The sequence below is a fragment of the Cavia porcellus genome, unplaced genomic scaffold (genome assembly GCF_034190915.1).
Source record: "Cavia porcellus strain 051 isolate PalLab524CR breed Dunkin Hartley unplaced genomic scaffold, mCavPor4.1 scaffold_7, whole genome shotgun sequence".
Classification (NCBI taxonomy): Eukaryota; Metazoa; Chordata; class Mammalia; order Rodentia; family Caviidae; genus Cavia; species Cavia porcellus.
In genome coordinates this window covers 92,309,450-92,453,628 of record NW_026947490.1, presented here as the reverse complement: position 1 = coordinate 92,453,628, position 144,179 = coordinate 92,309,450, and the positions used below count along the sequence as shown (strand labels likewise).

The 144,179-nt window shown below is 35.8% G+C and overlaps 2 long non-coding RNA genes across 2 annotated transcripts; both read left to right on the top strand.

The window, feature by feature from the left end:
- The first annotated feature begins 54,131 nt into the window (after positions 1 to 54,131).
- Positions 54,132 to 76,261, top strand: LOC134477055 (uncharacterized). Its single transcript, XR_010048960.1, has 5 exons — positions 54,132 to 54,247; positions 55,535 to 55,640; positions 67,097 to 67,270; positions 68,151 to 68,209; positions 76,210 to 76,261. It is a non-coding gene; the product is annotated as an uncharacterized LOC134477055 (long non-coding RNA).
- A 521-nt stretch (positions 76,262 to 76,782) lies between these two features.
- On the top strand, positions 76,783 to 139,155 carry LOC134476771 (uncharacterized). The gene is made up of 5 exons (XR_010048565.1): positions 76,783 to 76,930; positions 114,047 to 114,144; positions 114,864 to 115,138; positions 117,409 to 117,571; positions 138,258 to 139,155. It is a non-coding gene; the product is annotated as an uncharacterized LOC134476771 (long non-coding RNA).
- The last annotated feature ends 5,024 nt before the right edge of the window (positions 139,156 to 144,179 follow it).

The following is a 144,179-nucleotide window of genomic DNA, read 5'->3' as shown; positions in this document are numbered from 1 at the left end:
ACATGTTTTCCGTATTCACTGTACAATAACATGAAGAGATTGAAATGTCTAATTCCATTGTCTTTGACTTGAAGATCTTACATATATTTAGAAGCCTCAGTCATAGGGAACACTGAGACAGCATGCTTTTGCCTCTCAAGTAGAATACAACTACCAATGACCGAGGTTTATTTCTCTCCATGTGTGTAATATACTATACTCCAGTCACACTTATGCTAGTTCCCTGGCATTATCACTTTTCACCTAAATAAGTGCAGTAAAGGTATATGAAAAATTCAACATTGATAATCACATGAGCAAGCTAGGAATTGAATTTGGTTAACCTGTATTAGCAATCAATGAAAAAGCTTTTAACTGTATTCTACAGTGGAGAACTGAATGTTTCCCTCTAAGAGAGGAAGGAGGCATGAATTTCACCACATATTCAGCATTTTGCTAGAGAGCTTATCTCATGTAATACGGAAAGGATAAAACTAAATGTATAGAGGATAAAAAGTAATAAAACAATTTCTATTTGTAGAAGTAATGATTGACTGTATGTCAAGTCCTTAAGAATCTATAAGACTTCTTGTAATAGTTTACAAGAACTTAGAACACAAATTAATATACCATCATGTATAAAGTGGTGCTGTAACCAAGAAATTAGGTTCTTTAGCAGGGTGTGGTGGCACACACCTGTAATCCCAGCACTGGGGAGGTTGAGACAGGAGGCTCACTGCATTTGAGGTCAGCCTGGGCTACAAAGTGAGTTCAAGGACAGCTTGAACTACACAGTAAAACCCCATGTCAAAAAAAAAAAAAAAGGTTCTAACAGGAAAAAGTCCTAACTATTCAAGGAACAGGCAACACAACTTGTTTCGTTGGTAATAGATTTCAGATGAGATACAAAGACCTTCATATAGATTATACATAGAATTCATTCGGAAATATTTTTTCAGAGAGAGAGAGAGAGAGAGAGAGAGAGAGAGAGAGAGAGAGAGAGAGAGAGAGAATGAATGGCAATGAATGGGAATGTATCGCCAAGAACAAAATGTCATAAAGAATGAATGAATAGATCTCAGGTAATATTTATACGATTACCTGAGTCTTCCAAGGAATATCCTTTCCTTCCTCTGGAATCATTGTTCTTATAAGAATGAAGTGAAGCAGGTTTTCATTTTTAGGGAGAAGCTGACCGCTGTTTATTCCTTAGGTAGATATCTCCATTTTAGTTTCTATCAAGACCCTGAGTTTTTCCTAATCCTTTAGGCTTGGTCTGGACTTTGAATGGGCCCTCACAATATCACACAGTGGAACATAATAGTGTCATCAGCAAACAGCACTGAGCTAAATTAAGCATCTGCAAGGAAAATCATAAAACTGAATCCTTGTCTCATAAAACATATAAAAATAAACTCCAAATGAAATAAAGACTAAAGATTGACCTGAAACTGTGTAACTCTGCAAATGAAATACAGAGGAAATCTGGAAATTTGACTGTAATGATTTCTTGGCTCTTACACAGAGAGTGAAATCAAAAACTGACACGTGGTATTATGTCAAACTAAAATGCTTATGTAGAACAAAAGATGACAAAAATAGAAAAGGCAACTTACCGAGTGAGAGACAATGTTTGCAAACCTTGTATCTGATATAGAATCAACATCCAAAAATATTTCCTACAATTCAATATCAAGGAAAGAAATAGCCTGATTTTTAAAAATGAGTGAAGCATCTGGGGAGATCTTTCTCAAAAGAAGACATACACACTTTGGCTAGGAGACAAAGAAGAGTGAACCTGAATACACTGTTAGTGGATGCAAACTGGGGCAGTATCTTGAAAGAAAACAGGTAAAAATAAGCCAAAGTTTCACTAAGATGCCCATTCTGGTTTGATTATTATCTCTTTTGGAAGGCCTGTAATGTTTACAATGTTTAAGTTTTATTGGTCTTGTTCTCTACTGTTTTGTTCAACTTTATAATACTTAATGAGATAGACAATTCTTTTTAAGGAAGCAAGAGGCATTATGGTAACCATTGTTGATAACCTTGTACTCTGTTTTTACATCATGTACTATGTCTATCCTTGGTTTTGACTGACAGTTTTGTTTTGCCATATTTGACTTTATTCTCTTCCAAAAAAAGTAATAAGAACTATGGGAGGAATAAAACCCAAAATGTGTAAATGTTGTTGTAAAAAAGAGAGGGAAAAAAAGTGCTCTAAAGGACACAACTGCAAGTGTGTTTAGGGGTGTTAAATAGCTGACCATATTAATGTTTTTGGTTGGATCATTGAACACAACTGTTTGCAGTCTCACTGAATGTCCACTTTGTATGCTTTGATACTGTGACTTGAGCAACTATCTCTAAGATGATAATGTGTAATCTATTAACTGGTGATTTCTTTTCTTTCTTTTTTTTTTTTTTTTTTTTTTTTTTTGGTAGTTCTGTATTGCTTGTGCCCTTGCACCACTTTGTTTTGTTTTGTTTTTTTCTTTTTCCTTTTAAATAAAATTTTTTAAAAAGCCAAAGAAATATCAAATAAATGTATTCATGAAATGGAATACACAACACTGTTAAAAAGTCAATTTCTCACTGATTTGAAGATTTCATGCAATTCCAGTGAAAATCTGTATAGTGATATTTTTGATGAGCTGATGCTAATATTGATGTTCAAGACAAATTAGATGAGTCAGTTCAGTTTGGGAAAAAAACAAAATAAAAAATAGAGACAGTATTTAATTTCAAAATGAAGGACCCAGATATATTAATGCAAGCCAGGCTTGCTCATGAAAAGATAGACCTACGGACAAATGGGACAGAATAAAATCTCAGACACTAACCAATATGTATTTAATTGGTGTTTTTATAAAAGTACAAAAAATTTTCATCAAGAAAAGAGAATGAAAACAGGTGATACTCTTAAAATGAACCTCAGCCTACACCCGGCACCATATACAAAACAACTCAAAATGGTTTGAAGACTTTAATTATCTAATTCTCATTACAGTGACATTTGATAGCAGCACAATCTCTTCTTTATTTATATCCTGAAATTTGGCATTGTGTTGTATTATAGGTAAGGGAAATTTAATTTGTTGCATAGCTTCAACTGTATCCATAGTATTTGAAATTATTTAGTATTACACTTCAAGTTTCAGCCCAATTATTAGATAGTGTGAGAAATGGCTTCCTGAAATTCAAAAATTTATATGGAATTTTCTGAAAAAGAAACCCTTTTTATTCTTTATTTGTTCAAAAGAGAAGTATTAAGCTAACCTTCCAGGCACAATACAGAAATAATCTCATTTTTTCCATTCTTTGCTAGGATTATCCCTTAAGGTAATTCAAACATATCTCTGGTAAAAGAGACTTGCTATAGTCCATAGCCTAAGGTATTTAAAGATTATTTAATCTGGCCATATACTGGTATACTGATTCAAAAACATTCATCAGAAATTACCAAGGGAAATTGTTTTTGGTAATTTTCTTGGTCAACAGCTTTCTGTTCGCAACTTGTTTCCTTTATATCCACTCAACAAATCTCTCATGGCAGGATTCTTAACTCCATGACCTTTTATAGTTCTTCATATTTGTACACTATTACTTGGTCCAACACAAAAACATGTATTATTAATCAGCAGAAAAGTTGTTTTTCCATCTACCTACCTTAAGCACTTTTTAAATCAATTCGTTTTATAATTTATACGAATTTGTTTTTAATAGAATTCTGAACCAAAGAATAGAGCAAAGCAGAGATCATGGGGATGGATGAAAACAAAGATCAACACAACACAGGTAACTGAATCCAGGAATTAATATCACAGCAAACAAAATTAAGATAAAAAAATTCATAAGGGCTTAGCGGTTTTGTGGTCAAAGGCAGATGGCAAATGAAGTGTGATCAATAATCCAACTGCAGAACAACAGAAAGACCTAAAATCTGAAGAGTCTAAGGAAGTAAAAGTCTGTAGTGATGTTTTCAAGGTTGAGAAAAGCTTCTAAAGATTCAGAAAAGAAAAAAACCATGGTAAAGAAAAACTCAGTAGTCAACTCTTCTACAAGAAGTTATGTATAGGTTGGAAAAACTATCGTTTCTGCCTGAACGAATTTTGCTTGGGTAATTTTGAAAGACTCCTTGGAGAGGCTGCCCCTAGGGGGTCTATTTCACAGTCTCACTGATTTAACTCATTTAGATTTTCCTTACATCCAATCAACACTTTCTTCTTTAATTTAACCTTAATGAAAACATTTAAACAAATGTTTACTTTGGATCCTGTAGCTTTTCAACCCTAGGATTTCAGAAATTAAAGAACATTCTGGAAGCCAAAAGCTACAACAAAATTAACAAGTTCTGTAGTATCTTTGCTTGAGACTCAAATGCTATATAAAGAGAAAATGTGACGAATGTTTAAATTCCATTACTATTAACTTTTTATACCAATGAAGGCAATTATCTAAAGGAAGTTAAAGCTACGTAGTTTCATTTTAATTGAATGGTACTAAGCCTATTAATAAAGTACAATGTAAAAGAAACAAATCCTAATATTTGATCTATTTCTGCTTCTGCTAGACTATGGGACTTTGTGTTATCACATATGGCTTCTAATGATACACTATTGCATCTAGAGAGTATAAACAAAGGACTTCAATTTCAAGCGAGGACTAAATGAGTTAAGAATTCCAGGTGATGTCATGGTGAAGTGTATAGAAGATCAGAAAAGACTGTGAGGAATTTATTAGTAATAGGAAGAACCAACAGCAAGAATGCATTGGATACTTATGTAATTGTCTTCAGAAGGTCCTCTTTCTTTCTATCTGCCTCTATTCAGTGTCTTTTTCTGTCCTGCACACACAAACCACGTAAAAGTGCTTCTCTGAAATATTTGGTAAGCTCATAGCGAGATACTTAATGTATGTCACACCAAAAGCCTTTATAGGATTCTTTCTTCTGGAACTGAAGAGGACAGATTGCTTTTCTGGTGGACACAAAAAGGGATGTGGGGCTACATTTATGCCTTTTTAGGAAAGTAGGTTCTAGGGAAATAAAAAGACAGAGAAAAGAGAGTGACACGTGAACAATTTGATGAATGATATCATGGCTAGAGTGTCACCTAAAACCTATCTGTTTACTTTATTTCTGTGGTTTAGATGTCCTATCCTTTACTGTACTGTATTGGTCAATAATTATCTCATCTCAGTGTCATCACCAGTTTAGAGATGATTAAATGAATGTATTTGTACTGTTATTGTATTTTTAAGGTATAATTCACTTGAAGTTGAAATTATTCTGTAATGTAATTAAGTAATTTCATTAATAGTTTTATCAGTAGCCTACCTATTTTAGAAAAGAATTACTAGTAGCAGATACCACATAACAGAAAGTAGAAACAAACCTAGGGAAAGGATAAATTTGTAGATAATACTAGACAGGGAAGCTATAACAGTAGAAGAGCCTGACACAGTGTTTCACTTATTGAGAGTGTGCTCTCACACGTACAGGGGTAGAGAGAACCAGAGCAGGTGAGAAAGCCCTGCTCTCCACCAGAGTTCAGTTTGATCCAGTGAGGGGTTTGGCATGAGCTGTGAGAAAGAGATCTTCCACCTTTAAATCAGAGGACCAATTTGTAGCATTCCTCTGTTGGCTGTGGTTGTAGCCTGCATCCCCACCCCACTGGGCTATGACTACCAGGAAGAAAAAACACTACTGAGAGCAATTGGTCAGAGAAGAGGGCCTGCTGTGAGCTATTCATAGTAGGCCAGTAAATAAGGTTTTGCCACTTGGGCACTGTTGTCCACAAAAATAAACATGAAAGAAAATTTTGAGGAAAAAGATTGGATACAATATTTAAAAGTTAAATTGTCTATTGCAAAATAGGATAAAATAGGAAATAGCTAGCAGATGGTCAACTGTGACACAACTTTTAAAGGACTTTCATAAATATTGATAGAAAGGAGTAAGATCAATTTCAAAATATAAATTCTTGACCTAAAATCAAAGAGATGGAGAAAGGTCAAGTTTTTCTTTTACTTTTTAGTGATTCCATCATATAAATGGTTACCTTTAAAGGGCATCAACAGTCACCCCTTCACTTGGCACAGTTCCCCTGCTGTATGTTGAGGCGCCTTGAACTAAACAACTATGCTTCAGTAGCATCCTTCCTCTGGGAGAGTCCTGCTTGGAGCCAGCTCACCATGACCTGAACCCACAAAACTTGACAGAGACAACTCTTTTAATGAAATAGTTGCAGGGCTGACTACTGAGTCTGAACAAATAAAGCCAGACAATACATCGCTGAAAAACAGAAGAAACTAAAAAATTCTCATGCCAATTACAACCACTCTTCAATCTATTTAATGTCAACTGAACCTCAGCACTATAAAACACACACACACACACACACACACACACACACATACACACACACAGACACACACACACACACACACACACACACACACACACACACAGGAACATGAGGAAACTAGACAACAAAAGATCATCATGGTCTTCCAAATCTTTCAAACCAGATACAAGGGGCACTAGTGCCAAATAAAGGAAACCACAGGGAGAAGAGCTGTAAAAATGATTAAGAAAGTGATTTTTAAAAAAGGAAACACTTAGCCAGTTCAAAGAAGACCTAATCAAAAATGTAATTAGCATGCAAATCAACCAATGTGGGTATAGGAAAAACAAATACAACATTGAAAGAGTCAACCAAAATTCTTCAAAACATGAATGACAAATTTACTGAGGATGTAGAGACAAAACAAGTCAGAAAGAAATGCTGGGGATTAAAAAATGAATTCATGAATTACAGAAATGACCAGCATGAGGACAAATTTTCTGAAATCAAGGACAAAAATATAAATTGCAGTGCCTTACTCAGAAATGCCTTAAGAATGATAAGAGAATATGAAAATTTCATTCAACAGCTATTACACATTCCTGAGAAGACTGACCAAAGGATAACTGAAATTAGCAGAAAGTAGAAGATATAGGACATGTAATAAAAATTTTATTTACAGAAATAATAGAAAACTCAAAACATAAAGAAAGACTTCAACTATATAGTTAAGCACCAACTTGGAGGACATTAACTAACTAAAATGTAAAAAGTCACACATGTTACATCATAATCAAAATCTCAGATGTCCAACAAATAATTGGATTCTTAAACCTGTCAAAGAAAATGTAAAATATCACATATAAAGGTACACCTGTCAGTATTAGGACTTCTCAGCATAAACCTTAATGACCTGTAGTGAAGGGTTTCAAGTACTAAAAACAGGTAACTTCCAACACAGTCTGATACCTTCTGCAAGACTGTCTTTCAAAATTCATGGAGAAATAAGGGCATTCCATAAAAACAAACCAACAACAACAATACAAAACCAACTTTAGAGATACATGAACACCAAACCAGCACTACAAAAAACAAACAAAAAAATTAAAATAAATCAAGAATATTTTAGATAGAGACAATGAATCCCACAAAGCTAAAAATTCATCTAAAATGAATATATCAATCAAGGCAAATAATTGAACAGCAAAAGAAAAATAAGTTAATCATCAACTAAAAAAGGAACTCAAAGTCAATAATAAATGTTGAGTAATAACCCTTAATATAAATGACCTTAACTCATCCATTAGAAGACACAGATTGGCAGAACAGACAAAAACCAAATTTCAACCGTGTTGCATGCAAGAAACTCAGCTGCTTCAGGAAGACTGCAGGGTTATAAGCAGCAGTAAATCAGTCTCTTCAAAATTTGGAATCTAGAAACTGGAAAATAATAAGTTTGGAAAGAAAAGAAGGGAATTGGATTTCTGGGACCCAGAAAGGATCTGACAGGGAAATTGGAGCCTACAGAAAACTAAAGAGACAGAATACAACGTAGGAAAGGGAAGGGACAACCTGCACTCTCTCCCTGCTCATGCTGGACAGAAAGGAAGATCAGATCTACAGAAACATCTTGGAAGCTGGTGATGTGAGATCCCTTTAACGAGCTAGTGGATAAGTGTGCTACAACAGTTGTAGTAAGCATCTGCCTATCTCCTGCAGAGAGTGTTAGACACCATCAGAGAGAGAGGGGACAGTGGACATGTGGACACAGAGCAGCCCTAGGCTGGGTCCGTACCAAGGCTCCCACAGTTACATTTCTTCAGTGACTAGGCAAGGACATCCAGTGGAGAGGTCCATCCAGGGGTTAAGAAGCTGTGTGTTCTCAGTCTAAATGACCCACACCCACGACCAGAGGCCAGGTTCAGCCTGAATTTCCATGTGTTCGATAGTCCCAGAACCTGCGTTCCAACCTAACCCTACTTCTGGCTTGATGGTGATTATCCAGTGTGGACATGGGCCCTGACGTTCTCCTTCCTGTACAACTGAGAGCAGGGTCATGTCTTGAATTGGATACTGCCACACATCTGTAGATCCTAGAAGATTAACCCAGGTTCAAAATCACAGAAAAAATTTTTATTTTCTTTTTCACTTTTGGGATTTGTTCATTTGTTTGGTTTCTTTTGTTTTTTGTGTGAGCATTGTTTGCAATGTTTTATTTGTTTTGCTCTTATGTATGTGTTTTCTGTTTTTTCATCCCATCCGTTTTCTTCACCAGTATTCTGAGACTTGCATAATCTTGCTTTGTCCTTTGACCTTGGACCTTTCTCCTTTGACCTTGGTCCTTTTGTCCTTTGACCTTGGACCTTTGTCCTTTGACCTTGGACCTAATCGCTTATTCATTTATTTCTCTATCTTTCCTCTTCTCTCATTTAAATTTTCTCATCTTAATTATGTATCTAATTTTTACTCTATAGTTTTTCTCTCCCTTTTCCTTTAATCTTTTATTTCTTGCCAGGTTATTGTCCTACATTTACCTAATTTTATAGACACCCTTCCACTCCCTAGTAAGATTCTTTGTGTCAGTTCCCTCTCCTCTTCTTCATAAAGAGTAAGGTTTCAGAGTTTTAATTTTGCATACTCCAATCTCCCAAATGTAATCTTTAATAGTATAGTCATAAAGCTTTGCTAATCTTTTGACACTGAACTTTGTAAAATTACTGAATCATCTTCTGCCATCATTAGAGATATAGCTGTTGCATTTAGTACATCTTAGTTATAAGCTAACATCTGGGTTGCCTTAATGTTTACATCATAGTTTCATGTTTTTTCTCTAAATTAAGGATGGCACATAACTATTTTTCATGGTGTTATGCCATTGTGTCCTCATAGGTGGGGTTTTGCAGAGCTGCTTGGATCTAGGGTAATGGTGGTGATGCTTTCAGTAATCACAAACAGCCAGCTGTGACATGTATGCCACAGATTTACCCCCACTGACCCGGGGTGTGTGATACTGGAAAATAGGGTCTGTGGGAGTCAGCTGGTCCAGGCATGGATTTAGCACAGGTCTGGTTTGGATACCGGCCCACCTTAGATGTGGGTGGTGCCACCCAAAGCTTGCGGTTTGGATGTGATACAAGGGATAGAGGCTTGCTTTGCTGCTGCCGGCTGCCCTCTTCCTGCCATGTCAGCAACTGTCCTCTGTCATGCCCTCTGCCTGCTGTCATTCATTAGGGTCAGCTGACTATGGACAGAAACCACTAGAAATTGTGTGCTAAAATAAATCTTTCCTCTGTTAACTTGTGACTGTCAGAGATTTTGTCTCGGCAATGAGGGAAAGTAAATAAAACATGGTATGTTAATGTCTAACTTGTCTGGTGTGATAATACTGTAGGTGTTAGGTTGGATATTGACATGATCTCATAATTGTCATTGTTTCTCTATAAGCCAACACTTACATTGCTACTGTGACATTAACAATAAAGTAGTGCCTTGGCTCATGATCTTAATTCTTTCCAGGATTCTGGTTGCAAACATAGTTGGATGAGAACAGAATCAAATTTTTCCACAAGGTCAATATTGAATCTACCCACTGAATTTGATTCCGTTCTCATTCTATTTGGTTTACAGCAGAACCTCAGAAAGAATTAAGTTCATGAATGAACTATCACTGTACAGAGGATATTCCCAGAGAACTTCATTAATGGAATAACCACACTATATCCTCCTCTCCAGAAATAATTAAGGTAGATTCTTGAAGTTGTGGGGAAGGGTTATAGCTAGTCATGCCTAGAATACATGATCGAAAAGCAACTAAAGAGATCTCTATTCTGGAAACAAAGTCTTTAAACTTCAAGCAACCAAAAACCTCAGCACAAAACAAAAGAAAACAAACAAAAATAATACACACATGGGGAAAAAAAGCAACAAAACACCTGCTGAGTCCCCCAAATTCCCCAGAGTCAAACCAGAGAGCATCACACGGCCAGAGGGATAAATCACATTCCTGACCTACTCAAAAGTATAGCAGAGGAAGTTAAATAGCTCAAAGAGATACTTAGTGGGATTAGAAGGGATACCACTAAACAGATAATGAAACTAACAGCCAAAAAGATTCAGGGGATCTCAGGAGTATTTTAAAGTACTAAAAAGTACTAGAAAGCTACATGAGCTAAACAACATGATATAAAACAGGTTTATCAAATCATTACAGTCCACAAAAAGACTTCAAATAAGAATCTAGGAAATTAAAAGTCACATTGAATGTATAAACAGAAGGACTGACCAAGGTAGGGACAGAATTTCAGAACTAGAAAAAAATGATGCTTTCAAAGACCAATTAGGCAGACATTTTGAAAAGAGTATAAGAAAATGAAAAATGGATCCAACAGTTACTATGCTGATGCAAAGAAGACTAATCTAAGAACAACTGGAATCAATGAAAAATCAGAAAAAAACCACAAATGGCATAAAGAGATAGGTTCGTAGAAATGTAAGAAAATTCTACAAATACAGGGAAGTAATCATACAGATAAGTGAAGTAAATAAACCCAAGTAGGCAGGACCAGAAAGGAATCTATCCCTGCCACATTGTACACAAAATTCCAAGTATCCTACACAAGTAAAAAATTTAAAAACTTGTGGAGAAAGGCAACAAATCACAAATGTAGGTCAGTAAACCAGTAAGGGTCACAACAGAGTTTGTGAGTTTGCTTCTCTATGCAAACTTCAAAGGCCAGGTGTTCATGCAGTGAAGTGTCCTAAGCCCTAAAGTATTCAAACTACTAACCCAGCTAAAAAAAGCATGCATCCTGATGAGTCACTCACTCTACAAGAATATTAGAGAAGATCTAAAACCAGGGTTCCTTAAACTCTTTAATGAAATCAAAAGGGCAGCAGTAAGCCCCAAGCCCTTCCTGCAAGGAACTGTTACCATGATTTGCAAGCCATCAAAGAACCCCACAAAAACAGTGAGCTGCAGGCAAATCTCTTTAATGAACATAGATGCAAAAATCCTCAATAAACCAGTGGCAAAGAGAATGCAGCAAATCATCCCAAACACCTACCTCATGACCAGCAAAACTCATTTCCAGGATGCAGGGATGGTTCAACATATGCAAAGCAAAAATGTAACACATCACACAAACAGAAGCAAAAACGTAAATCACATGATCATCTCAATGGATAAAGAAAAATCATTTGACAAAATCCAACACCCATTTATGATGAAAATACTAAAGAAAATAATAAAAAGTCTTTATCTAAACATGATAAAAACCACCAAAGACAAATAACCAACATCAGACTAAATGGAGAAAGCTAAAAACTTTCTGTCTAAAATAAGGAACAAAACAAGAATATCTATTACCACTTCTGTTCAATGTAGCTCATGACATATTAGCTAGAAGTATTAAAAATAAAAAGGAATTAAAAGTGATGTGAATAGGCAAGGAAGAAGCTAAATTAACATGATTTGCTGGTGACATGATTCTTTATGCACAAGACCTCCAAAGCTCCACTGAAAGACTCCTAGAACAAATATCCATGTTTGGCATCATAGCAAGACACAAAGTCAGCACTCCCACAATCAATAGAGTTCCTATACATGAATAATACATTCAATGAGACAGAAAAATACCATCCACAAACAATCCAGGGGATCCCCAAAGCTTGTTCTTGTCTTGTCTTTGAGCTGGACTGGAATGCAGGAACTCCCTGCTCTTTTCTGGTCACAGCTGGGAGTCTTAAGGCTGATGACTGGTGTGCTATCACAGGGCAAGGTAAAACCTGCTAAAAACAGTAAGCTACCTGGGGAATTACAGTTTCCTCACTGCTCCCATCTTATCTTTTTCTTGTCCTTGCAAGAATGTTTTTTTGTTCTTATTAATCCACGGTAGTCACCATGACTGTTCCCTGAAATGCCCAGTGTCCATCACCCATGGACCTGGACTCAGATGATGAACAAAAAACAAGGCTCTGGGTACCTCATGGTCTTTTGTTCCCCAAGAACAACTAATTGCTCAACCCAGATCCCTACCTGCACCCTTATTTTGTCTCTTGCTCTTTCTTCCTGCCATGAGCTCTAACTCTGACAGAAGATTGGGCCTCACTGTCACCATGGAAAGAATAACTAATATTCTACAGCAACATCTATAGTTCTCTGAAAAAGGTTACCATACAATGGGAAGATAGCCCCCTGTTCCTGGATAGGCAGAATCAATGGAGTCAGAATGGTCGTATGTCCAAAATGGTTATATAGATTTAATGAAATCCCATTCAAAAGGCCAATAACATTCTTTACTAATGGAGAAAGCAGTTCTAAAATTCAAATGGTATCAGAAGAGACCCAGTTCTGGGCAATGAGGATAAGGCACCATAATCTCAGACTTCAAGTTAGATTAAGCTACAGTGATTAAAAACAGCACAGAATTTGCAAAACAGAACAGAACAAAACAAAACAAAAAACAAACAAACCCCTCAAAAAACTCTCATGGATTAATGGAACAAAGATGTAGAAACAACTTCAGAAATACCAGATTAACTTTGACAAAGAGGCCAAATCTCTTTGGTGGGGGAAAGATAGCCTCATTAACAAACAGCCTCAGGAAAACTGGTTGTTCATATGCTGAAGGGTTAGTCATATCTCTCACAATGCACTACACTAAAATCAAAATGGATCAAAATTCTAAACATTACAACAGAACTAATCTGCTGTAAGACAAAGTAGCTAAAACTTTTAAAGACATAAATGTAGACAAAAACATTGTGAACAAAACCATTGCTGCTCAAGAAGTAATGCTAAGAATTAACAAATGAGATCATATCAAATTCAAAATCTTCTGCATAGTAAAGAAAACCATCAACAGAGTTGAGACAACTTACAGGATGGTAAAAAAATTTTGTCAGTTATTCCTCAAAGGACTAATATCTAGAATATATAAAGACATCGAAAAATTAGGCCTCTTAAAAATGAAGATCCAGTTAAAAATGGGCAGCTGAAATGGACAGACACTTCTAAAATGAAGAAATACAAATGCCCAACAAGTACATGAAAAAGTATTCAATATCATTTCCTAATGAGAAATGCAAATTAATACAATGCTGAGATTCCATCTTACTCCAGAAAGAATGGCTACAATCAAGGAATCAACTAACAACAAATGCTGGCAAGGTGTGGGGAGAAAGGAACCGTTTTCCACTGTTGGGACTCTAAACTGATAAACCCATTATGGAAATCATTGTGGAGTTTCTTCAAAAAACTAAAAATAGTAATTTAATTTGACCCAGCTATTTCCCCAGTGGTGTTTTTCTCAAAGGGTTAGAGACACCATACCACAAGGATGTATGGACATCCATGTTTATAATAGTGCAATTCATAAAAGTTAAATATTGGAAACTTACTACAGGTACATCAAAAACAGATGAATAGATAATGATAATGTGGTGTTTATACACAATGAATACAAATGATGTATGAAGCCTAAACTTGAGCCATGTATAGGAAAATGGATTCACCCTGCCAAAAATGTTAAGTAACTCAGACACACGCTTAAATATCACAGGCTTTCTCATATGACTAATTCTCTGACCCTCTTTTTCTCTCCCTCTCTCTCTTTCATAGGACAAAAAAGATATTGTAATCCAGCACTGACAATGTATTTAAAAGTATACCTTGACTTAGTACAATGGTCTTACATGTTTTATATATTCATTGACCTGTTAGCCTTGTTTTCAATCTGTATATATAATTAGCTTCATAAGATTTTATAAGACAAATACATGAATCTAGTGTGGAAAAAATAAGAAGGTGTAGAGAGAGGAAAAAAAGGATTCAAAATGTCCTTACAGTAAATGTAACCATTACGTACTGAAAAACATACTATTAAATGTCAAAAAGGAAACCTTTCTAATTCAAATAGGAATTTGTAGGCTAAACAACTCAAAGGATTGAAAACCATATGTCATGTACTAGGATTCTAATAACAAGCAGAAATATCAATCTTATTCCAGACAAAGTAAACTTCAGGATAAAACTGATCAGAAGAGGTAAAGCAAATTACTATATTTTAAGTAAGAGAACAACCCAACACGAAGAGTTAACAATTATAAATCTTTATGTGCTGAACACTGGAGCACCAAACTTCATTAAACATGTGCTCCTGAACAAAAAAAGACTAAATAAACACCTCCATAGTCACAGTGGGTGACCTCAATCCACTTTCAAAAAGAGACAGATTAAGCAAAAATGTCAACCAAGAGCTGATCAGCTGAAGCACACTCTTGAACAACTGGATTTACTAGATGTCTACAGAAGATTCTATCCTATTACAACACAGCACACATTCTCTGCAGCACTTGGGACTTTTGGGAAATGTAACACATAGTATTCCATAAAGCATTCTGGAATAATTACACGAAAATCAAATCACTCTATATATACTATCAGATCATTGTGTATTGAAATTAGAAATCACTCAAAAGAAACCACCAAAAATTTATAATCATCTGGGAACATTAGCATGCCCACAAACACTAAATGAGTAACAGGGAAAAAATGAAGGAGATTATTAAACAATGTTTGGAATCAAGTGACAATTCCAATTCAAAACAGCAGACCTTTGAGACACAATGGAAGAAGTCCTAACAGAAAAATTTTATTTTAGTCAATTACAGAAACAGATGGAGCTTAAATAAATAACCTAAAGATGAACTTACAGATACCTGAAAAACCACAACAGTCCAAAGTTATACCTAATTTAAAGAGTGAAATTATAAAGATCAGAGAAGAAATTAACAAAATTGAAACAAAAAAATTACAAATAATGAATTGAAGAGCTAGCACTTTGAAAGAATAACAAAGAAGAAATAGATAAATCCTTAGTCAAACTTATCCAAAGGACAGAAAAGATCACCGCAAAGCAATTAGAAATAAATAAGGCAAAATCAAATGGATACCACTGCAGTCCAGAAGACTGTAACTATAAAAACTTATGCTTCCACCAACTGGAAAATTTTGAAGGAATGGGCAGACTCCTAGACACTATGAACTAGCAAAACTGAACCAAGAAGTCATAAAAATTCTGAACAATCTGATAAGAAACAATGATTTGGGACATACTTTTAAAAAATTAGCAACAAAGAAAATCTCAGCCCCTGATGGGTTCCCTGCTGAATTCTGTAAGCCCTTTAAGAAAGTTATAACACCAAAATCCCTCAAGATGTTTAATGAAAATGAAAGGAAAGAGTGCTTCCAAATTTGTTCCTCTAAGCCAACGTAGCTTTGATCCCCAAAATCAGACACATGCCTAACTGAAAAAGAAAACGGTAGGCTAATTTTTGTAATGAACATAAACGCAATCACTTAGTGACAAATAGAATGCAACAAATCATCAAAAGGTTCATTCATCAGGGCTAACCTGGTTTTATTCCAGGAATACAAATTTATTTCAACATACATGAATCAACAAATGTAATGAGCCACAGATATTGTAGCAGAGACAAAGAACACATGATCATATCAACAGAGGCAGAAGAAGCTTTTGAAAAAAATTCTAAGCCCCATTTATGCGAAAAACTCTGAAAACTGTAGATGTAGAAGGATTTTAGATCAATCTGATAAAAGCCACTAATGACAACCCAATGGCTAACAGTACATTAAATGGGGAGAGGCTGATAGTATTCCCTTTGAAATCAGGAATGAGAAGACGATGTCTGTTTCATATAATACTCAAAATATTAGCCAGAGCAATTAGCTGGAGAAAGAAATTGTATGTGTGTGTGTGTGTGTGTGTATCAATGTAAATATTTGTTATAAACTATAATTTCTCTACTTTTATTTTTTGCTTTTTAGCTTTAGTTACATTGTAATATTCTTTTCTCTTTCACGTTCCTTTCATATGTAGTTTCTAGAGAATAATTTAAATTTTTTAAATTTAACCCATCAAAGGGGCTGGGGGTTTAGCTCAGTGGTATAAATGCCTGCTAGGCAAGCGCGAGGTTGTGATTTTGATCCCCAGTACCAAACATAAAATAAAATAAAACAATAAAAACAACTAATCAAATAATTGCTCAATACACACCCCTCCTGAAGCTGCAAGCTAGGTTGAAGAGGGGGACCACATGGAGAGAGCAGTTTCCTTAGGCAAGGGCACACAAGTGGCTGCAATCCTCAGCTAGCACCCCAAACAAGCTCTCAAAAAAAAAAAAAAAAAACCCAACTTGCTCAGTGACAGAGCTTGGACACGGGAAAGCTGCTGTTTTTAAAGCTCATTCACCTCTACCAACCCTCACTTTCCCCTGCAGGCTCCGTGTAAAGCCCACTGAAGAAGCCAAGCTACAAAAACCACCTCAGGCTAAGAGACCTCTTTCTTTGTTCCTGATAGCAGGAACAGAGTGGGGTCCCTTTCAGGCTGAACCAAAAAGCCTGCTGAGGACTGCTGGGGTCACATTCCCTTTGGCTCTTCTCTCCACCTTTCACTGGAAGCCAGACTATCAAAAACGATAGAACTACGTGTAAAATAAGTTTCCAATTTCAATTTCAATTATTCTTTTACTAAAACAATCTGCGTCTTGAAACTGATATGTATTTTAAAATTGTTCTTACTAAAATGATGTAAAATCTTATCACTTTACCTTGTCTCAAAGTGTATATTCTCAGATGGCCAGACTAAGAAATCATATATTATTATTGTTATTATTATTACTATTATTATTATACTGGGACTCGAACTCACGACTTCACGCTTGCCAAGCAGGTGCTTACAGCACTGAACTAAATCCTCAGCCCTGAAATCATATATTATTGTCCTTGAAATTGAACTGTTTTGAGAAAAACAAATATTAAAACATGCAAAGCATGATAGTCTAAATTAATCATGATCTAGCTATGCATACAAGTAAAATTTGTGTAATGTCTATACAATGAATTTTATCTTATATTTATACAATATCTGCTCATTGTAAACTATAAATGTAAGAAAAACACATTAACATCTTACCAACAAACTAAACCACAATAAAACAAGCACTGAAACTTGAGAAAGCAATTGATGTATTTAATATTTTAACAAATCTACATCGTAGCACATAATATTTTTCAATATTGTTTATTCTGTTTGAGATACCAGTAAAAGTATGTTTTTCGTGAATTTAAGAATAATCTAAATTGGGATTGGGGATTTAGCTCAGCAGTATAAGCACCTGCCTGGCAGGTGCCAGGTAATGAGTTTGATTCCTGGTACAAACAAAACAAAACAAAACAAAACAAAACAAGAATAATCTAAATAGTTTTACATATCAGAATAAAATTTTACCTGTTTATAATTAATTATTACACTTAAACAGTTTATGAGTCATGATCCACATGGAGAGTAAAAAAGACTAAAAACATTGGTTGGTGTGACATCATCAATTATCCTAAAAAAAATATAAGCAAATTTAGCTATACTTAAAATTTGCATATTTATCATCTACTTTTTATTTCGTTTTAAAAATTGTTTTATTTTAAAGAGATTAAGACAAAAGAGGATATAACAAAGCAGATTAGAACAGAACAATGTATGCAACACAGATCTATTTTTTATTTCAAGTAGGAAAAATAATATTCACTTTCCAAAATTATCTGCACAGGCAGAAATGGTGTGTGACAGAAAGATATATGGCGAAGGACAGTGGTACCCTACACCAAGGCTGGATGGTGGGGACAGGACTGGGCAGATGAGTAGTGAGGTTCGGAAGGATTCTCTCATGTGCAAATTTTATATTTTCTTGTTTGAGAGGCTATCAATTTTTGAACCAATGAAACAAATTACATTTTTTTGAGCAAATTAAAAATTAATTTTCAAGAAAAACAAATTAGTTTTTTCCATGTTATTTTTCATCTACTAAAGTTGCAGCACCAGCTTTCCGTCAGGGGCAGAGTCGCTTTCTGAGTGTTTTCTTTCTTGTCTAACTGCCACAGACCTTGGTGAATCTGACCGTCCTCTCTCTTAACAATAACCTTATAAATTCAGCATATGCAAATTTGATACAATAGCAATGAATGGAGAAGGGCTCAGAAGCTGCATTTAGCAACTTTAGGAATGGCAAGAACAAATGAATGTTATGAAATATTATTGCTTTCAATTATTCATTCCATGAAGGTCCTAAAAAGTGACATGTAGCTACTTTGATTCCATTATTTCTTCTAAAAGACAGCTCTAGACAAGAAATAATCTCGGGGGACAGCTGAGTCTGGATGGCTCTGATTTCCATATGAATTGTAAGATTAAGAATGGAGATTTGTGCCTAGAGTCTCATAAGGTGGAGAAAAATGAGCATCCCATATGTCAGGAGAAGGCACCTTAATAAAACTCAGGCTTAGGGGAAAGCTGAGGCAGATGTGGAGTGTTAAAGCATTTCAGTTTTCTCCTTAAATGCAAAGGAGCAGCTTGTAAAAAGTGAACGGTCTCTTTTATGAGTGGACTTCGGAAGCAAAGGAAAGCATTCTGTTGCTCATTGCCAAAGAAAGGGATAATTCTGTGGCACAGTCCTGTGGTAAGCCCCACAGCACAAATTATACGCAAATCCCACAGCAGTAGTAAGGTGAACGGATTGCCTTATGTATTTGAAAGCATAAAAGTTAAGAGCAGATATAAGTAATAGCAAAAATTCATAGGAGCCCAGGGGCCAAGTTGTAGTTGGTTGGTATAGCAACTATCACTTTGAATTTTCTGACCTTTGTGTAAAATAAAATTCCAGTTATATCCTTTCCATTACAAGAAACACATAATAAGGTGCTTAGTAGGTATGAGACTCATAGAGACTATTTCTTGAGTCTAAGGGAATGGAACATTAGGAGTGCAGGGTAAAAAAGTTGAACATTTTTTATTAAAGATTTCATCTCTTCTGTGAACAGACATCAAGCTGAAATGTAATATACCAGCAGATTTATTAGGATATATTTTACTTCACTAAATTTTCCATAGCTATAACCATGCATTCATTTAGTTAATTCACTCATTAAACACATGAAACATCTATTAAACAATCTGGTGTCATTTAAAAACTTCGCATAAAACAACAGGAGAGAAAAATTTAGCTCTATGGCGCTTTGCCTCTTTTAATGTAGATGTATTTAAAACAAAGTAAGTCAAATATAAAAATTATACTAGATTCTTATACAGGAAACAAAGCAGCTAGAAGGGATGGGAAATATTGAGGGAGACCATTTTTAGATAAATGGGCAAGAAATGCCTTCCTGAGATGCTGATTACTCAGTCAAGACTTGTTGGAAAAGAGAGCATCCATATTCCAGGTCACCCTAAGAGGCCCCCAAGGCAGGCTGTGCACAGGGAGTTCACAGTGCTCTCTAAGGACTGCCCAAAGGGGTTGGAGATGACCTCAGAAAGAAAACAGAGAAGACAGAAAGGCAGACAAACAGCCTTCAGGCCTCTGGGTGACAGCACTGCCAGGACGGTGGCTTTCACTCAGAGGCTGGGCTCCTCAGGTTTCTGAGTAGAGGAGAGATAAGCTCTGGCCTGTGGCAGGGGAAACCTTCTGGTCGCTGTATTTTGTAAGAGAGAAACAGCTTGCAATAGGGGCAGTACGGGTCCGTGAAGACCAGCCAGTACCGTCTAGGTGATCTGCACAGTTTATGGCTAAGTCTCACAGGCAGCTGAGTTAGATAGACATATTACAGGCGGTCACACAGCGCTGGGCCCTCCGAGGAGCCAGAGCAGAAGTTCAGATTCCCTGCAACCTTGGAGGAAACAAACACCTCCCGCTGTAAGCCAGCTCTCAAGACAAAAAGCAAAGGAAATACAACCAAATCATAAGGATTGATAGCTGAAATAGTTCTCTGTCACCCTGAGGACGTCAGGAGTCACCATCCCAGCCCCCTACAGGAAGATCCACTGCTGTTAAGCATGCCTGCTTACTATGTGACTCGCTTCCCGTTTGTTCCTGATTTTATCAATTTTCCCTGAGCAGGTAATCTTACTGGTTGTGCATAGTTCTGTCCCACTTATGCCCCTTTTGTGAGTTCCCATTTCCCCACCTTGGACCCATCCCACCTCTTGATTTTACTCTAAGGTCCCCAGAAAAGACAGAGTCCCTGGCCACCGGCTCTGGACCCCTTCTGTCTCAGACAGAAACTGTCTTTCTCCCAATGCATACATTCTGCTCTGAACCTCCATCGTTCCTAAAATTCATTCTTTGATTTTAGAGAACACGAACTCATCCTGGACATGTAGTAGGCTTGGAGCTTCGTTCATCTGTATCAACAGGGGCAGCAATGGGGGAATTAAAGGGTGTCACACTCACTTTAACATTGCTGAGACCAAATTTCCAACTCCCATAGCTTAAAGGAGGAGAGGTTTATTAGACTCACAGGTGTTAGCTGGCCAAAGGCAGGAAGGCACAGTGGAAGGGCCCGGGCAGAGGAAGCTGTTCTCATGGTGATGCCAGGAAACAGTGCTGGTGTGGAGGGCAGGCCTGGGCGGTGAGCTGGACCCTTCCTAGAGACCCGCCTCTTCCCACGGGCCCCAGCTTCTACGGCACACTCAGCGGCTGAGCACACCAGTGGGTGATTCCAGGCTGAGTACCGTGCCCCGTGCCCCATCACCTTTCACATGTTCAGCCAGCGAGCCCGGGAGGCTGCAGGGCGCATTCATGATTTAAACTATAAGAGAAGATAACGTTGGCAAATCCTAGCTTATGTCTTGAGAGTTGAGTGAAATAAACGGGATGAAGCATTGAATACAAGTCGTAAGAGAAAGAAGTTAAAACAAAGTTTAGCTATGTTTTCAAAAATAAGTTCCTGGTTACCAAAACAAGGGATTTCCATTTACAGAGGGGAGGGAGGGTAAGTGCAAGCTTGTCAGGAGCACAGGTGAGTGTCAGTACGCTGACTTGAAAATAGTAAGTTTGAGGTGTTTACTAGGCAGCTGATCTGAGAGGTTAAGGTGGGAGACAGAAGCACAGACATCCTGTACGTGGTATTCAAAGCTGGTACCAAGTCAGATTGTCCAAGAAGGAACTAAGCAAGCAAGACTTACACAGCTAACGGGGTGTGGACACATGATGGATCAAGATCCTAATCCCCTAGGTCACTGACAGTGATATTTTAGAGGCCCGATACAAAACTGCAACATAAAACTCACTGATTTATTGCAAAGCACCAATGCTGTAATTGAATGTGAATACTGGGTTTAAATTTAGGAAAAAAAAAAAAAAAAAAAAAAAACCAACTTAGCTGATGATTGGCTGCTGGGGAGATTTGGCTTTGGTGCTCAGAGTGGGCTCCCCATGCCTACGGTGGCCACCAGTACCCTCGTTCCTGTATTAATGTAGTTGGACTCACATGGTCACGCTGTGGGTTGGACTCACAGACCACTAAATTTTCAAGTGAATCAGAAAAAATTGTTTGGCCCAGCACACCGTGAGCTAACTCTCCTTCAAGCAGGGACAATGCCAGGTCTATGGCAAGTTCTTGATATCGATCCTATCCTGGTAGCCTGTGACAATGCTTCTTAAGGTACTAATTGTTCAGACTTCAGAGGAATCATCTCGCTTATCCTTTGTCCTGTTACACTGTTTTCACTAGACTTGTCTTTTCTTTCTTTGTTTCTAAAATTTGTATATTTATGTTCTGAAGCCCTTCTCAGAGCATAAGATCTTTGGTGGTGGAGACTACATTGGTCTTACTGGTTGTCACTTCTGCACCCAAGAAAAATTGCTGCTGCATACGAATGATCTATGAAGTGTTTGCTGTCAAAGTCACTGTTGTGTGAAAGTGGCTCTGCCCCTCATGAACAGAGGGAGGTGACACCATTATCGTCCTTCCATTTGTCCACAAGGACTGTCATTCTCTTATACACCCTTGAAGTTTCCTTAAAAATAACTCTACATTTCTTCTTATTTATCCAAATGGAAATTATTCCTGAGCTACATGTAATTTTAATTCTGGTCACATACACATAGGACAAACAAGGAGAGACTTTTTATAAAACTCAGAAATCTTTTAAAGAAATGAGAACAGTGATTATAGTGAGAGCCCGTGCTTTGTAAAAGGAATCTGTTAGCCTTTATCTGATATATATGTTACGGTGAAATAATTTTTGGTTTGTAAGTTAAAATTACTGGCTTAAATCCTGATTTGGGGGTATATTGAGTGATATCCTATTGGAGTTTCTTTCTTCAGTGTCAAACTGGACAAAGAACACACAATTTACAAGCTTTTAAAGATGAATGAGTTTTTCAGACCCTCAAAATTCAAAGATCCAATCCAAAAATGGGCATCTGAGATGAATACGCACTTCTCAGATGAAGAAATACAAATGGCAAATAAATACATGAAAAAATGTTCATCATCATTGGTCATTAGAGAAATGCAAATTAAAACCACACTGAGATTCCATCTCACTCCTGAAAGAATGGCCAGGATCAAGAAAACCAACAACAAATGCTGGAGAGCCTGTGGGGAAAAAGGAACTCTCCTGCACTGCTGGTGGGAGTGTAGACTGGTACAGCCTTTGTGGCAGTCAGTCTGGAGATTTCTCAAAAAGCTGGGATTGGAAGTCCCATTTATTCCATCTATTCCACTTCTAGGCATATTCCCAGAAGAACTGAAAGCATCATACCACAGTGATATATGTGCACCTATGTTTATAGCAGCACAATTTGTAATCGCCAGATCTTGGAAACAACCCAAGTGTCCATCAACTGAGGAATGGATAAAAAAGTTGTGGTATTTCTATACAATGGAGTACTACTCAGCTATAAAGAAGGATCACATTGAGATATTTATCAATAAATGGGCACAGCTTGAGACCATACTCATAAGTGAAATAAATCAATCTCGCATGTGTGAATACTGAATAGTTTCCCTAATGTAAGTAATGATTCAAATATATAAAAGTAAGTGGTAATCATGATTCCCCATTATGTGGCCTTGAAGCCTTATAAAGTTTTCACTTATTAATTGGAAAGGCTTTATTCTGGGCTTCTTGATATGGAAATATTTGAAGCTATAGTATATGAAGTTATATTCAAATATTTCAAGGAAAAAGATAGACACTATGGTAACTACTATTAAATCGGGTTATTTGGTGGTGAAGCACTAGGTTGCTGAAACAGTCATGCTTTGATCTGTATTGTTATGTTGTTATGTCCTCTTTTATCTCAATTTCTCCCTTATTCACTAAAAAAATTATTTAGTTATTTTTTATGGTTTTTTTTAATTAAGGGGGAAAATTTAAAAAATTAGTAGGATATATTATAGTAACTTTTTTTGATTTCCTATTAACTTGTTTTGAAGTCCTGTAATACTCCCACTATCTTGTTTTGACTGATTAGACTCTGTTCCATTCTGTATGATAGTATCAAGTTTGAGGGTATAGGCAACTACTTTGAAGGCAATAAGATTCACTAAGATGCCCATTCTGGTTTGACTATTATCTCCTTTGGAAGTCCTGTAATGTTTACAATGCTTAAGTTTTATTGGTCTTGTTCTCTACTGTTTTGTTCAACTTTATAATACCTAATGAGATAGACAATTCCTTTTAAGGAAACAAGAGACATTATGGTAACCATTGTCGATAACATTGTACTCTGTTCTTACATCATGTGCTAAGTCTATCCTTGGTTTTGACTGACAGCTTTGTTTTGCCATATTTGACTTTATTCTCTTCCAAAAAAAAAAACGTAATAAGAACTAAGGAATAATAAAACCCAAAATGTGTAAATTTTGTTGTGAAAAAGAGAGGGAAAAAAAGTGCTCTAAAGGATACAACTGCAAGTGTGTTTAGGGGTGTTAAATAGCTGACCATATTAATGGTTTTGGTTGGATCATTGAACACAACTGTTTGCAGTCTCACTGTTTGAATGTCCACTTTGTATGCTTTGATACTGTGATGTGAGCAACTATCTCTAAGACGATAATGTGTAATCTATTAACTGGTGATTTCTTACTGTTTTTTTTTTTTTTTTTTTTTTGTAGTTCTGTATTACTTGTACCCTTACACTGCTTTGTTTTGTTTTCTTTTTTCTCTTTTTCCTTTTAAATAAAATTTTAAAAAAAAGATGAATGAGTTTTTTTTAACACTAGAGAGACAGCACATACTCACCCGCATGAGTCCAAACCATTTCACCCAAGAGCGCGATCACGAGTTGCATCCATTTACCTCCAAGTGTCTCATGATCATCCTTTACAGCGTAATAGCTTTCAATTGTATAAAAAGGCTATAGTTTGCTTATCCATTGTGCATCACTGTTTGTTTTGATTGGCTTTATTGTTTAACTTTGTTTGGATTTATTCTCTTAAAAACTAAAATCAGTGAATGAATGATCTGGTCCTGTGAAGGCCTTGTCCCCGCCCTGCTGACACTGACCCAGGCGGGCTCACGCGGTGCATTCATCCCCATCATAAACTACATGGTTGGAATTGACAGGCCCGCAGGGACAGTCAGAGCTGGCTGTCTCTCCCTGTTCTCCGCAGAGGCATACGGAGACCCTCCCATGTTCTCTAGAGGCAGCTTTCTTCAGTCCCTAACTTCATATAAGACACCAGAGGCTTTGCCAGCTTTTTCTGTATCAAGGGAACCCTAACAGGAGTTTGCGGAGAGCAAACACCTGCCCCCAATAACTGTCTTTTTCCGCTTGCCTGATGTCAGTGGAATCTCACTAAATCTGCATCAAGTAGTGGGAAGGATAACAAAACCCCTCACAAGTTGCATGCAGGATGAGACAAGGATCTGAAGCTTTCCTGATGTTAAATCTTCAAGTTTTGACTTTCTTGCCCCCATTCTGCCTAGTATTAATAGAACAATAATAATCCTGTTTTGTGCTTGGAGCCTGATAGTTCCTGCTGTAAATCTTTGCAACTTCTGTGACACTTAAGAAGACATGACTCTGCTTCGCTGTTTGCTTACAATATTGCCTTACATTTAGGAGCTGAGGACTTGTAAAAAAGAATTCTGATCTTTTTGTCTTCGTTTTCTTAACTGATGCGGTCAATTTTAGCATTTTTCACCTGATCATGGTAGGAATTACACAGAGGGTAAAGGTTATTTCACAGGGTAACTGTTGGGAGTTGACTCATTTAAACATAAAATCACATCCACATAACATTTGATGTTACTGAGAATGACAGTAATGTTATTATTAATTATTGTTATTACTACATGATAGCTACTTTTCAAAAAGAATGAAACACTGAATAATGAATAAAACAGAATCCAAGACTTTGAGTTACTCAGATGACAGTTTAAAATCTGGGTCCAAATGTTCCAATTTTGTTATGTTGACAAGTTGCTTAGGTTTGTTGCGTGAAAGGATGTTAATCTTTCAAGTTTAACAATTGTGAAAATTAGATTCAATTAAATAATGTATAGTCAGTGCATGTGCCATCAATGGATGTGCAATAAATGTAGTTGTTTAGTAATTTAACATTTCGCCTCTCAAGTTCTTTTTCATAAGGAAAATAGTATGTTCCTGATTATGTAAGTAGTATGTTTAGTGTAAAAATAGTGAATCATATGTCAGAAGTGAGGGACATAGAATACAAACTATCTAAAATCCCACGTATCTAAGACACTCATGAATCATTTTTGTACAACTTTTATGAGTTTTATTTCTATACCCACATGCACATTCATATGTAATATTGTAAAAAGTATACTTCTTTTAACATGGTACTTTTAATCATTTTATTATGTAAAACTTTGGCACCATGTCCACACTTGAGATCACAGCTTGTCCACTGCCATGACGTTTCTTTCCTGCTCTTTCTGTGGTGTGTTCCTCTTGGCCAGCCGGCTGTCGGTCGTTCTAGATTAGTTTGCTTATTTTAAACTTTTCTATAAATGGGCCGGCATTGCACACATTCTCTTTGTGCTCAGCATCATTTTGAGATTCATCCAGGTTGTTCCCCTAACACTGGTTCAATCTTCTTCTTGTTGAAGAACATAATAATACAGGCATTTTCCAGACTGTTTATCTGGCAATTTGCTAAAGAACAGTTGGATTTTATTCAATTTTTGACTTTATAAATAAGTTGTTATGGACATTTAAGTAAAAAATTTTTGTGTGGACATATATTTTCACTACTTACAAATTCTACCCAATAGGAGAGTATATTAATTATTAAAAATTTCTAAATGCTCTTCCAAAATTGTACTATTTTAAAATTCCATCAGCAGTATATGAAAATTCCAAGCCAAGGTTTTACAAATGCTCCCCTTTTCCTAAGTCATTCTAGGGGCTATCACAATTTTAATTTGTGTTTTTTCTATTGTTTGGTGATATTCAGCATCTATTTAATTGCTTTTTCCCATCTGTCATCTTCAATAACGTGTATTCAAAATTTTTGTGCATTTTTATTGAATTGTGTTGTACATCCTGAGAATTCTTTATGGATGCAAGTTCATTATCAATTATGTGGAGTAGGTTCATTTTTACATTTTATAGATTGACTTAAATTATATGTTTTTACCAAAAAATGATTCAAATTAGAAAATTAATTAATTAGATAATCATTTCTGCCATGAGTATGCAAGTTTTAACTCTATCTGTATGAGACAAATTGTTGGAATTAGCTACTTATGAGTGACTGGACTTAAATTTTGAAAATAAAACCCACCATTCAACTCATTTTGGATGAAATAAAATGAACTCTTAGAAATTAATTAGTAGTGTTAAAATTTTTCTTCCATTGCTATCAATATACTTGAGTCTGTTTTTGCTACTCTAAGCATTATTAAAGGGACTCTAAAGAAGTTGATGATGTATACTTTTGCCAGGGAGTAGTATTTCAAGATAAGTGGACTTTCCTCATGGTGCATGAACAGATTTTCATCATTTTTTTCTCTTTCAAATACCTTCTTCTTCTTCTTCGTCTTCTTTATCTTCTTCTTCTTCTTCTTTTGCACTTCTTGAAACTTGTGTGCCTCCTAGACATATTTTAGGGACCGTATTACCATATCACATGGTATTGGGTAAGTATAAAATTGTAGAAAATTTCTGCGTGATATTGGCGTGGATCTTACAATATTGAATGATACAAAGTGAAGGCCTCCTACTAGTCTTTTTTCAGTACTCAAGAACTACTGAATTTTTACCCTTATTTGAACATGATTAAATAGTACCAATACCAGTTCTTGCAGGGACTTGAATGCTTTCCAAAAGTAGAATAATATTGAATAATTTACAGATTTTTATTTTTTCCTCAAGGTAGAATAAAAATAGAATTTCTTAGTTTTGGTAAGACTCAGTTCATCAAACTATTGTTTAATGGGTTACTCTCTTGGTATAATGTTTAATAAATATTTATCTCACTTTAAAACAGAATGATTTTCTTCTGTCTTTGCCTAGAAACTATAACCTCAGGTGTGATCAACACTGAGTTATTATTTTTTTCAGTGCGTTGAAACTGTGAATTAAATTCCATTTTCCTTTTTGGAAATCGACATGCAATTGTTGCAGTCCTGGTGCTGTAGCGTTTTCCACTGAATTACATTTGTGCCTTTGTTAAAATTCAATCGAGTGCATCTGTAATTCTATTTTTGAGCTCTTGATTCTACTTCATAGGTCTTGTTTATATTGATTCCAATTCAATTCTTGATTCCAAGACAATTTCAAACTATACTGGAAAAAAAAAAACAAGAAAAGCACACACTGTCTGGATTATTATAGCTTTAGAGTAGTTTTGAAGTTAGATATTCTGCAATTCTGTTCTTATTTAAAGTTATCTTAGATGTGTTAGGTCTTCTGCATTTTCTAGTGAATTTTAGAGTCAGCAGATGATTTTCCATGAAATAAGCACACTTAGGTTTTGATACAGGTTGCTTAGAATATAAAGAACCATGGGGAATAACTAGTGTCTTATTTTTGGTCTACTGTTAAATATGTTCATGCATTTCAAAGTATCCAGAGTTGTTTAAATAGGATACAGACTGATAGTGCACCTTTTTCATACTATGAGAATGTTTCGGCATAACTGGAGACAGAGCCCAGGAATGCTGTACACTAAACTACCGCCCTGACACTTTTATTTTTTATTTTGAGACAGGCTCCTGCTAAGTTTCTCAGGCTGCCTCAGCTTGTGATCCATCTGATTGTCTTCTGCCACGTTAACTGGGTACAGCCATGTGCCCAGTTTACTTTATTTTTTATAAAATAGTAGTTTTATAGATATTATTTTTAACCTTGTCTTTTTCCTTTTTTCCTTTCCACACTTTTTATAGGAATAAATGTAATCAATGACACAGTGGTACCTCAGTCCATTAATGCTTTTGTTTGCAAGCAGTTTGATTTACAAACAGGAGTATTTGCCAGAATTTATTTGTTGTCTGTGAACTCTACGCTGGGTAACAAACATGACTGTGGCCATCTCTCCCACAAAAACATGAACATGGCCATCTTCTCCAGAACTGTGAAATGAATTAAGTTCGTGAACTGTGATGCAGTTATACGTTCTCATCCATTATTATTTCCATGCTGAAAGAAATTGTGCTCAAATTTGCAGTGATCATAAAAATGTGTCATTTAGTTCCTCCATTACAAGGAACCAAAGTGGCTCTTGCTGCTGAACTATGACACCCACCACCCTGTTGGTGTGAAAGTCATACTTCCTGTTGGCTCTGCCCAGCCAGTGACAGGAAGTAGCCAAGAAATTACACCAGGCTTTTTTCTGAAAAGTGTGGAACTCTGACTGTCAATGTTTGCTGGAGGCAACTCTTGTCTTCCTTCCCAAACTTTCTTAAAATGATCCTGTGGTCATAGCTTCTTTCATCAAACCTTTTTTACACTCTCTCTCCTCTCAGATTCATCCAGCAGCCACCGCATTTGCCTGTACAGAGTTTTACAACATGAACTTCTTATTCATGAAATCCATCTTAGCATCTGCTTCTTGGAGGACTTATACTAGTAAAGTATTTTTCAATTCTTGTTTCGTTAACAACGTATAATCGCAATCCCCCTAGGTTTAACGTATACTTTTTAATGGATGTATACTATTTTGTGGATAGTATATTGTTGAATTTATTCAATCATTCTTCAAATTCATCTTATTTGCCAGTAGAAATAAGGATTTACTAAATGTGTGCCTAAATATGCTTCTTTACACTTCCAAGTTTTTTTTTTTTCACATGAAATAGACACATAGACGTGGAGCTGCTATATTTTCTAGGGAATTAATATTTGCCAATATTTTTTCTAAAATGATAGTGGATGATATTGGTGACTGAATTCACAACAATTTTAATTAATATTTATGCAATGTTTTGGTCCTCCTGCTAGATGTGAGTGATATCTTTTTAATTTTAATTTGCATTCACCTAAGAACTGAGGCACGAGTATAACTCTTAGGAAATTATTTCCTAGGTAATATTAATTACTAATATTGTGCAGATCATTAAAAACTAAATAAAATTAATATTTTAGTTTATTGATTTATGGTCTCTTACAAAAGGCCAACAAATAGTTCTGGAATTAATCTTGAAAGAATAGATATTGTTATCAGTTAGATATTGTTATCTTTGATACTGAAAAGTATCAAAGAAGATAAAGATGAGCAATATTAAACTTCTGTGCATCAACATAGGAAGTAAATACATAAAATAGTTATCGTCATAAATCACGTAAAATAAAATTATGACAGAGTTTGAAAGACAATTTCAAACTATATTGTAAAAAACAAGAAAATAGTATAATTAATACCAGTTATACATACAGGCTTCTGAATTATTTAAATTATAGAATAAATAATGAAAGAGTTTTTCAGGACTATTAAGATGACGTACATGAATATTTTGTTTCAAAAAGCGGAGGAAATTTTTTTTTTTTTTTTTTTTTGTCTTTTTCCTTTTTTTCAGTACCGGGGATTGAACTCACGACGCCTGCTTGCAAGGCAGACGCTTATTGCCGCTGAGCTAAATCCCCAGCCCCGGAAATATTTTTTACATGAGAATACCCACTTGTTCACATTCTTTCCTCCGCACTCCCATTCTTTCTTTTCCTCCCTCCATCTGCTTGCCATGAATCCTTGGTCAGCTCAGACTCTTCCTTTCTCTGTTATGATTTCCACCCTTCATATGATTGCTCTGAGTGCTGAGAACTTCACTTGGTGTGTCTTACCGGTCTCTGGCTATGGCCTCAAGGGTGACTACCATTGTTATGGGTTGGGGGAGATTTAAATTTGAAGCTATTTTTGTTTTCCTAAAACAGTGCTTTTATAAATTTTTTTTTTTAATTTTTTATTTAAGGAGAAAAGAAAAGAGAAAAAATAACAGTGAAGGGGTACAAGTTATACAGATTTACAGAATAAAAAAATGCGCAGTAGGAAATCACTAGTTAATGGATTACATATTGCCATCTTAGAAATAATTGTTCAAGTCACAAAATTAAAGCTTGTAGAGTGGACATTCCAACAATGATACTGCAGACAGTTCTGTTCAATGATCCAATAAAACTCTGTGATATCATTTTCTATCTTATACATTTAAATATACATGCAGTTATATAGTTTAGAGCACTTTCTTTTCCTCTCTTTTGTACAGTGACTATTACACATTTTGGGTTTCATTGCTCCCACGGTTCTTGTTGCTTTTTTGGAAGAGAGTAAAACCAAATGTGACATAACAGAACAGAATCGGTCAAGTCAAATTTGGTTTTGTCGGTTTTATTCTTTACGGTTTTGTTCAATTGTATTACAACTAATGATATAGGCAATTCTATTAGAAATAGCGGGAGGCATTATGGTAACCATTGTTGATCACCTTGTATTATGTTTTTATATTATCTATTATGTCCACCCTTTTGGCTTTTATAAATTTTGACTTGGTTCAGGGAAAGAACTACAAACACTCAATGGAATCGTGTCCAAGCTCCCCACCCCTCGTATCATATTTTGTTTTCACTAGGTGCAGCATGGTCTCGTCTGCTTCTTTGTCTTTGACTCGTGCTTTCTTGATTTGTTACCTTCTTTTCCAATTTTTCAATTACCTGTCAGCTCCAAGTTGTTCTGCTTTGTTTGTTTTTGTAAGCAGTGACAGTCCCAGGAGTAGAGGAAGTCAGTGGTCCTCCTGCAGAAAGCAGGCATGTCTAACCCCTCCAAGGACGGCATCCCCTCTTGGCCTCTTGGCTGTCATGGCCGGTGGCTCCCAGATTCCTAGGAACAGTGTGTTTAGGCTAGAATTCTTCTACCAAAGTCACTTTCTGTGGAATCTTAAAGAAATCTATCTGTTCACAATTACGTCTACAAAGACTGTTTGACCGTATCCCATGATAATTCTAGGGGTTAATTTTCTTTCCAATTTTTTCCCACACACTATTTAATGGTTGGTCTCTAGGTTTTTCTTAGTTCCAGAGACTAAAAGCCCTGAGCCAACTTTATTCTTCAGCCTTAGCCCAGGACACTTCAGAGCTTTGCCTTCATGATGTCCTGCACGGAGTGATGGCTGATGCCGCCCCTGTACCAAAGCTGGGGTTAGAGAGCCACACATGACGGTCCAAACCCTGTGTCTGGACCCTTGCTATTCCTCAAATGTTCATCATGAAGGAATAAAGGACAATTTACATATCTTAAAATTGGCCCCAAAATGTTCTTTCAGTAACACTTTCCCTGAAATGCGTTTATCGTGTCCTGGTTGTAATCATTATCCATTCTGCCAAGTTTACCTTAAATCATATTTCACTCTTTGGAGCATTTTAATATTTTTGTTTGTTTGCCTTTTTCCTGCTATATATTTACATATTTTATGTTTCATAATCAATTTTCTCACATCTCCTTAAAACATATTTAACACAAATTACCCATTTAGCACAGAGCAAAGAGAGTTACTAGATATTCTTAAATGATCCCAGGTAGGACCACACCATTCATTTTGAATGCATACAGGATTCAGATAGATTTCCTCAGTCCATGAGTCTGGCCCATCGACATCTGGATTCTGGTAATCTCTCTAGGCCCTAAGTGTTCTTTTGGTCACCAAGGCTGGTCTTTGCAGATCTTGCAATTTTTACAGATAATCTCAAAATAAAAATTTTTGTCTCAAAAATTCCAGTTTAAAAAAGACTCCAAAGTATCTTGCAGCATTAAAAAATACTATGCTAGTCAAATAAGTATATTTACAATAGTGTAATCTGGTCAGTTGTGATGGCTTGTGTCAATGTGAACCTTGAATCTTTTTCTCATGCCTCACTTTTCAGTAGAAAGTAAAACCCTCTCAATCCTCCTTTGTATGTGACACTCCACTCCAATGGCTTCCAAAAGCACTTTGTATAACTTCTGTAACACATTGTTGTTTTCTTCTGCATTTTATGTTTTAAATGTGTTCAATTGTTCTATCTTTATTAAGGTGCTCATTCCTGTATGATATTTTTTTTGTCTAGTTAATGTACGGGCTCACTAAAAATATATGGTGTGACTCCCTGTGTCATTAGATTGAAATAATCATTTATACAACTCAGCTGAATGTCAAGTAAAGTAGCTATGTGAATAATGCCAGTCAGAATCATGCAGGAGGAAAAGATCAGCTCTGCGCTCAGCAGTCTCTGAATGCAAAAGAACCATCTTCTGTGCTTCTAAACCTGTCAGGATGGTCAGCATTGGAAAAATCTGAGTATTTGTACTTAGGTCAGAATTTCACACGTTCACTTTAGACACTATATTGTTCAAATATTGCCCTGTATGCCCTTTTTTCCTCTAAGAGGAAAATCTAAGCAAAGAAAGAAAGAAAGAAAGCAAGAAAGAAAGAAAGAAAAAGAAAGAAAGAAAAGCTTAGTATTTTCTCTAGGAATTGAAAAGAAAATGCAGACATGGATCAGAGAGAATTTGTCTTTGCTCACCCCCCCTTCATTCACTTAACTTTTAAGACATATTGGTGCCTACTGTCAAATTTAGGCATAAATATTTTACAAGTTATTTTTTCAACAGACATTTGTGTATCTTTGCTTGTTTAAATGTCTGATAGTCATACTCTGTCTATATAATCTCAATTTCTTCAGCCCTTTTTTTTTCTTTTTACATATAAGTCCATGTTCAACCAAACTAGAAGGGTGATTATATTAAGGTTAACAAGAAAAAGGATCAAGGTTTGACATAAAACTTCCATATATAAATGAAAAGTTCTAGCAACAATGATGATACACTAAGCATAATTTAATGAGTGCTTGTTATATCCAGGATGGATTAAGCATTAAGTCATCTAATCTCACTAGCAACCCTTTGGAAACGTATTGTATCTTTTTTTACACATAAGAAAAGCAAGGCATATGATTTAAGTTGCTAGAAGATTTAGAGCTCAAATGTGGAGAATATGAAATTCAAAAATGCCAGAGGCCTCCAAAATACTTCAGCAAGAAATATACAATCTTTTTCTAAGGAGGCTAATATATTTTCAATATTAGGAATACTACATCATTCTAATTTATTGAGTGATGAATTAGATAATAATATTATTAAGCATGGCAAGAAAAGACACTTGGGTGATTTTTAAATATAACTATTTATAAATTCTTACAAAGAATGCCAAGATTATTCCTGACAAATTGAAAGGACTTTCTGATCAAACAACAAAGTAAAAATATCGTAGCCTTACAGAGTGGCTAAGATACACTTCCCCAACAACCCAATTCATTCCAGGGAAATTTAAGGAAAAAAAAATCACATTTCTTTGTCAAATCCTTTTAGTTAGCTAAAATTTTATCTAACTAAACATTGTAGATCTCTATGGGACCCAAGTGTCACATTAGTAATCCAATTAAAATGATTCCCCTGTCTTCAGGATAAATCAGCATTGTTCTTTACAAGAGAATTCTGTTCTAATTTAATGAAGTGCTCTCGTATTCTTTTCTTTAAGGAGCCTCCTGGGGCCCTGTTCTTCAGAGGTATTAAAGTGCCTTTAAATTCCTGTGTAAACTATTGGACCTTTTGGAATGGAAGTTGAGCAGGGGACAGATGACAAACACAGATGAAGAAAATAGTAAACATGGCAGTGTTAGCCAGAAAATAAGCTCCAGGATGTATTGTTGATATTTTCACACATTTTCTCTTTGATTTTTAAACACCAGATGATTGGAAATCTACAAATAAGACTATGAAAAATGTAAAATCTTAGTTTTCCTTTTATTGAATTTTTGAATCTAGATTTCAACAACTCATAAAAAGACCCCGAAGTGAGTGCAGTAGAGATCAGCCGTGATAATTTCAAGAAACACCCATGAAGAAGTGTTCGGGGACAAGGAATTATGTAGTGTGAAACAGAGAAGATTGGAGAATAATTTAAACTTTGTTCAAAGATACGAAGAAAAATTTTTCATCTCCTTTCCGTTGAGAGCCTAGCAGTAGGAAATGGGCTTTTGCTGCTATCTGAGGAATTCGTGTTATTACAGAAAATACTTTCCTCAGGCAAAAGTTTTTGCACATTTTTTTTCCAGGAATGCATTATTGAAAGAGGTTTGCAGAGCTTTTTTCCCAGATCTTTTAAACACAAAATGTTTCTTCATCAGTTTGGTGTTGTTCTTGTATAGTTCTATAAAACATATAGGGATAAGACATTATCATTTCCTGAATTCTTGATACCTAAAAATGGAATCATAATCACTTCTTTTTCATATGAAGCTAGATTGCTAAATATGAGGAAAAATACAGTGAAATAGATGATATTTAAATAGTTCATCTATTGATGCAGGAGGTATCCATCAAGTACACAGAAATTTATATTTTACATAATGCATATATCAACATAAGATGATAAAAAAAAAAAAAAAACACAAAAACGCTCCCAGAAAACCTTACAGGACACATTTTGCAATATAAGTTGGCCTTATGAAGATAAGATTCCTCCCCCCAATCTAAGAATTGTACTTCATTATCAAAGTAAAAATTGAACTTTGATGTTCCAAAATGCTTCCCTCAGGGTGCTTGCCTGCTCGGTCCCTGACCTCCCTCTGTGCATATATTTTGGCTTGGGAATCAGATTAGTGACATGCTTAGCAAAAGCTGACTGGTCCAGTCAGTCTATCTGTGAACTGTGACTCATTCTGACTGTTGAAATAGAAGGTGACTCACAAGGCATTTGTCTCTAGCGGCTTTTTAAAGTTATCATGTGCTTGTGTCAAGAACACATTCTTTTGCTCTACAGTTGTAGATAACACTGAAAAAATCATATGCATTTTAGGCCCAAACACCACCGAGGACCAAGAATATTTATTGTTTAATTTCACAGACACTGAAATCTCATTAATTACAACAACCAACATTGTAATTTTAAAGTTTGTAATAGTTTGGAAAGAGAGTTGATTGAAAATCATCTTTACTTAGTACATTTTTTCCTTAAATTGTTCTAAATTGCAGCATGAGCTAAATTGCAGGAGGAGTGCTTAAAATACTTAAGTGAATGGGTGATTTTGAAACACCTTCAGAAACGCCCACGTACTTACCATTTTCTCCTAACTTGAATGTATTTTTGCTTTTTTTGTTTTAGTTGTTTTGACAGAATACCTTAGCACCTCTAAGAGTTTGTTAGTCCCTTTTGAAATAACTTAGTTAAAACTAATATATTTTATCCATCTTGTGATTATTTTATTAATTTTTTATTCAGCCCTGATTATTTCCTACTTATTTAACATAAGAATTTATCATATTTTTATGCTCTCATACAAGCATTGCAAATGGATTGCTAAATTTGCCTAATCTCTAAGTGTATTAGGGATATACTTTAAGTATATCAGAAATACTTAAGGAGAGATAAAGAGCTATATACTGAAAGAGAGATATATAAAAACTATTGCGATGTCTATTTATGTGGAAAATGACCAGAGAGAATATGAATGGATTCAGAAAGAAACTATCAAAGTAATTTAAGCATTATAAATGTATCTAAATGATGACTGAGAACACCTTGGGATACTGGAGAGAATTAGAAATGAATGGAATTTTTTGGCAGGGTCTATCCTGGTAAGGAAGAGCGATGAGATTATTTCAGTTACCAACACGATGAATTTCACATACGAATGTGAAATTTGAAGAAAAACTCACAAACTTACACAGTTAAAATGTGCATATGAAGTAAATGAGAGAAAAATGTACATTGAGCCTCATTTTGTAGTCATCAGCGTGACAGTAATTGCTGAAGTTGTGAAGTACAAATCACTCACCTCCGCAGTAGACAACAGATAGGCAGACCCCAGCGGATGTTCAAGTGTCAAGTGTCGGTGAGAAGACACTTGCATATTTAATTTTTTTACAACCCACGCATTATTCACTTCTAGACCCACGACTTCATGCATGTTAACAATGTGAACAACTTATAAAGCAAAGGAAGCACTGGGCATATATTTTGATTATGACTTTGTTGTGGAGCGATTTGACTATGAAGAAGCCAAAGATCTGTCAAATAAGACAAAGTTTTGTTTTATTTTGTTTTGATTTAACAAGAGCCATTTTCAGTATTGATAGGAAAGTGGGATTATCTTCTGGGTGCTGAGGGAAAGGTGATTTTCATCTCAGCAGAAAGGGAGGGAAAGAGGGGACCAGACTCTAGTAAATATCTCTCCTCTTAAATCTTTTCTGTAGCATATATAACTTATTGTATACTTCAGCTTCTCCAAGGTGTTCTTTTTTATTTCATGTGTTACTATTATCTATTAATTGCTTCTAAGTATCCTGAAGCAGGAAACCAAGAGTTTGCACCATTTCCAACCATAAGATTAGAGATATTGCTCAAGGATCATTCTTTTTTTTTTTTTTTTTTTTTTTTTTTTTTGTCTTTTTCCTTTTTATCGGTACCGGGGATAGAACTCATGACCGCCTGCTTGCAAGACAGGTGCTTATGCCGCTGAGCTAAATCCCCAGCCCCTCAAGGATCATTCTTAAATGCATCTTAATAATCAGAAGTCAAGACACCTGTCTGTTTTCTCTACTTATAGAAGGAAAGAATATTACAATAATGGATCATAAAAATGCACTGTAAAAAGAAATCCTGCTTTTGTTTTCCTGATATTTAGACTGAATGTTTACTCTGAAGAGGAATAAAAGGTGTTGATTTCTCTCTGATTCTCAATTCTTTTTCTTTATGTCTTTACCTATGTATCTATCTATGTATCTATGTATCTATGTATCTATGTATCTATCTATACATATATGTATCATGTCTATACACATATGCATACAAACATAAATATAAATAACTAGGGTAAGGAAATATTTGCTTTTTATCTTAAATAGAAATAAAGTTTTATTCTATTTCATCAGAAGTCTGTAATTCCTGAGTAGCATAAAGATTAAAAAAAGTTCTCTCCTTCCATCACTCGTGTGTTCTAGTCTGTCTAGTCCACAATACTTGGCTGATCAGCTGTGGGTAACCCTTGTTATTCATGCAATATATGGACAAGTAAAACCTGCGGCATATATTACTAAAGGAATTCTCACGTTAAGGGAGATAACTAAAAGAGACTGGATCTGATCTGAACAACGCTCTAAATAGTAACAGTGGATTTTGGAAGTCCATTGGACTATGATTTGAATGGTGTCCTGAAATTCTGATCTTATCACAATATTCTGAGAACAGTCATGTCCGGTACAGGAAGACATCCCCAGATTCAACATGTACCCTGTTTTAGTGATACCTGCACAGTGATGAATTAGTAGCTGTATTCTTTACTGGTTGATTTCTATTTCAATAGGGTAAGACATGTATTATGTTAACGGTTAATCCATTCATTCTATAGCATTTGTATATATGGAGTTAGAAGATACAACACACTTTTCTATTGAAATATGCCAGTATTTTAAAATTTTTTATCTTCAGGGCGGCATTGCAGTCAGTAAACAATGTCAGAGTTCAAAACATCTCAAAATAGAGTGCTTCAATTATTTTTGCTCCCTACTGTCATTTTATGGAAGCATTATGAGTGACAATATTCTGCATTTTGTGTGTCTCAGGTTTTTTTTTTTTTTCATGTGTACTGTTTCAAAAATATGTCTTGAAACAAATGCTCGTGAAGTGGGGTCCATGATCTTCACTTCCCGCTGGATTGCTTCTCTTCTGAACCTCTGCGTTCTGTTTTTTTGCCTGACCACCAAAAGTACAAGGATCTAACACATTTCTCTGCCTCAGCTTCTTCTATAAAAAATTGACACTTGGGCATTCTTCATGACATTTATTAAAGAGAAAGATTGGGAAGGCTGGATACCTTGAGGAAAATTGTATTTTATTTTGGCAAAATAGATTTGATTTCCTGAAGCTACCTTTTAAAACTAAAGAATACCAGTTGGAAAATGGTGTTTCATGCACTTGAATCATCTGTGCGCAGACACACATTGGCCTTTATGTGGAATCTGACTTCAAGATGCTATTTGACAGCTTGTATTTGCTTACTGACCATTGCTCAGCAGGAGATGTTTGGCTCTAGAAACAGACATTGTAGAAGTTGTCCACTGGCACCACTGCTGTAAACATTTAGAACTGTGTGGAGTCCCATTACACGAACATTACTGAGAAAATTCTCCACTAGGGCAAAACTCAATTTTCTCCAACAAATTCCTTTCTTCTTTCTCCTTTTCTTTGCCTGCATATAATGAAACTCAGATGAAAATCAGCTTATCTGTAAGACTGGTCTACTGCTTTCAGAGAACATATATTTTTCTTTCTTAAGTATTCAAGACATCAATTCCACAACAATTTTTATTATCCTTTTTTATCACTAGCACTTGATTTCCCCCCCAAACACCAAGGGGCACATGGAATGATCTGCTTAACAGAGACTTCTGAATATGTTTTCATATATATATATATATATATACTTCCTTTTGTCTTGTTCTTAATGGGGATTGAACAATTGCTCATGGCCTGTCCCAAAGCCACACACTCTATGATGAGTTTGGTGTAAACTGAATAATGAAGCATCATAAATTTCCTTTGGGTTTAAAACTACTTTCTTGGGGCTGGGGATTTAGCTCAGCAGCATAAGCACCTACCTTGCAAGCGCACAGTCATGAATTCGATCCCCAGTACCAAAAAAAACCCCTCAAAAAACAAAAAACAAAACAACCCCTACTTTCTTGCATTATGGCAGACTTTTCTAGTAAACTAGATTTCTACTAAAACATGCTGTTTTACTAAAATTTTTTTCATGGATTTGCTCTATATTAATGATTTCCTATCGTACTGACAGGTATACCATGTCTTGAATACTTTGATCATAGTCTCTGGGAAATTCATTACATCTCTTTTATCTGTCTATTACAGACTTCACAGTACATGTGCTAAGATGACTCAAATTATTACATTTTACACTACCACCAAAATGTTATGTTAAATTTATTTTTTGAGGACCTATAAAATAATTTATACTGATCAGGGTAATTCAAATTTCTAGTAACTCCTTTGAATATCACAAACATTTGAATATTCTCTTTTCATTTAGGCTTTTACCTATTTATTTATGTTAGATCATTTCCACTTTTTTTTCTGGTTAAATTGAACTTCAAACTTATAAGAATAAAAGTCTTTTGGAATTATGTTCTTGTGCTCGATAAAGTGCACAGTATTTTAATTTCATTCTTTTGTGTAGGTTGTGAAAACTATTCTCCAAATGTGTGAAACCATAAATATCCCCATACAGCTTTGCTACATCAGGGAAAATATGGAAATGTTTGATTTCTGGTTAGACAAAATCTGCTAAGCTACGCTTCAGACTCCTTTTTTAAAGCTGGTAGAACTGTCAGCTGCAGGGCCAGGTAAGTGACAGGGCGGCCTGGTGCCCTCACACATTTTCCAGGCTCCTGTTTGGCTCCCATCACTCCCTCTCTCCGTGCTCACCGCGCGGCTGAGCACATTTAACTGAACTTCATGGGCTCTTAGCCGATGTCCCCAGGTCCTGCTGCTTTGAAACACAGGTGTCTTTTAACTCTTCCTCCGGCCTCTCTGATGACTCCTTGAAGGTATCTTTCCTGCTGCTCGTTGAATTTTATTTACTTTTTCCTCAAAACGGTGTCCTCAGCTTTTGCTCTTCTTTCCCGACTCTCTCCTTAGATATCTCAGCTAAGACTAATGGCTTTATTTATTGTTAATCACATACTCTCAAACTGAAAATTTCTACCCCCGAGTTTTACAGAGTGATTTGCAGCAAGGTATCCGTCTGGCTGCATCAAGCATTCAACATGTCCCAAAGTAGACACAGATTCTCTCTCCATGTCTGTCCAACTCTGTTCATTTTCATCTATCCACCAAAAGATTTTTTCTTTTTACTAGGAGAAAATGGGTCCAAATTCCACTGAAAGCCTAAAAGCCATCCTTGCATATTTTCTTCATTAGCTAGTCAATCATCAGATTATTTTATCTCTAGCACAATTCAATCTAAAGATCTCTATTTCTAGAGTCATCATGTCATCCTGAGACATCACCATCTCTTAACTGAAATAGCTGGTTTTTCATTCATCCTCTATCCCCTTTAACTCCTCATAGTCAGGGTAAGTTCCTTTAAGGAAATGATATCTGAATTTCTCACTGTTGAATGATTATAAAGTTGGCCTACGTAGCCTTACAAATTCCAGCCCTGACCCAGCTCTCTAGCTTAACACCCTCCTACTCTGGGACCTTCACCCTGTGACAACATTGCTGCTCTTCAGTTCCTTAGCGTGGACTGCTGCTTCTTGCCACACTGGTTCCCTACATCTACATCTCTTTGTTTTCTCTTCCTGCAGTTTAACAAATTAATCTTTTAGCACTAAATGATTGCATGCTCTCCTTATAATCCAGATTAAATCAAGTGACATATTACATGTTCCAATTATTTTGTTATGAACTGAATGTTTACATTCCCTCAGAATCCATTTGTTGAAACTCTAACCATGAACGTGGTTGTACTGGGAGACAGGCCTCTCAAGAAGTTATTAATTTAAAGGAGATTTTCAGTATGCGACACAATCCTGTTGTGTACCCTATTTGGAACACAGTAGAGTTGTGTTTTCTCTTTTGCCTTGGAAAAGCCATGTGAGGTCACAGTAAGAGATGATTATCTGCAAGCCACCAAAAGAACCTTCTCCAGAAACTGACCACAGCAGACCTTGATATGGATTTCTGGCCTCCACTGTGCTTTAAGAAAGTAAATTTGTATATTTTAAGCCCGCAGAGTGTGGTATTTTGTGACAGCACCCTCAACTGACTAATACAGGTTTTGTGTTTTTCTTATTAGTGCTGATTATGGGTCTCAATAATTAAATATTAAATTGGTCATCCAATGGTAGACTAAAGGCGAATTTAGTCTAAAGGAAGGCTAGCACCAGATCTTTCGTTTTTGGTATTTGGTTTACAGTATTTATCTGTGTCATGGGCATTGAGAAAAAAAAATCTATTAATTGAGTGAATGTTCACGGAGAAGAGTTATTGTGAGGGTTAACACTTAGCAAATGACCACTTAACAAAGGGAACTTCCTAGAGACCTGCAGAGACAAAGCACAGAAATGTCATGGAGCATGTTGTATCAGGCACCTTGAAAATGCATCCACAGTTCCATCTACTACTAAAATAAATAAAGTTCAGAATCGAACCTGGTTGCATTATCTGTCAATATGTTTCATCCACTTGTTTATCCTTACAATCTTGCTACAAGACGTATTATTTGGAAATAAATATAGTTATTGGAAGTGTCCAGACACAGCAACTGGCAGGGAGAGCAACTTCTTGTCTCTTTTATCTGGCTGGAATAGCATTCGCTGATCCTTTTCTGTCTCAAGTTTTGAGTCAGTGGTGGTTTTTTACTCTAAGGCTTCTGTGTGACCTTCACAGTAGGTGTGAATCCACTAAGACTATGTATGTTCTTTTTGCATAAATGTATGGATGTGCACTTTGGTAAGAAAGAGAGGGAGAAAACTTGGATGATACATGCAGTAATTTGTAATCTGAACAATAAATTCAGAAGAGGCAATCTGCTTCAGGTAAATGACTAACAGAACCTGCAAGGGAAGAGAGACACTGTGTTTTCTTTTAACGCATCGTTATTAGAAATCATGGCCTGCAGTTTTGTGTGGGTTTGCAATGGTCACTCTCTGACCTCTACTTACATTTTCTGTGTGCTGTTTATTGCTTAGACTCTGTACCTTTGTAATACTAAATATTTCAAGGTTTAAGTTAGCCATTGCTGTTTTGAGTTCTTCAGAGTAGTAAAAGTTTACATTAATGAAATAAATAAATTTCAAAGATCTGAAGCTAGAATTTAAATGACGGTTATACTGCTAACCAGATGCTCCTAATCAGTTGTAAATATGCATGATTTAACCAGAAAGACATATCAAAACTGTTATTAGAACTATTAGTTTTAAAGTATAGATATTGAATATCAAGGTGTATTTGAAAGTATGCAAACAGAAGAATTTACAATGATTTGACTTCTCTGGCTAAAATAGTTATTAAAATTTATAAGATGTTTTAAAAAAACTTGATGTCTTGCTGGGTTAGTGCCTTTGGATTATAAAGTTCATGTAACACACGCTAGCATAAAGCATAGATGATACATGAACAGATTTAAAATTAGTTTGATAAACTAAATGTATCTTGACTATTTTCCATTTTGAATATATAATCATTTAGAGTAATGGATGCCTACCAGTGAAAATGTATTATGAGTGAGTAAAACAAGTGACTCCTTTTTGCAAACAAAGACTTTTATTTCCTGTAGCAGAATCCTTCAGTACCTATCAGATCAGATTTCTCTTTTCTCTTTACTAAGAGAACAATGACTTTGCTGGGGTTAGGAGAGCGCATGCTACGGTTTCTCTCCTTTCCTGCAGGCAGTGATAGCTAATGATACATAAGCCGGAGCCCTTGGGCAGACTTTTAGCGTATTTGTAAAGAGGACAGAGTCATCTGGGAGCGTGCCCCCATTTTACCCATCATCCGTTATCCTTGGTCCTGTTTGGAACATGAAAGTAAAGACTGAGCCTTTGGCATTTTGTAACAATGAAGCAGCTTTGAGAATTGAAGTCAGATACTAATGATGGAGACACAGCAAAAAGGGAACCATCCTGGGGCAGAGGGGATGTCATGTCATAGATACATTATACTACCCACCTTCTGGGCTTTCTAAAGATAGAACATACTGCTATCTACTTAAGCTATTCAACTGGGATTTTGTTTCTGAGACAAACAGAATTCCTAAGTGATGGACTTTTCAATTAAGAATCTTGTTTAATTGTAAAAAAGAAACACCCCAAACTTCAGTAGCTAAAATAATCCCAAATCTGAATCGCTCCACTCAGCTTTCTCACTACTCTATGCATCAATGAGAAAAATGAGTCCACATACTTCCATATTTCTGTCATGACTAGAACAAAAAGTATTTTATTTACAAAATATATGCTAATTTCCAGCCAAGTTTTTTTGTACTCTTGTTGCATGTTGAGAAGAAAGAAAAGAGATTAATCTAAAATTATCCTCATCAAGAGAAAGTTCACCCTAAGAAAATGCTGAAAGCTACAATCCTGCAAATGAAGTACCAAATGCTGGATAGGGGCTTAAAACACGGAGCTGTGGAACCAGTGTAAGTAGAGTAACATGGCACGGGAAGAAGAGACAAAAAATAAGGCAGTGGAGGTGTTTGGAGACTGAAATATAAAGGACAAAGAAGCAAAGACAAAATTTAGGATCCTCAGAAACAACAGATACCAAACCTTTTCTTTACCACCTGTTGCAGTCAGGGTTTGCAAGGAAATACATTTAATACAGGACACATTAAAAAAGTCCAATGCAGACACTCAAGAGACCTAGCCACACACTAGAGACCCAAAGAATCCATTTGAGGGCCTACATCGCAAAGGACTGTCGTCAGGAACCCAGCGGAAGACCTCGTGCACATGACAATGTCTCACGCAAATCTATATCAAGGATCCGCCCTGGGAAGACCCGGAGGTTAGTGGTAGAAGCTAGAAAGTCTGTGCCAGCAGGATCAGGGATCTATGCCAGTACGCTAAGGAGTCTACATTGGAGCCAGGAAGCAACATTCAAGGAAGGGACCAGAGCTCCCCCACAAAAGAATCACAGCCATCCTCTGTGACAGTGAGGACTCAGGCTCCCCTGAAGATGAGACCATCTGGGTTGGTATCAGGAAAACCAGCATGGCAAGCTACTCCAGGAGAATCAACAGTGCACCATCCTTCCGTCTAGTTCTGCTATTATGTTATTGGCAACAATCCTCAGGTAGGCCTCCAGGTGTCATAAATTAGCCATTAATTAATCCACCTATCAACCTCACCCAAAATCTGTCTATTAAAGAAATTATTTATCTGACCTCACTTAAGGAGGTTTCCTAAATTAGAATCCTTAATCTCAACTCTGAAATTTCGTTGCTGTTTATGTCATGCATAAATACTAACAATGTTTATGTACTAAAAGCTACTATCAGAAAAATAAAAAATGAAAACTTTTCAGTTTAGAGAAAAAACACCCGTCCTCTAACCTCAAATACGATGCTAGGTGTGGTGGTGCATTGCATGGTGTTACTCACAGATAACATACACTACATTTTGAATTTTGAGGAGGAAAAAACAAGAATTATTTCCATATTGTAAAATTTTTAAGGTATAAATTTTAAATTTTCATTCCAACCCTACTTTATTATACATATGCAAAAATTTTTAAAAAAAGACTATAGAATCTCCACAGAGAGACAGAAAATTCACAAAGGACTCAATTAATGTTAGAAAATATGGCCCTGTAGGAAACTGAACCTTCTTTTTTCTGTTCACTGAACAGTGTACAGTCCTTCAGGTAGGGTAGCAATTCAACTACCTTACCACATTTCATTTTGCTTTACAAGTATTCTGAGGATGCCTGCTTCCTTTATGAATCTAGAAATTGTAAAATTGGTTATGCACAATTTTAAGTTTAATGTAATTCCAATGCACTTCACATAGATGGTGTTCCATAATTGTTACTCCATTAATTATTAGTTAGTAGTGAAAAATTAATAGTGATGGTAACAAAACTGAACTTATTATCCTAAAATGATTACATTTTGCATTATTATTATTGTCTCCATTTATTTCTTTCAGCAAATACTCTAAATATGCATTGTGTCTGTTATCTCAAATGACTGCACAAAGTTTGTCAAGTAGATGTGTAAGAATCACTGCACCTTCCCTATATTATACCCCAGGGTGAAATGTGACATCTGTTACACTGTGCACAACACGGTGCCAGAATGATTCTATTGCCCAGGAGAAGCATCAAGTTTGACTGAAAACATAGTGGCTCAGATTTAGGAGAGTCAAATATAATTACCCAAAGATAAATTTGACCCATATAGGAGAATTAAGCTATGTTGCCAATAAATCCATTGACTCATTTAGGACAGCATTAAAATAACCCTCAGGCAGATAGTAGTACACAAAGTTACATGTCATGCATTTACACAAAAAATACTTTTGACTCTAGTTCTCATGAAAAATTAGAAGCTGCAGGTTCAGCTTTTAAGGATACTTAGATTTTCTTCAGTTTTTCAAATTGCAAGGAAAGACCACCGGAAATAAGCCCAATATTAGTAAATAAACAATTGATTCATATTATAAATGTAAGAATCAGAATTACTATATATTCAGCCAAACAACTTTAAATTTAGCAGCTTTATGTCATAGCCTTTTGATTTTTCAAATTTAAGATAATTTTGCATAGGATTTCATGGTAAGTATTTAATACCAAAGTGCTAAAATATTTCTCCAGTTTTTACTAAAATGATAGGATGGGAAGTTGCAGATTACTTTTTCATTCCTTTGCCTGCCATAGTTTTTAGCCCGTGTGAAACGGTTATTTATATCTAATTTATCTGGCTTTTCCCACTCCATCTATCAAGAATGAACCTACAAGATCTTTCTTGATTTCATCAAGGTATAACCTGTGCCGTCCCTACAGCTGTGCACGTATCTATACCTATCTTAAATGACTGCTTTTCACCTTAATTATAATCATATTTTTGTTTTGTGTTTTCTTTTTAAGGACAGAGAAAATATTGTTTTCATACTCATGTGAAATTTTGATTTAAATATTTTTGAAGCAGGTTCCTCTAGTAGGTGAGTGAATATTGTCAACTTGAGACATTAGAAGCTTAACATTTAGGGTTTCGCAACTCTACACCCTAGGGGGTAGAAGACCTACCCTGGAGGTACAAAAGGGAAGGGAAGGATGTGTGCATTCCAGTCTTTGGAGAAGCTCCAGTCTTGGAGCTTTGGTTGGACCTCCTCTCCTGGCTTCCAGTGTAGACTCTTCAACCATCCAGCGTAGACCTTTCAGCCTTGTGTCACAGACCCATCAGCCTACTGGTGGGACTTGCATGGGACACTGCGTGAACTCCAGACCTTGGCTTGAATCCTTTGGCCTCCAGAGTGTAGACACCCTCTGCACACTTCCTCATCGGACTCTGTGGCTGACCATCGTAAGCCAGTCTTTTCATTTCTTATACATTTGTATATCTCGTGTTATCCTTGTTTTCTCTAGTAAAATTCTGACTAGTACAGTTGCATTTATATATGATATAAACTAATTTGCAGCGACAGAAAGTAGCTCCATAGTTGCCTAAGGATGGTAGGAAGATAGGAAGGATGAAGCAAAAGGGATTACTAAAAATTGGAACATTTTAGAAGTTATGAGAATAGTCACTGTTTTAGTTTTGGTAGTAGCTTCATGGATGAAAAATTACCATTCAGATATGTGTTGTTCACTGTCAATTGTACTTTAAAAAAACTGTTCACAATTGAATATTTGTAAAGTAAAGAAAATGAAGTGAATATTCTTTTTGGAGGTAGAAATAAAATATAATTCTATTGAATGATAAAGAATTAAACTCATGGAATGCTGGGCAGAGATGTTTCCATAGAGAAGGAACAGCTGTAAAATCATAAAGAACTTGGATTATTATTGAAGTAAACAGGATAAAGAAAATCACGGATGAAGGAAGAGCAAGACATAAAGTTAGAATTCTGACGGGGACTTCTCAAGATAGTTAAATTTTATTTGACAAAACAAAGGATATTATTGAAGATTGTTAGCATGATATTGTTTTTACATAATATGACTTACCTATGCACAGTTACTCTGTCTGTGTTAGATGCAGTGGGTTCGTATGTGTGCCTGTTGAATGGGCATGAAATAGGAGAAGGTAGGCAGGTGCTAAATAAAGGCACACAGACTAGGTGTTTGGCTTGTGGTGGGCTGAAGAAGCACAGATGGAGAAGTGTGAAAGAATTCTAGATACATTTTCCAGATCTAAGTAACGGCACTTTCAATGTCTTTAATAAGTTCAGAGTCAGATAGAGAAAAGATTAAAGCATGACGGAGTTTTTTGCTCTGGGCAAGTGGAAACAGGTTGCATTTCCTGAGATGGAAAATGTTGCAGGAGGAACTGACGACTTCCAGTAGAACTATCCAAGTTCTGATTGGGTACTGTATTTCAAATGGTTAAGAAGTCTGCAAATGGATCCGGAATTCACCATGAGGCCTCATTTGAAGATCAAGCCTAGTTTGATTAATGCACATGTGCATTTGTGAACACACACACACACACCGATTTAAGTAGTGTGAGTTATTTCTTCATTCCACTAAGAATATGAACCAGATGAATGGGGCTTGTAGAAATGTCCCTTTGGTTCTTAAACAGTCTTAGTCAGTCTTGATCTCCCTCACACAGAGCAGGCATTTCTGGATTTTGAGATTATGATGTGTGGCAAATCAATATATATATATATATATATATATATATATATATATATATATATATTTTTTTTTTTTTTTTTTTTTTTTTTTTTTTTGGTCTTTTTGAGACAGGATCTTCTATGCAGTTCAGCTTTGGGCTCACTTTGTAGCCCAGGCTGGTCTCAAACTTGCAAAGATTCTTTTGCCTCGGCCTCCCAAGTGCTGGGATTATAGGAGCGCACCATCATACTCAGCTTTCAGTCAAGTAATTATTATTGAAATACAGATCTGAAATGCAAACCATGTATTTTACTTGTTTATCAAAGAAACAGCCATCTCTGTCAGTACTAGGGGGGTTTTCTTTTGTAAGGTGACTTCCTAAGATTATCAGGAAAAATTTTAATTATCAATGATTTAGCTCTCTCTGGCTTTTATAAAAGAACTCTAAAATGTGTGTAAATGGATTTTTACTACATTGATGTTATTTAAAAACAAGGGAAAGAATGATATTCCTCAGGAGACAAAGAGAAGCAATCCTCAGTTTAGAAATGCAGCATTCTGAAATTAGGTCAGGAAGAGGGGCCAGCAAAGATGACTGATTACACATAGGCCAAAGGACTCGAGGAAAAATAAAAGTCATAATGTCAATAAACATAAGAGGAGAGGTTTATGAGAGGGAAGAAATGTCATTAAACGCTGTTGAAGGTGGCATGAATGCAAAACACACTGTAAAAAATATCATATTTCTCCCATATCCTGTGCTGTGTGATAGCTGGCACTCAGGAAACAGGTAATAAAATTTGTGGCATAATTGCACTAACGTTCAATCATATTCTCCACGAGTGACCATGATGAATCAAGGGTTATTATTGTCACGATATCTGCTCTATGAAAAGAAATAAGATTACACAGACAGCTACAAAACAGAACATACAAAACTACAACGGAAAAGTAGGAGATTTGGAAAATTTGTTTGCAACTGGAATACCAGTGCAAAATAACACAATCATCGTCATGATTTCGGTTTTGCTGGTTCTGACTAGTCCTTTTACTCTGAGAGTCAGAAAGCTCTTTGAGAATATATGTTATAAAAAGAAAGCACAGCTGGGACTGAACAGAAGATGGAAACTTTTTAGTTTTCCAATCAGTTGGCCGAGTGGTGAGGGCTGACCTATTTGTTACCTATTGTGTTAATTTCAGAAGGGCTGAACGTACAAGGGAAGTATTCTCACTTGTGCTAGAAACGTTATTTCAAAAAATCTGAAACCCTGTTACTAAGACCTATTCATAGAAATTGTCAATTTGCAATAGCCTGCTAGTATTAAATTTATTTCACTTACACTGGAAAGGAAAAAAACAATAAATACAGCGTTAGTTATTTAAAACACACAGAAAACAGAGCTCAAATGCCTCTTTTTTGGCTGGAATAATTTATCTTTCTATAAGTTAATTCCTAAGGGCATCTTCCTTGAGTTTTTCTCTTGATTTATGACCGCTTTTCTATTAAAGCTTTTTCAAGCAGGGCCAATGTGACTGCTGCATGATGGTGGGCAGAGTTTAAATCTTTGCTAAGACATCAGGCTCTCAAGGTTCTGAGACTGCGATAGATCACAAAAAGCAGTTGTTACAAAGGAATTTAAAAATATAAGCGATCAGCCAGATCTAGCAAAATGTACATTCTATCCAGTTACTTTATTATTTATTTATGTATTTGGATTCAGGGCAACATTGCTTCAATCTAATTTCAAAAACTTGTGTTTTCATCCTCTGATGCAAACTATTTTAGTCCCAGTTTTTGTAAAAATGGAGCACATTGAATATCTGAAATGGTGCAAAGTTTTGTGCAGATTTTGAAGTATAGATTTCCAGTTAGTAAATATTTACTATATTGTAGTCTCACGAGGATACTATTTTCACTAGACGCTTCTTTCATTATATGTATAGAAGGTGACTGGCACAGAACTGAGGGGAGGAATTTCGGAAATAATGGTGTTAGGTGAGTGTAATGAGCATTCTAATCATGAAAAATTCCATACGCTCAATTATTTTAATAATATTATTAAACAACTAATATATATATTTAAAGGAAAATAAATAAGCAATGTTGATATTGAAGAGCATAGGTCATAGGCATTATCAAGCACAAATCCATTACACTGGTGTAGAAATTTTGTCATTTAAGAAAACAATTACTAAATAGACAAACCAATTATATAAAATATTGTATGTTCTTATACTATATAATTTTTAATATTTCTAAGAAATATAAGATGTTACATGTCTTTTTAGATAATATTTATTATTCATCATTAATTTAAAAATGCTCACTTTTTTTGTTACATAGAAATGGTGAATTATCAAGAAGTGAAGATGGGGACAACTATTTGGAAGAAAACTAGAGACAATAAGATAGACAGTGAAGGTCTCCAGTGGCCTTGCTTTGAAATCTGTATTTCTTTAAATTGTTTCTTTTTCGAACTGTTTTGTTCTGTTTAATCTTACTCTCTTTAAGATAAAAAACAAGTGTGTGGGACTGATAACCTTATGACTAAGTTTTTGTTGGATCACTGAGCAGAACTGTTGGCAGTGTCACTATTTGAATGTCACTTTGTGTGCTTTAACTTTGTAACCTGAACAACTATTTCTAAGATGACAATATGTAACTTATCAACTGGTGATTTCTTACTGTTTATTTTTCTGTAATTCTGTACTATTTCTGCCCTTTTTTTCTCCATGTATTTTTTTGTTTCTTTCTCTTTAAATTAATAAAAAGAAAGTCTGCATACTCAGAAACTGTTTTCATGACTCTAAGTGCTTGTAACAAGTACAGATAAATCTTTTTATCTGTATCATATTACTGATAAGTCATTTAACTAAGGAATTTATGTACAAAGGAAAATATCATAGTTAAAATAGTTTATATTGAAAGACTTTCAGTAAATTAATAATTGTTCAGTATTTTATCAAATATGTAATAAAGATATTTGAAAATGCAAGCCTCAAAAAAATTTTTTTTTCAAGTATAGGGTCAATGTCTATTTCTAGGAGATGTTAGGAGCCCAAGTGATTAAGAAAGAGTGTGCTAATGCCAAACCAAGCGCTATAGCCCACGTGGGTTTAAGTGTAAGACATCATGGATTCATGGGTTAAAGGGGAAACTTAAGACTTTAATTCACACCACTGTGGTAATTCGTGGTCCCCAAGGTGATGGTCAGGATGACAAATTCACAGGATCGAGGAGGCCTGGAACACAAAAGCCCACTTAGGTGTTGGCCTAAGCGAAGGTAGTAGTGTGTAGGCAGCGGTGTGCTGTGGACAATAGTTTTATTCTGATGTGAGAGTTTGGTTTTTACAAGAAGTTTGATCTCTGGGTCCAAGTGAAACTTCAAGCAGGGATTAGAAGTGAGGTTTATAAACTCTCTTAGGAGCAGGGATAGACATGTTTGGGTGCCACTGACCACAAAACTCTCAAGAACTCCCGAGTGGAGGGTTGTGAACATGGAAATAAAAGGCAAGAAAGTGCTCACAAGGAAAGGAACCACCAAGATAGAGGGAAGGAGAAACGGAAGAAGGAAAAAGATTACACGGATACAATGTGGACATACATGTGTGTGTATGTAAACATACTCGAGATAGACAACTGTACTACCTATGTGTTAGTACATCAAAAGAACACTTCGTGTTTTTATTGTCTAGTTCATCGTTTTTATGCTTAAATCTTGTAATCTGAACAACTACTTTCAAGATAGTAATATGCAATGCATTGAGTATTAATTTCCTAATTTTTTGAAGTTCTACATCGTTTTTATCCTTTATTTTGTTTTTACAATAAAAAATAAAAGAGAAAAAAAATGAAACCAAAAGTGAGAATACGGAAAGCTAAGGTCAGGGGAAGCCCTCTCTCTTGGGTGGAGAAAAGAGCCACCCAGTGACTGCAGTGTGTTCATTTACACACGCAGCAGGTTGGTGTCAGGTGAAACCTCTCTGGCTAATGACTTGGTCACCTGCCTTGACTCAGGCACCTCCTGTTTTCCGGGCAGCCCTGCACAGATGATCGATCTTCAGCTTCAGCTGCCCCCCACATTTGGGCTATTTTTCATGGCTCAATTAAATTAGGGGACGTCAGACATGGCGCATGAATGCAGTGGCACCAATTTAGTATATGCAGAATGAGGAAGTAGTTAAGAGCCACCAGCATGTAAGGGCCAGCGTGTTCTGGGTTTTACTAAAACCCACGCAGATCTGGAAGCAGCAATGGAATTTCAGATTCTAAATTCACAAGAATTTGAGCCTTAATTATACAAGACTAGGTTAGAACAGCTCCTGATTTGAATATCTGTTTTAGAAACTGGATAGAATAGAGAAATGTAAGCATCACGTCACTGTTACAGTATGTTTAAATACATATATATCTGGATCTCAAAGGGAGCCATGTACATAAAAATGAATAAAATGATCTTATTTTCTTAAGGTTGAGGAAATGAAGATAGATTCCTGCATACGTGTACACAAGTGAGATTCAGTGAACAGTGATTCAGATTCTAATTACTTGGATCAAGCCGGGGGTAGTGGAGTATGCCTGTGCGCCTATTCTTGGGAAGCTGGAGCAGAAAGATCTCTAGAGCCTGGGAGCTCAGGGCCAGCCATAACAACATAGCAAGAAACTAGATTAAAATCACCTGTGAAGAAGTTAGCATGGCATTTTGCATTTTAAAACAGGCAGGGTTAAGTAAGTCACCAGATATCTCGCTGCTCTGTGTGTTTACACCTAGTTCCTAAACAGGGTCAAGAAAAGAGTTTGGTGACCCAGGCTCTGGTTCTCCGACTCAGACTCAAAGCTGTTCTTAGGTTTTCACTCAGGTTCTCGCTTTTTCCAGGAGGGAAGCAAAGCATTTCTTGGTCATGCAGTGTGTCAGAAAGAGTGGCCAGGCTCCGCTCCTTCAGTAGACATTCCACTGTGTAACATTTTATTTTGGAATTGCTACATAAATGTCATTTCTGCATCACACATCACATAATCAAGATGACTTCTGTTGTAAAATTTCCAGATGATGGCTCATTCTTTAACTTTCAAAAGCTTCTCAGTTTGAGGCTTTTATTGTGTGTTGGGCAATTTATAATATTTGAGAAAGTAATGGAAATTTCAAAAAGAAAAGAAATTGCAGGCATTGAAGTATCACTGCTAAAAGTATCCCCCAGGAGTCTTTGGAGACTAATAGCATATGTGATCACATCTAACTGTCTATTTAAAATATTTTACTAAAGACTACTTTGCAGGGAAGTACACTAATGGCAAATCTTGTTGTTAAAACAAGTGGTATTAAGGTATCATGGACACTGAAAATAATCCTTTCCGTCAGTTATTCATACTTAAACACACACCCTTGCTTTTGTGCATTTAAAATTTCTTGAGAAAATGATCCTTGGCCAAACATATTTTGTTTTTCCTTAACAAAGGATCATTTTTAAAGTTAAAAATAAACTAAAATTTGAGAGGGAAAGAAAATTGCTTACTTTTGAGCACAAGATATTTTTAGTATACTTTAGTATCCAAATTTTGGATGTTTATGAAAATCTGTATTATGATTTGGAGGAAAAAGGATAAGATTGAAAGTAAACCAAATTCAAGATTAATAGGGACACACACATTTGAGAGTCAGAGAGAGAACCAAGGTTGATAGCCATTACTAAAGACACTCACCGTAAAATAGGATTGCCATTAAAATCACTGGATTTTCCTTTTCCTTAACCTTAGAGTCACTATTTTTGAAAGTTTCAGACTCCTTGAAGTACTAAAGGATTAAAATTTTTTTCATTTTATATTAAATTTTAAAATAAATATTTTAAATTTATAGTGATGCATTCACATAAGAAAATTGGAATAATGAAATGTATAGAAAATGCTGAGCTCTTCCCTCATCAAATGCTAAGCTATTTTTCTAAAAAAAAGTTCGTTAACAGTTCTTGTTTAATGTCCTAGAGATTATTGCATCATAAACTTTACACATAAAAATAACAATGTTACGCATTAAAAACTGGTGGTCAACACCACCACCTGAATTAAATCAGTACTGTGCTGAGTGTAGACGGCCCACCTGGGGGAAGCTACCAGCATAAAAGGAGACAAGAAGAGGAAGAGTTAGGTGTTGGGAGTTCTCCTGAGGTTGCTGTTTGAGCTGCTGGTTCTTCTGGAGGAGCTCGTCATGACTAGTTTCCCCAGTTTGAGTCTGACCATTGTCTTCAGAGGAGCTCGGGACCTTGTTGGTGAGAGTGGCTGTGGTTCACTTTGGGGGAGCTTTGCTCCTTACATTGAACATCGCTTCCTGGCTCTGGAGGGGAAGCCGTGTGCTTTTTAATCTCCAGGAGAGTCACGCTGACTTCCTGGCATGTTCCCATGGTCAGAGGAGTTTGGGACCTCCATGTTGCTGAGGATGGCTGTGGTGCTTTTCAGGACAGCCCTGGTCTTGTTGTGTGACTTCTCAGCTCCAGCGTAGAACCCTCAACCTACAAACATAGCTCCTTCACCCTGCTGGCATAGACTTTCTAGCTTGCACAGCTGAACTTTGCCTTCCCAGCACAGATCTGTAAAAGAGACTGGTGTGAATCCTTCTAGTGCGCTCTAGACCTCCAGTTGGACTCCTGGGAGGCACTGTCCTGAGCTCTGGGTCTTCATCTGGACTCATGCAGGACACTGCTGTGGGATCCAGGCCCTTGGCTGAATATTCTGAGTCTTTAGTGTTGTGGACAGATTTTCTGCACTTTCTTCTGTTAACTCTGGGTGACCATGACCATCATAAAAGAATAAGTTCTGGGTCCTGGTTGTAATTGTTCTCCTCGTAACCCCTGACTACAACAAACAACAAATATGTAATACATAAAGTGAATTATACACAACATATTCAAGCATGCATGCATCTACTACATGTATATCAATATATTTTTATTTCATTCTTTCAATTTGTAACCATTTGTAAAATTTTATTCATTAAGGAAAACTGACCAGTAACTTTAAGTTACTATATTTATTTAACAAAAAGACACAGAAAAGAGGTAAAGAGACAAAAAAGTACATAAAACCCAAAACAATAACAATACAGGCTTTCAAAACAAGATGAAAGGAATTTAACAATAGTTATATTACATATCATTATGTTCAGAAGGGTTGCTTAGATTACCAGATATAGACATGTAAAATTGATCTAATCATGTGTTTTAACTGTTCTTTTTCAAGAATTAATAGAATTAGTATAGTCATATTAGCTACCATATATATATATATATATATATATATATATCACAAGTTTAAGTTATGATATTTTGATTTATTCAAGGACTAGACTAATCTGCCCAGGGTTGGCTGTTTTTTTCACTATGTAAATAGTTTCTTTCTTCTAAAACAACCATAGCCCTTTATCTTAGCAGGGCAAGTTGATGTGCATAAAGACTATATTTTGTACTTTACAGTCTGTTTATGTGTGGCATTAAGCTCAGACCATGGGCATATTAGAAGTAATGCCCAGTGACTTTTGGGCCATTTCATGTGCCTTGCAGATGCAGAGACTGCAGAGCGCTACTTGGGGCCATGCTGAGTGTGTGTGCGGCAAGCAGCTGTGTGGGAAGGACACGCATCAAAGATGTGGACACTGACACCAGCAAGGTGAGGGTTGTTCTACACTGCAGGGCTTGGGTTATTTCTCGGCCCACACCTTGTTTAGAAGAAACAAATCTGCATATATTTTAAATTTACAACATTCTGTCATTGACCATAATATACCAGTTAAGATTTAAAAAAATAATAAAAACAAAGAAAAGGGAGAAAACAAAATTTAATTTCTTTATGTTGGCTTAAGGCTTTTTAAAAGAAAAAGATGCTGAATGAAAAATTATGCACTTCACCTTTTCTGTTTAAAATATGTGTGATCAGAATTATTTCCCCCTTTGGAGAAGTGGCTGAAAAGATGCAGGGAGCCTTTTTAAAATGTAATGGCTCAGTGGCATCATTGCAAGTCCTCTCAGGCCAGCTTGTTTTCTTTGGGAGATGTCTTTACAGAAGACCTTAAATCCTAGGGCTACACTTTCACAATGACCTGCCTGAGTCAGGGCTGCGGATCAAGGACCATCAGCAACTGTGAAAAACTTTGAACTTTAATTTCAAATTTTATAAAGTTCTCAAAGTCAGAATCATTTACTGAAGAATATAGTCTTTGCTTTTTATTGTGTACTTATTACAAATATCCATGATATGTGTATGTTAGACTGTAGAGTTACATTAGAAGAGATATTATTAATCAAAAATGTGTAAAAAGAAATGAACATGTGAATTCATTTCAGTCTCACAGGCTGGAAAAGGATTTTGAATTATATTAGATGATGCGAATAATGGTCTAGGATGAGAAATTGAGGAGCTAACGCATCTTAAAGTATATGTCAGTTTGGATGAATGTATTTCATTACAACAGTCTAAGTAATTTTTGTGAATATTATTATTTGTTGCCAGTGTCCCAGAATTAGCATTTCATGATATGTGAATATCTCCATTTGCATTGCAGCCATGAAGATATTTGTCCACCAGCTTTTATGATTCAAATAGATTTAACCTAAATCCAAAATTTAATGACAAATAAAGTTATTGTGTAGAATCACCTTTATGCATTTCAATTAGAAAGGAACACAGCAACTGGGAGCTGTCCTGTTACAGATTAAGAGACATTAATTTTAAGATTTTCCATTGCATTTAAAAAGGATCAAATAATCCCAGCCTCTAAATAGTTTTACTTTTACAGACCTTTTTGACACAACATATTTTTCCATGTTGTTTAATTCTTATAACTTAGGGACAGTAATATAAGTACTATATTGTACTGACTTAAAGTGTTCACAAATTCATGTTAAAAGCTAACCATTTTAAAAGCCTTGCAATTCAGAATCTCTTGACTTTTACTGAATTAATGAATATGGAGATTTTTGTTATCTTGTCTTTTGTGAGTTGTCAGTTCCAGAGGTTTATATAAATGGCCTCAGATAAACCTGGATTCTTGGAACTTTGTTGTCTGTCATTATATTTAATGGGCATTTTGTGATAGATACAAATAGCATTTCCAAAGCTGTAATAATTGCGTACTTTATAACAGAAGCTGGGTGTGGGCACTGCCTACACAGCAGCAATCCAGAAGCATCTCATCAGCAGGATCTCTGAATCTTTATCAGTCTTTGGTTAGTGAACAATCAGCACACAGAAGAACCCATTTTTGTGCCGGCATCTCTCATTATCCCATCTTTTAAAAGTTATGGGAGCAAATACAGAGGAAATCAGAAAATAAATATCTATTTTATTATTTTTAAATATTTCTATATATTAAAAAATCTTCCTCAACATACACCTTTTCTTGACAATCTAACAGATGGAGTCTCCATCAGACTTTACTAATTATTCCTTTTGCTAATCAGGGTGACCTATTTGTAGTATGTGCCTAATATTGGGGAATTTTAAAATTTTTTAGCAATGTTGGGCGCAGGCGCTCAACATACCATACCCCACCCGGGACTAAGGACCACATCAGCTTCCGCAATGCGCTACGTCCCTCTCCAAATTAGCCACTCCATGCTCACTCCGTATTCGCCCTGTGCTGACTATGTGGCAACCCCTGATTGGCCACAGCTGGGTATATTAACCAGAGCCCGCATCCCATTCCAGCCCTACCTCCTTGTGAGCAGCTCTTGTGGCAGCCTGTGATTGGTCACGGCCGAATATATAAGCCAGAGCCCACAACAATAAAGCGGCAGTTACCTGTTACCCACAAGAGCGTCTCCTGTCTCATTGCGGGGGCTGCGCCGGTCAAGCAAAGGGGAAGAAACTACATTTTTCCTTCTGTCTTCATCCTTTATACCAATATCAATGCATTCTAGATTTCTTTCACTAATGTCTGAGTATCTAATCACTTCACTTCTTTAGATCTCAGTGTTCTTATCTGTATTATAAAGGAGTTTAACAAGGAATTTCCCTGCAGGACTTATTACTGAAGGGACATTCCAATTAATATATAGCTATAAAGTTAGGATCTTTTATTCAAAAAAAAATGAGTGTTTTGAAAAAAGTTTGTTCTTTCTTCATAGGGAAGAATCAAAAATTTGTAGGTCACATTATTTTAATGACTTAATCCTCAGTCACTTTCCAGCTTTGTAAGTATCTTATTGTCACTATCACAAGTAACATAGAATTAATGGCTTCAAAACAGGAAAATTATATTGTCCTATAGTTCTGGTTGTCAAAGCCAACCAGCTGTCATCCTCAAATATTTTCTTATCTTTGCTCTCTCTATAAAACACCTCATTTTAAAAAAAATATTTTAAACTGATACCTAAAATATAAAAAAATTGCATATTAATGGAATGTTATGATCATTCATTGTGTAATGCTAAAATCAGGTGAAGCGTAAATGTGCCCCCAATTTTTTTATGGTGGAAATACTTTAGAATCTTCCTTTCTACTTAGAAATGAACAGTGCATTACTGGTGTCTACAGTTATCCTGCAGTGCAATGGCATCAGACCATCTTGCTCCTGTGTAACTATAACTTACCGCCTACTGGTCACCATTCCTCCATTCTCCTGTCCCCAGCTTCTGGTCACTACCCTTCTGCTTTCAACTCCCACGAGACAAATACTTTTAGATTCCACGTGCTAGAGAGACTATGTGATACTTCTCTTTATGTATTTGGCATGTTCCATTTAACACAAGCTTCAGTTCACTCATGTTATAAATAAAAAGGACCTCATTCTTTTGTTATAGCTGAGTTGTATCAATTCTGACTTTCTATTAGTTTTCTTTACCCATTTCTCAGCTGATGAACATGCGTATACAGACATCTCTTCAACACACTTCCAATTTCTTTGGAAAAAATTCTTTACAGGGATTGCTGGATCCCCTAAGTAGTCTTATCATTACTATTTTGAGGGAATTCCACGATCTTTTTTTCCCATGATGATTGTGTTGGTTTACAATCCCACCAAAAGTGGCTAAGGGTTCCCTTTTGCCATATCCTCACCAGCACTTATTATTATTTTGATAGTAGCTATTTTTACCTGGATGAGCTGATATCTCCTTGTGGTTTTAATTTGTAATTCTATGATGATTGATGATGCTGTGCACTTGTTTATGCACCTGCTGGCTATATGTATGTCTTCATTTTAGGAACATTTAGGTCTAGTGTCCATTTCTAATTTTTACTTTTTAATACTTTTGGAGTGCCTTATGTATTGTGGACACCAACTCCATTCTATAGGTTGTTCCTATAATCTGTTATTTTTTTTTTTCTGTGAAGAAGCTTTTTAGTTCATCCTAACCCTGTTTATCTATTTTTAATTGTATTTTCCATGCTTTTTCAGTGTTGTTCAAAGTACCCTTGTGCATTCTAATGTCCAAAGTGCTTCCCTTTAAGTTTTCTCCCAGTGGTTTCATAGTTACAGGTCTTACATTTAAGTCTTTAGTCCATTTGGGGTTAATTTTTGGAATGGTAAGAAAGGGTTCTAGTTTAATTTTTTAGCAGCATTTATTGGACATGCTCTCCTTTCTCCAATGCATGCTCCTGGTACCTTTGTTGAAAATCAGGTGGTTGGTTATGCATGGGTTTTCTCTGAGCTGTCTATTGTACTGGTCTGTGTATCTATGCCAAAACCATGCAGTTGTATATTTTAAAGATTTGTACTATATTTTAAAGTACAGAGTAATGCTTCAAGTCTTTTTTGTTGTTGTTGTTGTTTATTTGTTAGAGATAATTTTGAATATTGGGTTCTTTTGTGACTCCATAAAATTTTAGATTTGCATTTTTTCTAGATCTTTGGAAAAAACTTCATTGGTATTTTGATACTGGTTGCAAGCAATATATAATTCACGTTTGGGTATTTTTTTACACACTTCTCACTGCTGGGGCAAAATTCTTGACACCTGTAATTTAAAAGAGGAAAGCTTTTTCTGCTGACATTTCAGAAGTTTTAGTCCTTGCATGGTGGAAAGGCCTGGCGTGGAGGAAGGCTGCTCATGTCACAGCAGCCAGGGAGCAGAGGAGGGGAAGGAGGAATGGAGAGGAGGGTATACCTTTGTGGGTCTGCCCTGTGGCTGCTCCTCTGACCAGACCTAATTACACATTCAGCTAAACCACCCAGAGTCACTCACCCTCCCGACTGTGCCTACAGCTCAGAAAGGCCCCAAGGGAAATCAAGATCTAAACCCTCACTGTAATATAGGCAGTTATCTTCCTATCCATGAATTCAGAATTCTTTAATTTCTTAAATTTTTCATTTGTGCAGTGTTCATTGTGGAGATCTTCCATCTCTTTGGGTAAATTTATTCTGATTTTTTTTTTTTTTTTTGTTACTGGAAATGCCCTTGATTTCTATTATAAATGATTCTTTACTGACATATAGCAGTGTTTCTGATTTTTCTATGTTGATTTTATGTCCCTCAACTTTGCTGAGTTAGTTTATTCAATGAGATAAGTTTTTGGTAGTATCTTTGGGATTTCTATGCATACGAGCATGTCTTCTGTAAACTAGCGATTTTCTCTTTTCCAATACAGATGCCATGGAAGTTCCTTTTGCCCGGGTACTCTGGATAGGTCATCCAGGGGTATATTACAAAAAATGGTAAAAGCAGGCATCTTGTCTTCTTCTGCCAGGTTTTTGCCCTCAGTGTAGTGCTGACTACTCAGTTCTTCAAGTTATGTTTGTGGTTACAATGATCCCACCTGCAAGTTCTGGGATAATTTTCTAAGTTTAAGGCCCTTAATCATATGCAATGTCTCCTTTTCCATATAAAGTAACATTTTCACAATTTCTAGGTTTCAGGAAGTGGGTGACCTTGGGGAGCTATAATCCTGCCTACCACACCAATGAACTCCAACGTAGCTTGCTGACCTTTGTTTATAAAGTGACTGGCCCAATAATTTTGTTCCTTTCAGACAGACTGATTGTCCCAGTTCTTCTTTCTAAGGATGACTGCAAGTTAAATCCATCAAAAAAAAAAAAAAAAAAAAAAGAACAACAGTAACAGAAAGTTTACATAATATATTACAGATATATAAATATGCTTTTTGCTGGATATTTAAAATTGGTAATTATATCATATACCAAAATATTATCCCAAAATGTTTTTGTACTTAAATATTTTGGTTTTTCAATGTCCTCATACATGGATTTCACCCATAATTTTTTTTTCAAGCATAGTACTCCTTAGTATAGATATACTTGTAATTATACATATTTTCCCTATAGGAACATCATATAATTATCACTATTAAACTGCTATATTCATTAAAAATTAGCATATTGATTTTCTAGTATAGAATTTTTCATATAATAATGGCACATAAAAATTATATATTTTTGCCATGTTGTACTTCAAAATACTGAATAAGTTTTTAAATCCACTTAGAAGTTGATAAGAATTTTTCCTAAAATTCCAAAAACACTTAAGTATTTATATTTGGGATTTCTCATATAAGAGAAATCATGCAATATTTAATCTTCTGTGTGTGTTTTCTTTCACTTAGCATTATGGTCTCAAGGTACATCTATATTCCTACAAATTTATTCTTCTGTATTTCCCACAACTATTTTCTGAATGTGTCATATTCATAACCAATTTTTAAAATTTTAAAAGAAGAGTTGGTTACTAAAACCTCTTTTGTTTTAGAATGTCCAGTATTTTTAAAAATACATACTGCATTTCAATTTTCTTATAAAACATCAATTAAATGAAATATTCAAATGATTACTTAGTTAAATATGCTAATTTAGATGATTTTCCTCTCATTGAATATAGTAAAAATTAGCCAACTGGTTAAAATAACATCTTCAATTCAATATTGTTAACAACTGGATAAATATATATCACATACCGTGGGGGTTGGTCAATATATGCACTTATGAATAACAAAGCTGATGCTATCACTTTAGTGCTTCTCAGAATGAAAGGACTTATCTTTTTTCCCTTCATGAGTGCAGATATGTTCTCTACATTGGATTGTATATATATTTCAGTATTTCAAGGAACGTCGATCATTTCCTGTTTCAAAGGGTATGTGATGTTGCGAGATGACTGGTGTTGGTCTTTGTACTTAGATGTGATAAAACAGTTGTAAAAGGAAAATTTTCGAAGTGTTCAAATAATGTCTATCATCTATCTTTATGTGTCTGTCATCTATTATTTATCATTTATTTATAAAAGATGTACTTTAAATTACTACCTAGAAAGCTAGTGTCTTAGTCACTTGCTTATCACTGGGATTCAATGCTCATAGCTCACAGTTCAGAAGCTTCGGTTCACATTTGAGTTCAACACAGAAGTGGCATGGTAGAGTGGCATGGATGGAGGAAGCCTACTTAGGTCACGGTGGTCAGGACTGGAGAGGAAAGGGGAGAGAAAAGGAGGGGGAGACATACCCCTTCAGGTCACCTCTAATGAGTGGACCCCATGTCTTAACAGAAAGTCACATTTGTGGGCCCATTATTAGATCACCTTCCCAAAGCCCTGCGTATATGCACACAAAGCCTTTGGGGGAAATACCCTCCATTAGAATCATGATGAATCCATGATGACACAGGGATTGAAGAAAAAAGTGAAGAGTAGATATAGATGAGAGGTCTGGAAAGAAGAAAGGAATTTGTAAAATGGCTTGATATACTACAAGAGATCAAATAAAATATGTGGAATTATGCTTTTTACATGGCAGAAATTAATTATGTTCTAGTAGTACAAATTTCATTTGCATTTCTATGGATAAGAGTCTCAGGCCTGTGATGTAGCTCTGCAGAACAAATGCCTGCTTGGCAAGCACAAGGTCCTGAGTTTGATTCCTGGTACCAAAAACAAAACAAAAACAAAAGAATCTTTGCATTACTAACCTTTTTCTGCAATTTGCAGGGGTGTAAGCGAGTCTAGTGAAACAATGTAAACCACAAAATTATTTTTTATAGTCAGATAATGCTGGAGTTTCATAGAAAAAGACCATTACACTACTAAAAGGCCACTCAGTAACCATTTGCCCATTGGAAAGTCTTTTACAATTTTTCTTAAAACAACCTCTTTCTTTGTAGTTAATTTCAGATATTATAAAATAAAATTTAGAAATGTCACTGCATAATATTAATACTATATAAATTTTAGGGTGGGAACTGCAGAAATAACATTTTCTATAGTGTTACTTCATTTTTGGTTTTCTTCATTCATTCAAATAAGCACATGAAAAGGCTTTTTATGCCAAGCTGTGGTCTACATATAGACAGTAGAGTGTTGTGCTGGGCATAGTGTAGATGGTCACTGTTGTATCCCAAAAACGAGGCCCCAAGATGTTGTTCAAAAAATGTTTAAAGACGTTCAAGATGTCTTTAAAAAGAAGCACTTTATTAGCTGGTACCCAGTGACACAGCCTGAGTTTGAATCTGCAAAGCTGTGTGACCAGGTTAGGTTACAGGGGTTTATATAAGAAAAAACCCAATGAAGAGAAAAGGGAGGGGGCTTATACAAAAAGGGAGCATTTAATCTCTGCAAAATGTTTTACAATCAGGGCCAGTTGGTCTCGGGACCCAGTGTTTTACAATCAGTGATCAGCAAATGTTTTACAACATAAGGGTCAGCCGGTTTGGGGACCTAATTGCTGTTCTGGAAGAGGGTAATTCACAAGAAACAAGAGTTGAAACACAGGTCAGGGTAACGAGGCTTTACAGAACAGGGTAGTGACGGCCTTAGCCAAGTTACAACAGTCATTATCTCATAGAGCTGCTAGCATCATGGGGAAATATTAGTGAAATTGTCCTAATTGCTGGCAAAGCATATCATTCAACTAAGTAAGTGTGATCGAGTATGACACCAGAAATATTATCTGAGGCAAGACACAGTAAACTATATGTATAGGATAAGGAGAAAGAGTTAATAGGCAAAGAGGCTAGTGAATAAAATTGAAAGAATATAGCTGTTCAGGCCGAGTGTTATGCAAATCTTCTTTGAATGCAATGGAGATGTTTTAGTGGAATCCTAGCAGTAACAGTGGCTAGAATTGCATTTGAAGAGCATCGTATTGTGTAGATGAATAGAAAGAAGAAAGTGCCAAAATGATGCTGAGATATCAGGAGACCTTGTAAAAGTGTGAATAAACATCTGTATGACTTATTTTAGAGCTACATATAAGCAGAACTCTAACAACGTACCTTAATTCAGGTAGTCACCATGTTTAAAGATGCTTTTAAGAACCAGATGGTTCGCTTTGCTCAATTTTGTTTGCAGGAAAGTGGTAGTTCATTACTTGTGTAGACAGAACTCTGAATTTTTGTCAGAAAATAACTTTACCTATTGGTGCACCCCATTAATACTACTGAAACCTTTGGTTCTCATTGAATTCACTACTCAGTAAATCCAATTCAAAGATCAATATATGATCTGTGGTAATTTTTTTGCAATTTATTTGCAATTTATAAATTATTTCAATGTGAGATGCTTTATATTCAGAGTTTAACTATGAAGAAGCCAAACAACAGGAATATGTGTTTTTCATGAATTTCAAATAACTGGTTCTTTTCTTTAATATATATTTAATAAAATAAATAAAGATATTTAATTAAATATAGGTTCTATTTTGCATTTTTTTGAGCACAGGAATCTAATCACAAATGCCAACTTCTATGTCAAAATTCAAATTTGCTTCTCCTTTTTCTAAAAATTTACATATAACCATGATTTTGTTTACCATAGCATTTTCAGCATAACTGTGTTAACTTCTGCTGTTATTCATATTTGTCTCACCTCCTTAAAAGCTGATCCAACTTTTCTTTGTTATAGTTTTCAAACCACTTTTTTATTCACTCACTTTCAATTTTAATTAGCCATCTTAGGCGACTTACAGACTAAAATTTCTGCTATTTTAAATAATTCTTTCCCAATTCAGAGCCAATACTTTGTAACAGGATCCAAAATCACATTTAAAATGATATGTTTTACAAACAAAATATTAATCACATTTGAAAACTGATTTTCCACTGTTGTTGTTATTACCTGTTTTAATCATTATACATGATTCATAACCACTGGCTATTTGTCTTAGGTTATAGTTGCAAATATTGTCTGCGATGTGGGTATTTTTTCTTTATTTTGTACAAAGTTGTATTTTTAGAGTAAAGGAGTTAAGCATAAGTAAATGATAAAGCCAGCTAAAGTAAATCAACCAACCAGTGGTTTCCAAAAGAGAACGTTAAGGGCCAAGAAACTTCAGATCATTCTTATGTAATCTAGAGTGATAACATATAAGAAAATTTAATTTCTGTGATGTCAAACCCATGAGATTTGTGATCAAATTCCTGGCAAACTTTTTCCCATGAGGAAAATCTTGGGGAGAATGAGAAGCTTTGCAAAGAATGATCATTTTCATATCTTGAAAATCACATACACCAAAAAAAAATCTAAATCTAAAATATCCCAGATGACTAACAGCTATATTGGGTGATAAGATGATGTAATTTACTGAATTTGCATCTAAACATTATCATCTAATCCAATTCAGAAATGCCTCTATTTTTGTCTGTCTTTCAGTTTTACCCACTACTATCAATAGATTCAGAGGAATGAGTTTGTTTTCTTTTAATTCCCTTTGCTTTCTACTCCTTAACTTATCCATTCTTAGGAAGAATAGTTTTTCTCTTCCTTGATTTCTCTTGGATGTTCACCTGTTTCTCTCAGTCAACCAGCTACCCAGAGTTTAGATGCTCTTACTCAGAGATACCGGTTTTTTCTTCCTCAAAAGCCCACTGATACAGGGGAATGAAACTCCTGACCTACTACATGTCCAGTACGAGTTCTTGTTCTTTAAAATCAAAGAATGAATTTTAGGAACAACGGAGGTTAAGAGTGGGAACATTTAATGAAAGGAAGCTTCTGTGTGGGAGAGACAGAAGGGGTCCAGAGCGGGTTGCCAAAGATCCTGTATTTTTTCAGGATTTGTATAGAGTAAATCATGAGGTGAGGCAGGTCTAAAGTTGGGGAAAAGTGGGAACTTGCAAGGCAGATGGGCGTGAGGTGGGACAGAGCTGTGGTCAGCCAATAAGTTTAGTTGGTAAAATTGATCTAATCAGGGAAAGATGGGGAAGCAAGTCACGTAGCAAGTGAGGATTCTTTGTGGATCAGTGACTCTTCTGTAGGGGGTTGGGATGGTGACTCCCGGTTTCTCAAGGTGATCCAGATTTAATCCCTGAGGATTACACTTAAGGCTGTGGCTGCATTTATTTTGCCTTCTGTCCAGAGATCTGACCGTGTGTCTCCTCCAACATCACCAGACTTCTGGTCCTCTGTGCTGGTTTCTTTGAGGGACTAGACCTGTCTGATTGCCTATAATTTTTCTAACTAGCTCAGCTGCTTGTAACACACCGTAATCTTAAAGAAAGATTGTAGTATATTCAATAATTTGACCTTACTATTTTGGGTCTGTTCAATACCGTGGCCTCTGTCTTTGCTATTCTTTGTGTTTCATTGGTAGATTAATCTTCACTACGAACTTCGGTAATGTTAGCTCCTGATCTGTGTTCACTCCTGGAGGAACTTGTTTCCAGATGTTTGCATTGTAAGTGCAGCATACATCATTCAACTTCAGAGATAATGCTCATATTAAATAATTTCAAACTTCCTTAATTGTTTCTAGGACAACCAGCAACAATACTCCTTCTCTGCACTTATTTGTAATACTCTTTTCAGTTAAACTGTTTTTGTTTATTAGATTCTACTATCCTCAACCAAAGGTTCTATTTTACACTTTTTTGGGGGCACAGGATTCTAACCACAAATCCTAACTTCTGTGTCAAAAACTCAAATTTTCTCCTTTCTCTGAAAATTTACATATATCCATGGTTTTACTTTCAAGAGCATTTTTAGCATAATTGCATTAACTTCTGTTGTTATTCGTGTTTGGCTCATCTCTTTAGAAGTTATTCCAAGCTATCGTGGTTTCAATTTTCAAGCCGCTTTTTCATTCACTCACTTTTAACTTTAACTGGCAATCTTGTTGCCTGTTTTAGGGAGGGAAACCTGGGTCAATGGGCCGTGTTACTTAGCTCCTCTGTTCTTTCCATCATCAAGTATATCTAGTCTGTGAGATGTGGAACCTGGACAGGAACTGGATCATGAGAGTATTAACTTCACCAGTGGACTAACCCATCGATAAAGTTATGGCTGAGTGGGAGTGGAAGACGTTATTTCTCTCTTCCTGTTGTCCAGTCTGTGACTCATTACATCTTGAGAAAAACTACCAAGGTAAGCCTCCCTCTATGCATGTACGTGTGTATGTACATATGATGACAGTGAATAACCCTGTCACGTACACATTGGGAATTTACTATCCTTCATTATTAAGAAATCTGGAGACAGGACATTGCAAGGGGAAATAGGATTGTTTCACACAGTGTGATTAGATGTTGGGGATTGTGTCTCCTGAACTTATACCTGAGTAGATAAGCAAAAAAGACTTTTAAAAGTATATGTCTCCATAAGAGGAATATTCAGATAACAATAGCCAGTTATTCAGATAAGTTAGAAGTACATTAGATAATGAGATTTAAGACGCTATATGGCTAATCAGAGTCACACAGAATGTACAGAGTAATACAGACTACACACAGAATATAAGGAGGTTTAGATGGTTTAGGTGACTTTGTTTTTGCCACACAGTAATATAATCCAGGGGTTGCAAAGAACCTTAAACATTATCTAGAAATCTCTTATAAATTAGCTTATTATGATTACTGAGGTACTCAATGATGAAGCCCCGGATTAACTGCAATGTAAATGTAACCCTTCATATTTTGATATAAAGCACTTACCTTTAAATTTGTTTTATCTCAGTCCATTCTTGGTGTTTGGAAAATTTCAAAGTATGTACAGCTTTTTAAGGTCTTCTAGGAACTGATAGGCAAAAATTATCTTAAAATGAGTCAAACTACTGGGAACAAAAGGTGGTTTAGTATTAGTTTCATATTGTTGTTAAGCAAATTAACAGAAATCTTGGGGTCTTAACACAATTTACCCTTACAGTTGAGGTTAGAAGATTAAAACCACTAAAGGGCTGCAGTGGGTCTCAGCAGGTGTGTGCTCCTTCTCTAGGTAAGTGCAGGGTGAATTTTCCTGTCTTTTCCAGTTTCTAGAAGTTTCCCTCACTTCTTGGTTCATGGCGCCTTCCACGGTCATCAATGTTAGGTGGGTACCATGTTTGAATCTCTCTGGTATCTGCTTGTGATCGCATTGTTTTTACCTCTGTTCTGTTTCCTGTTTTTCCTAAACGGCGTCTATGTGATGATAGTGAAATTTCCTGGGTAGTCTAGGAAATATACACATGGGTTTGGGGATTAGAATAAGGCCCTCTTTGACAGAGCCATTAATCTGCCCATCACAGGCTTCAGAAAAGCCCTAACATTGAATATTGTTGCTATAAAATTTGGAGTACTGAAAATGTTATGGCTGTTTGGTTCATAAAATAAAGATAGTACCAAAACATGATGACCATGAATATAAAAGAGGATATCTAAAAAGTATTTTTAAATGCTAGTGTTTAAAATCATAATTATAAAGAAGAGGGTGGGCTAGGAAAAGAGGTGCATCAGAGAATTTACAAGGCTCCAAAAACCTTAGCAAAAAAGAGGAATTCAACAAATAAGAAATGTAACGGACCTGATTGGTGGTGTCATTATTCAGAATGTTCTGTCTGTAAGGCTCACAGTTCAACTGAGATGGTTCTGCATTTAGCAGTTTCACAAAACTTAGAAAGCAGAATTGCAGTAATAGAGAACATCAAAGCTGAAGAAGACCTTCACCATTTTCAAGACTAAACTCACTTTATACAAAGTAAATTGAAGTTCACATTTTTGAGACGTTCAGAAAAGTTGTGCAAGTGCGTGGTGCCAAAGGCAGGATTTAAATCCAAATGTCCTACTTTAAAATCCATTAGTCTTGTCATCTTCTCTTCTAGGAGTTTCTTTTTCTCTCGAGGAGGAAATAGTATTTCCTTTCCTCAGGAAATATAAACTTATTTTAACCTATCATAAAAGATTTTTTGTCAACTTTCTTTCCTAGAGGGCTATAGAACAGTTATCTTTCTATTTTTTACATATAGGCTAGTGCTAGATTTAAACTGCATAGTGTACAGTGCTTTTAATATTCTCTCTCTATATACCATCTTTGAATTGTCTAGCACCATTCAGGTTAGCAATTACTCACACATTTAATATGCTATTGTTCCTGATCCTCAGAAATGTGCTCTGAAGCCTCTAGGCAGATTGCACACGAACAGAGAAACCTCTAAGGGATGCAGCCTGAACCACAGTCTCGGGACCTTGTTACAGTTATTTCTGGTACCTCTACTGCATAAGGCTTTGTTGTTTTAGTGAAGTCTCCTGGTACCTTGGGACACTGCTGCCTAATTTGTGAAATAATTGCTGTATATTTTTTGCCCTGATATGTAGGGAAATTAAAAGAAAAAAAGGTGCCAAGTGGAAAAGCCATTTCTAATACATTTACATCCTCTATAGCAAATGAACTGAGGTCATAATTCAAGCACTTCTAATGCGGGATGACCAGGGTAAGCATTACAGGCTTGTTCTTGGTACCTTATCTCTTTTTGTGCATAGGTTCGATTGTCTTTCACGTAAAATTTCTTGTTTATGTGAAAAAAGTATCAATTCTAAATTTATTTATTGTTCCATGAGTCTACAATCATCTATGGAATTTTTCCTTTGCTCTAGGCCCTGTGCTGTGAAGTTAGGCTTGCCCTAGGTCATCAAGTATTATGTGATCAAATCTGGTTTCTGAGGAACTGAGTTTGTTTGACATACAACCAATATGTGTGCTAAGTTACCAACTACTCAGAATCACTCAAAATATTGTTTGCAGGGAACAATGTCAGGGAAAGTAATTAAAGACGTGGTAGGCTTTCCTTGTGTGGCAGGCAGGCAGTTTTCTAAGTTTGTAAGCCTGTTTAAAAGATGAGAGAGCGAGGAAGACAAGTGAATATGCTGGCCACAGAAACAAGGGCTTGTCACAAGTGCCACTCTAGTTCAAAATTGAGGCTGATTTTCCCAGACTGACTCCTAAAAATTTCTACTTTTTCAGAGCCTGAGAAGATGAGAGTCCATTTGGGTTCTTCTCTGTGCTGGATTCAATTTTGCGAATTTCAAAACTTTACTTCCTGAAAGTTGCATAAAATTTCCCTGAAAAAGCTACTATTATCTCCCCAATTTACCAGATCTGCATGATGATGCCGAGTGGGGCTGAGGGAGTTGATTATAGTCAGGAAACCTGAGCTCAGGCAGCCTGACTTTACAGTCTTAGAAAGTCTTGGCCATTAGTTACTGTTCTGTATCTCCTCCTCTGAAATGCATTATGGGGGAGCAAACACCATCTAAGCCACAAATCAACATTTCAGACTTCCTCAGCAGAGGGATCTAAGTTTGAGGACCTGATTCCAAGATTTTAAGTTTTATAAGTGATTTTTTGACTCTCATAGCCAATTGGCTTCCACTGTATTTAAGGTATGTAAAGTTTAAAAATATAACAGACTTTCTTAGGGGTTTGAAATAAAAAGAAAACAAAGCAGATTTTATGCTAACTCATACACGTGCACAATCATAGCTGATGAATATAGCAAAGTATGATAGAAATATTGCTTTTCAATTGTTTTGGTCTCTAGCCAACTTCTGTTTGTCATCAATATTGTTCAATACTGTCATTATTTTCAGTATTTGATTTTAATTAGGAACTTAATATTATAGAATATATTAATTATTGAACTTGTTCTTTGCCACCTTTAATTATAATTCAGTTCTCCCACACATTTCACTAAAATGATAGATGCAGGAATTAAATACATTGTTAGATATAAATGAAACAGGAAATTTTAAAAACTACAAAGTTGTTTGATAAAACTACACTTGATGGCAATACTGAAAACTATCAGAAAATATTTTAGTTATTTTTCATATACAGCTTGAAATGTAGACTCACATGATTAAGTGCCTTTATCCTCTGAACAAAATTATCTCCTTCTCCTGGGAGTTTTGAATATTTGATTTTTCGCGGTTAACAACCACATGAGAAAAATGTAAAACAAGAAGATGGAAATTTCAAATCATAGAGCATCACAAAACCGAGAAATTTTGTCCCTGTAATATTGAATTAGAAAGACCAACGGGCAGGCTCATATCCTCATAGTTTGGGTAGACATTAATAAATTAAGGTTAACTCAAGGTTTAGGATCAAATGATAAAGTCTTCCCTGAAAGAACAAATTTTAAAAGCAGTTTTGAAATACTTCCCTCGGTTAACCTTTTAAGGAATATGAATTCACTAAAAATGTCATTTATCACCTGAAGAAAAAGATAAATAAAAATCATGAAGTACAGAAATATTCAGATTCTGAAAGTTGACTATGAAATATAGAATAAATACGTTAATACATTTAAGGAAATGAATTTTTATGAATGATTAAATATTAAGAGACTATAAATTTTATTTTGTTCTATCTACTTATTTATTTACTTATTTTGTTTTGGTACCAGATATTGAAATCAGGGCCTCAGGCTTGCCACGCAGGTGTTGTGCCACTGAGCCACATCCCTGGCCTGAGACTCTAAATTTTAGAAGTCCGATTTTAAAGAAGAAAAACAAAACAAAACAAATTAATTTTAGACTTCATTATGGATTCAATGTACTGTATAAGTAGACATGGACTGAAAGAGAATTAATAAAATGGTAGGATGATTACATAGAATTTAAATTAAAATAAAAAAATTTGGAAATAATGAAAGATGAGATTAAATTAGAATATTCAGAGTATATTTAATCACCTTGAGAAGGAATGAATCACGTGAATGTAAAGAATCTACATATGAATCTTTATATAAATACATGTAAACTTTTAATTTGGGTTTATCACAGACAAGGGAAATTATTTTATCATTGGAAAATCTTTATGTTTTCATCATAGTAATAGAGTAAAATATAAAAAAGAAAAAGACAGTGTTATCACAACAGATGCAGATTATTTAATAGCATTAAAAGAATGTATTATCTGAAATGTAAGTAACACAAAATGTTACCTGGCTATGGCTGAGTATCAAGATTATTATGGTCACAGAATGTCTAGAGTTTGAATTTCTATTAGAATCTTATAGAATCAGATATCTTAAACCACAGACACAAATAACTAAAAAATACAAAACATTTGATAGGTAAAAACTTGCATGCTTTTCTTAAATTAAACAAATGCCACATTTCAACTGTTTACATTATGTAAATATTCTCTAGTCCACCTAAATAATGCTTTAGACATACTCTAAAAGCCTTCTGCATAACTGCTTTATGAATAATTGAAATACTGTTCTCTAGTTCAAGAGTCAGAATAACATTATGGAATAAATCAGGCTCAGAACCAGGAGAGTGTTTGATTCTGTCATCACTGATTCTGCAGTGTTTCATGCTGCCTCAATTCAAGCAGAATACTTAAGCCACAGTGGCAGTTTCCAGGAAGCACATTTACTGCTAGCTTTGCCAAAGACTGATGAAAATGACCTTAGAATCCTTGCTTTAATGACGCCTTCTGATTGCACGGTCTCGCCACCCACTGTACCCATGAGGATGGGACCCAGTGGCCAGCTCCGCGGGAGCTCTGACCCCACTGATGAGGGCTCCCCTATAATCTTGGCACTGTATTTTCCCACCTCACCATCCAGAAGCTGGCAGAATGTCTATGTGACATCCAACTGTTAATATACACCACATGAAGCATTTGCTGAAAATTATTTTGTATCCTACGGCCCTAGGGCGCCACTTTCAGATTTGGAGAGGGGAAAAAAGAGAAAAAGCCCAATAATTCTTTTTATATCTTACCAGTCCCATGTCACATTTTATAAAATTTAATCTTAGTTGAAATAGACTAGCTGCCTGAAGACTGAAAAGGAGGTGTGGGAAATTAAGGAAGTCTAGAAAACATTCTGCTTTAATAGTTTAAGATTTGACCAAGTGCAAGGGAAGTGAACAGCATTAGGGGGCCACCATTCAGTTATGGAGAGCAACAAAGTGCTCAGTCGCCAGAGTGTATTCCTCTGCTCCCAAGAGGAGAAGGTCATTTGCCTGCCCGCTGACCAGTGGTGGGAGCCTGGTAAGTACAGAGAGACAGGGAGCTACCAACAGGCACTCCAGGAGATTAGCTGCTAGGAGAAATGAACCCAGCCTTCCTTTAAACACCAAGCGATGCTGGTTTTGTAAAAGAAGTAATGAGTCTCTAACATTGTTCAGGTCCCTTTCATGTCACTGTACTGACACGCACACGTACAAGATGGAATATTTACAATCTAGAGCTTAATATATAAGCTAAATGACACAAAGGGCAGTAGTCTGCTTACCTTTTTTTCTTCTTTCTGAGTCTGGTTACCAGAGTAGTACTGTGGTGCAATTGGCATATCTCGGTGTGCTTCTAAATGCTTTGGACACCTAAATTTCATATTCTTTTAGGAGACGGATGTTTGGATATTGAAGTAATAATAAGCCAAATCTATATTCATATTCATTCAACTTTCTGAGAAAGATTATCTTAACATTATTTTACTCACTACAATTATTTGCCTTTTTGGTGAGAATTAAATTAGTAGTACTATCCATTCTTTTTTGATAAATTATACAGATGTTCATTGCAATGAATTTTGTGTTAGCCTAATACTTAATATATGAATTTCAAATTTAAGGGCACTACATGTGCTTAATGACAATGATATACAAATTTAAGCAAATTTTATCTTAAATATATATCAACATTTTCTAACAAAATATAATTTACAGATGTTTATAGTTGCTTTAACTAAATTTTCTATATTAATGCAAAAACAGAACATTATCCATGGTGTAAGTTACTTATAACAACTTCTTTCAATTAATACTTTGTTGGCATTTTCTGATTTTAATATTCAGCATAGCAAATGGTGGAATAGCCTAAGTAGCTAAGCAGCTTCTCAAGTATCCAAACAGTTATTTTTCCTAGGAGTAAAACATTTTTATAGAAAACCTAAAATATCCCAGTTAACTTACTTTCATAGATTTTCCATTGTGTATACAGCACAGTATAAGTCTATATGGATATCTCTGTTATTTAAATTCCCCATAAATAGAAATTACTATCATTTAATGAACTTTTCTAGTTATATAGGGTTTTAAAAATACACCAGGGTAGTTTTTAGTGAAGCAATACTCATGAGACTCAATGCGGATCTTTCCATGAAAGCATTTCTAAAGGATTCTTTAGATGAAAATAGTTCTCACAATTTGTTCAATCCTAGGATCTTCGACTACAGGCAAATATACTCAGGTCTTTTTAAAACCAGATTCTGTCAGATTATATTATTGGACACATAGTAAAGTAATTACTGTATCAAAATAAATTAATGAATCCCCATAGCTCATGGTTATTCAATCTTCTTTAGGTTTTGTGTCAAAAGTCATTTTCTAGTGATCTGTATACAAGTATGCATGTGCACACACACACAGATAGAGCTGATTCTATGCTACACAATTTAAGTAAATTGACAGTTCTTTTCAACAAAAATAAATGTATTAATGTATTCATTTATTTTATAGAAACTCTTAGCTGAATACTATTGTTGCCAATTATTATGCTAAATGACAGCATATAAACATAACAGATTGTTTTGATGAAGTACATCATTTTAGTACAAATGAAAAGTTTAAAAATATCTGCTGTAACAAGATCTCTAGATTTCTCATGAGAAAATCCCCAAAGGAAAGTGAAGACAACAGAAAAACTGGCATGTACTGTTGGGATGTTAGCTGTGTGGAAGGCTGGGGTGTTCCTGTGACTGTATACAACATCCTGGGGATGTTTCTATTGGTGGTATTAACCAAATTTTCCTTTAGAGAGAAAAATAAGATTATTGCGGTTGCCAAGCAACCAATTATGGCCACGTATCACTTAAGAGTCAGACTGTTTGCAGAGAAATTTAGTGTTAAGCAATTTCTCCATTGAGCACAGTTATACAGATTAGGAGAGCGGTAGCATCACCAGGTGATAAAATTTTATGGGACAACTATCATTCAGGAGGTCTTTAACTGACCATAATGTTTTTATGCAGTGTGTTACTGTAGTTTAAACACCATTGCAATAAAACTGAACAAATTTCTACTACTGAAAAATCCTTTGCATGTACACTTTTCATATTTTGTCAAGTTCATCCACAGTACTTGAGATTATAGCAGGCCTCATACAGTTACTTTAAAACCTCTCTCGCCTCTTACCTGATGGACCTCTGGCAAAGCTCAGTCATGTCGTGGTCATGTTAGTGCCTCAGACATATTGCACAGTGTCAGCACTTGCCTTGGGTTCTTATTATGTCCATACAATCAGCATCTGATTCGGTTACGTGATCTTGACCACTATCCTGGTTTGACTTTCCATGTCTACAGGATTATTTCCAGCCTTGCACAGTGTACTCATGTCAGGGGCCCATACTAACTTTATAATAGAGTCCCCTAAAATTCTGATGCTGAAAACCTACCTTTAGACGTGAGGGTAGTGAGGACAGTGCTCCCTTGGTAGTAGTCTGCTGATGTCCTTTCCCAGGAAGGCTTCAGACTTGAAAACACCGTGGGGCATTCTTCTTCTTTGATTGCGGGTGTTAATGCCTGCTTTTCCTGAAATAGAGGTAAATTGGTCTTCTAACCTCAGGTAAGTTCCTTACTTAGCGGGTGCCTCCAGCCTAGGAGAACACCCAAGTGCTGTCTACATAGGTCATCAGCAAAGCTATTTCACCAAAATGGGTTCTGGGGGAGGATAAGACAGGAACATCTTGTGAAACAGATCTCCTTTCATTACAATATGTTACGTGAAGCAGTTTGATGATAACTGAGGATGTCACTAAAAGGTATACACAAAACCTAATTGTTAATAATGGAAAAATAACAATGGATCATGATAATAAAGCAGTGAATTACAAACCAATAATACTATGAAATGTTGTATTGCCCTTCACTTTAGTTCCTGAACAAATACAAAAATATGAAAAAGCCTGAGGTGCACTGTTTATTTTGTATGTGTGGTACAATCCCTAGCCTCCCTCCACCTTTTTTAAAAAGAAAACTTCTAGGTGGTTTTGCTAAGTTTCCCAGGCTTGAATTTAACTTTTGATCCTCCTGCCATAGCCTACCGAGTAGCCAGGCTTATCGTCACGCACCTCCATGCCCAGCTGAGAGGACAGCCTTCTTTTGTGAATGAAGCCACTCAGGCAAGTACGCCATCTAGTAGAAGAATTCCTTCAAATTGCTGCTTCCTAATGTTTTCTAACTTAGGGACTGTCTAAACATTTGATTATGGACAGGCACTTTGTTTAGCACATTTGTTCTTTCAGGGGATGTTGTCAGGTTTCTAGACATGGGGACTATAAATTCCAGATTAATAACACATATATAAGATATGGAATATTAATTTTATTAACTTCTCAGGCATTCGTATTTTAGGAGTAAGTGATTAACCTTTATTACTTACCATAAATGACTTAATCATGAGCAGAGGTCTCAAGATATTAGAATATGCTCAGGAAGGAGAATGTGATATATATAACAATTCAGAAAATAAAAACGATATCAAAATGCTGTAGACACATTGGAGGATTCCACTGATAGTTCACACAGAACATAACAGGACTGCTTTTACTTCATCCTGAGATTTGGGTCACATCTCCATTGTGTCAATTTCCCTAAGTATCATCATTTTTTTTTTAAATGAACTGAGCTCTATTTTGGAGGAAATTAGCACTTTTTAAATTTTATGTAATATCTGTTTGTCTCCTGACAGCATCTTTCTGGAGAACCTCACAACTACAAATGATTAAGGAACCTTGAGTCTAACAGCAATCACACACGGGTAAGCTCCATCCTGGCAACACTAATTAGTACCAAGAAAATTGAAGCCCCTTTGATATTTGAACTATATTTCTTACCAAATCATCACATTTTATTTGCAATATTGGGATGCCAAAATGCAAATAATCCGATTTTCTCAGATATAAATTGTAATAAATTTAATTTTGAAGACATAATGGTTTTCCAGGTGGAGTGTGACAAAACATACTACCTTAAATTTTACTGATATGTTTTGAGTGCAAGTGGAAAGGAGTATTCACTTTTCAGTCATTTCAGAATTACAGAACCCCTGGGATAGGATAGGATTATTGAATTAGGTCCCTGCCTCCAAAAAGTTAAGGCATTACATTTCACACGAGGTCTGGTTTCTTACTGTGTTACAAGGAATTTCTCAACTATCTCTCAATGCTAAACCATTTGAGGATTAAAAAGGTCATTATGTTTTACTTGCTCCCCATTTTAAGTCAATGCATGTTCTCCTTAGTGATATTTACTAGCTTTATAATATGCAGCATCATAGAACATCATTCCCTGTTAATGTTATAAAAGAAAACTTTCCAAATGCAATTCAGTGAGAAAGCATTGTGTTCACTCAACACATGCTGAAACAATTGTATATTCTTGTGCAAAACAGTTAACTCCCATCAATACTTTGAGCCACATATAATGTTTGATGCCAAATGGTTCATAGACTGAGCTGTATTACTTAAAATTATAATATTTCTAGATAGAGAAGAAAACCTCTGCACCTGGGTTAGGCAAGGATCTATTGGAAAGCACAATGTTGCCTGATGCATTACAGAAAATACTGCAAATGTTTTTAGCAAAATTAAGAACCTCTACTCTTTAAGATAATGTTAAGAGAATGAAAAGACAAATTATGTTTGCCAATCACATTTCTGTAGGTTACATATTTATATGCAAAATAAGAAGAGACAATTCAATTAAATACAGGCAAAATATTTTATATACCCTTTGAAAAGAAGATATGCAAATAAAAATATGATAAAGCTACTTAAAATTATTTGCTTTCAGAAAACTACAAATTAAACCTACAATGATGAGTTTAAATATTAAATTTTTAAAAGTCTGATCATCCCAATAACTGCTGACATTATAAGCCAGCTAGAAATTTCATGGATTAATGATTGTAACACCAATTGTATAAACTCTTGTAGAAATAAGCAGTTTTAAAAAAATGTCTAAACTTACTCCTGCAAAATGGATCTGACATTTCACTTCTCTTTCTCATGAAAAAATGGAAAAGATATCTACAGTATTCTTCAATGAAGAAGTGGCTTTTCATATTTCTTTTTTTGTTGAATAAGTAGCAATGTTGGATAAACAGATGAAACGCTGGGGATTTAGCTCAGTGACACAAGCACCTGCCTGGCAAGCCCAAGGTCATGAGTTTGATCCCTGGTACAAAAAAAAAAAAAAAAAAAGGAAACATAAAGCAAATTGTGGAACATTAGGGGTGTGTATAAAGTCAGGAATAATAACTTCAAAGAGAATAACAAAATCTTGTGTTTGATAAATATGTTCCTACTCTTAATTATAGCAATGGTATCATACTGTAAACATCAATTTGAAATATGTATTAGTTCAATGACAGGTACACCTTGATAAAGCTGCTTAGAAAACTGTTAGTTTACATACCTGGCATATTAGCTGCTAAGCCTTTTTTGTAGTCTTTGCCTTCAAAGCCATCCTTTGAATTATTTATAATGCAGTTAGAAAAGATTTAATAATTTAATAAAAATAATTATCTCTGGAAAACAGACATCGAGGCTGGACTAATACAGCACTTTGTTCTCTGCTCCTGAAACTCATAGTCCACCAAATGTTAGGAAAGTTTGCTTTCACGATTGAACATGTTCATTCTATCTTCCATTTATTTCTTGAATCCTTCTGCAAATGATTGTTCTTATTTTATTTATGTCTGCCAGGCTTCAGATTTCTAACCTGGATTACAGAAATGGCTTTTCTTTTGTATTTCTCTTCTTGTTGAGCAAATAACATTGTTGAAAAAAAAATATAAAGGAAATTATGGGACACAGCTTATCACCTTTCATAATTCCAAAACCAAAATTTTGAATTTACCCTATCTCCTTTGCAGAAGTAGAATATGAATAGATAATGTATTCTGTAAAAGTAAAATTACTGGAAATGAAATTCCAATGTACTCAGAGCTTTTGCTATTGTTACCGGTAGTGTCAAGTTGAAAAAGAAACATCCCATGGGCTGGTCAGCACAGCTCTGAGTGTAGATAACGGACTGCCTGAAAGGGGATGATGCAACCTGACTGTGGCCGGCTCCAGCCCAGGGCTGTAGCGTGGGTGTGGTAGAAGCGGAAGGAAGCAAAATTGGGCTCTGCTTCTGTAGAGGAGCATTTCCTAAAGTGCAGTCTCCTCAGCCTTCCAGCTCAGATCGTTGGCTTTTGAATGAACAAACCAGGACTCTTCAGTGAGCTCCTGCCTTTTGCTTCTGACTGGATCTTGGGCTCTGTAGACACAGGTGGCCTTTTTGTATTTATCCACACTTGACTCTGCAAGAGGCCATTGTAAGCCTGGCTTCTTAAACATACACATAATATCAAATCTGCTCATCTAGTGGACCTTCACTGATACAACCATCTTAAATGATACTGTCTTTTTATAGATATTGACATCTTTAATTACAAGTAATTGGCTTCCGGCTTCACCTGCCCTGTCCCTATGGACCGTCCACAAAAACTAAAGCAGGCAAAAAATAAAGCCTCAAAAATTTCAAATATTTGGTTTTGTATAGAGCATTATACTATAATGCATTAATTTATAAATCAATTTAGAAGACTAAAGTTTTGAAATAACATACCAATCAAATAAAGCATAGTGGAAAGTGATACATATTTGGGGATAAATGATTAGAGCATTAGATACTGAAACTTTTGGAATGCCTATAAAGTAGTAAGTAGAGAAAACGTATTGTTTTAAAACTTTTTATGAGGAAAAGAAAAAAGATGAAATTAAGGAGTCACATGCAAAATTAGAAAAAAGAATGAGTCAAATAAAATAGAACTAAAAATAACTATGTTAAAGAAATTAATAAAAGTGACAAAAACTAAATTAATTTTTATGGTCAAGGAGATGTGTTTGGAAAGGTATATGACAAATATGTGAACATTAGTAGTACATTTGTATGTACTTTTATTATTTTATGCTTTTTATATGTAGTTGTAATAAAATCTAAAAATTTATCTAACAATAACTTAATGACTACTTTAATAAATATTTGAATTTCAATATTCCATTTTTCTAAATTACTACTATAGTTATTTTTATAGGTTATTGTTTTTCAAATGACAACATTACTGTAACAAAATTTAAACTGTATGAGAGGGATTGCTATACCCTTAAAAATATCATTCTCTAGTATATCAAATTCAAAGTCTTAAAACTAATTTTATTCATGCTTTTAATTTTACAACTTGTTCTTATCTTTATTATTTCTGATCTAGATCATTTCTGTTCTTTATGGAAAAAATTGAAATATCCTTTTTAAAGGGACTGATTTGTATTAGCTATAAAGACAAATCAAAAATAATTGTCTATATAAATGTCATTAAATTATAATAAGTGGTGTATAAAATTTGTTTTATTAAACACATCAGACAATGGGACATGCTATTTTTTATTCTTTTCTTCCCTTTGGACCTTACTTTTTAGTTAGTTGTTGCTTTATATCTTATTGCCCACCATAATGACAGATATTACTGGATAAAAGTGCTCTATTTAAAGACATACTATCATTTCACTGATTTACTTCAGTTAAGTGCAAATTCCCTCAGCACTCGTTAAAAGGCATGAAGCAGTACAAAAAAGAAAATGCTAGTTAACTTGAATTTGTTTTCTTTTTAGACCATAAAACATTCACTTATTTTACCTGTTAAACTCTTCTGTAAATACAGTGATTTTGAAGACCTTTGGTATTGCGTGATACATATTTTGGCATTGTAGCTGTTCTGGATTTCTTCCATGGTACTTTAATTTTGTGGTTCAGTGAGCAGAACTAAGAGATCTCCAGGAACACTTGTACTTAAAACAGTCAGGGGTGTGCTGCCTGATGAGACATTCAATCTTTTCCCCTGATGAGGAATCCAGTCAGAAAAGCCCTTTGCTTCTGAACCCTGGAAAGATTTTAAAGAAAATCAAATGGCAAAACTCAACATAGGTTTCTGTAGTTCTGTAGTGTCACAGTCTACCAAATGCTTAGTAAATGCAGAAGCTGTGACTGGTGTGATGGAATAGATGTTTAGATTTTCAATTTAACCTCTTCAAACAGCATAATATGGAATTTCATGTTGGAGCTCAAGTTAGCAGTGGTGCATGGCATATTATTTAATCCTCAAGAAAAAAGCAGGTTTTCCTAGTTTTATATGTAGTTGAGAATTGTAAGTCCTAAGAAAATTAACTCGTATCCTTAGTGCTACATACACAGTAAAGAGTGTATCAGGGGTTCAAATCCATGTCTATCTGATATATGAGCCTTTGAAAAATCAAAGATACTATAATTTTGAATATAATTTATAAACCACTCGAATATTTAGTAAGTAATAAATAACATGGGAGGTATTATTCTGGCACTGCAGAATTTAAATACTATACTCATTGCATTGTCGGAGTTTACCTCTAGTAACGATGACTCTACCTACCTGCTTATTATAATTCCTGTTAATGATATCATACATTGGTTATCCTGGATACTCTGGTAAGTATCTCCAGGGAAGCTTTCCATAGAGGAATTTTGTATGGCATATTACATAAATGTTTTTCTATAGATAAAAGCTAAAATTATGCTTAAAAATAAAACCACAGTCTTCTTATTTATTTATTTTTTAATTTTGAGGCAGTACCTAATTAGTTTCCAAGCTGGTCTACTGTCTCAGCCTTCCAGATAGTTGGGATTCTCGGTGAGTGCCATCAACATTCAGCTCAAAAAATCTTCTAACATTTTTATGTTTTGACTTTGACTTTCAGTATTTCAAGAATCTATGCATATAGTGTCATTTTTTGCATTTATTATTTTGTTAACTTTTATATATGATTACAAACTTCAGGAGCAATGTCCTATAATTTTCAGGTCATTTACTGTGATTATAGTTGTTATAGCTACTTTCCAATGAGCCATCATGTGAATGTGATTTCTGTTAAACTCTGCTCATTCGTCCCATAATCAACTACCCATTTTGGAGAGAGCGTGGTCTTTGAATAGTCTGGGAAAGGGAACTATTGTCCCATCTGCCTGACATACAGGTCTGGAGAAATGCAGCTGATTTCATTCCCAGTGTTCCAGTTGGTACTGTCATCTATACTGGACAGTTTCTGGTAACTGACTTTACTAGCTTTTATTTCTCCCAGGTTTTTGTAAAATAGATTTTTTATTTCTTTAAATACTCAAAGTCTCCTGGCTTCTGTCATTTCCTTTCCAGTAGTATACTTCATCTCCTTGTTTTCTCTGTCTTGAAAGACCTTTCCTTTAATGCATCGGGGACACCCCTTTATCTGGGAACTGCTGCCAACTGGAAAACACGACACTTGACTCCTGATAGGATTTTTGGTGCAATTAAAGAGAGGAAATATAAAGTAAAAGTGGCCTTTATTCTAAGAACGTGGAGAGAACCCCATGACCGTTGGGGGTCTGGCTTGCTCTGCCAGACACGTGGTGTGGGGGACATATATATAGCTTTGGTCTGGGGTGGTGCCTAAAGGGGGCATCGCCAATGCGCAAGCAACTGATTGAAATTCATTTCTCACCACAGGTAAATTGCCTAGGGGCGGGGAAAATGACCTCAAGGTAAACGTCCCTTGGCCCTGCCTCTCACTGCTGTAGTGTCCTATCTGGGGCAAAATCCTTTCATTCTCATCTTTGTGTTGTTAAGTAAAGGGTGAAGTCTCTCTCTTACTAGTTCCTGCTGAGGCAGGAATAGGGGCATCCTATTGGGGTTTAGGAGGGTTGATGGGATGATGGTTGGTGCCCATGTAGAAGCTGTACCACGTGTTTCAGCCAGGACAACTTTATCATTGGTGAATGCCCACATGTTAGACTGGAAAACAAAGAGACAAGATGCTATAAGGAAGCAGGCCACTATTATATTTAAGGACCAAAGTGAGGTAGGAGGAAAGGTGGTTTGATTTGGATATACATGAAAAAATGTTCATCATCATTACTCATTAGAGAAATGCAAATTAAAACATACTGAGGTTCCATCTCATGCTTGAAAGAATGGCCAGGATCAAAAAAACTACCAACAACAAATGCTGGAGAGGCTGTGGGGAAAAAGAAACTCTCCTGCACTGTTGGTGGGAGTGTAGACTGGTGCAGCCACTGTGGGGGGTCAGTCTGGAGATTTCTCAAAAAGCTGGGATTGGAAGTCCCATTTGTTCCAGCTATTCCACTTCTAGGCATATTCCCTGAAGAACTGAAAGCATCATACCACAGTGATATATGTGCACCCATGTTTATAGCAGCACAATTTGTAATAGCCAGATCTTGGAAACAATCTAAGTGTTCATCAACTGCGGAATGGATAAAAAAGCTGTGGTATTTTTATACAATGGAGTACTACTCAGCTATAAAGAATGATCACATTGAGATATTTATAAATAAATGGACACAGCTTGAGACCATACTCATAAACGAAATAAATCAAACTCACATGTATAAATACCATATAGTCTCCCTAGTGTAAGAAATGATAAGAGTTTATAGTAATCATGATTCCCTCTTACATTGCTCAGAAGCCTTATAATGTCTGCATTCATTAGTCGGAATGGTTTTATCCTAGTTTGTTTCATTTTATTATCTATGATAGCAAACCAGCTATTTTAAAGAAAAGACTTTAGAATAGCCAGAGCTGATTTAGTATCATCTTACTCTGAAGTCCTACTATGCTTTTGTTTTTCTGTTGCCTTTCATTCTATCCTGTTATATCTTATTGTATATTATTATATGTGATAGTATAAACAGATTTTCATGGAAAATGAGATAATATAGTAGCCATTGTTTGTTCTCTGCTATTTGGTTCTGAAAGCCCTGTAATGCTTTCATTCTCTTGAATGGTTTTATGCTGTTTTGTTTTGCTTGATACTATCGTACATGAAGCTATGCTCAACTATTTCAAAGAAAGAGACACTATGGTAGTTACTGTTAATTATGGGTTGTCTTGTGGTAAAATGCTGTGTTACTTGCATTGTTCTGACCTGATCTGCTTTGTTATGTCCTCTTTTGTAAAAAAATAGATATGCCAGTTCATCAGGACCATGGTGAGGTAGAATTCTGAAAAATAAGTGTGGGGTCAGGAGGAGTGAAGTTATGAGAAGTGATTATTTTCCCATCTGAAAGGGTAAAAGTTAAGAGTGAGGTAGGAGTTGAGTCTCTGGTCTAGGAGTTGAGTTAGAAAGAATAAGAGGTGTGGGGATGGCCGTGACTGTGTCACTATAAGGAAGGTAAGAACCTAGCCCTTCAGGGACATCATGTGGGACTAAACAGCTGAGGGTAGAGAGAACTAAGACAGTTGTCATTTAGAACAACATGAAGACGATCTTATGCATGATGTGGGAGTCTTTAGGAAAGACTGTTAAGAGTCCCATGGTTAAAAGGATAATTAATAGAATGTGAGAAATTAGGAACCAGATTGAATAACAAAACATGACTTAGCCTGACAGTTGTGGGTGTGAGGCCTTGGTGAGGCAGAGATGAGTGGGTGATAGGATGGTCAGAATTAGGGCTGGGAGGGCACCACTTGAGTGACGTGGAATCAGGATGGCAGTCCAGCAACTTTGACTGCTGTTGGGGTTACCAAGAAGACCAGGTAGGGGCCACTCCACCTTGGTTATAGTCCCTGTGATGATTTGCTGTAATAAGACTTTAGTAAGTATATCAGCAGTCTCCCTGGTTGAGGGAAAAGCTTTTATCTATCTTGAAAAAGTACAAACAAAGGTAAGAAGATATTTGAGAGTTTTGTGGCCGGGTATATGTGTAAAATCAGTCTTGACCAGGGTTGTGTCTGAGAAATTGATGAATAGGAAAGGAAGGGGATGTTATATGTCCCTGAGGAGAAGTTTTACTAGAGATAACAGATGTAAGCTGTTGAGACCTCAGAGTGTCTGGGTCAATCTGCATAAATACAAAAGAATGAAAAAGGCATTTTTAAGACCTATGACTGTAAAGTGAGTGGTGGAGGGAGGGATAAGAGAGAGTGTGGTATAAGGGTTTGGCACCACTGGGTGGATTAGGGTAACAACACTACTGATTACCCTAAGGTCCTGTACCAGGCAATAGGACCCATCAGGCTTGAGTACCGGGAGAATGGGAGTGTTATAGGGTGAGTGGGTACATTTAAGAAAACCATTGTCTAAAAGGAGCTTAATTATAGGTTTAAGTCCCCTGTAAATGTTTGGGAGCTATGGGATATTGGGGAACACAAGGAAAACTTGAAGGATCCCTGAGATGAATTAAAATAGGCATGGCATGGGCATTGCAGGTGCGATTAGAGGTACCTCAAACTATGGGATTGACCAGAGAAGAAGCAAGTCTGGAACTTGCATGAAATAGTCCCTATCTGTAAAGGTTGTACAAATTGGCCCTCAACACCCACTATAGAGACTGAGGACTTAATATAGTGACCTGAACTCAAGAAGAACACTATGCATGGCCTCTATGTCCACAAGTATAGAGAATGTCTTACCTGAGACCTCCAGTGGGACTTGGGACTCTGACAAGCACTCTGTAATGGGGACTGTGCACCTCGAGCTCCAATCAGTCTTCAGCAGCAAGTCCAAGCAGATCAGTTAGCAATGCATCTGGCGGTGATAGAGTCTCCTGTGAGGGTAAGGAGTTAGAGGATGGCTTACCTGCTCTCTGGTGGCTAGGATAGTCACTCTTCCAGTGGCCCTGGGGCAAGGCCCCAAAAGAACACCAGTATTGGAGTATTCTCTTGCCCAATGACCTTTTTTGCTGCACTCGAAGCATGGTCCGGGAGGGGCTCAGGCAGCTCCCTTTGTTGGTTTACTTGTCTCAGAGCTCCAAGTGTCACTGCTAAAAGATCAGATTGTTATTTTTTATCTATGTTGTTGAAAACATGAAAAGCCATATTAATAAGGTCTCTATGTGGGGTTTGAGGGCCACGTTTAGCCTTTTGTCTTGGGATCTGGCCCACCGTGGAAGGTGTCTGTCTCTTCCACAGTCACAAGACATCTGGGTTTTTATCTTGGGTAGGTGTACAGTGTTAAGTTTAAAGGCGAGAAAGGCAAAGAATCAATTAAGTAAATAACTCTTAGGCTGTTAGAATGTTTAATGCCATCTAATTTTTGGAGGACGGCCTGTTTTATTAATTTTACCTTTTTATTTTGGATAGAGATCAGTTATAGTGTCATTTAACACCAGCTGAGTATAGTCATTTATGGCCCCAATATGCCCGGCACCCACTGGTCGGCAGAGGGCTGAGCCAGGGCTAGCAGATGGGCCAGGAAAAGTTCAAATCTGTCCCCTGCCCCAGCCTCAGTGCCAGTCTCACTGCTCTGCCAGCTCCTGCATCATATAACCTTTTTATTTGGGAAAGATCTGATGGATCCCAGCAAAAGGAATCTAAAAAGAATTTATAATTATCTCTTAATTTCAGTTGTTGAACATCCAGAAGATTGATAACAGTACGGTGCAGCACAGGCAGTAAGCTTAACATAGAACACTAAATAGCTATTAACCATGAATATTTTAACATTTGAGCACTGAAGAAATTTGTGACATTGTTTGGACTGTTTACTATTTAAGTATCTATAGATACTTAAATAGTAAGCATACATCTGGATTGAAAGAAAACACTTGTCATCATACATTACATAAATTTTTGTTTAAAAATTATTATTTGACTGGTGACCTTGTTTGGTCTGACCTGAATTGTGTGGCTGGAACACAAGAAAAAGGGACCAGAAAGAATCCCAATTTTATATTCGAAAGCATAAATATACCATCAGATCAGCAACAATGAGTTATCTTAGTCATATGAACTTTAGTTGAGGTGTCTCCCATAAGGCTATGGAGATTATTGGGGGCTCCAATTAATGAACAAGAGCTGGTTAAAATTACCAGGTGGCCACTTTCCTGTTTATCAATGGAAGTCCTGTCCAATGTCTTCTCACCCCAAGGGATTTTGTTTAATCAATTTTAGCATCATTTTGACCAGCTGGCAAACTAGGTGGAACCATGTTTTTTAAATCTGTAACACAAATAAGTGAGTAAGTGGTTTGAAAATGCAAAAGAGGCAAAAAGACTGTTGAGCTCAAATAAAAAGGAACAGCTGGTTACAGAGCAGGCAAATGGACAAACATGGACAGATGATCTGTGTATTATAAATGGACTGAACAAACAGACAACAGATATATAGATTGACAGTCATCTTACAAAATTGGAGTGCACTCAAATATATTTGGCCAATTTGAACTATAATAAATAGACTAGTGTGAACCTTTTTATAGATCAATTAATAGAAATCTCTTGAAATATGAATACCAGAAAAGGAACCTAATTTATGGCTAATCTGAGATAACTCAGAAAGTTTAAAAAAAAAGAAATTTAATCTTTTGGGGCCAACCTGTCCTTGAAGCAAGAGTAGAGATCTGTCTGGCAGGCATGTGTGGGCAATCACATGGCTACGGCAGGACTTGGTATGTGAGATACAGGGGAGAAGCTGTGAAGAAAGGAGCCGCATCCGAAGTGTGGGGAGGAGGAGAGATCTGGAGGAGCAGAGGGAGCCAGAAGTATTGGGCCATCACAGAAGACAGAGAGAGAGACGTGTCCTTAAAGTGAAAAGGCCTGAAGATGACACGTTTTAGCCAACTTGCCACCACTGTGATAAAAGCATAAATAAAGATCAGCTTTTTGGTTTTGGTAGCCTTTTAGAGGCCAAGAAGAGCACCAAGGTTTGAACCAGGCACCCCAGAGGTGGGTTTCTTGGGGGACAGGAAGTGGTCCCCATGCCAGAATTATAACGAGCTGAGAACAACCTCGCCTTGGGAAGTAAGAGCTGTAGCTCCCCACAAGGAACTCAGAAACTGTCCTGGGTCAACACATAACAAAAAGACCCTCTATTTTGTAAGTGTGACATGGAATGTGTCCCCACACCCATTCTCCTCCGCCAAGTCACTGAAGAGTGCAGGGGCGGGGTCCCAGGGGACAAAAATGTCAGTCTAGCCTCAAGCCATGCAGCCTAAGGAGCTTGAAAACTGGTATCCCTGTTCAGGAACAGCAGGATGGGTTTTCTGTCGCAAGCTTGCTAAGAAAAGGTCACCAAAAACCCTGGATGGCAGCTCACCTGTGTGGAGTGAGGAAGGTTGCAGTTGCATGCAGATTAGTGGCAGCCAGTAAACAGTGCCTGGAAGACAAGGGTGGTTCTCAGGCAGGGGCTCCAACTGGGAGGGATTCCCAGGAGCCACTCACTCTGCCTCTCCCAATGGGGAACCAACTGATAGGCTTTTCAGGGCAATTACAAGAGAAAAATTATAAAGTACAAGTGGCCTTTATTCTAAGACGGTGGAGAGAACCCCATGATCATTGGGGGTCTGGCTTTCTCTGCCAGACACGTGGTGTGGGGGGCATACATATAGCTTTGGTATGTCTGGGGTGGTGGCTAAGGGGGCATTACTGATGAGCAAGCAGCGATTGGAATTCAGTTTGTGCCACAGGTAAATTGCTTAGGGGTGGGGACAATGCCCTCAAGGTAAATGGCCCTTGGTCCTGCCTCTCACTGCTGTAGTGTCTTATATAGGGCAAAATCCTTTCAACTCCCAAATATGTCTCCCCCATTTATTCTAAAGAATCCCGGCCAGATTATATCAGACCTTTTCACCGGATTTGACCAAACCAGTTACGTCCATGTAAGGGGAATTATATTATTTGTTATCATTTTAAAAGTCAGTGTGTAGATAAAATAATTACTTCAAGAAAAAGTTTAAGTTTTAATTAAGTAACTTACTAACAGCTGAAAAGGGGAGAGAAGGTTTTGATTCATCTTATTTACTCCAAAAATTTCTTGAATGCCCATAAGAAAAATAAGTGAGAGGAAAAAGTGTGTTTAGTAATACCAGAAAAGTAAGCAGGAAGGAATTTTCTGTTTATCTGCCAATTAGCGATCATTCTACTTTGAGAAATAAGTCCTAATTACTTAATAAGTTCTATAATAAAAAGGCTTAGGGACTTAACAAATGAAAAATGCTTAACTGAATAGAAATATAGCAAAGCATATTGAAAAGTTCCTTAGAATTCTCTGAATCTATCTCTTCATCTATAAAATGAATAACATGGATAAAATCCTGTTTAAAATGTCTTCCACAGTGAGAACTGATCTTAGGACACATGATGAAATGAACAGATACTTTGAAGAAAAAGAGACACTAAAATACCCAGTGCTGATCCTGCAGTGTCATAATGTGAAACCCAGCAACAGTATTATTCTTTATTCAGAGTAATATTAGCCTGTTTGGGTTTGTTCAATCTCAATATAATTGAAGATATGAATAACTGCATGTATGTTTAAGTGTATAGGATTGATAACCATATTTTTAAGTTTTTGTTAGATAGTTGAACAGAACTGGTTGCAGTTTTGCTGTTTGAATTCCCACTTTATATGTTCCACTTTTGTATCTTGAAAAACTATTTATAAAATGACAATATGTAAACATCAACTACTGATTTCTTACTGTTTATTTTTTCTCTGAATGAATGTATTATTTCTACCAAAAAAAAAAAATGTCTTACCACTAAGCTTGTCATGATACCCTGGGCAAACGGAACCTCAGGAATTCTGATTCTCAGAGCCAGATCATTTTAAGGCCTTTTATTATTCTAAGAAAAAGTAAAAATGTGTTTAAATATATTAACATTAGTTAAGTGGCAAAATTTTTATCCCTATCTGTGTGATTATTTTGATAGCTATATCAATATCTATAACACTACTGCTGTTGATCAGTGTTCCTTTATGGTTAGTTCTGACATTAGTCCATTTAAGTATGTTTAATTATGATCTACTTTGAAGTACACTGAATGTACAGAACTAACTCTTCTTTAGTGTATCTCTGTGTTTGTGGTATGAGAAGAGGTACGGGATACTTAGTGCTTAATCCAGTGGATGTTACTGAGAAAATCAACTGCCAAAGACACACAACTGCACCAGTGTATTAAGAAACAAGGCTATTTATAACAAGAGGACAAGAGGATGCCAACTTTAGAATATAATTAAATTTCCACAGATAGGAAGAATGAAAAAAGGTTTAAGAGGGAAACAGGACTTGAAGAAAGACTTGGGGCTAAATAGCAAGAGATATCCATAGGAGGGGAAAGAATTCAGTCTGCCTGTACAATAATCATCAGCAGAGTATGGATTTCAGATCATATCAAAGGAATGACAAATTTAGTTTAGCTCAGTAGCACTGGAAAGCAATTGCACAATACTAATGAAGAGATTCCTATTTACAAGATGTCTAGTGATGAGATGGATTGAGAAGAAGCTGTTTAGAATGGTGATACAGACTTCAGTGAAAAAAAGTACACGTATGCAGTACATGGTGATTATACTTATCTTGGGGAGTTGACATGTGTATGTGTGTTGTAGTCAGGGGTTGTACACAGAGAACAATTAGGATCAAAATACGGTATTTATAATATTACTTTTATAATGGTCACTGGGAGTTAACACAGGAAAATGCAGGAAATCTATCCGCAACACCAAAGACATAGATTATTTAGTCAAGAGCCTAAACCCCATGGCAATGTCCCACATGAGTCCAGATAAAAATCCAGAGCTCAGGACAGTGCCTCCCACGAGTCCAACTGGAGGTCCAGAGCCCACAAGAAGCACTCACGCCAGTCTCTTTTACGGATCTGTGCTGGGAAGACCCAAGGGTCAGCGGTGGAAGCCAGAAAGTCCATGCCAGCAGGATGCAGGAGCTGTGCTAGTGGGATGAGGGTTTTATGCTGGAGCCAAGAAGTCACACTCACAACAAAGAGCAGGGCTATCCTGAAAGGCACCACAGCCATCCTCAGTGACACGGAGGCCCCAAGCTCCTTCGACAAGCACAGTCGGGTACATGCCAGGAAGCAGCGTGACGAGTTCATCCTGGAGACCAGGCAGCATGTGTCTTCCCCTCCGGAGCCAGGAAGCAATGCTCGATGTGAGGACCAGAGCTTCTCCAGAACCAACAGCTCAGACAGCAACTGGCAGGAGAACCCACAATGCCTCCTTAACGCCTCAACCCTCCACACCTCCCTTCTTCTGGCAACTTTCTTCAGGTGGAGCATCTTTGCTCAATGCCATGTTGATGTAATCCAGCTGGCGTTAAGCTGACCACCAGTTCTTAATCTATAACAATGTTACACATCTTAACTGTTCTTTCCTTCTCCACCTCTCCTGTCCCTCCTGCTCCATCCACTTCTTGGTCTCTTTCCCATTGGTAAAAGCTCTGTTTCCATCTTTTTCTTTCTTTCTTTTTTAATACCCTTCATTCCCCTTCCTCTTCCGTTCTTCCAGCACTCAGTCCTCTTCCCATTTGAAAAAGGTCTCCGTATTTCCAGTTGTCTACCTTTTATTTTGCTCTTTATTTAGTTTGGTTTTCATGTATAAGCCATAAGACATGTAAAATTGTGCATTTGATTTACTTCCCTTAATATTATGATCTCACGGTGCATTCGTTTGCCTATACTTGTCTCAAGTTTATATTTCTTTATGGAAGATTAGTAATTCAGCTTTATAAATACCACATTGTCTTTATCTATTCATCTCTTAATAGAATTGCAGGCCATTTCTAAGATTTAGCTGTTATAAATTGTGCTGCTATGAACAAGCATATGGATGCAACACTGTAATATGATGTCTTTAACTCTTTCAGGAAGATACCCAGAAGGCGGATAGCTGGATCAAATAGAGCTTCTTGTTTTAGTTTTCTGAGGAATCTCCATACTAATTTCCACAGTGACTGCAGTAGTTTATAGTCCTATTAACTATGTGGAAGGATTTCTTTTTATCCCTAGTCTAGTCATTGTTTCTGGGGAGATGAACTTTCAGCATTTCTTAAATTTGTGTATCACTAATGACTGTGATGCTGCATATTGTTTCATGTATTTATTGGCCACTTTTCTACGTCTTCTTAGAATTGTATATGCATTTGTTTATATTTTTTTTACTTTGGGGGTGTCTAATTTTTTAGTTCTTTATTATTCTAGATAGTATTCTGCTTTCTGAGGAATAACTAGCAATTTTTTTCCATTCTATATGTTATCTCTTCACTTTGTTGACTGTTCTCTTTGCCGCACAGATTTTTACTTTGATATAATCCACTTTGTACTATTTCTTTAGCCACTGAAATTCCACATCTTGACTTAAAGAATTTAACCTATTTTGTTTTCCAGTAGTTTAACTATTTCTGGTTTAACATTGATCCATTTTTACTTTAGTTTGGACATAGGATTCTAGATTTGATCTTCTGTATGTGAAGAGCCAGTTTTCCCAACACCATTAAAGAAACGATCTTTTATCCATTGTGCGTTTTTGATCACTTTGTTAAATATTGCATTTAGTTGGAATTGTTTCTGCATTCTCTTTTCTGTCCCACTGATTCTCATGTCTTTGTGGTTTTTGCCACTGTCATGCTGTTTTGATCACCATAGCTTTCTACTGTAGCTTCCCTCATAGTATCACAGTCCTGTTGCTTTGTGTGAATTACCCAGAGATTGGCTTTGTTCCTTTGGATTTCTTCTGGTTGCTTATAGAATTCTTTAGAATTGTTTCTTCTATAGATCTATGAAGAATGCCGATGGTATTTCAGTTGGGACAACATTAAATCTGTAAATCAGTTTGGAACAACAGCCATTTTGCCTCTAATGGTTCTGCATGCCCACCATCAGAGGACATTTTCCTATTTTCTTATGCCTTTTAAATATCCTCTCTCAAAATTACATAATTTTCATATTAGAAGTCTTTCACTTTCTTAATTAGGTTAGTCTTTAAGAATGTCGAATTTCTTCAATCTATTACTAATGACATTGTTTTCCAAATTTGTTTCTCTGTGACTTCTTTATCAGTGTACAGGAATGTTATTCATTTTTGTATGATTTGTGTCCTGCTACATTGTTAAATTTGGATGTTAGTTATAAGTGTCTCTTATTAGAATTTTTCTGGTCTTGTGTATGGAGGATCATGTCATCTGCACATAATGAAGATGATCATATCTATCTATCTATCTATCTATCTATCTATTATCTTTTTATCTTTCTCTAGCCCGCTTGCTCTGAGTAACTCTCTGAGTGCTACATTGAGCAGCAGTGGTGATAGTGGAGATTCTTGTCTTGTTCTTGACTTTAGAATAAAACTAACTTTCTTCCAATTTAATGTGCTATGGGCAGTAAGTAGTTTGGGAAAAATGGCTTTTATTAAATTGAGATAAACTCCTATTTTATCATGAATGGCATTGATATTTTGCAAAGGTTTTTCTTTATCTTGAGATGATCATCTGATTTTTGTCCTTGTTTCTGTTTATGTGACGGATCACATTTATTGATTTGAGTATATTGAATTGTCCTTGCTTTGATGGGATGAAGTCTACTGGGCCATGGTGCACGATCTTTTTGATGGTTTATTGCATTCTGTTTACTAATATCTTGTTGAGGATTTTTGGATCTATGTTATCTAGAAAGATTGGTCTGTATTTCTCTTTTCTAACTGGATCCTTGTGCAGTCTTGAAATGAGAATAATCCAGTCTCCAGAAATGGCTTTGGGGATACTTCCTCCTTTTATATTTCATTAAAGAGTTTGAGGAGTGTTGATATTAGCTCTTCTCTGAAGTTCTTGTAGAATTCAGCAGATCCTAGTGCTTTTCTTAATGGATAGTTTATTTTTTCAGTAGCTTTTCAATTTTATTGCTTTTTCTTGGATTTTTCAGGGTTTCAGTTTTGATAATTTATGTACATCGAGGAATCTATGCTATTCTTCTGAGTTATGCAATTTTTGGTTGGAAAAGTTTGGTGGTATAATAACTAATAATCTTTTGAATTTTAATGGTATTCCTTGTGATATCACGTTTTCCATTTTGGCTGAATAGTATTGCGTTTTGCATATGCATTACATTTTCTTTATCAGTTGGTGTATGTGTTATTTGTTTTCATTTCTTTTTTATTGTGAGTATTGCTGTGATGATCATGGGAATGCAGACGCCTCTCCCACATACTAACTTTATTTCTCCTATACATTCAGGAGTGATGTTGCTGAGTCATATAGTAGTTCTATTTTTATTTCTTTGAGAAACCCTTGTGCTGTGTTTCCATCAAGGCTGTATTACTGTACATTCCCAGTAACAGTGCACAAGAATTTGATCTTATCCCCCTCCTCTTTAGCACTTGTGATTGTTAGTCATTTCACAGCCATTCTTCCTGGAACTGGGAGATAATGTTATTGTGATTTTAATTTGTCTATTGTGGAAAATGAGGGCTCTCTAAGTTATTTTAAGCAGAACAGATTGAAAAGATTAAAGAAAACTATTATTTGCTTGATTATTTGCTGCAATAGAGTGACAGCCAAAATGAAGTTTATCCTCACGAAGTAACAGCAAAGAGAATAGATAAACCCAAAGAACAAAGCTGGATTCATTTTGAAGAGTTATTTTGCAAGGTGATGTCAAGAGTATAGAAAGATAAAAAGATATCTGGTAAGAGGATATAAGACATTGAAATATAACTTAAATTTTCCAGAGGTAGAAATCAAAATTCAGATTTTGACCATCTGAGTGGCCAAAGAAATGGCAAGAATTGAAAGCCTCTGATGCAAAACAGGTTAAGGAAAACCCAGCTCCTGAGCAGCCCATCATTATAGCTATTTTTGCTACCTACCATTATGGCATGAATGACTGGCTATCAAGAGGATGGTAAACAAAATCACTGAAAATAGGTGGCATAGATGACTGGATTTCACAGACCAGAAGAGGAAGAGTTATTATGAACTGAAAATTGACGACAGTGATCCAGGAAAATGCTGGACCTGACAAATGGTGGGCAGGGGAAATGAGGATCTTTCCCCTTTTGGAAGAATGTGAGGGTAATTTTATCAGAAATATGTCAGGAAATAGAAAGAGAGTTTTAGCAGATGGCTACACATACATACAGATTCCTTGGCATCACAAAATGAGAAAATATTGAAAGCTATGAGTCCTTTTCCCAATTAAAGAGAGTGCATTCAAATACATTTCAGTAACAAAGAATTGAGGTTCATGGATGCTTTCACCCATCAAATTACCGTAATACCAAACACCTTGAAAGAATCAAGACATGATGAGGTAGGCTGGTTTGCAGGATTATGGAAAAAGTCAACTGGAGTGTATAGAGACAAATTTAAATTTAAATACAAAAAATTAATGAGATGTCCCTTCCTATTTCTCAGAGCATTACTTTAGAAAAATAAAAAAAAAAACCCTTCTCTTCTCTTTGAAAGTATATACATCTTTTAAAGGGGACAGGAGCTTTTTGTCACATTTATGGCCTGGGAATATCTTTCTTAAGCAATGGGACATTTTCGAAATATAAAAATCAAGGATGTCTTCCCATTATCCTTCATTTTCTACAGGAACACAGGAGCCTGACTTCTGCAGCTGATTTGCTGCAAACTGTAAATCTGCCTTCTGTCCTAAAGGTCTTTTTCTCCTTTTTTTTTTTTTTTTTTTTTTTTTTTTAATCTTTTTATCAGTACAGGGGATCGAACTCATGACTGCCTGCTTGCAAGGCAGGTGCTTATGCCGCTGAGCTAAGTCCCCAGCCCCTTTCTCCTTTATAAAAAAACCAATTTTCTAACACAGGTGGTAATCCTAACTATCTAGGTTCAGATAAACTAAGTTTGACAAATGGTGCGGTCATTTTCTCTTACTTAAGGGCCAATAATTATTTACTTGGAAAACCTGTACATACTAGCCTGAATCAGCTTGGTTATATAAAATGTGAAAATTCTGTTGCAGCTGTCTCTTAGTGGATGGCCTGTGGTGTACATCCTATTTTGCTTTAATGCTTATTCAGTAAAAAATATGTTGTCTCTCCACTGTCTTTATAGAAAAGATTTCTGAGTTGGAAGAATATTTTATTTTGATATATATTTCACCCATAAAGTTTTGTAGGGATTATGAGCCTAAGGTTTAGTATAATGAAAGTCGATTTCCTCATTCTAACTTTGGGGCACAGTTGACATAGGACTTCTGTAAACCTTCTCCTGGGTTTCCTGCCAGCAATCATTGATTGGTGGCTCCTGGCGGCTTCATTCATGAGAGAATGTGAGTAGTTGGACCAAGGAATCTAGAAGGTCCTTGTTTCCTGTCAGGTTCGTGCTTTTCTCGTAGAGCAGGAAAGCCAGATTCACTGGATGTTCCCAGCTATTCATGTATTTATTCCTTATTGCTTCTGTTTCAATACATATCACCTTGTGTGTTAGTCAAGGCTTTACTAGAGAGAACAGATATAACTTGAGATGTAAAAGAAATGACAAGACGGGCTTGTGATGCTCAGCCCCAGAGTTGGATGAGGAAGCGTGCAGAGGGTGTCTGCACCCCGGATGGAGGCTGCAGGATTCAATCCAAGCTCTGGAGTTCACCCCAGTGTCCTGTGCAAGTCTACACCAGCAGCTGATGGGTCTGCACAGAAGGCCAAAAGCTCTAGGATGAAAGGCTGAAGAGTCCACCATGGAAGCCAAGAGACAACAGTCCGAACCAAAGGGGAAGACTGGAGGCTCCCCAAGAATGGACTTCATCCCTCCTTCCTCCTTCCCTTTTATACCTCCAGGTGGGGAGCCCCCCTGGGGTGGGTCTTCTACACCCCCGGATTAGAGTTGCTAAACCCATTTAGTTAAGCTTCTAAACGTTTCAAGTTGACATAATCAGTCAACCACTGCACCTTGATATGCTAACATTATAAGATATCAAGAATTATACAGATGAAGCTTGTCTGGGTGTCACCTCGTCCTAAAAAAATAGAAAGGGCAGTTTCAAATTTTAAATTTTTGTTTCTGATTAAATCTTTCTCCCAAATGTTTATTTTCTCTTTGGTCGTGCCTTGTAGTGTTTCACTTTTATTTTCTTTTTATGTTATTTTATTGCTCTTGGAGCCCTTTCAATATTTAAATTTTTAAAGCACTTTTATTAATACATATTTACAATATATAATGATCATATTCATTGTGGGAAGTTGTATCTTTTCATTTCCCGTGAATTTATTAACTACCAGAAGACTTGTCACATATATCATGTATATACAATTCCTCATACTACTGTTTCTTCTTCTGATTAGTATTTTAGTTTTATTCTGATCGCTTTAGCCTCTTTGAAGTCTCTCAGTATGCACGTCATACTAATGGCAAAGTTTTCAGTGTTTACTACCATGCATAAAATGTATTAGCCTTTCTCCTTTTACCCAGAACCATAGTTTATGTTTATTCTGCCTCCAAGATGTGTAAGCTCAGCAGAAATCTCTGTCAAGGTAGGCACTCTGCAAAACCTATTTACTAAATGAAGAGTTCCAAGTCTTACCACTATCCTGTCCAGATAAACTACTGTTTTATCTTCATTTGCTGTTGGGCTGACAGTGCTACATGAGAAGCCTTGCTGTGCTCAGTAGTTTTAAAAAATCATAATTGACTCCATCTTGTATAGTACAGTGGCTACAACACTCAGCCCAACTACTGGAGATACCGTGATTATAGTGTAGAAAAGGAAACCTCCACAACCAGAACAATGAACACAAGGAATGAAATATGAGCAGGGCCTTGAAAGACTTTTAGTGTGTGTCTTCACTCCCCAAAGGATTTTATATATGTTTTGAACCTCTAGTTTATTCCACGGTTGATTACGTGGCATCTCCCTCTCTGCCTTCCTGCACAGTAGCTCTCTTTAAAGTCAGCAACAAATCAAAGGTTTATAATTAACAGGATTTCAGATGAGGAAGTTCAAGAACACTTTATGAGTTGGGACACAAACAGCATCATGGCTCATGTAGTGCCTTCATACTCTACGTGCAGAGTTCATGTAGAGGTTGCATTTAGCATGAGTACATTCACTTTCTTGTTGCTGGAACCAACTCCCAACACCCACAACTTAAAGGAGAAAGTTTAACAATTTCAGTCCATAATCAGCTGGCTGCAAAGCAGAATCATCCTGGAAGGATGCGGTGGAAAGCAGATCAGCTTGTCATGGCCAGGAAGCAGAGCAGAACTGAACTAGAGAGAACGGAGCAAGGAACCACCCACAGTGCCTAAGTTATGCCTCCCTGTTCTTCTTAGATGCATGCAGAACTGTGCCCAAGGCAGCTCCCAACCCAATCAAGTTGATCATTAAGCTCAACTGTCACAGTATCATAACACAGAAGAATGAAATCCCTGTAATTGGATGTAATTAATTTTATCATGTGTTCCAACCCCAATCCAGATTATAAAATATGTCATCTATCTTTGAACACTTCATTTAAAGGTGCAAGATCTGCATATTATGTCTGGTGACAATAATTCATTCTCAAACTTATCCTTTCTCCTGACAATTCCAGGTCCTCAAGTGTTTTCACAGCTGTGTGTTGGATGTGCACATTCTTAGTTTCCAATGCTTCCAACTCCATGGCTTCTTTATGGTTGATATACTGTGTCAAGTTGAGAAGTTCAGAAGCTTAACTAAGTAACTTAGTAGCTCTGCATTCTGAGGAGTGGAGGAGAGCAGTTACAACTATAAGATATTGTTCATTACATCCATTTGAGAAGGTCAGAAGTTTAAGTGATTCAGCAGGGGGCCAGGGTCCTTACTTTGTAAACATCCTCAGCCTGTGAAAGAGGAGGGCACAGAGATGGTGTGAGTGCTTTTCTTGGTTATTTTTCTCTCATTGCTGAGACAAAATACCCAGCACTCAAAATTAATGGAGGAAAGGTTTTTGCTCACAATTTGTGAAAATTTCAGTCCATAATGGACAGGCTCCAAAGCAGGATGCCATGGCAGAGGGGCAAGAGTACAAGGCAGCAGAAGACAGCAAGCAACAAGAACAAAAGAGCAGGGGAAAGCAAGCCTCTTTTCCTCCCTTGTAGTCTACACAGGCCACCCCACCCCTGCAGAGCAGGTGAAGCAACACAAAATCTCTTGGCACTCCTCTTGCACAGGATGAGATTGTTTACAGTGTAAGGACTCTTGCTTCCTACCATTTTGTTGTGGTTGTTTTTCTGTCTCTGCCATTGTGAACTGTTGCCCCTGTGCCATGCAGCGCTATCTTGGAGCCAGCGGATTATGGTCTGAAACTGCCACAAACTGAGCTAAGTAAACCTTTCCTTCCTTCATGTTGGGTGTTGAGTATTTGTCCCAGCAACAAAGGTTAAGTAACTAAGACAATTTAGTATCAGGAGTGAGGTCATTGCTGTGACTATATCTTACCATGTAGTTCGAGAGACTTTGGGGAAGAGTTTGGAGGCTTTGCCTGGAAGAGCACAGCTGGAATACTTCAGGCTGTTCTGTATGGGAGATTTTGATCAGAGCTCAGAAGACCAAAAGCCTGATAGAAACCCTGTCAATAAAGACCAGGCTCCAGAGGTTTTTGCTGGGAAGAAGGACTGCCCTGGATGCTGGGCTCCAGATGGCATATGTATCATATGTACATATGTGTGTATGTATTTTTCTTGTGTCCAGAGACCTTGTCTAAGACGCAGATTAAGGGCAGTGGACTGCATAATCTGGCAGAAGACATTTCAAGGCAGTCAGCTGTTGATGCTGCGGAGTGACTACTGTTTGAGGCTTTAAACCAGATTTATGTTGTGAATCAAGAACAAAGAGCTCAGCAGGATGATTTAAAACATTGTGACTTTGGTCAGAAAGGGAGCTCCAATAAAACTGTGGGCTGAAAAAAATAGATCCTAGGAAATTGTGATTGCTGAGAAGGAACGGGATAATGTAAAAAGATTGCCTGAAGGTATCACAAAAAGCAGCAAGTCACCAGTCTTCACAGCCTCAAAACTGCAAAAATGATTTTTTAAAAAACTGCAAAAATGAAAGACTTTTCTGTGAGGAAAAAGTTGCATAACACTGTGTTCCAGAATGGTGGTGGCATAGAAAATTTGTTCCTTAGAATTGGATTCAGAGTGCCCAACCATCCAACCACTTGACCCCTGAAGCCAGGAGAAAGGAAATCTGGATACTACAGACCTTAACATCACCACGTGATACTTGTTTTAGGTACATGCAGAATGCAAGAGTTTAGGGGTTGAAAAGGCTTCCACTTCAATTTCAGAAGAACTGGGTGGTCAGGCAGTGTGCCCTGAGAGGTCAGTGTGTGGAGCTGTGAATGTAAAGGTGCAGTGGAGACCCCAGAAGTTTGGAAAGCCGTAACTGCAGATCACCTAGTGAAAGCTGCAGGTAGGAAGAAAAGATGCCTATAAGAGAAGCCACGGGAGCTCTAATCACCAGAAGTGCAAGAGAGGTAGAGTCATTCGAGCTCTTTGGAGCTCACACTTGCCACAGATTGCTTAGATGCTGCAAGTGTAATTCCAGGACTTAATGTTTGCCCTGCTGTATTTTAGATTTCTTTGTTCCCAATACATTGCATCCCTTGCTTGTAATTTTTTGTAACAAAACATTTACCTTGTGCCAGTATGTTGGGAGTGTTTAACTTCATTTTCATCCATTCAGAAGGTAGCAGCTAAGAGTTTGCCTTAGCTCCTGGAGGAGACTTGGGACTTGGACTTTTCAGCTATATTGATTCGTGATTCCGTCCATGACTGAATAAACTTGCTGCATTAACCTCAGAAGAATCAGTCAGTGTTAGCTTTAGATTTTAGTATTATGACCGATTTTTACCAAAATGAACATAAACAGTATTACTGTGCAGAGGTTATAGTTTTAAATTTTATCAGAATTCATTAACTATAACATAAAAAGTTTAATACAATTGAAATTTAATTTTAATCTAGTCTAACATTTTCTACTTAAAGGGCTGTGTGCAAGCCTGTTTGAAAGAACAGGAACTCATTTGAAAAATTGTACAACCTTTACATTTCTTTGAATCTGTAGTACAATTGTTAGTGTATCAAGTAAAAGAAATGCATTTTTCTTTTAATATGTTTGTTTATTTCTAATTTAGACTATACATATATCTTTGGGTGGTGTCATTCATTAGCTTTCCCTCTCTGTTTTCTTTAGCATCGAGTTGATTCCAAGGATGTAAAACAAAATCATTTCTGTGAAATCATGTGTTTTTGTGAGCAATTTTATTACTAGAATACTTCAGTAATAAAGATTATACATGTTTTAAGAATATTTCTTTATAAAACCGGAGACAAGTCATCTGAAGAGATTAAATGCCCAAGAATATGGAGGTTAGCTTTCCCAAACTTTGTATGGAAAAATCATATTTAATACGAGTATGCTGAATTATATACTTTAGGGTGAACATTAAATCCAGGCAGTGTTTTAGGAAAGTATCTATTTTGTTAATGTTAAACTGAATTAGATTATCCCAAGGCAAATCAGCAGCTCTGTCTAATGTCATTAGCATGTTCTAGCACGATTTGAATAAATGCCTATCCCATTAGCAGGGAATGGTAGTTCTGATTGAACTGTTTGTCTTGATGAATGCCTTGAAGATGTTAGCCAAATAAAAGATCATAGAATGGATTTTTCAAAGTTTGCTTTTTCTTTATAGTTCCTGAAACATAGTTAAATGGGGAAAAGTCTACCTTTCACCCCATTCATTTATCTTCAAAGTGAATGTGGTTGGGAATTTGGACTACAATTCATGGTTGATAACTAAAATGTATTACTAGAAAGTGAGAATCAAGCAAAAAAGTATATGTGCATGTGAATATCTTTAAGTGTGCAAACACATTTATATAACACTTGACAAAGACATCAATCGCAAATTAGATTAGCAAGGATGACTGAGGACTGCTGGGATTACTGGTTCTTAGGACTGTGTAATGGAAAATGCCCCTCACACTGCAGAGGTGGGAAACATGAGCAAGAAAAAGATGATGCTACAGAAGGTGATATAGTGAGTGGAGGGGCATCTTACCCCTACGGCTTTCAGCATGGCTCACCCCTGAGCATGTCAGATGCTCTGTAGCTTATCATATTTCAAAGTCAGTTTTCTGTTTTGTATAATAAAAACATTGTTGGTTGCACAGTTCACAGACAATTGAATTGCTATGGTGAATTTGTTTAAATGGAGTGAATTTTTTATTGTCTGTATATTTCACATGCTGATTTGTAATGACAAAATGTAACGAGAGGAAATCACAGCAAAGGTATATATTCTTGAAGCAACACTGGGCTGCAATAGCCTACATCTTGCAGGTAATTTCATAGTCACCTATCTGGAAAACCTACTTAGTTCTAACATCTCCCTAGATGGGGTAGCACTAATGAAAGTGTTATTTTTAAACTTCCCTCTTTCTAGTTTTCTACTGTGCTTTATTAAGAAGCTGTTCATCAGGATTGAATATATGAAGCAGCTAACTTTGAGAAAGAGTTAATATGTTTATTTTATCATGATGAAATTCATTATCAATTTGTATTTGTGTTTCCAGTCCAGGGGGAGAGGCGTATAATTTACTGCTGTTTCTAGAATTTACCACCATTATCTGTCACACTGTATCTGTCTTAGATTAATAAGTATTTAATAACTTAAAAACAAACTCTTGTTTGAAAACCACTTTTTCATTCACAGAATACGGCATGGTAAGTTAACTAGCTGTGAAGATTAAAATAATGTCACCGATGTCCCTAGATATACCTCCTGTATATTCTTAGGAAAATTTCTGAGTCTTATTTTTGTCATGTGAGGATAAGACTGATTATAGAATATGCTAAGATTAGTGTAGAAGAGCACTGTAAAATACCTGCTTGTCAATGTTTTCAGGAATATCATATAAGGTGAATCATTTTATAGATGTTGAATCTCATTTGTTTCATATTGACTTTCCCCTAGTTTAATTCTCAGTGAATCATCTTCAACTTTTCTAGATAACTTCTTTTCCTCACTCCTACTAACTCAAAGAACCACTTACAAGAGGCAAATTATAAATCAACTAACCTGTTTGGAAGTGTTAGTCAAAATGAATTGGTTGTAAATCTTCAACAAAAGGTACCTGAAATCAAGACAGTTTAGTATTAAGTGCTAAAATGCTGAGATGTAATTCATCTTAACAAATACCTATTAAGAACCAACTAGATGCTCACCAGTGTGCTAGAAAAAGAAGGAAATAATTACATTTATCGATTGCCTTTTCTAAGCCCCCTTGGCTGGACACAACATACATCATCTTATTCAAGCCCTCACAATTGTGCTGAGAAGTAGATTTTCTTAATAATGTAACAGTCTCAAACTAATGCATGCTGCTTCCACTAACCCTCGTTGCTAGGCACTGTGGAGAAGATTCAGGGGATGGAGAACTGTAGACAAAAGTGCCTAATATGCATAGAACTGTTGAGTAGGTAAGTGGCTTCCAACCATGTGATTTCAGCTGTGAGCTATCTTATAAAAGGAAAGCCAGTAAATAAAATGGCCCATGAGTGCTGCTTTGGTTGAAGTAGATGTGACTTTGGCACTACAGATATTGTTTCTTTCTCCTCTTCATTCACCATGAGGCAGGCCTTTATTTCCCTCAGCACTCCCTCCTGAGTGTCCCGAGACTGGATTCTGAACAGTCATTTCCAATGTACAGATTTAAACTCATTTAAGCCCAAGAGCTGTGAAGTAATTCCTTTATTCACTTCTTGATTAATCATAGTTTTCTAGACAATTAGAAATTGTGATATGGAATTTTAATTCTATTCTATGTTAAAAGGCTTGTTTCATAGCAGAGAGTAATTACATTGGCCAAAGTTTATTAAATGAGGCAGGAATAAAACTAATATAATTATCTTTCTTATTTGAATAAAGGAATATATTTGAAATTTTAATTTATGGAGCATCACATTTGAAGTTTCACTACTCATCCATACTGAGTGTCTGACATCTTTCTCTTCTTCCTTCTCCATTTTCAAGTAAATTACCTTCCTTTTTCAAAAACATAAATTTTAAACTATGAATTTTCTTTATTATTATATAATCATAATGAATGTGTCACTTGGACTATGGGAAGACCAGATCATCTGCATAATCTCAATGAGGTGATGGGATCAGGAAGAGATTAGTAGAGATTAGTGAGTTGTCAATTTACAACTTCTTCAGAAAAATGCAGCAATGAGGTGTTGCTTGATACAGCTATTTCAGTACTAAGCAAATAAATATTTGAGTGTAACAGGACCTTGACTACATAGTGTTGTTCCATAAAGATGTAAAAAGGATTGGGATTAAATAAAGCCCATAAAGCTGGTACAGTAGTACAGGTCGGCAATCCAAGCTGAGATGTAAGGATCACAAGTTCAAATTTTGTTTGAACTTGTTTGAACTTACCAAGACTTACTCCGCAAGCAAAGGAGGAGGCTGAAGATGTAGCTCAGTGCAAAGCTCTGGGTTCAATCTCCAGATCTACATAGCCTTTCCCAAAAGAAGCCTAATTAAATTGAATTGGATTACAGGTATAGACATGAATTTATGACATGTACACATACAGACACACAGACACACACACGCACATTCAGATGCCAGCTACTGTATATGTTTGATGTATTTTGATGTGTATTTGATATTATACATTTATACACATTCAGTGTGATTAGGTATAAAAAGTGTTGACTATATGTCTTTTAAAATGACCCCAAAACAATGCCATGACAGTTAAAGTGTGAAGAGTTTACTCTGAGATTTTGGTTTCTAAGTGAATGTTTTCCACTAAAGAGAATCAGAGCTCCTTGAAGAAATGACTGATTTTAGGTTTAGTGCAGGAGTCTGGAGTCATCTTGTCAGACCGGAAATTGAGGAAGTGATCAAAAAATGAAGAGTTTATGTCAAAACAACACAGGAATAAAATGGCTCTTGCTAGTGACATCTGGGGACATTTTATTGTGATGGAGTATCACTTACTGGGTATAATAGGAGGACATTAGCATATATATAGATGAATGAATGAATAAGTAAATACATGAATTAATAAATGGGAGAGAAGAGATAGTTCTGTCCTACATTGTTTATTGATAAATATAGAAAAATATTGAATTGGAAAATCATTTTGCAGCCATAGTGACAATGACTTTATGTAAGAGTGACTATCAAATGCTAATATTGTTATATAAAAATTAATAAGAAATTTATGTCATCTTAAAGTAGCACCATAGATAATTATAAATCTCATAACATTATATAATAATAAAAGTTAATAATTATAAATTCTTATCAGCATTACAGTGAATAATCCTAGGATATACTGTCTTAACTCAGTGTCAAAAGTGAGCATATGTATACATCAACTAGTGATTTATTACTGTTTGTTTCTTTTCTTTTAAAGTATGTACTATTTCTGCCCATTTTCTGTTTTGTTTTGTCTTTCTTTAAATAAAAAAAGGTGAGCATTGAGATAGATCAGCATTAGTAATAAAACAGGTCATATATCTGTTTGCAGACACAACGCTCTGAAAGAGTACAATATCATTCAATCAAGAATGGTGTCTGTTAGGGTTTTATTAGAGAAAACAGATAACACCAGATATACAGATGTATAAGAAACAACAAGATTGGCTTACATGGTCAGCCACAGAGTCAGGTGAGGAAGTGTGCAGAGGATGTCTGTACGCTGGAGGCTGAGGGATTCAATCCAAGCTCTGGAGTTCACCCAGTGTCCCATGCAAGTTCACACCAGCAGGCCGATGGGTCTGTGACAGAAGGCCAAAAGGTCTGTGATGGAAGGCTGAAGAGTCTATGTTGGAAACCAGGAGATGTCATCTAAACCAAGGTGAAGACTGTAGCTCCTCCCAAGGATAGAATTCATTCTTCCTTCCTCCTTGGCTATCACTGTCCAGGAGATGAGCTACTGTGGGGTGGGACTTCTATACCCTAGGATATAAGTCGCTAAACCCATTTAGGTAAGCTTCAAAATGTCTCAAGTTGACACAATCAATCAACCACTACAGTGTCTTGGTCACTTTCTCCTCTCTGGGACACAATACCAGATACCCACAATTTAAGAGAAGAGAAGCTGATTTGGCTGGTGGGTTTTTTCCATGGTAGACTGGCTCTAAGGGGAATCAGAATGGCACAGGGTCACAGTGGAGGAAAAGGTGGTCAACCTATGGCAGACAGGAAGCCGGGAGGGAAGGGAGGAGCTGGAAGGGAGGTATATGTTTTCCAATTATATATCCAGTGATCCATCTCGGACCAGGTTCACCTATTAACAGCAAGCCAACTATGAACTCTTCAATTGATTAATCCACTGATGCATAGAGGGACTCCATGATTGAATCACTTCTGAACACAGGCTTTGAGTGGGGGTGAATGCTGGATCTAAATGTTAATAAATGGTTCACCCCTCCATTTTTGCCAGATAATCACTTAAGCATTTTTAAAGGTTTACTTTTATACAACGTTTGTCAACTGTTCTTTATGAAGAGGAAATTTACCCTCTGTGTTTCTGAAATCTGCTTATTAATGAAACTAACAATAATAAGTTGTAGCACACAATTCTGCATTTTCCTTTCTGATCAGTGTGCATCCTCACAATACTGCATACTCTGAAGAGTAGAGAGCCCATTAGCTCATCTTTGTATCCCACATAGTGTGTAATATCACTGAGACAGGAAGATAAAACCTACCTGAGCCATTTAATGAGGCTAGAATTGTGCAGTAATGATAGTAACTTGTGTTTACTATTCACTATTGTTGTTAAACACTAATGAAAATATTCATAAAAATACACTTTGTCAATGAAATAATATGAGAGATCTGCTTCACATGCTAATTTTGGTGGTTTAGCTTCCAATACATATGATCTTCACTAGCTATTGTAAGTTTATTTGAACACCTGACACTTAGGAGTGTGTAACATGTAGTAAATATTTTGTTGAAATGTTACATTGATAACTCAGTTAACAGTGATTCAGAGCAGCAACCAATGCTGAGAAATATACCTACACCCATACATATCCAAACATCCTCAAGGCTCTGAAAATACTCATATTAACAGACTTAACATGCATTAACTCACATGACTGGCAGGGAATATCTATTAATTAGTTCTTCAAATTAAATTTAAGGAACCTGAATTAATGTTTTCTTCACTACTTTAGCTTTTGGTTTTTGAAATTACAAATAGCAATATAAAACAGTTATGCTTAATTTTCACGTAGTTTGTGAAAAGCAAAATACTTTCATTTTTATACATACACAGGAAACATTTTTGTTTTTAAAAACTGCAATTTAGTACAGCAGTGTTTATTTCTTTCAATGAAATATTTCCTAAAGTAGCTGAAAAGAAGGACATCAAATTGACTTAATTAAATTTACATTATTTAATGTTTGCATTGAAACTTTATTTTTTTGCTTAAAACTGAAAATTTTCCATTTACTTAGATTTTCCTATTGTGTAAATAAAGTCTAACTGAGCTATTTTGAAGAAATGTTAGAAAAGAGTGCATTTCAATTGGTATATACTGTTGAATACAAAGAAAGAAAAGAAAAATTCATTTGTCACCATATGAGATATTGTGGAAAAATGCTTGATTTACTATATAACTTTTTCTCTGAACTGTTTTGCACAGTGGAAAATACAGTGTGGTGTCCGTCTAGCTATCTTGATTATTTCAAACAACAAAAGGAGTCTTTTATTTGATACAAAACTGACAAGCTTTGGGTAAAAGCTCAGCAAACAAAATTCTGTTTACTATGAAGAGGACAATATGGAAAAATACTTTATTTTTGTGGTAAAGGTACTGTGACAAGCCTAGTTCATAGTGGCTACTTACAATATCTATTTGCTGTTCAATAAAGAAGAAATGAAAAAAATGAAATTGTCATTCTCATGGAAGTCTATCTAAGCTTTCCTTCCCGTGGCTGATATAAAGCATGCTTGTGGGGCACCATTTTTGATTGGAGTGAGATGCCTGGTGTGGTCATAGAAAGTGGACGACCTCCGGAGCAAGACTTCACCAGCTCTCAGAACCCAGCAGCATGTGTGCCTCTTTGGTCTGTCTTAAAACTTTAAAGAGACAATTTTCTGGCCGTGTAGTCTATGCCACTATTCTGTTGAAAGCTTTTAATGAGATCAGGTGGGGTCAGCATGCATCAGAATTTATACCTAGCATCCTTATCTCTCATATCCATTTTCCAGTCATGGGAAATACCTGCCAATAAGGAGTATTGGAATGAATCTATAATTGCTATAACTCAAAGAGGAGATGCTGGTGAATCAGAACTTGGTTTCGTTGTAGTATGGGATTTTGCCACACACTCAGTCTCCCTGATGTAGAGAAAGGAGAAAACATCTTCCCTAAGAATGATTTTGTCATTATATTTATTTTACAGCTCTTCTACTTTTTTTTTATTCTATTTTTTAACCCATCTCTTATTTTTCTTGTCATTCTGTTTGTAAAAACCTTTAATAGATTTGAATCTCTGAATTTGGTTAAAAGATAAATGACAACTAATTCTGTCCTATAGTTGTATATCATGGCCATTTATGATTTGGTTTCTGTCTCTGTTTTAATCCTCACCTTTTGTGACAGGAGTCCTAACGTACAGTCAGAGGTTCCAAGAAGAGGGATTATTTTTTGAAATTTCTAACCCTGTATGCATGCGAGTATCTCTCCCAGAATTGTCTTTAATTAGCCTTATATAGCTGGCAGACTATTTTTCCTTGAATACACAGTTGCGATGTCACCTTCCTATCTCTGCCCCAAAACAACTTTTGTATGTATTTATTATTGTAATTTATGAATAATAATTCCATCTATTTCTCTCTCTCCAACACCAGGGATTATGCCTGGCCTATTTTGCATCGTATGCACGGTAACTAGTTGTAATCCTGTCATATACTAATTGTTCATGAAATGTGTCTGAACTGAAAGGTTCAGTGCATTTTACCACGTGGTAGAATAAGCATCTATGAACATGACTTAATATTCTTTTCCTTTCAGTCTTTCAATGCATCATCATTTCCTTATTTTTCTCCAAAACTCCATGAATAATATTCCTTGCATAGCAATATCTTTCTAACTAGAAACTTGAATACTTGGTGTTGTGACCTACTTAAACAGTACTAAATGTGAAGCAGTAATTTTTAAAGAAAGATTTCCTATATCTATTATTGCTACTTCAAATTTTATTTGCAATTCACATAAATTCCATTTCCAATTTACATAAATAGTTGAGGTGTAAAATATTTGATCTACTATGAGTGAGCTGTTGTTTTGCATGGGACATTTTGTGTCACCCACTTTTCTACATGTAATTGTAAACATTAATTTCCAAGTGTAATTTCTTCCTCCCAAACATTAATACAGAATAGACCTTTAATTGAAACAAGGTGGTCATAACACTAAGGCAAGTAGGTAGACAGCAGAGCAGTTGTAGAATTGTAGGCCACTAAATAAAAAAATATTCCTAATAGTAAGTAAATTGCATCTTCTAGAATTGCAATTGTTTACCCTTCTAGGTATCTTCCTAAAAGCGTTAAATATATCGTATCGCAGTGATAAATATATACTCATGTTTTTAGCAGCATAATTTATACCAGCAAAATTTTAGAAGCAGCTTCTATATCCACCAACACATGAATGGATAAAGAAAATGTGGTATGAGGCATACCACTGCCACCAGCAGAAGGTTGCTGCTGTGGGCAGCCAGCCCTGCCTCTGTATGCCTGCTGTTGTTGAAAAGCTTGCTGCTCTTAGCTAACCATCACAGACTGGAAGAAACAGCCAGATACGCCTCTTCCTGTGTGCCCAGAGGCCACCACTGAAGCCCATTGCTTCCTTCAGGCAGCCAGTGCCCACTGGGAGAATCAAGCAAACATACCTCTGTGTGCCTGCTGTCATCACAGGAGTCCTGGTGTAGACACACAGGCTGAGAGAAGAAAGCCCCACCACCACACAGCCCTGGCAGTCAGGGAAGTCCCAGGGTAGCTGCATCAGTCTGAAGACGGGTCAGAGAGGTGTAGGTATCTGTCACATTCCCCTGCATCATGGAGGGACAGCCAATGTGGGAAGCGCCTGGGACCCCACAACCATTGGTTGGGAAGAACTCAGGCAAATGACAAAAGGAAGGATAAAAGGTGATCTCAGGTCTCCAGCCCACACAGAACAAGTCCTGGGGGTACAGACATAGAAGAAAATGGAAGTCACACACCTGAAATCTCTGAGAAGATAGCAACTGAAGTAAGGAAACAACTTCATGAGACTGTAAAAGTAGTCAGATTAGAAATGATATTTCAGGTAAAAGAGGAAATCACAAGCATAATGAAAGAATTGCTGAGCATTATCTATAAAAAAGGAGCATAGGAAAATGATGGAAACTTGAATGAACAATATAGGAAGGAATTACAATGCATGATATATTCAAAAAGATATCCAGGAATGAAAATGTTTATCGAAAGCTGGCAAAACCACTTGAAAGAGACTGAAGATAGACTTTCAGACCTTGATGAAAGTGATCACAGCTAGCAATCGTAAAAGGAAAGATCTCTCAAAAATAACAAGGAACAAGGAAATAACAATTCAAAAGCTGCAAGATGACACACACACACAAAAAAAGATTACAGTGGGAAAACGGGTCAGGAAAAATGACACATAGAAGTAATAGCAAAAAAGTTTCCAGAATGGGAAAAGGATCTGGCATCCAGATATGTGATGCATATTGAACTCCAACTAGCCATAATCAAAATAAATCTACATCAGCCATTTAATAATCAAGAAATTGATTATAATCCCAGAAATTTAGCATAAGAACAGAATATTAAAAGCTGTTAACAAAGTAACAGATTGCCTATAAAAGATAACCCATCAGAATCACAGCAGACTTCTCATCATAAACCATCAAGAGTTTGGAGTGAAGTGTGTTAAGTCTTGAAAGAAAACAACTTCCAACCCAGACTGATGTACCCTGAAAAAGTATCTCTCAAAATTCATGGAAAAATAAGATACTTGCATGATACAGAACAACTGAAGGAATTCATGACCACCAAACCAACCCTACAGAAAGTGCTGAAGGATATTCTAGAGCATTGAAATGACCATGGTTCCAGAAATAGCAGCATCCAACAAGACAGGCAATTGAATGAAGGAGAAAAGTGGAGGGCCAAGGACAGGATGATAGCATTGCAGAGATGAACCGATGCATTCTGGTTGGAACCATTAATGTAGATGGCCTCAGTTCAACAATAATTAAACCCTGGAAGAGTGGATCAAGAAACAATATCCATCAATATACTGTGTACAAAAACCATTTAATTTGAAAGGAAATTCATAGATTGAAAATTGAAGAAGAGAAAACAATTGTTCTATGTGATAGGAGACCAGAAAAAAGCAAGGGTAATTTTCCCATCAACTGCAGAATGGATAAGAAAAATATGTTTTTTCATACAATGGAAAGATATTCAGTTATAAAGTAGGATAATCTCAAGGCTCTTGTAGGTAAATGAATGTCACTGGAGATCACGCTCGCGGGTGAAATGGTTTGGACTCATACAGGTGAACACCAAATTACTCCCTTGCATAAAAAACTGAAGAATTAGCGAGATCCAAAAAGCACAATAGATATTATGAAAGTGATGGGGTGGAAACACCTAAAAATCACCGTTAATTTCCTATTATCTTGTTTTGAATTCTTGTAATGTTTTCATAATTGTGTTAGGTTTGGTTTTATTCTATCTTGTTTTGTAAGATTTTACTGTGTCTGATGGTATGGGCAGGTATATTGAAGTTAACAGGATATATTATGGTAACCTTTGTTGATTTCCTGCTATCTTGTTTTGAAGTCCTCTAATAATTTTTTCTTTCTTTCTTTCTTTCTTTCTTTCTTTCTTTCTTTCTTTCTTTCTTTCAGACATGGTCTGCTATGCAGTTCATGCTGGCCTTGGGCTCATTTTGTAGTCCAGGTTGCTTTTAAATTGGCAACAATCCTCCTGCCTCAGCTTCCCAAGTGCTGGGATTACAGGAATGGGAATATGCCACCATATCCTCTCAATGCTTTCATTCTTTTCTGTTTATTGATTTTATTCTTTTAGTTTGTTCGATTTTATTATGTGTGTTGGTGTGGACAGCTATTTTGAAGAAAGCAAGAGACATTATAGTAGTCACTGTTGATTTCCTGTTACCTTGTTTTGAAGTCTTATAATGCTTTCATCCCTTGGTTTTGATTGGTTTTGTTCTGTTTGGTTTGATTTTATTATGTGTGGAGATATGGACAGCTATTTGGAAAAAAATGAGACACATTTTGGTAGCCATTGTTGATTTCTTGTGGCCTTGTTTTTAAGTTCTCTGTCACTTGCATTGTTCTGTTCTGATTTGCTTTATTGTGTTTTGCTTGGTTTTATTTTCCTTAAAATTAAATTAGAGAAAAAGAAAAAGAAAACGTGGTATGAACACATAGTTAAATACTATCCTGCCATAAAGAAGGATAAACGAGTGATTTATAGGAATAAGAATTGGGCAATTTGTAGATAACATATGCACCATAATTTAGGTGAAATAAATTAGATGCATAAGCTTAATTATTATGTGATTCTTATACAAGAAACTCAAAATGTAAGTAAAAACAGATCTTTCAAAGGAGAAGTGGATCAAAGAATGAAGAAGCAGTGGGGGGAGAAAAAGAGATGAAAAGAAAATTGTTTCATTGTGTACTAAACTAATTCCTTCCAAGGAGTGTAAATGTTATAGACTCCAAACATGTACTAACACTTGAAAAAATTCTTAAAATAGTCTTCAGACTTTAGAGTTAATACTTAGTACTGATCCAAAAATAAGAGCTGTATTTAAGTAATCAATGTCTTCTAATAAAAAGGTAACATATAATACATAGAGAAGATTATAAGAGCAAACAAGAAGATAAATCAGGATATCAGAAAACATATTTGATTGAAGGTTCATTAACCCTAAGATATAACAGTAAATTCATATCAGCATTACCCTTGTACAGACTGAGTGGTCTACTAAAAAATTTTGTGCCCATGTTAACTACCTAGCGTAAGTTTAAGACAATCTTAAATATGTGAGTTAGTTTTCCAGAAAGAAGAGTTCCTTGGCTGACTCTTGTTTAATGATATTCCAACCACTTTTGTATCTGATTTACATACTTACTATCGAAGATAAAGAACAAGTTGCAATGTGAAAATGGAAAACATTCAGATCCCTCAAATTAATAAAGCAATAAGCAAGTCCAAACCTGCAATTGGCTTTAGGAATAGAAGCAAGGACGTTGACATGCTTCAATGTGCTCAGAAATTATCATTCATGCAGCATGTGATATTTATTATTATGCATCCTACTTGCAAAGGCATAATGTTTTTTATCAAATAAGACCAAATTAGAAATTCCAAACGATTTTGTAACCATGATAATCAGTGAGATTAAAGTAAAAGTGTATTTGGTTACTTAAATGGGCAACCTTCAGGGGTCCTTCAAAAATAACATTTCTGCAACTATTTTTTGTAGAACATTATTTCATTGGAATAAATTCTCTGCTAAAGAATTCAACTGCTGCATGTGGGGGAAACGATGCTGGAATTGTCAGCAAACTGATCTAGCTTTGCTTATGGAATAAACAAGCCTCATCTTGTATACAAAAACTCACTTCAAACATCACTCCAGTAATAATGGTTATTATCAAAAATACAAAACTTAACAAGTGCTGGCAAAAATGTGTAGAAAGGAAATCTTGCATGCTATTGGTGAGAATGTAATTTATTATAGTCATTATGGAAGTACAGAAGTTCATCAAAAAATTAAAAATAGAACTGCATGTACCAACAATCTTTCTCCTGGATATATTCCTAAAGGAAATGAAGTCAGTGTGTCAAACAGACAACTCTATTTTCATGTTTTATTGCAGCACAATAAATAAGAAATAGGAATAAACTAAGTATCCAGCAGGTGATGCATGGATAAAATATGATGTATTGTACACAATGGTTATTATTCAGCAATAAAAATTACTAAATCCTGTCATCTGCAGCCACCTGAATGGAATGGGAGACCATAATGCTGAGTGGGATAAGCCAGGCATAGAAACACAGAGACAATTATCTCTCTGCTGCTTGGAATATCTAACAGGTGAGGAGTTCAGAGTAAAAGCGTGTTTACTAGAGGTTAGAAAGAGTTAATAACTAGGAAGACTGGGGAGAGACAGATCCAGGAATCTCAGTTACAGCTAGATAAAAGCAGGGAGGTCTGAGGTGCTGTTTCATTAATGATAATATACTATCATGTATAATGACTATATTTCAAATACCTGGAAGAAAGAATTCTGAGTGTTTTCATTATAAAGAAATGATAAATATTGATAGATATGTGTGCCTGGGTTTGAACAATACACAATATATACATGTATCAAAATAGTATGATACCCATAAATAGATACAATTTTGTGTATCCATTAAAAGTATTTTAAATTTTATAATAACCTCTCCATGAGTAAAGTCATTTCTTTTTTTACAAAGTCTTCTTTATTTCCTGTATGTCTTGAATTCTCCTGTGATTTGGACTAAGAGCTTTATGCTTTAATAAACTCTCTGAAAACTCCAGCTAGATATTTTCCTTCTTATATATGTTGACCGTTTTCAATGCCTTAATTATCACTTTTATGTGACCATGTACTTACAAAGTAAAAATGAAAAGCACTTTCCCGTTTTCCAGAATTGCAATGTTATAAATGTATTTCAGGACCTAAATGGGGCCCTGGACTAGCTGTAGCTTAACATCTCTGTCTATGCTCTGATTCACTTTTGCTGTTTTCTTAGCAAAGCAAAGGTATCAATTTCCTTGTTTTACAGTCTAAGCACAGAGGTACACTTGGAGAAGCACTCGAACAAATCGTGGCGAGAATTAAGTTGAAATATATTGAGCAGCCCAGCCCCAAGGTACCCATATAAAACTACAGTGTAACCTTTGGAAAACTCTGATGACCTTGTGAATTGACCGGAAACATCAAAGAAGGAGGTGAGGTTGTGCACACTGGAAACTCACAAGGAAGAGTCACTTTCTGGGGTGCAACAACGCGCTTTCTGCGTAAGTGTCTGTGTTACGGCAAATCCTCGAGTTCGATGAGGTGAGACCCTTTCATTTAATTCCAAATACAGAACATTGGATCCTAATGAGCTGGGTTTTCCCCGCTGCCTAATTCAGCATGTCTATAGTTAGGTGCTTAGGGAGGCCACTAGAAGTCTATTAGACTGGAGTGCTAAAAAACAGGCCCCATGTGACTGAGAGAAATACACTGCACTTGCAGGGGTGCGGCTAAGACCCTGGCTTACTAACATAATGGAACAAAGAAGTAATAGTATTTACTTACTACTGAAATTTATTTATGAAATTTTGAAATTTATTTTCATTAGCACATGTGCATAACACCTTTTAACTGCTTTTTAAAATCATTTTCCTTCCCCTTCCCTTCATCTCTCGACCCCCTTCCCATTTGAAAAAGTTCTCCCCTACACCCTATAGATCTTCATTTATATTTTGGCTTTTTCAATGTGACGTGTAAGCTTGTGTGTGTGACCTCTTTCACTTACCATGATGGTCTCAAGATGCATTCATTTTCCTACAAATTATACAAGTTTATCTTGCTTCATGGTCGAGTAGTACTCCACTACTACATTTCCTTTATCCAATCAACAATAGACTGCTCTTTTAAGTTCTGAAAACTGAAGAGTGACTGTTTTCTTTTATTATTATTTTTATTTAAAGAGAAAAAAGAAAGGAAATTTAAAAAAAGCAGTAAAAGGGTACAAGTAATACAGAATTTCAAGAAAAAAAATATACAGTAAGAAATCACTAGTTAATAGGTTACTTATTGTCTTCTTAGAAACAGTTGTCCAAGTTATAAAATTAAAGCATATAAAGTGGACATTCGTACAGTGAGACTGCAGGCAGTTCCGTTCAATGATCCAACAAAAGCTCAGTAATATGGTTTTCCATCCTACACACTCAAACATACATGCGGTTATATCCCTTAGACCACCTTTCCTTCCTCTCTTTTTTATAATAAAATTACACTTTTTGGGTTTTATTACTCCTACAGTTCTTATTACTTTTTTTTTTTTTTTTGAAGAGAATAAAACCAAACGTGACTAAACAAAACAGAGTCAGTTAGAACAGAAGAATGGGTGGGCATAGTACATGATGCAAAAATAGAATACCAGGTGATCAAAAATGGTTTCCATTGTGCCTCTTGCTATTTTTAAATTGGGTTGCCTATATCGTCAGGTATAATAGAATTGACCAAAACAGTATAGAACAAGACCAATAAACTTACACTGGAGACCTTACAGGACTTCAAAAGAAGATAATAGTCAAACCATAATGGGCATCATAGTAAATCTTATTGCCTTCAAAGTGACTGTTATCTTAAAACTTGAAAATAGCAACCATATGAATAAAATGATGGTACTGTCCATTATTTATTTTTAGATCAAACAAATATGTTCATAAGGATTTTCACAAAATTTTGACATTAGTTTTAGAGTGAGTTATCTTAAAACACAAGCCATGCTCAGAGTGGTGAGTACGTAACTTTGTCCCCAGCACTCTGGGAGGATGAGTTAGGAGGTGTTGGGCACAGGTGCTTCACATACCCCGCCCGGGACTAAGGACCATGCCAAGCTTCCGCAATGCGCTACGTCCCTCTCCAAATTAGCTACCCCATGCGCACCTCGTGCTCACTCCGTATTCGCCCCGTGCTGACTCTGTGGCAACCCCTGATTGACCACAGCTGGGTATATTAGCCAGAGCCCCAGTCTCATTCCAACCCTGCCTCCTTGTGGCAGCCTGTGATTGGTCACGGCTGAATATATAAGCCAGAGCCCGCAACAATAAAGCGGCAGTTACCTGTTACCCACAAGAGCGTCCTCTGTCTCATTGGGGGGCTGCGCCGGTCAAGGAGGGCTGGAGATTTCAGCCCAGCTTGAACAACTTAGCAGCAGGGTGCCTGGAAAAAATAAATGGACAGTGTTGGGGTGTAGCTCAGAGCAAGAGCCCTTGATTCCCTCCTGAGTAAAGGAAAACCACAAACATGAAAAGAAAATGCAAAACTGCTCTCTGACATGCTCACCATTTGCATGGGGATGGCAGCACCTAGAGGTGGGTTGTATTGGGATCACAGCGCTCAGTTCCTCCTCGGTATCCGTTAACCACGTCACCATGTCTATCTACATCAGACCCGTGGGTCACACAGTGCGACTCGAGTCTTACTCACCACACGTCTTATCCTCTGCTTTTCTCTTTTGAAAAATATTTTCTATTTGAGCAAAATGTGCAAATAAAATCTTACTCAGATTTTTGGAACTAATTTCCAACTTTGTTCAAATTTTCTCTTCTCAGCACAGAAAGGTCCCAGCGAGTGATCAGTTTGAAAGGAATTATTTGGAACCAGAATCCTCTTGCTTCTTTTAGAGTCTTCTTGCTTCCTGTATGTGCACGCCCTCAATACTTTATTTGTAACAAGCAAAAGAAATTTGATTTATTTCTTCCTGTCATATGAAAAGTAAGTCTGCTACTCCAATCTGCAACACTGTGCATAATTGTTATTTATGTTAACTTCCGCCTCCTAGTGATTTCATGGCTGTGAAGCAAGAGACAATGACAAGTTACTGACAGAAAAAGTAATTCATAACTATTATCAACTACTTTGGAATAAAATGTTGTGCCTGTGGTTCCAGGTTTTTCTAGTCCTCTTTTCCAGTGTGTGGTGACAACTGCTTACTGTGTGCTGGAACACACACAGATCGAGTAGCCTTTTCTCTGGTGTAGCCCTGTGAGCTTTATTTATATTTAGAAATATATGACCTATTATCTTTCCTTGGTATAATCTTTCCTTCCACCATAATTTTCCTGATATTTGAATGTTTTATAAAAACTGATTTTATGGAGTATAGTAGCATTTATTTTTCTGCAGTCATGCAAACACCACTTTTCTCTCCTTCCTGCATGCAGAATTAAGCTACATATAGTGTAACTTAAACTGAGTGGTATTTTTCTTCTGGCAATAATTACTTTTCATGTAATTTCTAGATATTTTAAAATTCCAGTGATTTAAAAAAAATTTAGTGGTACATCAACAGAAAATCTACTGGTGATTTTTTAAACATCGTAGAATGATCATAAATAATATAAAAATGATTATAAGTTCATAAAGTCTGTAGAACAAGAATGAGGAACAGTTTTAAAAAGGGGAAACAGAGGGAAAGAAATTGCATGCAAGAATCAGCTGCAATCAAGAGTTACTTAAAAACAGCCAATGAGGTGAAGGTCTTTCTGCTAGTAGCTAGTAACAGTCAAAGCTTTTATGAACTTTCTCATCACATAAAAGAAGGAAGGGCATTATAGCAATGAAAAAGGAACACATTCATAGAAGTGATTAAGGACCAGTCTACAGAAGATAGAATGGTTAAGGTTAACTACATTGATATTATCAAGCAGCATCTCTGATGAGTTTTAAACTTGTCATTAATGCTTACTGTGTTTTTTGCAATTGTTATATAGTCAAATTTGATATGTCAAATCAAATGATACATTTATGCTTTACTTAGTTTATATTCTACTTTTTTTGTTTGATAATAAACACATCTGAATCATTCTACAGTTTGGGTACCTGAGATTTTATTTCTGCATTCTTTTAGATCTTCGTTCAGACCCATCTACAAGAACACACAGCATACTAAATCTGGTAGAGAGTAACTACTTTTATCCATCTGTTTGCTTTAAAATTGTAGACTTGTAAGATACTGTCACCGATTTCTAACATTTGAAAATGCAGTCTTCTAATTACACTACCAGTTACGTTTGCATAATGTATATGTTTATAGAGTACATTACTAACGTTTTCAAATTCATTATCTCACTTGATCTTCACAAGATTCCTTTAGGTAAGCAGCACAGGTGTTGTTGTCATTGTTGGACATAAAAATAAGTTGCAAAGAGAGAAATCGTTTTGCCTGAGAATCCTTAACAAATCATCTGTTGGCAGGGTTGTAATTAGAATCTACATTTTCTCTGTTTCATTTAATATGTTTGGATAGCATTGTTCTGTCCTGCAGTTTTCATTCTTTCTTACTGGTTTCAAACAGTTTTGTGTTCAGCATAGTTTACAGCATATTATGTATGTGGACGTATATTATCAAAGTTTTAAAATAAAATGTTTTCACTTTGCTACTGAAATTTATTTCCCTAAAATATTCCAGAACCTCAGTATTATGTTTAAGGACACGGTGCCATGTTTATCTTCTTAGTGTATCAGTTTCAAAAACACAGGGCTATGAGATTTTTACTTATTTATTTATAGAAACATAGAAAGTAAAAAACAAGACAAGACAGAGAAAAGGGTAGAGGTAATACATAGTTTCGAAGAAAACTATTAACATTAAGAAATTACTAGTTGATGAGTTACATACTGTCCTTTTGGAAATAGTTGTTCAAGTTACAAAATCAAAGCATCAAAGGTGGACAGTTTTCTAGTACCTGATTTCCCCTATAATTATTTTTGACCTCTATCCCAAAGGGTTCTATTTTCTGCAGTAGTTTATTTTATATTAATTTTACTCTGAACTCTCATGAAATGCTCGGAGGACCTATAATAAAAAACACATAGATATGAGCAATAAAACCCACGTTCAAACAGTAAAACCCAATTATTTGGGCGAAGAAAATCATAGCAGGAGCATTTCACGTTTGCCAAGCTCAACACTTGGCATAATCACTGTGGTAAGAGCTTAATTTTCTTACATATAGGTGGGGAGGGAGCAAGAGGAAAGGAAGGTCCAGAAGGAAGGAAGGAAATTAACAGAGAAAGATGGAAATGTGACAAGACAACGCTGTTCATATGTGTGCACGATGTGTCAGTTTACAATGTGCCCGCGTGCTTTGCTTGGGTTATATGCATTAATTCATAGTATTTTCAGACTTAAGCTCTTGTGATGACCCTATTTCAGAAAAAAGGAAACAGGCACAGAATGAGAGAACTTTAACACCCATAACTGTTATGAGTGTTAAAGATTCCTACTTAAGATCCTCCAGGAAGTGAGGGCTTCGTTATTTATTTAACCGTAATCTTTGTGTATTAGAAGATTTTTCATATCAGAAAGTAAAATCAAGCAATCGCTGCTGAGACCGTTTTATTTTTCCCTAACACACCTATTTGCATATTTATTAGGTGGCAACGTGGGTGAACATGTAGGCGAAGTTTTCAGTAACAGTTTAAGTAATTAATATTTCCACAAATTCTTTTAAAACACCTGAATTATCGGAATGCTTTTATATGTTAATTAGAAAGATAGAAAAGGAAGAAAAAGGGGAAGGAGGAAGAGGAGGGAAGAGGAGGAAGAAAAACAGTTTTCTTCTAATGACCTATTCTGAGCCATCGATCTAGAAAGCCAGAAGAAAATACGTGCTCTTGCTTAGGTTAAAATGAGAGCCAGCTGCTCTTGTGGCTTTCTGCTGTTCAGCATTAAAAAGGAAAATTATCCATTCCTTTGAGTACTTTTAGATACTGCTTTAAACTGCACTCTGGTCAGCAAGCAAGACCAGTCTGGGAGCCAGCACCGTGGTCAGGCCACCACAGGACTGGGGATAGTCAGACCCCAACCCCTTCCAGGGTGGGCTGGCAAACAAGAGGTGCCAACCTTTCCCTTCACCCCTATATAAGAGACTGGCTTATCAGGAGATACATAGGCTGTGATGCTAGCTATGGAGGTGAGATGCAGTTGGCTGCCTGTGGTGCTGTGGTGTTTCACTAACATTGCAGGTCTAGGGCCAGTGGTGAGATCATAGGCTCAGAGGATAGCAGTAAGCAGTGTGGCGTCTAGGGGGATCTCCTTCTGAGGGTTGCAGCCAATGTTGATTCCCTATGGTCTTGTTTTGGAAATCCTGTATCATTGTTCTGTTGGGTTGGGTTTTATTCTCTGTTGTTTTGTTTGATTATGTGAAATCCGATGGCAGGAGCAGCTATTTTAAAGATAGCAAGATATATTATAGTAGCAATTTTGAATTTACTATTGCCTTGTTTTGAAATCCTTTATTACATTCATTGTTTAGTTTTTATTGTTTCTCTTCTGCTTGATTTTTACTATGTTGAAGTTATTTACAGCTATTTTGAAGACATCAAAAGGCACTATAACATCTATTGTTGATTTTGTAATGTTTTGAAGTCCTGTATCTCTTATACTGTTTTGTTTTGACTGGTTTTATTCTGTTTTATCCTCTTTAGAATACAAAAAAGTTTGCCTCTAATACTGCCTCTCAATAATGGTAGGGAAGTTTGTGAAGGACTTAAGCATCATTGAAGCACACTACTGCACACCAGTCTAATTCTAGATTTCTGTGTCTTCTGTGGGGTCGCTCCTCCACTAAACTAAACTGGCAGCGTGATAGCCCACAGGAGGGGGCTTAATACTTTTCTGAGTTAAACCAAATGTTAAGTCAACGAATAACCTCAATCTTTTTATTACAGAGCCCTGGAAGATTAATTTAGAAATTTGTGATGGGCAATTCTTTATTGACTCCTTTGAAGTGTGAATGCTCTATGACACAGAAATATCTTTAAGATCCCGGGAGAGATCCCCGTAATACATAGTCATTGAGAAAGACAGCACCCCTGCTTCCCAATGTTTGTGGGGTGTGGGAAACTATCTTCCATAAACCCCAGCTAGCAAGCACAGACAGTTCCAATCGCATTGATCACACATCTTAATGTTCTTTAATACCCTTCTAGAAGCTCATCTTCGTACTTAAGACTCTCTGCCTTTTGTTAGGGGAAGTGAGTTCCATTTGTCTTTCCCTGTTGAATGGTCTTGCTTCCTTTACCTCTATTGGTATAATTATTGTTTGACACACATCAATTCAATTTGAGACTCATTAAGGTCTCTTTCTTCACCTGTTAAGGGAAGACACATCAAGACATTGTAACTCAAAGAATACCCTAAGTCTTGATGAAAACCGCCTGGAAATGTAACATGTAAAGTCGTACCTTAAGGAAATTTACAAAAATTTTGAGGATTGTTCATATTTGTGTCTTTTCTTCAGTGTCATAGTTTTTGTCCTTTTAACATCATATTAATCTCTGTCATGCTTTGTTTCTAAGAGTGCTTCATGATATTATCAGAAAGAAAAAAGTTTTTCTCATATAAGTGAAATTTTATACTCTATTTTATGGTGATTCTGGTAAGAAATAACTTAAAGCTATATGTAGCATTCTCTTTTTCAGTTTCAAAATTTTCTTCCTAATTAGAAAGTCATAATAATTAATCGCCATGAGCATCATTACAATGAATGTTTTCTTCATTAGCTACAGATATTGTTTAAGCATTATTTGTTATTACTATTAAAACTGCTACACCTTTCTACTAAGCAATGATATCTATTTTTAAACTACAAAGATTCAAATGTTGAAAAATCCCTAGATCTGATGGGCAAATTAAACCAAGAAAGCACAAATATCTCTCGATGAAATAGTATATTAGCACAGATAGAAAGTTTGAAATATTTTTAGGCAATTTTCTAAATTAAGACAAATGCATAGTGAACTATACTCATATGGCCAGGAGTATTTCAATAAAGTCTAGTGAATGAAAGTAGCTTCTGTCTTGGGCCCCACCTTCAAACATTCCTCCTTATCTTTTGCTGTACCTGGGGCTCTCCTCAGTCTGAAGAGCCCAGACTTCCTAGCTGCACTCTCCACTGTGCCTGAGCTGCCGATCCTTCTTCCCACTCTCCCCGCTGCCTTGGATGTTGAGCTTACCACCACCAGATGCTCTTTCCCTTCCTCTTCTGTTTGGTGGTGATGCAATCATCCACCTCGCCTCAGTTTTGTGAGCCAGCCCGAAATGACGTACACTGCTTTTGTGAACTCACATTTGTTAATCTTGGGGACAGTATTACTAAGAGACTATTACATGGGTAGAGCAAAACAGTATTTGAGCAAAGGGAATGAGAAACAACTATGTGAAAAATAGATTGCTTATGGTAACCATTGATGATCACCTTGTATTATGTTTTTATATTATCTATTATGTCCACCCTTTTGACTTGACCGATTCTGTCCTGTTATGTCTCATTTGATTTTACTCTCTTCCAAAAAAGCAATAAGAACCGTGGGAGCAATGAAACCCAAAATGTGTAATAGTCATTGTACAAAAGAGAGGAAAAGAAAGTGCTCTAAACTATATAACTGCATGTATATTTAAGTGTATAAGATAGAAAATGATATCACAGAGTTTTATTGCATCATTGAACAGAACTGTTTGCAGTATCATTGTTGGAATGTCCACTCTACAAGCTTTAATCTTGTGACTTGAACAATTATTTTTAAGATGGCAATATGTAATCCATTAACTAGTGATTTCCTACTGTTCATTTTTTTCTTCTGTAAATCTGTATAACTTGTAAAAAAAATCAAAAAAAAAAAAGAAAAATAGATTGCTGAAGAACACTAAAAAGATAAGCATTTCATACCGTCTCTCATGTTCTTCTTGAGATCATTCTTAGTATGATCATTCTTATCAAACTTCCTACTTGTAAGTTTATTGGTTCACAGATTTCAATCATAAATATGTTCTAACACTTATCTAAATGTCGTACAACTTTAGGCTTTTCTAGTGACTTGTTTTAAACTTAATATGAATAGGATTATTATAAATAAATCCTAAATTTTTCCTTAATTTATCTTTTTTTAAGAGTGAAATATATTTATTGAGAGAAACAAAACTTTGTCTGAAAGAGAGGCAGAAGGGTCCCAAGTGGGTTTCCCTTCCTTAACCTTCAAGTAAATAAAATGGGTTTATTTACTTGATACATTTTAATTGTATCAAGACATTTATGGGGGAAATCATTATTAAATGATACAAAGGGTACATACTATCTGAAGATCTGATTTTTATGCATCCTCACAACAATTTTAGCCAGCTTCCTCTGCCAGTACATAATATGTCATGAAATTTTTGATAAAAATTATATTTGACCCTAAAAATTTCAATGTTTAGTTAAATCAAATGCAATCATTGTATAAAATATAACCATGTTACACCTTCATTTGTCCAGTTTTGTTCAGATTATTTATATTTTCTTTTTTTTAAAATTCTCTATAAAAGTTAATCTGTATCAAACCACATATTTGCCTATTTAAAAATTAATATGTTACTCACCTTTGTAATTGTAACTCCTTAAATTTTCCGTGGGATATTTAAGTACTTGATCAGTTAAAAATAATTATTCAGTTATACCAATAAGGTTTACTTAGTCCTTATTCCTTTCTTAATTAGTTTAATTTAACTTAAAATATTTCATTTTTAAATCAATAAGTATTTATTACACGTATTATAGGGTATAGCATGATGAAACAAGTATATACCATAGAATATTTAAATTATACTAACTCTTACATCGTTTGCTTCATGTTTATTATCTCTTTGTGGTGAGAACATTAAAATCTATTTTAACAAAATTGCTGAATAAATTTGTTATTAACTATAACAAAACAGGAAGAATAAAAGTCTGATACTTGTCCAGAATTTCCCCCTATCAGCACTTACATTTGCCCAGCTTTACTTATGTTCCTCTGAGTAATGCAATTCCCTTAGCAAATCCATTTAAACATCTTAATTTATATTTTTGATTTTTCATATAATTTAACTTGATATTTCAGAGGCAGCTTCTTAATTAGATATTTTACTTACAAAAACATGGTATAGTGCCTTTGAGCTCTTGACAGACATTTATGGGGGAAATCAGTAGATTTCAAATAGGTCTTTAAACTCAGTCATGCCAGCAAAAAGCAGTGTTAAAATCTGATTAAAAAAAAAAACATGTAACATTTTATTAAATGCTGAATTGTAAGCACAGGAAATTGCAGTTGCAATTGGTAGCAGTACAGCCTGTATTCGGGTTTTGTGAAAACACAGCCAAAATACACCAGTTTGAGTTGAGGAAACTCTTAAAGAGTACGTCAGAGGTATGTACAGTCATGTTGTCTGAGAACTAATCGAGATAAATGCTTTACACCTGAGTTAGCAAAATTTTTCATAACAGACTGAGGTAATAAATGGTTCTGGCCGTGTGGGCTGTGCAGTCTCCATCATGACTACACAACTGTCCTTGGAATATGGAAGCAAGGTGTGGTAAACATAGACGATCACAGCTGACTTCTGCAAATCCTTCTTTATGGGCATTATAGTTAGGATTTCCTATAACTTTTACTTGCTGTGTTCTTTAAATTTTTTTCAATCATTCGAAACATGCAAAACCAGTCCTAGTTTGTGATGGTACCCAAACAGCTGCAGCCACATTTGGGGCATGGGTAACAGTTTGCTGAGCTGCAGAGTGGGCAGAATAAAGTTGGAAGGTTCAACTAAATAAAATGAAATTCTCCAAATCAAAACCTTTGCAGCAGTTCCAGGTCATTGTTTAATTGTACACAACTGAAGTATTTATGTTTGAATTTTAAACATAAGGAGTCTGAAGTTAAAAGAAAATGCAATGAATAGAAGCAAATCGGGCAGTCATAACAGGGCTTTTTTGTAATTAAGAAATGATAAGATCAATTTTTATCCTTTATCAACTGAATCAAGAATCAATTAAAAAAGCATCGATACATGTATTGCTAATCTAAACTTGTTCACCTGTGTAAAGTCATACTGTTAAATAAATTATCTAGTTAATTCATGTAAATACTGCTTTGATCTGGAGAATTAAGTCCAGGGATTTTACCACTTTGCACAAATTAAAAATTAATTATAACATTTACCTTTACACATAAAAATCAAAGTAGCATTAGAACTTCATCATAATTATTTTTCATACAAGGAAAATATTTCCATTATATTGATATACATATATTATCTATGTGTTTCTATGTGCTCTTTTCAGTGGTAGAATTATAAACACTGGTAGCAAGCATTTTTACTTAATCAACAGGAATTAAAATATAATGAAAATATTTACATTAATGAATTTATTTATATATTGTTATTTTATTGCATTCATATAGTGGATTTATTCCTAATGGAATAACATGCATTTTAAAATAATTACGACATTGACAAATTAATCAAATAGAAAAACAAAAATGATTCTACCTACTTCTAGTAAAGGAACAACTGTCTTATCAGATTTTAAATAGGAGAGCATTCCACTAACTTTCGCCTGGACCAGTAAATGTATTTTGGGAGCTGAGAGTGATTCCCATAAAAAATGCATTAAAATTTCACTGCCTGCTTGGGACATGTTTGAATCTGCCCTGCAATATTTCAGGAGGTCATAAAAAGAAACTGAAATATGATCTAGAAGGCAACAAATAATCAAAAATAGGCTGAAGGCATCATCCAACGAAATAAAGATGAATGGGAAAAGAATAAAAATTGAATTTTTTTTGGTTTCTCTGGAAGGAATTTGCTTGTATCATATTTGTATTTAAATCCATGTCTAATTTTAAGAAATTTTCAAGTGGTAAGTAAAAATGCCACCATCTTAATTTCTAGTAATTGCTCCAGACAAAATTTCTCAAAACGAACTTTCACTCATTATTTTTGCTTAATCTTTGCATAATGAGATGCAGGAGGGAAATAAAGCCAGATTTTTAAAGTGGACAGAAACATGGTAAAGTGTCTTGTACCTTTTAAGCCTATGTGACGTACTTGTCTGTTAAGGAAAATTTTAAAACTTTCTGAAGTTTGCTTTATCTTTAAATAAAGAAAAGATATAAGTACTACAAAGAGAAATTAGGTCAAATCATGCAGAAAAATTCGTGGCTTGATAGTGCGCTTTGATAATTCTATTTTTATTTCCTCCACTTGCTTCCCACTTTGTTTATCCAGAGTATCTGCACACCCAAAAAGAACATCAGGAAAACCAATATCTGCAGTCGGATGTGAGTGATGTTAACTCTACCCTTGGTGTCTTTTTTAATTAAATTACAACCTTTGTGAAGTGATACTTCCTGAATTATTTTCTAGAAATACGTATTTGAGATTTATAAGAGGTCCTGCTCTCAAAGCATTATTTTCTGATGTGACACACGCTCTAGTTAAATTCCGAGACGGAATGATAGAGTGACACTGGAAATACTTGGCTCATCAAAAAATTACCAGAAATACAAATTTGACAAATGCTATTGTTAGGCATTTTAAAAAAGTACCTCTTTCTGCTCTGCCGTATTTAAATTCAGCTGTTTTTCATTTTGTCGAATGTTTTAATTCATGTGCACCTCCAAATAAAAATCTCGTAGGAAGATTATGTCTGTAGATAGTAAGGTTTGTCTGTACCAAACAGAGAATTTGCCTTTTGAGGATTAAGATTATATTTCTGTAATTTTTAGTTGAGAAGTTAATAAATTCACAAAACTCATCATATTTACACATTTGCAAAACTCATCAAGCTGAATTTTTTTCCTGTCATCCCTACCTATAACTTCCTTTCTTGATACATAAATATAAACTGAGCATAAAGTGATATTTAAAACACCAGAAAATTAATTGTATATGACTTCAGGATTGAACAAGATATTGAAGATTATTATATCCAGGTTTATGTAAATGTACCAGAACAGAAATTAAAGTTTTTAAAAATGCATATTCTTGGGGCTGGGGATTTAGCTCAGTGGCATAAGCTCCTGCCTTGTAAGCACACAGTCGTGAGTTCGATCCCCGGTAATGATAAAAAAATGCATATTCTTAGTTTTCAACTTAGATTTGCTGAATCAATATATACATGAATATGACTTAATATTCATATTTTACAAGGCTCTTCCTTGGTCCTTATGATAGTTGATTAGGTTTGGGGATTGCTGCTATAAAGTAACCATAAATAAAGTGATTTGGGCTCATGTAGATTGAGCTAATTAGTTTGCACCTAAGTGAATTTCTGAAGATACGAGCAATTGTAAAAAGATACTCTTTGAATGAGGCTGGAAACGTAGATTGGCTTCAACACAGAGTTGACACCTAGTTATGATTGCTAAGACTGACTGACCATCAATAGTATGCGAACCACTGAGAAGAATAGCACTTTTAATTAGGTAAACCTTACTGAAAATATTATCATAAATATTATTATCCATGTGATTTTTGAAGAAAGAGATCAGCATTGATCTAGGTCCCATAGCTTAATGCTGGTAGTAACATTTAACCCAGACTTCTTTTACTGAATAATGTGCTACTTTTCCACTTTACATATTAAGAGCAAGTGAAGGTCTCCTTTTATTCCTCTGTCCCTGGTTCTTCCAGAAAAAGGGAAACAAACATACAAACAGACCAATCTGGAGTACTGGACATGACAAGCGAACTTTTGACTTCTTATTTTTTGCCATTTTTTTCACTTATACATTTTTTATAAAGGATATTAACAAAGGATAAATATGAACAGTAAAATGAGATTTTTGCTGGTTAGTCTTCTGATAGAGGACTAGTATTGATAATATATAAAGAGCTTAAAAATAAGTTAACTTCTACGTAATAATAAACCCAATAAAAAGGGACAAATGAACTCAGTAGACATTTCTCAAAAGAAACCAAATAGCAAAAAGTAGGTGAAAAAACTGCTGAACATTTATTTCTAGCCATCAGAGAAAGGCAAATTAAAACTACACTGAGGTTCTCTATCACCAGTCAGCACGTCAAATACATACACACACATAGAAACATGCACTTGCACATGCACACACACGCTGGTGAAGATCCAGGAAAAAAGAAGCCCTCCTACATCGTTGATGGGAATGTAAATATAGGTTAAGGGGTTTCATGGGAGTAAATGAGTGAAGAGTCAACTGTTATGAAATCCTTAGAACACAGTGTGACATTTAATAAGTGTTACCTAGTATTCCCTATTAATGTCATCCTATTACAAATGAGCCTAAAAATGCTTTAGAACCTCAAATGGTTATACGTTTTCACATATATCTATGTATTACATATGATATTAATCCTTTAATGAATAAGTATAAGTAAGTACTTATAACTTTGGATGAAATCTTTTGAGAGAAATAGAATATTATTATAGTTGCAACAAGAAAAATGGATAATTTATTTCTTTAAAGGTGATGTTCATGCATTTTTAAAAACAAGTACAATAGAATACATTTCATGTATGCATTTAACAGTTGTAATAGTAGCTTATTATATGTCAGAATTTATATCATCATAGAAATTGTGTCACTTGAACTTATAATAGAAAAATTTCAATATTAAAAATGTGAGGGAAGGTAGGGGTACATATTTTCCAAACTTTTTTAACAAGATTGCTCTGGGCTGAATTGTAGTCCTACAAAATTCATGTATTGATATGCCAAATACCTTAGAATATAACTCTTTTTAGGGAGACGGCCATTAAGAAAGAATAAAAGTAAATTAAGGTCATTGAGAGAGGCCCTAACATAACATGATTGATGTCTATAAAAAGAGTAAATTTGGGCAAATCACATGTAGATGGAAAATCATATGAGGACCAGAAAGAAGGTAGCCAATAAGCCAACCGGAAAGACATGGATTAAGTTCTTCCCTCTCAGATCACAGAAGGAATCAACCACACCATCACCTTGGTCATGGATTTCTACCTCCAGAACTGCAAGACAGCAGATTAATACCCTTTAGGTCTTTGTTAGTAGAAAGAACCTTAGCAGACTAACATAGTACATGGGTCCTCAAGCAAAAACATTTGAGAGCATCTCTGTAACTTAGGAAGAAAAGACTTTTCTCAAATATGGACAAACAGAGATGATACTTTATGAGATTTAGAGCGAGCATTTACCTTTGCATACATCTTGTGGAGATCTGAGACTGCAAGGGACCTAAACAAGCAGCAGACCTTCAAGTGACTGTTAAATGGTATGACACTGTCTACATTGAAGACTTGAAATTTCCTATTTTTAGCTAAAATTGAATGAGAAAATTATAAATTAATGGCATAAACAATAAAGCTTATACATTATAAACAACCCATCAGTAGAAATTAATCACTGTATTGAAGCTAGAATAAAGAAGTCTTTGTAACTCTTTCTTATGGTTAGTTTCCTAGTTTTTTTTTTTTTTTTTTTGTAGCTATATAGGGCCAAGGGGATACTTTTCATAAGGAAAAGACCCTAATTCAACATTGTCTCCTGCTCCCTTTGTTCATTTACTTTTGATGTTCAAAACTAATTTTTCCCCCAACAGGCAATCTTCAGTTGGAAATACCCCAGTTGACCTCTGTCTTCAGTTTTGTGTTAAAATGCTTGTGCGCCATTTTTAAGTTCACGAGTGTAATTTTCTCCCCAGAGGGTGTTCACAGTTTCTTCAAAGAATTCTGTGCTTTGCTGTTGTTTGAGGCTTTAACAGCTCCTCTATGTTGCCTTCAGGTCTTCAGGGTCACCTCAGTGAGGAAAAGCCAACCCGGGTAAGGCTGTTTAAGAGCTGACTGTTGCTAATGAGGAGGCTACAATGCAGGGTACTTCACTCCACTGTTTTCACCTCTGATAATTTATCTACTCTCTAAATTGGAAACAGCAGGTATCTGATCTGAAAATAAATATTTTTCTTCTTTTTGATCTCAGCCTTTTAAACTTAGAGATGATAGTGTTAAAATGCAATTTATTTCAAAAGCAAATTCTGGAATTTTTTAGTAATAAGACTCTTGAGTGAGGTCACACAGTTGCCCACAAACTCATGAATAAGACACTTAATTTTACAGAATTGTTATCCTGGTACAATTTTGGCTAACTTCCAAAAGCACAGAATCTAAAAATGTTTTTTTAGTTGTATGGATGGACTTAAGCAGCTTCATTACTATGCGCACACCTGAAAATTAACTCACCCAGCCACGCACTCCAAAGCACAGGCTTACTATCAACCTTCATTTTCCAGGAATTGTTTTTCCATGCACATTGTTTTATTTTATACTTTTTATAGGTTCCACGTTATCTTTACCCATTATGTCCATTTTTATATAGAGCTCTGTGCAATACTTTTTCTTATCTCTTGAAACATTTTTATTACACCTTGGGAAGTCATTTTCAATGTTTTCCTCCTCTATGAAATTTACTTTTTTCCCTGGTTGTCTTGAAACCTGAACCACCACTTTCCTTGCGTCAGTCAGCAGTGATGGATGTCTTCTCTGCCTCTTACTTTTGGGCTTGGAGGGAGGGCATTATTTCCTTGTTTCTCTTTGCAATGTCCAGTGCTTCTTATTCATTTATCCCTAACACCTTAATGCTAGTGTCACTACACTTTTATCCCGCGTCTTGTAAGTCGCCTATTTGATCCCCACCTGACATCCTCTCCATGTCAGCAATTCTTCCTCACTCATTGAAGACTTTGGCTCATGATTCAGTGTTACTCTAACACTACCTTGGTCATCATTTTATTTTAAATTTCAAAATGTAACCCTAATCTCCTTCCTTAGTGGCCTTCTTTTGGTAAGACTCAAACTCAGTTAAATCACATCTTCTATATCGTATGTCATCTGTAAAACTGACGTTGGCCAACATAACTAAAGTAAACACGTTGCTGATTGGTCTCACTTTAGGTTCGTGACAGTGTCTTTAAATACTGGTACTAGAAAAACTGGTTATCCGTGTACAGAAAATTGAATGTCAATCCATCTACCTAACCCTGTACCCAAATGAAATAAAAATTGATCAAAGGTCCTGAAATAAAAAAGAAACAATGAATATTGATGGAAGATAAAGTAGGCAAAACTCTTGAAGACGTATGTATAGGTGACAGTTTCTGAACAGAAACGTATTTGCACAAGAAATAATGCCAATAATAAACAAATGATGTTATGTCAAATTATAAAACTGCAGCAAAAAACAAAAACAAAACAGAACAAAAAACTCCCAAAAACCAACAGAGTAATAAACCTGCAGACTAGGGAAAAACAAAGTTTTCCAGTTACTCTAACAGAAAACTAACATCTAGAATATATAAAGAACTAAAAAAAATTAGACCCCACCAAAAAATGATCTGCCACAAATGACCTATTGAAATGGCCCACAGCCCCTCCCAGGGGCGGAGCCAGCATACAATGTCAGGGAGGAAGAGGCTGCCTCTTACCCACGCTGCTGCCTGCCTTGGAGTCAGCTGAGTATGGACTGAAACCTCCACAAACTGTAAGAAACAACCCTTTTCTTCCTTCATGTTGGGGTCAGGTAGTTTGTAACCAAGACAGTGTTTGTCATTAATTTTACAGCTTTGTTTTTTGTTATTGTTGTTGTTTGTCTTTTTGAGACAAGGTGTCACTGTGCAGTTCATGCTGGCCTTGAACTCACTATGTAGCCCTACCTGCCCTCAAACTCATAGTGACCCTTCTGCCTCAGCTTCCTGAGTGGTGGGATGGTTAATTTTACAGTGTTAGTCATTATTACTTCAAATATATCTTCTATTCCATTTTCTCTTTCTTCTTTTGATATTCCAATTAATCTTGACATTCTTTTTTCAGATTTTGGATTTGCAGGTAGCTTTTTTTTTTTTTTTCATAATTCAATCTGGAAAGTTTCTATTAATTCTTCTTCAGTCACACTGTTTTTTTCTTGATTCTGAAAGTTCCATCAAACGTATTGTTTATTTATGTTACAGTGCTGGATTTGTATCACTTCCTTTGAGTCTTCTTTTGAACATCTGCCTCTCTGCTAATATTAACCATGGATCTTTGCAGGCTTACCATTAAAAATCTTAATTACATTAATTATATTTATTTATAGTTCTCTGTATTAATTGAAACTTCTATATCATATCTGAGCCTGTTTTTGATGCTTGCTTTTTTCTTTCATTTTTTTTGCTGAAAGACATACTTTTTTTCTACACTGAAGGGTAAGCAAGGGGCCTCTACACCAGCCTACAACCCATGACTCCTTTTAATTTTTGAGACACTGTGAGTTTTGCTAAGTTGCTCAGGCTGTGCCTGAGTTTGTGATCCTCCCTCCTCAGCCTTGCACAGTGCTGAAATGAGAGATGTTTCATCATACCTGGCTGAAAGGTGGACACGTTCATCAGTTAATAGGATTCAGTAGAGATGAGTAAGCTTCTTGTGTGAGGATTTATGTGACTGTATGTAGTAGAAAGTGGGCTTTGTTTGCAGTAGCTACAGGTGCCACAGGCTTCATTCGGATTAGCCTTTTGGTATCTCTGCTAAGTGATGAGGTTGGGCTAGGGATGTAGCTGAGTGGCTAAGCTTTGCCTGCGTACAACCCCAGTACCACCACTAAAAAAATGGCTTCAAGTGAAGAGTCTTTCTAGGACTTTGCTGTACCAACCTGCTGGGTTTCCTGGAGGTCACTCTATGATTCCTCACGAAAACTGGCCCTTAGAAACTTCTCATTCTCCTATTGATCTAACTCAGCCCAGAGCAATTCATCAAAATTGCTACTTACTCCCTTATATCTTTCTGTGGTTCAAGTAGCCACTGCTCTGGTAAGCACAGCTTTGTTGTTCTCTTTATTTGCCTGTCTTTTCAGATTTGGGGATGGAAGTCTGCCCTGCAAATTCAGTTTTCTATGGGTCCAAAACCATTGATTGAATTTCTTTTTTTTTTTTTTTTCAGTTTATGTTTGTAAGAATGACAGTGATAACTCATTTTCAAGTTTTTGGTTTCCATGTTTGCAAATAGTCAGCTTTCAGTACTTCAGTTTTTGTCATAATTTGTACAAATAATTTTATTTATTGTGTTTTTTTTTTTTGACATGGCACATAGGAATTGGCTTATATGGTAAGTATGTTACAAGCTTATTCCACAAGGCTTTTAGAATATAAATTTTAATACTACCTCAGATTTGAGAAATTTTATTATAATTTAAATCAACAATTTCAAATATACTTCATAGCATATTTTGAATCTTTCTGATTTTATGTCAGATTTTAATATTTTTAATAAAAATAACCAGCCTTTTTGAATAATGTTCTATGTGACTATGCAACATACAAGGCTTTATCTTGGTCATATAATTAATTTTGCATAAAAAAATCTGAGATAGGTATTTCTACCATATCTTATAAAAAATTCAGAAAGATGGCCTAACATATTAAAGATCACAAAGCTAATCATTAGCAGGAAAATATGAATTTAGGCAGTCTGATTTTAGGCTGTATTCTGAATGTGCACGTGGTATTGGGTCTCCAAAGCCCTTAACCATTAGCCACATGGATTCTTCCCTGTGGCTGTGTTGTGTGTGTTCTGGTCATGTGGTGATTACATAGTTGGTGCTGGTATTTAATGCTTATCTTGTACCCCTAAAAAATGGCAGGCATTCCTTACAGTGAAACCAAGATTTTTTTGCTAACTTTAAATACTAGATTATGAGTAAATTTATATCTGGTTTATCTTAATGTGCTATATAACTAATATAGATTTTTTCTATACAATTTTGATTATTGTAGAGTGTTCTTAACATTTTACTTAGTAATGGCATGTGTTTTATAGAGAATTTTCCATTCCTCTCTATATTGGATGTGCAGTTCTGTGTTTCTACTCCTTTTCCGATCTGAGATCAAGAAATATTGTTTGTTTTTTAACTTTCTAAATTAGTTCAAATTTATGACTTGTTTTTACCATTATATGTAAGATGTGTATCATTATAACAAATTCAAGCTTAAATCTGAAAAGAACATACATGTTTCTGACCTCTTCTTTGGAAACTGTTGAGCTACCGTATAAAAGCAACATACTTTCCTGGATGACACGGTCATCCAGTATAGAAGGTGATCTAGACTTGGCTAAATTATTGATAACTTAAAACACACATGAGTCTAGCCCAGGTTATCCAAGCTTGCTTCAGATGAGAAGAATCATGTGGTTGATTTGTAGACTTAGCCACACAGCAATAATAAGATTCTATGCTTTTAAACTTTCAAAGTTGGAGTCACAAAACATATCTCCTAGTAGAAATCATACACTGGATGATATGTATTATAGTTGAGCTTTATGAAGCAGATCTTTTTGTTCACTTGATCAAAGACATATAAAGGCTTTTTGTTTTTGCTGGTGCTGGGATTAAACCCCAGTCTATACACACGCTAAGCATACAGTCTACATAGACTTACAATCCTAGCCTCAAATAGACTATATTTAAATTTTTTCAAATTTAATTTTAAAGAGGGTGAAGCTAAAAATAATAAAACAGAACAAAGAAGGTCAGAAAAAACAATGTAAGTGACACAGATTGCAAAGCAAGACAACAGGAGATCTACAGTGGCTACCATAATGTGTCTTAATGCTTAAGGTTTCTTGTTACTCAGTTTTTCAACATAGATGAAGAATTCATAATAGTAATAAAATAATAATTCAAGTGATGAACATTCATATTACTTTCTGGGTAAGTTGCAAGACTTTTCTAAGTTCTAACTGCACGTGGAGTAGATCAGGAGGCAGGGTCCATTGAGATGCTATTTATAAGAAATATAATTAACATGAAAAAGAGTACATGGACTGAAAATCAAATGTGAGAAAACAATGCTCTATGTGACAGAGAACCAGAGAGTAACAGGGGCAACTAGACCAGTATTTGTTGGAAAGACAGGCTTTAATAGGTAAAGGAACACAATTAGAGATCAAGTCCAGGAGAGAGAAGGTTCGGAACCACTTAGTTAAATAGCAGGTTGCCCCCTCCAATTTAAAACCAAGGGTGTTGGTGAGACCCAAAAATGCACAGTGTACCCTGGGGGAGTGAAAGGGGAGGGACAGTCTTAAAAAAGATGGCAGGAGATATTGTTAATAGTGTGTCAGGATTTAAAACCCACATTACTCGTACCACTCTGCTTAGATAGATTTTATTCTTTTTTTTGATAGATTTTATTCTGTCCCAGTTTGTCTACTTGCATTAGATTTGAGGGCACAGACAGCTATCTCAAAAATATCAAGATATATCACAGTAATCATCTTTAATTTCCTGTTATCTTAATCTAGAGCCCTGCATGACTTACACTGTTTTATCATGATTGATCTTAGTTAAATATGGTTTGTTTGATTGCTGTTTGGTATTGACAGATTTTATTCAGAACTGATATGATAGTATCAAGTCTGAGAGTCTAGGCAACTACACTGAAGATGACAAGATTCTACGATACACATTCTGGTTGATAACTGCCTGTTTTTAAGTTTTATACTATACACAAAGTTGTGTTTTTATTAATACTTTTATGTAATGATGTATTCAATTATAATATGTCTGATGATATAGCCAATTCTATTGAAGATAACAAGAGACAACACAGGAACTATGGTAGAACTCCTTATACAACAGTCTTATCTGTCTTTTTCGTTTCATGTGTTTATAGGAATATGTTTTGTTTTGTTTCTCCCTCTAATATAGAAAGGATAGAAATACATGTTAAGACTCATGCATGTGTAGAATCTATAAACAGTTTATGAGAACTGATCATATGACCCATGATGAAATAAACAGATACTTTGAAGAAAAAGAGTCACTAAAGTACCCAGTGCTGATCCTGGAGGGTCATAATGTGACACCCAGCAATAGTACTATTCTTTGTTCAGAGTGATATTAGCCTGCTTGGGTTTGTTCAATCTCAACATAATTGAAGAGACGGAGAACTGCATGTATGTTTAAGTGTATAGGATTGAAAATCATATTTCTAAGTTTTTGTTGGAGAGTTAACAGAACTGGTTGCAGTCTCACTGTTTGAATCCCCACTTTATATGCTCCACTTTAGTATCTTGAATAACTATTTGTAAGAGGACAATATGTAATCATCAACTCGTGATTTCTTACTGTTTTTTGTTTTCTTTGAAAGTATGCATTATTTCTACCTGTTTTCTCTTTTATTTAGTCTTTCTTTAAATAAAATAAAATAAAATTTAAAAAGGCACTACAGTACCCAGTGCTGATCCCGGAGTGTCATGATGTGAAATCCAGCAATACTATTATTCTTTGTTCAGAATGACTTTAGCCTGCTTCAGTTTGTTTAATCTCAACATAAATGAAGATGTGGATAACTGCATGTATGTTTAAGTGTATAAGATTGCCAACCATATTACTGAGTTTTTATTGGATAGTTGAACAGAACCGTTTGCAGTCTCGCTGTTTGAATTCCCACTTTAAATGTTCCACTTTTGTATCTTGAACAACTATTTGTAAGAGGACAGTATGTAAACATTAGCTAGTGATTTCTTACTGTTTATTTTTTATCTGAACATATGTATAATGTCTACCCATTTTCTGTTTTATTTAGTCTTTCTTTAAATAAAATTGTGTTCTTAGGTATAAATAAATATTTAGGTCAGTCTCAAGTGTTTAAAACAGCCTTGCCAATATCAAATCTTTGTCATTCACAAATTCTTATCTTATACTCAGCAGGTTTGCTTTTGTCTTTTAGAAAGTTAGAAAACTACACAACTGTGTATGTCATTAGCACACAATACCTACATCTCTAACCACTGTGAATTATGCATAATACCCAGTCAATGATTTGCTGCCCTAAATACATTATAACCTGAGTTTTTTTAAAAAAAAAAGAATTCAAATTAAATATAGAGACAAATAGTTCACCAATATAATTTTCTACATCCAAGACAGCTAAGACCAGTGTTCTTGATAATTTAAGAAGTTATGGGCGAGCCCTCCAAAAATGTATAAGCCTGCCTAAAGTACTTTCAACTTTAGAAATATTGGCTCTATTTTTGTAAAGCTAGTATTTGGGTATCAAAATAAGAACTTTTATTCTAGTGAAAGAGAATCATTTATCATTATTTAAGACTAATTGCAGGACTCCAGAGCTGTGTATTTAGAGGCCATCCTTGCCTGTCACTGTCACTTCTTTGGAGCCCGTATACCAATGGTGGCAAACGTACAAGGTGCCACAGCGGCTGCTGAAGCTCTAGAGGATTTGCCATCCTGCCGCTACCGAGTCTGTAATCAGTTTTTAAAGTGGGTCCTGATGTTGTGCCTTGTAAGAAAGTATCATAAGATAGTGGATATTATATAATGTAATTTGTCTAAAATGTCTTTGATTTACTAAATCAATAACTAGACTTTATGTAAAGTGTGGGAAAATAGTTTTCAATCTTTAATGCTAGGTGAAGTTGTGCTTCTCTTAGGCTAATATTGTATGTCTATCTTGTGAGAGAATAATTTTATAACTGTCCATGTTTTCCTTTGGGGTTTTCCAGCCGTATGTGTGCATGGTTCTTGACGTGATTTACCCTATATATTTTTTCTTCTACTTTGCTTTATTAACTGACTACTTCTATTTAACTTTGTCTAGCTCTCAAGGGTCCATAAGCTGGGAACCTGGTCATCAAAATGGAAATCTGGGGAGATTTTGAGGAGGTGGAGTCTAATGACAATTCATCAGCTCTTTAGGGATATGACCTCAAAAGGGATTAAAATATTTCCCCACGGAATCCAGTTCAATTCCAATGAGAAATGAGAAGAGAAGATAAGAAAGAGAAAGCTCATCCTGGCCAACTCTCCTTCCCAATTTAAGTACGTTTGTTTAAGTCTACACATACATGTGAAGCTACTGCTGCCCTCACCAGGAGCTGAGCCAGCCAGGGCTTGCCTGATCTTGGACTTTCAATCTAAACTGTGGACTAAATAAACTTTTCTTCTTCAAAATAGCTTGCTTCTTGTATTTCGTGACAGTAACGAAAAGTTGACCAAGAGAACTAACATTTTGATTTAAGTTTGTTTGTCCTCTTCTCTAGTCTCACTGTTTTTTGTTTTAATGATACCTAGTTCTGTATGATTCCTCATACCCATTTTAGAACATTTTAGTCAACAATGTTACAATGTCAAAAGAATGTGTATTTCACAAAGGAATATTTCATCGTCATTTCCAGGTTTAAGTTTCTGGAAACTAAGCGAGTGTTGTTCACATTAGATTCGATAGTCAGATTGGCATTTGTTGGGACGGTATTAGTTTGGAATAATTCGTATGTATAATAGAATTAGAATCCTCTTTCCTTTTGGATCAGATGGTGGTCTGTTTTGGACAATTTTCCAAATATATGTGTACCTATGTTGCTCTGTAACTTAAAATAGAGTGATAAAACATGGCTAATTCTGTTTCTCTTGAGAAGTATGTTCTTTATCATAACAGAGTTAAGATTCTTGAAACAAAATTTTTTGTGAATAAAGTAACAGTGTGTGCTGTTTTGGAACTTCCTGTTTAACTCCTGAGTTATATTAAGTTGAGTGGCTCCAGACTGATATTCAGAAGCATCCCGGAATACACTAAGAAAAAGTTAGTGTTAATTATCCAATCAACGGGGCTGCTGTGGCTTAAATTTTATACTCAGAGAACCTTAAGGTTGCTAGACCATCTATGTAAGTAGCAACTTGTGGGGTTGTCAAGGTCTGGGCAGGCGTGGGAATAGTGAAGGTTTTGAATTCCACAAAGTTTGCTTTGCGAAATGCTTTTGGCTTCCTCTTAACCTTGACAAGGTGCCTCTTGGGTCCTCATGTTAGTGGGGAGAAGAGCTGTTCTTTTTAACACCCTGGATGGCATAAATACTAAAAGAAGCATTGGCCAATAGTAAGTCACTTCTGTTTAGAAAATGTGCAAGGAAGTTAGTTGCTCACAAAATCTTTGTGTCACAATCTACCTGGTGCAAATATAAGCAAAATGCAAAGACTTCTGGATAAATGGACTAGGGCAGCAACTGATGAACATGTATGTGAAGTTTTCATATACAAGAATATAACTTTATGTTCTGAAAGAGATGGATGACAATCACATAATTAGAATACACCTTCCTCTCGTAAGTGAGAAAACATTTGTTTTTCTACATTTAGAGCCAAGTAGTGGGAGAGCAAACTGTAGAACCCATGTTTCCTGATAAATGATCTGTGCTTTATATTTGTTGCTCATATTAAACACAGGTACTATCCTTATATTCCAAGGCGCTACAGTCTGACCCACCTTTTCCAACCTGTTTACCTCTCAGGTGCTACTAACAATGCAGTTTTACTCAGATACTCCCTTTGCTTGTGGGATCAATTTAGAAAAAAATTATTACTGATTTCTTTTTTCAGTAGAAAATGATTTTATACCTATCTCAGAGCTTTCATAAGTACTATATTCAGATTGAAATCAAGCAATGAGCTCTGTGAAAGAATTTATATATATATATATATATAGTCTTCCACCATCAGAGATTTTCATTCCATAATTGTTTAATTAAGTGAGGAGATAGCTGGGTGAAGAAAATTAGGTTAAAATTACAAATCATATTATCAGTTTTTATTGAAACTTTGAGATAATAGTTTAAGTCTAATAAACTTAGCAATGTTCCAAGAGATACTATTTGGCTCACTAGACAGCTTTTGTGTCTACCAGTAGCTTTGCTTTATTTTAGACATTATTCATTTGCACAAGCAAATTACTTTAGAGTTATTTATTACTTCAGGAAACCGGTACTTTGGTGGAATTTATATGCTGCCAAAGTACGTATTTTGATAATTGGTCTCTGTGTCTTTGTCTAGTGTATTATACATAGAACTTTATTCTGTGTCTACCATGTCATTTATCATAATTCTCAGCTGCTTAGTTTTAGAAGTTATAAAATATGGAAATTTGTCCTCTAATTTAATTATTTTAGTGAGGAATTAAGGTATTTATTCTAATTAATTAGTTTCTGATCTTTTTCTGACTGTACACAGAAAGAAAAAATGGAGTTAAATTTTTATGCTACCTAGTTATCTTGCATTAATCCAAACTTTAAAACGTTTTCTCATGATTAATGATATAACTGTTATTCTCTTGGTAGTTTCTGATTATTACCTGGGTGACATGATACTAATTGCAGTAGTTTTATAACAGAAATCATAAACCAGCTCTGAATTTCATTCGAAAGTTTCACTGGCTGAGGCTTTATATTTCTTGAACCATGTAGCAATACTACAAATACTACAGTCTTGAAAATTAATGGAACGTGAGTTGAGCTAGCATGATAAGTTCATGGTGCTGAGAGTCCAGGTTTCTATAAAACGGTGGCTCTACAGGTGTCAGTGTAGCACTCCCATCAAAGCTTGTGAGTAGAGCAAAAGAGAAGGTGATTTCCCTTCATTTTAAGAGTAAAAACATGCACACACACACACACACACACACACACACACACACACACACACCTTCTCAGGTCCTATTGAGCCCACTGTTGATGCATGGCTATTGTTTTGCATGAAGTACTGTGATAAACTTCAGCCAAATATTCGTGTCTCACATTCATTTCCACAACCATTTCAGAGAGGAAAGGCATACTGAGAAATAATTGGTAGTCAACGTTTAGAGGTTAGACCCTTTCGTATTATCTTTTTATTTTATTTTCTATTCAATTTTGCTTTTGTGTAAATTTTGGATAATTCATATTGGCCTTTAAATTTTTTCATTCTGCCTAATGTTGTGTCCTGTCTTCTACGAGACTCTTAAGTTCTGATATCATGTTTTGTAACTCTGAGGTTTGCATTTGTCCTGTTTTTATGGTTTTAATCTCTCTGTAGAAATTCTGTGCTTATTATTCATGCATATTGTTCTTTTCTACTGGTTTTATTAATGTTTGTTATAATGTAATCAAGAAATTTACCCATGGGATACTGAGATTTGAGAAACAAGAGAGGTTTATGAAAACTGCAGTGGTCAGTTGGTTTAAGCCATTGAAACAGCTGGCTACTGGCTGACTGACCTCAATTCCTTTGTTCTATTTTCCTGTGCATCCCTGTAGGAGCTCACAAAGTCAGGGGTTACCATGGATACCAACATTTTTGTGGCAATATCATCCCTTTGGAATGTTACAAGACCTTCTTACACTTCTGGCTGATTGACACACAGAATGTGGGCACCGGGAAGTTTGGTCTCCTTAACATAAACCCATCTGTTTCCTCTTTCTGTAGGTTTTATGACTAATTAAGGGAGAGGAAGAGGCCTTTTCAGAATTTGACCAAAGTTCACTCACTGTTTAAAGTCTAAGTGCTAGCTAAACATCTAAGCTATAATCTATAGACCATAATAAGTGAAATATTCAAAACTAGGCTTTGGGAGGTTTCAAAGGGGGGAAAAAAAGCAAATAGTGGGAGTTATGAACGCCATGACATACTAATGATAGCTGAATTGTTGTCTGATATTTCCAATAGTTAAGTCAGCTCAGTGTCTGGCTCAATTTTATTTTTGCAAAACTCACTTGTATTTCATTGCTGAGAGTGCTTGTATGCGTCTGAAATTTTTTAAACTGAGTTCTGAAATTATATGTAAGATCATAGTAGTCTGAGATTAATAGATGCTGCATCTTCTCCTCTCAGGCTATTAATAGTGAAGAATCAAGACAAACTAAACACTGGTAAAGGTGGGTTTGGTTTTATTGTGGCTGTAGATGTCGTTAGTTCATCAAACGTTTCAATTTTCTTACAGTGAGTTGCTGCTTTTTTGCCCTTAGCGTGGGGCTATTCGACAAGTGTGATTGTCTTTCTATTAATGCATTAAACACAATTTTTGACATAGTGCACACATTTGCACCACGGAAGTAATCTTGATGCTGTTGTCTCTCTTCTGGTGACTGCTGCTGTCCCTTCTGTGAGGCACGTGGCAGGGAGCCACAGGTGTCTCTAAGTTTGTAAGTTTCGTCTTTGGTTTTAGGCAGATTCTGTCCACCTAGAGCATAGTGACAGAACCTCATCAGCATTCCCAGCCTCTCCTTCTGCAGACAGTCTCAGATTTTCCACTTGGAAAATTTTCTTTTCCCCACCAAAAGAAGCAGAACTTTCTAACAGAGGCAAATTTACCTCTGTTTCCACAACTGCATTATATGCTGATGAGATCGGTGGCAGACAATTCCTTCCTCTTGTTGTCTGTAGGCAATTGTTTTCCCTATTCTTTGAAGAAAGCCCCCTTCCTGAAGGGCAAAAGCTTTCACTTCCTGCTAGTTACCCTGCAAGGAAAGAGACAAGGTTCTGCCGGTCACTCAGTGGCTTATTAAAAATTACATTAAAAATATTAAGACTTTATTCTATTGAGAACATATTGTAGACTAAGAATATGTCCCAATGCTTCTTGGAGGTACTACTTAATATCCAAATTTATAAACATTGTCATATTGGATAAATACATAGTTTTCAAATATTTAGCAAGATAATCATGTATTTCATATAGACATTAAGCACAAATTAATGTGATGTGTATTTAATCTCAGAAAATTTTTTAAAATCACAATAATAAAATATGTATAGAGTGATATGACAATGACCACATTTCCTTATTAAGCCACTTCCTCAAACAGTATATTTCCCTAATTGTATAATGGAAAAAACATAAAAGAGTGCTTTCTGATTGGATTGCATCATGCCATTTTTCCTTATTGTTACATCATTATAAGCCCAGTGACCGGAGTAGCTCGGAACTCTTATTTGTGAATTATGTGTCATTCATTGAAAGGTGTGGGTTATGCAGGGACTTCATTATTTGAACTTTGCATTCTTTTCTTCTTGGTTTTGTCATCAGCCTTATGAGCTCCCTCCTACAGACAGATTATAAATGCGCAATGATCATCTATCTATTGTTTTCTTTTATATATCATCAGTTGAGGGAACTGGAAGCTGTTAACATGTATATTATCGTTTACCTGACATGGTAATTGTCTATTTGAAAAGAGATTTTCCTTTTAATTCAGTTATATGTGCTTTAAATTTTCACATGAAAGAAAAGTAATAGATTAATCCATATTACAGACAGCCAACATATACAGCAGGTCACTAGAGCAGTAAATATTAAATCAGTAAAGCACAAAGACTTACTGTTCCATAAAATGGTATTGCGTACACACTGGGTTGTAGATGAGAATTAATGTTTAAAATAGATCCTAGCTTCTTAAGCTATTAACAGCTTACAAAATATACATCAGGCTTTTTATTTCCACTTTCTATTTTGAATATTAATAAAAAGTGCATACATTAGTTGAAGCTTAATACATATATTCATTTGTAGCTTAATTTATATCTCACAAAAGAGATTAAATCAAATTAATGATATGTCTTATTACCCACCCATGGAAATAGTCTTCATATCCATCTGTAAGAATCATCTCTTCTGTGCATGAAACAAACCTTCAGAAGCAGTAAGAATCACCCATGTGATATACTCTGTGAATTGTAATTAAAACATGAACTTCTCCTTTGTTCTGCTGTCCTTTAAGTGATT